Below are 136382 nucleotides of genomic sequence, written 5' to 3'. Positions count from 1 at the left end.
GGGGGACAAGTATGTTGTAGATGTTAACAGATATAACGATACATAGAAAGTTGGTGTAAACGTTTGTGGTTACAGTACCTGACTGCCCTTTCAGGCTCCCTGTTACTATCAGTGATGAGGATCAGGCCTGCAACAAACAAAGCAACATCACCTTGAAAGGTAAAAGACAAAGGATGTCAATCATAGGATTTCAATACAGATAAAGTAAGTAATCATTCTGAATTCAAAATCAAGGAATGTTGTATTTGTGAAAAATTGTGCAAAATGTCAATAATTGTGTATGGCTTAACTCACACTAAACTGATTAAAGCATAATCACCGGGAAAGCCAATTGTTCGTACTATATCTTCTTATAATGAAACAAAATCTGAAATCCTGTATGATCTGTTCAATGAATATGTCAGTGATATATGACCCAAGTACATAGGCTATAATATTCTTGCCAAATGCAGATATGTTGGACATGACAACTTTACAGCAATGGATGCTGACATAATTTTCTGTAGCACATATTTCTCTTAAACTGCTGATTTTTAGCTATATAGGTTGAAAGCACTTTTAGCCTGCTAACTTTTTAGAGTGCTAATAGACTAGTTAGCTATGACGTGCTTGCAAAAAAATTACCATTTTGTGCGTGTTTGTTTGTAATTCATTTACGTTTTTGGAGCTTGGCGACTTTTTGCAGTAGTGGTTATCAGCTCTTCGAGTTTCAAAAATCTTAAACTATGTTAGCCTTAACACATACGGACAGGTTGAAGCGCTGATACGTGAGATTAGCTGGCTAAAATAGGTGTACAAGTTGATTCTCCGCCCAGTGCTGCTGCTGCATACTGAGCTGCCACACAGGGAGACCTTAAAGCCCGCTTAAGACTCACACCATCTCCAGGCTGAAGTACTAGCCAAGGCAAAGGGGCTCGACTTTTGAGGAAGCTTGATCCAAACACATTGAGGCACCCGTGTGTACGGAGCCTGACGTGACGCGGCAGTGGGGCTGTCTTTCCTCCACTCAGCCTGCATTCATAAACGGATATGATCAACCAGCGCTGAGCGCACCGGAGCAGCGACGACAGTCAGCTTGGACCATGGCGGAAGAGGACGACGCGACGATTCGGATTTTACAGAGCCTGCGGGGGAAAATATGTAAGTTTGACTGGCGAACCGATGTCCTCAGTTTCTCACAGGAGGGGGGAGGTCGGGAGAAGAAGGCAAGTGGCGAGAGGGGAAGCCGGAGGGGCGCGGCGTGCTACCACCAGCCGACCGTGTGGAGGCATAGACAGCCAGTTCATCTGGTCGGGCTGCTGGTTAACGTCAGGTTAGCTTAGCCTGCTAGCAGCAGCTAGTAGCTGTGGATGATTTCATTCATGGGGCAGCGCGATGCGACCAACAATGAAGCTGTCCGAGTACACTAAGTGTTTATAATTGTGGATTCGAAATGTTAACGTTTTCAAAAAATGTGGGCGTTTTGTGTAGACTTAAGCTTTCCTTGTAAGCTAAGTTAACGCTGTCGGCTAGCAGTCCACCGTCACTAAACCATTCAGGCATCTGACAGTCAAGTAGTGAATTTCTGTGACAATTTAAAGTCATCACATAGGTTAAAGCGTATAAAAAACGTCTCAGGCAGCAAAACTCAAGTTAAGTCAGACGTAGCCAGCGTTAAATGTAGAGCAGTATCTATATCACTGCTGTCAATCATCGCACATATCACAATATCACACTGGTATGTTAGCTGATAGGAGAGGAAGTGATTAACCTGATGATCAGAGTTCAATATCATCACATAGCTGCACAGTTTCCCTTCAGCTTTCTGAATGATAGTCTCTGACCTACATGTGGACGCGTTATTCAAGACATTTTTAAATACAATTAGCAAGTCTCATCACTGATTAAACGTCACCATTGGAACATGGTTGTCTCATTGCATCTGATGGAAACACTGTCCTAAACTCATACTACACAAGCTGGTTTCCTCATCCTCATTCACAGGCTGGGCTGTGTGTCTGTGTTTTGAATGTGTAATTGTTATGTTTTTTTGTTGTTTTTTTGACGAATTAAGTTAGATTAACGCTGCCCTTCTTTTAAACATTTCATTCAAAATACTCCAGCACTTATGGTTCCTGTAATACACTTTTACTCCATATATAACTGGATGTCCTAAAAGTTGTATTTTTATGTATTCTCCTTGTTACATCGCACCACTGTGGCAGCACGCTCCCTATGATGGTGTCTGAGATAATTGGTTATGGTTATGAATACATTTGCCACAATGTCATTGCTTCATCTTAATTAAGATGAAAAAAATGGAAACATTTTGTGTGTCAGTCTTCTTCTGTATTTACTGTCAGGGCTAAATAGTGTGGAAGGCTTGTATGCATAGGCACACAATAGGAAGACAAATGTCAGTTTCACTACTATGAATTAATGAGAAAACGGTAAGCAGAACAAAATAGAGGAACTATAATGGCATGTAACTCACTTTGCAGTCTTGCGAAACTCCATTCTTCCTCGTTGACGCTTTGTCCTTTTTCCTTTAGTCTGCATCAATGGAGGTGGCATTCTGTAAAGATGTATTATTTTCTAATAAGCATGGAAAACATATACTTTTACAGATATTTTCCTTTATTTACTACATAAACTGATTGGAAATCTAGCTAAATATCGAAATAGTCCGCAGCTAAATTGGGTATTGTTTAAGTATACTCTCTGACCTTTAGGTCATGGTTTTCACAGGGTGATATGCTTCTGTTTTAGTGGAAATGTTATTGAGGAGAGGAGTTGGCTATAGGGTTGGTTCGCCATAGTGTACAGTTTGTGTTTGTGTCTGTGTGCATATGTGCTTATGTGCTCTACTCCCACTAGGTCATCCTGGTCTAAGCTTAGCGACAACTTGGCTGTTTTTACCGTCTACTCCTAAGATTAGCCACACACCATTATTAATAGCCTGTTAAATACTCAATCTCAGTGGTGGCTTTTCTTAATAAGGCCTTCACCTGAGCTTAGGCTACCTGTTTAATACTAAAGGACCAATTTAGACCACTGTGTGTCCCTCTAATTCAGTCTGAATATTACTCACTGTGAAGATATTGATATTGCAGTATTTTCAGTGACTTCTGTTCAGCTGTCTGACCTTTTTAATTGTTGAATCTCGCCTTTTATTTTGTGCATTATTCATGCATGTGTTGCTCAAAAACCCATAGCATGTAATCTGGGCCTGCCATCATGCGTTAATGTAAGTCAAGTGGTCTGTGTGTGTATGTGTGTGTGTGTGTGTGTGTGTGTGTGTGTGTGTTACAAAGGTGTTTGTCATTTGTGAATCAGCGCTGTATCGTCACACTGGTTATGCTGAGGAAGTCAATGTTTCGTGTTCTTTAACCACATATGTGTACTTCAGCTACATCCGCTCTGCAGCTTGCCCTGATAACTGACAACAGCCAGTGTCCCCATATGAATAGGAGGATGTTGAAATATAAAAACAAATTTTAAAATGTACCATGTTTGATTGCAATCGTAATAATATTACTTAAGACTAGCTTGGTTTGAGTCAGGCTCAGTGAATTCAACCTCAGTTTTGTTTAATACTAAGTTTGATTGTTTTTTTTCCTCCTCCTCTCCTGGAGATGAAGACTAGACACTTGTTAATCCAAACTCAGCTCAAGATGATTTTCAGAGTTGCCAGAGTCTACACCACCAGGTGTATTATAATGAATTAGCAGTGTGAAGATTTTTCAAACTATGAAACTCTTGAAGGTCTGTATCTTTGCTGAAATGTCGTCTATAGACCACTGTCACTTTGAGGCCAGTTGAGATGGTAACGATGCTCTTCTCTTGTTGTTGTAGGTGAAGCTAAAAACCTGGGTCCGGTCTCAGGTCCAAATCGACAAAGGGATCTCTGTACCTTTTCCACCATAAGTCTGGATCAGGAGGAGGTGTTCCGCACTAAGGTGTTTGACAAAAGTGTCAGGTAAGCAGATCACCCCTGAAACATTTCAATGTAGATTAGTTAAAGTTACAGTTTTAAAGTTCTTATTGTACAGTTTGGTGTTGGTAAGCCTAACATTTCAGTAAATGGTTTGCTCTAAAACTTTACATTTACATTTATTATTTGTTCTGCTGTTGAGTATGGACTAGTGTCTGCATGTTGACACATTGTAAATGAATAGTTAAGTTTTAATTGAGATTATTAGAGAGAAATCTCAAAGTTTTGGTGGGTTCATGACTAATAGCAGGAAGTATTAAAGGTTCTATATGTAGAATTGTGAAAGAATTTACACATATTAAACTTTTTTTATTGCCAATGAGTGAATGAGTACTGTTGAAACTTAAAAAAACGAGACCTTCACCGACTTTCTGGGTTGCCTGTAACAGTCAGTGGACTGATTTGTATTTGAATTACCCAAGTCGTTTATTTCACTTTTTACTGTGCTCCCGAGTTCCTTCCTCTCGCCCACTAATTTCAACAACACAAAACAACAAAAAAACAGTGTTGTCCAACCAGAAACACCCTGCAGTTATTAGCTCTCCAGCTAATTTTGCAACAACACTTAACAGCCACAGTTGTTGTTAATGAGAGGGAATTTGTGATTCCTACATACAGAACCTTTAAGTTAGCCATAGTAATAAAATATAAACTGTGGTAAGATTGGTAATCAATATTCAGGACAACTCCCTATCATCAGTTTGAAAGCCAAGTGTATATTCACTACACATATTCCTGGTCAGTACTTCAGTTGACCAAATATAAGTCAACAAATTTTCAGGGGAAAAGATTACAGTTGTGTGTGGGAGTTTTAGTGTCTAGGGTTTTATCATGTGAGGTCATTGCACACCTCATCTATGGCAAATGATGTTGGCTACACAAGAAATCCAAACATCCCTCTGAGTATATGCGGGCTGAAGTTCAGTGTCTTTTTTTTTCTTTCTTTTTTTCTGTTTTATTATTTCCTCTTTGGAGTAAATCTTTTAACCTTGCAGTGAACATTTTATATGGTTGCTTTAATTGTAATGCTAAAATGCTTTATTTGCTACTGTAGGAGTAAGCGGGGAATATTTTTGTGCTAAAACATTATTTTAAAAAAGTGTTTCAGTTTGTGCTGCATCTCTCTTTAAATACTGTATACATTTTTCACTCAAAGCCAAAATTGTCAAAAATCTGAACCCTACACATTCAAGGTAATGTGACAGTGTGTCCAAACCTTTGACTGCTACAGATTCAAGATTCAAGAACTTTATTTGCCATTTGTGCATGCACACATAGGAACTCTTGTGCGGTCGTTCTTTCAAAGAGTGAAGTTAAAAAGACACACAAGAAAGACTCATAAATCTAGAAATAAAAAGTGCATCAAAGGGAAAGAACAGTGTATATTGCACAGGCCCAGGACTGGTACTTTATTTGTTAATGTAACTGAGTGTGTCAGTGCAGTGGTTGTTGGACTGGCATGATTACTGAAATTAGTATGATGACAGTAAAGTATGAAATGCAACATCCCATTTCAGGAATGTTGATTTATAAACCAGGTATAATTTCTATAATGCACGTAGGTTAGCCATGTATGTACAGTTTATTTGTCTGTGTTTTGGCTGCATGCTTGATGAGTGCTTCTGAGATCTTTCCTCCGGATGGAAGACCTGGCTCACTCAAATGAAACCAAAATAACAGTACAGCGTGAAGCCTTTCGGAGCATTACTGTCGGCTGTTATAAGTTGTACAATTTTCAGTTTGTTTTCAGAGCTGATGTTAAAAAAAAAAAAAAAAATCTACCTGTTGAGGACTTGGGACTCTGGTTCGTTGTTGGCCTATCGTGGAAGAAATGTTCAGTTTTAAATGCAGTCACTTGATCATATCTTAGAAACTGTCCATACATGACTCAGAGCTGGACGTGTGTGTGTGTGTGGTACCAGTTTGAGCTAGAAAACACGTAATTCTGTCTGAAATGAGCTATTTTACCAATAGCTGCATGTTCACAGGCAGTTCACAGAAAGGTGTGGGAGATCAGGAAGCCTTTTAGGTTTCTATCTACATCATTGCACATCTTACTGTAAACATGGGCCAGCCTTCTTTAGGTGTTTCGCAACAGCTCTTTTTTTTTTTTTTCCTCGCTCTTGATTTCGGTGCCATTCAAAAGGATTTTACAGTCTCTGAGGAAGTGTGCCCTCCCACGCTCTTCCCTGTCTTTCTCTCTATGTCACTCCCAACTACCTTAGCCTCTGTTTAGCACATCTTAATAATCATTCAAATTTGGTGTTTTTTTTTATGCAATGGTGCTTGACTCATACCTATTGTATGGGCTCCTATTTCTAACGGTTTAAAGGCTGTATGGAAGCTCTAATTGCAGCTAATCCCCTGGATAAAGCAGGCGTGTTCAAACAGTCGTGGTCAAGTGGTTCTACCTAGCTGTTCTCACATAATTTCGAAGCTAGGACGATGACAGAAGGGAAGGTAGGGTAGCACAGTGGGTGTATGTTCAAGTGTGTGCAGAACGGGGAGGTTACAAGTGCATAATTCCATGTGATGTTGAGTGGGATGTGTGGGTGTACGCTGGATGTGTCGGCCAAACCGAGCGCGGTGTCAGGCAAGATATTTCACCATCCAGAGTGCAGAACTATATAGCATCGATGCAGGGTTTGAAGAGCGATATGACCAGGCTCTCTTTGGTACTAGTAAAGAGGTTTTTATACAGAATTACCTGAGACAGAGAAAGTGGAACCATGAAGTATAATTGATCGTGGCACATGACCTATAAACTGAAGTTCCTGATGCTGCTTTAGATTATCTCATGCAGGCATTTGATTATTTATTTTTTTTATCTCTTCTGCCCGCTTCAAAATCAAAAGACTTTCAAATTTTTATCAGCTGAACTGTTCTAAGATGACTCGTAAGAAAAACCTGAACACGGATTGCAGTTTTACTTGAACATATGAACAGTTAATCCAGCACAACTGTCTAAGCACCATCCAGTCTGTTGGGGACAGGTGGTCCATCTGCAGCCAGCACATAAATCGAGGTAGTGCTTAACCTACAATCAGCTATGTCACATCAAGCTGTCTAGCTCCCAGTCGTGGTCTCGAGGTAGTTACATTGGCAGGAGCGAGCGGCACAGATGCTCGGGCTCTCTGTGTGTTTCTGCCACAGCAGTCAGTCCTACACAGCAGTCAGTCCTACACAGCAGTCAGTCCTACACAGCAGTCAGTCCTACACAACAGTCAGTCCTACACAGCAGTCAGTCCTACTCAACACCAAGAGATCTAGACCGTTCTGCTGCAAAACCAGTAACACATTACGGTCAGGTCATCATGTCATCACAACATGATTCTACTGAAAGTCAAGATATGATAACAGCCCTGCCTCTCACCAGCATGTTGGGAAAGGCCACCCAGCTGAAGTGGGTAAAGAATGTGAATGGATGCATTTAATGATGATTATTATTATTATTGATTTTTTTTTTGTATTATTCATTCTATACAATCCAGCTATCAAAATAGTTGCTGATTAATTTTCTGTCGATTAACAAAATCAACTAATCATCATAGCTCTAAATGAATGTTTAATTCTTCAGACCCTCCATTCTGTAAATTCAGATGTAATTGAAGACCGCTAGCTTAACTGTAGAACTGTAACGATCACTTGATTAGTTGATAAGTTAATCAACAGACTGTTTTGATAATCGATTAATTCTTTCTGGAATTTTTCAAGCAAAATAGGCAAACATTGACTCGTTGCTGTCCGTCCATTGTTATGATTTGCTGCAGCTTTTATCAGTTTTACATCATTGTGAAGTAAATACTTTTTTGGGATTTGGTCGGTCAGATAAAACAAGCAATTAGAAGACGTCATCTTGGGCTTTGAGAAATTCTAATAGGCATTTTTTGGACGTTTAATTAAACAGTCATACCAGAATATTACTGGAAGATGATTCACAAATGAAAATACTTAATTGCACTTGAAAATGTCATCACAATTTTTCCTAGGTTATTTTTTACTGGGTGCCTTTTTAACCATATCATATTTGTTTTCTCCAAATGTTAATTCCCAGTACATCATAAAGTCTAAATCTTCCCTTTCCAGATATTTGTATTGATTCTAGCTCCCACTTAATAGATCATGTTAACAGCATTTGTTCACTCTACAGTTGCATATTGAATAAATGAAAAGAAATGTTCGGAGGACAATAAATGGCAACGGTGGCAGATTTTAAAGCTACAACATAACAAGAACATTCCCCAACACAGTGATGAGTCATGAGGGCTCCCTGTGTCGCTCGCCTTCTGCTCAGACAGTTCACGTCCCAGTAAACTCACACAGTCTTGTGTTTATCATACTAGGGCATGTATATGATGATATTGTTTGGTTTAGGCTGTAGCACAACACAACACATTATCCAAAATGTTTCTTTTTAATCTTTTCTTTTCAACCTAATCAGGGACCATAAATGTATCAAACTCATCACCTAACAAGAGTTTATTAATAAGGAATTAGAATTTGCAGTAATCATCATTTATTACATAGAGTTACATTAAGTCAAATGACAAGGATATAGTTGAGAAGACTGCAAAAAGAACATTTGGTACATGAAGTGATAGACAGCAGTTGTTTGCCACATGCACCATTGTATTACTCACATAACTTTATCATTTATTAACTGCAGCTGGTGTGAGTCACTGACTCGGCCTATCCCAGCTAACTATTGAGTGCAGATGCTCACCTGTTTGGTACAGAGATAAAATATTGTAGACCTGGAATAGCAACAGACGTAAATTTGATCCAAATCCCAGTATGTGCAAGTGGTACAGACAGTCTTTCCAGAAGTCAACTTGTGTGATGTTTTTGGAAGGAAAAGGAAATGCCTGTGTGCAGAGGATACAAGTTGCTTTTTTTTCCACATTAGCATAAAAACACTTGATCCTTCTTCTTAAAACATATTCGTTTGGATTGGTGGTAGTTGAAATAAAGTGCAGTGACTTTTTTTAGTTTTTTTCCCCCCAGACGATAAGATTTTAAGACTTAATGTGATCATTTTATTTTTAATTTGCAGTGTAGAGATTCTTAAAAAAGAAATGAACTCCACATAAATGAGTCTGTATAGTTTGATAACACTAAAGCAACCCATGTCAAGAATCAACAGTCAGGTTTTACTGATCATTGATTAATCCTATTAGTCATGGTTTGCGTAAGGTAACCCAGGTTATTGCTTCTAATCTGGTTGGTTTATCACACATCACACCACCTACAGTACCACACACATTCTCACACACTTCTGCCCAAAGCCACAGTCTTGTTTGAGTTTAAACCTCTGCCTTTTGTTTGCAGCCCTTTCTATGGAGAGGACTTCTACTTTGAGATCCCACGTCCATTTCAGTGTTTATCCTTCTATGTTTACGCCAAGAGCGTTTTCCAAAGGGACTTACCAGTTGGTAAGTCACAATAAGTACACTTTCACAAGTATATTTCCCTATCTCAATAGATGAGTTGTAATTGCATATGTGCATGTTTGGGTTTTTTTTTGTCTTTTTAGGCAAGGTATCGATCCGGAAGGATGACCTTTGTAAATACAGTGGGAAGGAGCACTGGTTTAGCCTTCATCCAGTGGATCCTAACTCTGAAGTCCAGGTAATCTCTAAGGAAGATGTTTTTGGTGATGGGTCACAAACATGTTTTACACTCAGGTGATAGCACATCCCATCCTGATTTTAATGTAAAAACTTTGTGTTTGTCTTCCACATGCTTTGAAGTTGACAATGAAGTTGTTGATAGTGACAACCGCTCACCTGTGGCTCGGCATGCATGCTTTGATAACGTGCAGCACCCCAACATAACAAGCAGGAAATTCACTCGCATGTAGTCTAAAATTTGCATGCAGATAAGATCATTTCCATGTCAAAGTAAGGTTTAATAGTCTCTGCGCAGGCTGTCATGTTTTTACAGTTTGAAATGCAGAGACAGGCTTGACTCTGTTCATCGATTGGTTGCTGCTGTTGCTGTCAGCTCTGACTAAAAAAAAATGCACCCAAGTATCTGAGCAGTCCGGCTGCAGGAAAGTGAGAGACAATATGCAAGAATCATGTCTGAGATATTTTTGCTGAGTCTTAATATCATGACATGAAGGAAGTAAAATAATTCTGTCTGACTTGTCTGACTTTTAAGCAAGAATCATATATCTACAGGATTACAGTTTGCACATTGTTAACTCTTGTAATGTAAAATTGGGAAAATCACAATCCATTGGAAAAACTAGATTTTTCCAGCAGGGAGCTTTGAAGCTTAGTACAGTGGAAACTGTTTATATTACAAATGATAAATTCATATTAGTTCAATGATGTTGTTATTATTATAGAAGTCACTATTCATACTTCTGGTTAAAAGATTTGTCAGCAGCTCACTCCTGCCTTTGTTGTGACTGCGTACAAGATGGTTACTTTAACTTTGCATACTACCTAAATCCAGGTAGTCATTCTGTTATGATACCAGCATGTTAACCTGCTCAAAGCCAAAGAGGAAATATTCTGCTGAAGTCTATACTCCGTGGGGTTTACAAAGTTGATAACTGATGCTGTTGAACCCTGAATTATTTGATAGGAAAGTTAATTGGTGAATTGTAAACTCAGGTTTTAATTTATGAATTAATTTCACTCTTAAACTAGAGCAGTTAAACTAGATCAGCTGGCTTCCTTTTTAGCCAGTTATGTGGCTACTGCAGCAGTGGCTGATGATCATGACAGTATACTATAGCTGTAGTACTGATGAGGTGTTTGTGGTCCAATGTGCGTCTTATGTGTTGAAACTGTATTGGTTTCTTTTTTTTCATTGCCTTTCAGCATTTTTATCATAATTCCTTTGAGGGGTAAGGGTCTAGTTTCTATCACATATAGGGAATGCATGTGGGTTGTTCCGTTTCAACTGTATTTTTCTTTGATCACATGTGTTTTGTGGTTTGCTTGTGTTTGGTGAAACTACAGCACACTACCACTTCTGTGCTCTAGCTAACGTATTGACTCTCACTGCCATTAGCCCACGCTAGGCTATTCTGGGTATGTGTTGCTACACTGATTCACTCACAAGTAGACACTTTCAACTGCAACGTTATATCAGTGAGTGATGGAGGTGTCATTGCAATGCTTACTGGTTTGTAGTTAAACAGCAACTGTGTGCATATCCATGCAATGTATTCTGTGGGCTGTGTTAGCCCATATCATAGTGAACCTGCTCTGTTAATGAAGATAATTACAGTAATAGGAATTGTATGAGTCAAACAACAAGTAACATTTTGACCACGTTCACTCCAAATGGGGAGGATAGGTAGTTGTAATATGAGTGTTAATTTTCTGATGATATTGGCTCATTTGGTTAGCATTATATAAGCTAAAAGGCCTATCTTGCATCAGAAAACTATTCGCCATCTCAACCAAATGTGCAGAGTGCAAGTGTGTGGGCGTTTTTTTTTTTTTTTTTTGTTTAGCTCTCTCACTCTGTCTTAGCTCTGACTTTGACACTTCCGAAGGCGAGACCTGCAGCCTTCACCGCACCTGACCCCATAAAGATCCTTTTGAATGATTTAAAAAAAAAAAAGTTCACAGCTGCTGCGGCTCCTGTCATACGTAGTAACTCCATTAACATAAAGCAGCACAAGTAGGACAGAGAATAACAAGATGTGGTTTGAAATGACAGTGAGAGAAACGGGTAACGTCTTTTTTTTTTTTTTTTTTTTTTTTTTTTTTTTTTTTTTTAAGTAAAGGCAAGTTATGAAAGTATTGTTGCATGTCTATAGTAAAATGGAGTAAGTGGTTAGACAGGCTGAATAATATAAATACATCCTACTTCTCTATCTTATTTGACCTCTTTAAGCTCATTACTGACTCTGTGAACTTGGAGTAAAGAAAGACAAACCTGTATTCATTCACTGACGTTCTCCTGAATGGAAACCCATATTCCTATAACCTGGGATTTTATGAGACACTTTTCACTCAAGACCACCAAGACACACATCATGACATGAGCCATTTGTAAGTTCTCACCTTTCGCTCTCCTCTCCTCATGTTTAACAGGGCAAGGTTCACCTGGAGATGAAACTGAATGAAGTGATCACAGAGAATGGCTCAGTAGGTCAACACTTACTAGTCCGGTGAGTACCTAGATTTCTCTCACGCCAGACAAGTGAGGTCATATCTAGTTGGTTATTGTATAATTTCTGACAAGTTTTGAAGTGAAATTGTAATCATGATAGAATTGAAAAGTTGAGAACAGCATGAGCCCCTCCTCTGGCCTATGATCACATCCTGCTTCCTCCTTTAATTCCTTCCTTCCGTTCTCATTTAATTGTGTTCCAGTTCTTTAAATTCAAGTTCTGGTTCATTTACAACATTTTTGAAAGCAAGCGAGTTTGTGTTGAAATGCTTTATCATATGCATCTTATATGGTCACAAAACAAACAGAGAATACAGGTGAAAACAACCTACAAAACTAGATATGGCCTGCAATAATACAATGAGAAGAGAAAAAGCAAAATGAAAGCGACAGAACAAGACAATGTGTAAACTGTTGTTTGACCTTAACTATAGTATCAAACATATGGATATGACAAGCAATTATGAATATGGAAATAAGTGGACAGTCCCTCTAAACCATGCAGGAAATGGACTATTAAACAGATGTGTGGTTTGAGACATGGGACTAGGACAGTGGGGCTGTTGTGCTACTGTCCTGGTCAGTTAAGCAAACTAAATCAGTGTTTTACCTTTTGTGTCAGCACAACAACAGCAACTTGAGCCTAATGACAGAGGAAACAAAAAAAACTTTCCTCTTGTCTTCTGAGCTACAGTGACTGCTGTCTAGTTGAAACACTTAATTAAAATTAGGCAAAAAAATAAACCATGTTAATAATCAATTAATCTTCAGTTCAAGCCTTCAAGCAAAGAATTGTCATAGTTGCAGCTTCTCTAATGTGAAGATTTACTCCTGTTTTTTATTTTAAATTGTAATAGACTAAATATTTCTTTTTTTGGTGTGACCAATGGCCCAAAACCCATTTTTTTAAAGTTATATATCACCTTGAACTTTGGAAATTGTGGCAGCCCCAGACTGCAGTAAATCAAATTATTTTCAGCTGTATACATTTTTTCAGTAACTATAGACATGATTTCAAAACCTCTGAAGTGAAAATATGGTGTATATGTAATGTCCCTTTTTTAAATAGATGTACAGAGGTAATCATTGATAAGATCATATCACTCACCAATCTTTGTACTGAGTGGGTTGTTTTAAGGTTTGCGATTTTCACAACATAAGTTTATCTGTTAGCTTTACCTCCTAAATGGACATCCGAGTTAGAAAAAACAAAAAATTGTTTGCAAATAATGACCGGAGACGATGGCCTGCACAAAAGAAAGCGCTCATTGTGGGTAAAGTCGAGCATATAAAGAGCACGTACAAGTGTGCATGTGTGCATGTCTTGCTGCTGCACCCCTCCCATTCATACTTGGAGAGCAGGGTAATGCAGAGGAAGTGATGGCATCTGAGCAGGAAGCCTGCGCTTCATACACTGCAAGCACTGTGGTTTTTGCTGCCGTCATTCACTATGTCACTCAGATTGTTTGCTTTAACTGTCACCTGCTCATGATCGGCCCTCCTCATGCTGTATGTGTATAGATGATGAACGTCAGCCAGGCCAGACAGGATCGCAAAGTTGGAATCACAGGTGCCAAGCTTATAATTTGCACACTTTCTATGTCTGCACGCCATCCTGTTGCAGTGCGATTACACAAGAGATTTAGGGAGCAGAGCAGAGCGAGGTGGGGCTAAGAAAGAAATAGATGCAAAGGAGACTATTGGGAATAATGTCATGACACCCATGAAGATTATACACAAACATCCTGACATCCTCCCTGCATGGCTTCTCCCTTTGGCCACACTTAGTGAAGAGCTCAATTCATTCTTATTCCCCGGTGGCTCCTGCTTAGCAGCCACATCCTGTTTAGGGTGCCGACAGTGTGTGTTTGTTGTCACCTGAAACACCAGTGAAAAAAGCAGTGGTCCCTGTGTGACATGAGCCAAACATGAGGGCAAAGCAGTACTTCTAAATGGCAGCTGTACCACCACCTTATCAATGCATAGTATTTTTTTGTTTTATTTTTTCATATTGTTTTTATATTGACAATCCAATGATGACTTTTCACTGTGTCATACTGTAGTATACAACATGAGACTGTTTTAGCTTTGGGTTAAAAGTAATTCATGGACTATAAAAGTAGTATTTCTTTTAAACATAACTTTGTGTGTTTTGTGTAAAAAATGATGCAATGGAAAGTGATTCTTATCTTTTAATCGGCTATTACTTGTCAGTTATGTAAGTTAATTCAGAAAAAAAATTCTGAGACATCAGAATGAGTGTGAAAGCTTTTATGACTTTTGATTGTTCTGTTGTGGCTCATGTGTGATACCTGGGGGGGGTAACAACGAAACGCAAAACTAAATGTCTGCTTTAAAAAAAAGTTTAAAAAGCCACAAATGTGTTTAACAATGCTGGTTGTTTCTGAACTAGTTTATCCCTATTACAGTGAATAGTAAACTCCAGAGTTTGATAAAAGTCTTTTTATTTTTTTACTCAGTGCAGTTATAATGTAGAACATATATGCTTTTGCACCAGTGCATCTGTTGAACCAACAAGAAATGATTTACCATTTATGTTCTGAAGGAAGCTGATCTCTCCCGAGGTTTAGATCACCTCATGCTTGAAATATTGAAAATAAAGCTCCAAGTTGACTAGCTGCACAGTGTCATGTAGTGGATGTTGCTCTCTAAGTGAAATATATTATAGACATGTAATACAACTGGTGTAAATTAACATAATAATAAGCATAATTAGTTCTAAAATCACAGTAATTGTTGTGTTAATTGATATATTTGCTTATTTCTTTGTGACACCTATAGGATAATAGAGTGCCAGGGACTGCCTTTGATCAGCGGGCAGAACTGTGACCCTTATGCCACCGTGTCACTCGTTGGACCTGCCAGGTAACTCTGAATTACACACACACTGCAGCAGTGTACTGTATATGGTTATTTTATTCTATGCATGTTAAAATGTGTTGTTTGATTTTTTGAGACAAAAATATGAAAACATTACTGAAATAAAAATAAAATATTTAGTTAATTCAGCATCACAAGATAGTGTTATTCTGTATGTCGTCTATGTGCCCTATGACAGAGTCCTGCTCTCTCAGAAAATGTCAGTCATTTAAGTCCAAAGTCAAGAGCCCAGTTGTTCATCAACTAGCTTTTTGTTTTGTTTTGTTTTCATTGTGATTTAAATGAATTTATACAGTAGGTCTGACTGTCCAAACCTCCTCAAGCAGGATATCTCAAAGCATCACAGCTCTGACTGTAAATTTCAACTCACCTGTTGCCACAAGCTTGGACTTTTGTGCAACTAGTAAGACGAGATCTGAAGATCTTCCATTACATCCTGGCATACATACTGCAGTGTCATGAGCTCAGCCATGTAACCTGGAACCAGACCGTGTGCAGTACATATTGCCAGATGTACTAGAGGACAGCTAAAACTACTGTAACATGTAGAGAACTTTGGTTAAGGCAGGAATATAATTAATTACATTTAATTGACTTCATTTTATATCAATCAAACTTTATTCATATAGCACGTTTTATAAAGGTTATTCACCCTAACCCCTAACCCTAACCCTAACCCTAACCCTAAAGGTTATCACAGTTAATTGACAAGCTGATAATAAGATAGAAGAAGGACAATTTATAAATGTTCTTCAGTCATATTTTTAAAAGTCACTGTAATCTTGGTGCAAAGATCCAAAACCGAAATTTCAAAAGCAATGGAAAGCATAATCTGTCATGTATACATGTATAGATGTTATATACATGTATAGATGTTTAAGGAACCTTTTGTCTTTCTGGACATTTTTCCTGAAGCTCATCATAAGAGTTTGTGTAACCTTTCTCCTCAGGTCTGACCAAAAGAAAACAAAAGTAAAGAAGAAAACCAGCAACCCTCATTTTGAAGAGACTTTCTTCTTTGAGGTAAATTGTGCTCCTACACACTTTGCTGTCTAACCACATGATAGGCTTGTTTGTGTAAGTAAGCCTAATTATAAACCAGAGAAGCTTTTAGGCAATTTTCTGGAAAGTGTTGGAGATGCCTGAACTGGTTGACTTGTCCATCCTCAGGTCACACGGTCCAGCAGCTACTCTAAAAAGTCTCATTTCCAAGTGGAGGAGGAGGACATTGAAAAACTAGAGATCAAGTAAGTTTTTTTCCCCTCTCTCATTTGTACTTTTGTGTGACTCCTTCTGTCTGTCTCTCTCTCTCCCTCTCTCTCGTTCCCCTTCTTATAGTCTTGACAGAAAGAAAAATTATTTCTTAACAACTTGAAGACAAAAAAAGTGAATTTGGATCTGGTGTGTTCTGACTACTGATATAGAGAGCCTTGGTTTCTGGTTAAGGATATGTGGGGCTTCCATCACAGCTCACTGGGTAAGACTAGACAGATTTAAAGGTAAATACTCATGCATGGCTTTGAGGTTTGGATTTGAGGTGATGTCATTGCACGGGTATTGTATTGGCTTTAATGCACCAAACAGGTAAGCACCACTGAGAGGTGAATATTTGAAAAAAAAAAAAATAAAAACTCTGTTTGCAGTTTATTGGAAGTGGTTGTGTTTGTGCTGAACACACAACAAAAAGGTTACCTGACGTGTGTATGTAGTTTGATTGTATTTTAACGTCACATGTTCATACATAAAATACATTGTCTCAGTTTGCATCCTCTACTTTTTGCAGAGTTGATTTGTGGAACAATGAGAATCTGGCTCAGGATGTGTTTCTGGGGGAGACGCGGGTGCCTGTCAAGATCCTGCGAAACGATCACATCCACAAGGCCTGGTGAGGACTAGACACAAGAAAATGACTTCACACTTTAAAGAATAATGAAGGCTTTATACTTTCCAGCGTTTCTACTGTGTCTGTGCCTCTCACTTCCAAGCCTGTTGGTTCATAATAAAGACGTGAGGTTTTAAAAACAGGCCACAAATATGTACCATCTTTTCCGTACAGCTCTTAATTCAGGCACTTTAGTCAAACTGCCTCGCTCCTTTCATGCAGCCACATGCAGTCAAAGCTTTTCACACACATAGACCTGTTGTTTTGCCTTAAAGGCTTTCATACACACTGCAAAGGTTGTCAATGAATAGGCCCATTTTAGATTTTCAGGAAAGATAATAGGAGCTCTTTTAGTTCAAATGGGGCTAGCCTGTCTCTTTGCTAGAAGTTATTGGACTGTGAAACATGAGGGACAATGAAAATAAGTCCAGGACTTCACTGTTCTCTCCCTGACCGGACTCTCTGATGCATTTCTTTTTCTTTATAAATGTGTTCGATTGTTGGTAATAAACAAAACTAAGCCAGAAACGTGTTACTGTGACGTCATGGCTTCGTCGCTTTCCTCTTAACTACAGCAGTTTTTTTACACTTAGGAGCTGCTTTGTCTCTCTGTCCAGGATCTCCTGTAAGAACTGTAACTGTACTCCTAAGTTTTGCCTTGTAGAAAGTGATTTGAAAATCTGTGTGTGTGTGTGTGTGTGTGTGTGTGTGCGTGTGTGTGTGTGTGTGTCCCAGCTTTGCGTCAGTGTAGGTGATATGGGATTATGCCAGATAGCAATCTGTTAGTACATGAGGGCTGCGAGTTGAGTGCGTGGGTGGCTTTTTGCATGGTGGCAGTACCTCATGTCCTATGTTTATGCTGGAAATAGTCCATGCGCACACATGAAAATTGAGCTTCATAAAATCAGAGCAGGTGATCTGTTGACTTCTTCAGAGAAGCAGCTCTGTGTGCCACGATTACAGATGAAGACAGCTTAAAGACAAACCTTCAGTGCGTAAAGGCAGCTTTTAGAAGCACTGCAGTTCAACTCTGTGCTTGATCACTTTGTTTTTTGCTCCACCTGTTGGCTTCCACGAAGATGTGCATGCAGCAGAAATATGAGCAATGTTCTCTTAACTATTCAACACATGCTTTAAACTAAAGTGGATGTTACTCATTCCACAGGAATTGTTAAACGACTGGAAAAATAAGGAGCAGATGGCAAAGACAGTTGTTTGATTTATATAGTATAGACAGGAAGAGTTCAGATTTATTTAGTGGCACTTAGAAACCCCCTTTACGAGACGTTTGAGCTGCTTTCAGAGCTACAGTAGCTACAGTTACAAATCCTCTTTTAAAATATGCTTTACTGTTTATATTGGGTTTTGGCTTTTTTTTCCAGCTACTTGTTAAAATGTTGATCTGTATGAGTCTCAAATGCAGTTTTTTTTTCCATAAGCACAATTGATCCAGTTAGAACACCATCATTCCAATGCAGTGTGTTTATATAAAGTCTGTTTCTTACATGTCGCTGTTTATACTGCTTGTGTCCATTGTTCACATACGCATGTTCAGCTGACTTCTTTTATTAAAGGTACCTGCTTGCGCTTCCTTTCCTGTTTTCACACCAGGTCCAGGATATGTGCTTCCGAAGGGCAATATTTATCTTGTTGAAGTTTCCTTTTTCAGTCCAATAAAGTTTAGGGAGCCATTTTCTTTCTTCAGTTGCCTTTTAGCTGATAATAATTAGTACAGTTGGTTTCTGTTGTGCTGAGCAGCTGGTTTCAGGTCAGGAGGAGCCACTTTCCAATCAGTCTATATTTCTTTAATGCAGTAGAATAATTTAAATGATTTAATTCATTATTTAATATGTGTGCAATTTATACAGTATGTTGTGTTGTGCAGACGGCAGTAGTCCAGAGTTACGACATACACTGTTGAGCCCTCTGAAGGTATATTTCAACACATCTGTGATTGAAAGTGCCAAGATATGACTGACATTCACACACATGTCACCTCAAACATTCAAGCTTTGTCTCCTAAAATCTCCATTTCTTAGTAGTTTGATTAATCATGGCACTGCATTGTTTTTTTTCTCTTCCAACACAGCACACTAACAAAACATCTGTCTGTCTTTCTGTGTCTTAAAGGTATCTCCTCCAACCTAAAGGCAATGGCAGCAAGTCCAAGTCTGATGATTTAGGATCGTTGCGTTTGAAGCTGACCTACATAGAAGACACAGTGCTGCCATCTGCCTGCTACACACCACTCTGCAACCTGCTGCTCAAATCCCCAGATGTGAAGGTTGGACAATTGTTAGAATTATAGTAAATCCTTAAATGGACAGAAATTGAAATAAATAAATAAATCACATACTTGTCACACACACTTTTCCAGAAAATGTTCAGATATTCTCATTGAATTTATTTGTTACTCGTTGTGTTATTTCTGTGTTACTTCATACTCTTCTCAGTACAGTCAGTCTGTGTTATTTCCATTTTTCACCCACTCACCTTCCGCACTTTCTCTTTTTGCCACCATCAGCCCATCTCAGCATCAGCAGCACACATCTTAGGGGACATCTGCAGAGAGAGATACGAGGCCGTTCTGCCAATGGTTCGACTGCTGCTCCACCACAATCGCTTTGTGCCTTTTGTCTCTGCTGTGGCAGTGTTAGAACTGGACAACACTCAGTGAGTAATCTCACATGCCTACACTACAGATACAGTGTGGTGTTTGGTCAAACTGTTACTTCTCATAGCCTTAAGTTCTGTTTTTGTTATTTTTGTAGTCCCTGCCATCATTCCCATTGGCGATAACATAATCAAAGTCAAATTTAAAACAGAAAGCAACTACAAGCATTTACAAGGGACATTTTTAATAATATATTTCAAAATTGGGCTGTTCTTTAAATGTTCTCATTAAATCCATATCAAAAATGTTCATTAATGTGTGGAAAATCAGATGAGTAAATTACCACTGTGTCCATACAGGGAGGCTAACACTATATTCCGTGGCAACTCACTGGCAACGCGCTGCATTGACGACATGATGAAGATTGTGGGAAAGAACTACCTGGCTGTTACCCTGAAGCCTGTAATAGATGAGGTACAAGCAACAAGGAAATACATCAACTCACATTTCCAGTATAAATGCCACAATTAACATGAATCACTGAGGTCAATATGGAAACTTCCACATGAATAATAGCTGTCTCTCTTTGAAAACAAGCAGATATATCTTCAGTTGCCTCCACACAGCTTGCATGAATACTAATTAGAATTGTAATGTTTAAAGAAATAGCCTCCTCTTTTATTATTGTATGTGTGACTTAATGTTATGACCATTTAAAAAAAACCTAATTTGAGTTTGTGACTTATCAAGAACCAAAAAAGCAGCAATAGCACTGTGATGTCTGCAGCATTAGCTCGCTTATGATCTCCTGTTGGTGTCCTTCAGAGAAATTTACAATACACAAAAACTTATAATCAGTTTTTGTTAATTTCACATTAACAGATTATGCCTGGCTCTGATTATTTGCTTTCTTGTGTTTTTAATTCTATTGTAGATTTGTGAATCCAACAAAACCTGTGAGATTGACCCCATTAAACTAAAGGAAGGGGACAACGTGGAGGTCAACAAGGTAAATGCTTACAGACCTTGATGGGTTTACCATTGCAAGATATTTGTTTTCCTCTGTATCATATGTGTATGTTTGTGTTCCCTATGTAGGAGAATCTTCAGGGTTATGTGCAGAAAGTCTTCTCCTCCATCACACAGTCCAGTGCCAGTTGTCCCCCACTGATGTGTGATGTCTTCAGGTCACTGAGACACTTGGCCTGCAAACGGTTCCCAGGTACATACTTGAGTCCCGTTAAGAGGCTATTGTGCTGTCTTTTGTAGCTATTTGTTCACAGGAAGTGCTTTTCAAACATCTAAAAGAAACCAGTGTGCATATTTTAACACAAGCTTATGTCACGTTACACTCTGATTCCATCACTGCCACTCATAACAACATGAAACAACTGTGTGATAAGTGTGAGGGGGGGGGGGGAAGAAAGCTTGTCTTTTATTAGAAAAATAATCCACACATTAATTGGCTATTTTGATATTAATATCATTTAGCATAGGGAGTTAAATGACATTGTGGTCAAAGGAAGTCATGCATGTCAGATGAGGACTTTACTGCAGCTTTCTCAGCAGTTTTGATTATTCACAGTGATAACAAGAGTGGATATGATTTGTGCAATGGGTTCAATTTTCAAGCTTTTACCACATGTGAAGATGTCCATCTGAATCTAGAGCCAAATCTCAAACTTTTACTTTTTTCAAATTTGATTCTAACAGGAGTGTTAGACACATTCATAATAAAAAGATGATAGTTTAAAAGTCATCCAGAGTTGCTTATTGATCCATATAGCTTCTTCTGGAAAGCCAGAATCCATTCTTACATGTTCTTTCTTTCCACAGCTGACCCTCATGTTCAGTACTCAGCTGTCAGCAGCTTCGTGTTCCTGCGGTTCTTTGCCGTCGCTGTTCTTTCTCCACACTCCTTCCAACTACGTTCACATCATCCTGTAAGTGGCCCTCGCGTCAGTGAGCAGACCGCTCAATAAATGCAGACTGATATCACCTGTGTCACACAGTATTATTATTTCATCCATTTTCTTTCTTTTCTAGGATCCTGAGATTTCCCGCACACTCACGCTCATCTCAAAAACCATCCAGACACTGGGCAGCTGGGGTAGTTTGTCAAAAAAACTGGTAAGATGAACAGTAGTTATGTAACAATGCAAAGAGGGGAAAGACGGGTGTATAACTGTTGTATTGTATCAGTTGATTCCTGATTCCTTACTGAAGACCTTACTCTGGCCTGACAACACTGAATCGTGTTAGATGTGCTGTTTATGTGCAATTATCACATTTATATCACATGTTGATCTTAATTCTTTATTTTCTCTCTTTTTAGTCTAGTTTCAAGGAAACCTACATGTATGACTTCTTCAAATCATTCCAAGAAGATAAGTGTATCGAAAAAGTTAAAAAGGTATTTTTTTTTTATTGTTCTCAAACATGTATAGAAAGTTAATGTTACTTTATTTATTAGTTCTCATTTCTAATTGTAAGCACTGGTATCATTGACTGTCTACTCTGTTTCCAGTTTCTTGATGAGATATCTTCTAACATCAGCAAAGGGTCCAGCGGGTTGGAGGACGCTGTGGTTCTCAAGGAGGGGTGAGTGTTAGTGATGAACAATGCCTGAGTCTGCAGGAAAGGTGATATAAGATTGAAGAGTAATGTTTTTCTGTAGCTGTGTTTCTATAAACTTATTTTTATGCACATTTTAAAGTATGACAAAAAATCAATGGAAAATTCAAAAAGGTTTTTACGCTCGCTGTAGGTGAATTTTGGAAATGTCGAAAAAGCGTTTAGTCACAGAATGGATAATAGAAACACGTGCTGAATACATAATGACATAGTGAACATTTAGCTCACATGACTGACCAGCTGTTTGATACATGCAGTATTGTTTGTGAATGTTTCCTCAGAAGAAGTCATTCATTGTTTGCTGTATAGTGTGGAGAAAACAACCTCTGCAGCCTTGACAGTTCCTTTTGAGTTTTATTATCCATTAGAGTAAACATAAAACATTAGTTTCTGCAGACATGCAGCGTTTCACTTTTTTTAAAACACTTCTGTCAACTTGAAAGACACACACACAAAATAACATGGCCAGAGATACTCAGACGCTGAGTCCTCATGTGAGTCGAGCAAAAAAATGTCAGATCTTAAAAAAATCCCATGGTACAACTTAGATTCAGACACAGATTGACAATAAAATAATCAAGTTAGATTTTGCAGCAGTTTTATTCCTGTTTAATAAATTAGAAATGTGTAATGGACATTTTCAGTGAAACAAAAAGAAAAACAAAATACTTATTAATGTTACTGAAACTGTTTATTTGCTCACCTCCAGTGAAACATGTTAGTTTTTAATCATCATGTTGGTGTGTCGCCCTCATAGGGAAGTACAGAAACGAGGCCAGGGGAAAAAACGCCTTGGCAAGAAAAACTTTAAGAAGAGATGGCTGCGAGTGACCAACAGAGAGCTCTCCTACCACAAACATAAAGGTGAGATCACAGTCTATACAGAACTAGTGGTATAATATAGTCTACTGCATGTATGTCTGTCTGTCACAGTATCATTCTTCATGTAACCATCAGATGGCACCAAAGAACGTTTTCTGCGTCTTCCAATCTCACTCATAGCAGGTTTAACTGAAACTGGGAGAAATTGATTTTATTGTACTTTTATTCTTTTTAGTCACTCATAGATGGAATTAATATGTATCTAATCATTACGTACATATGCATCTCTATGTGAATTAAATTATTTTTTAATTTAGTGGTCTTATCATACTTGTACATACTGTACATGCGTAACTTCAAACATAGATAATAGAATTCCTTCTCTGCCTGCACATGTAACTACATAGATTTATGGACCGTTAATGAGAAGAAATTGAAAAATTAGGGTCACAACACGGTTAAGTATGTGATGAATCTGCCAGAACTGATGGGTTGTTAACTATGTGATATGATATGGGTTGTTGTTTTTTAAAGCTTTTTAAAGGAGAGGGGAACAGAGTGAATCTTATTTAAACAAAGGGTTGAGGGTCAAGGCTGTTGGTTATATATATTATAATAATTTAGATTAATTGTCTTCATGGTGGCATCTAGAGAGAATTTTAGGCACCAGCAAGGTATTGGTATTTAAAGCAGCAATTTGTGATTAAACTTGAATGGAAACAATATCTTTAATATACATAAATCTACTAATCCTGAATTACAGGTTATGGATCCATAGTTTCTTTTTGTTTCTTTTAAATCCAGGTTAAACACATTTCTCTTCTCCTGTGCTTATGATTGAGCTCTTTTAAAGCACTTTACATTTTAATCTTTCATTTGCACTCTATGTCCTTTTAATGATTTTAAAGCAAATTTATTATTTTATGCTGCAATCATTCTATTTATGTCTTTCTATTTTTCTGTACTTTGTTTTTATTATGGGGGGGTGGGGTGGGGGTTAATTGTATGTTTTAAGTTTCTCAAATTACATGTTTTTCTGTTTTATGTAAAGCACATTGAGTTGCCATTGTGTATGAAATGCGCTATATAAATAAAACTGCCTTGCCTTGCCTTGTTGTCAGCCACCACTGATACTGTAAGAGAGGAGCTGGCATGTGCACATTATCTCATCTGTACAAATGTTTTTGTTTGTGTCAAACCTGATATTTTGGATGACATCAAATTTAACTTTGCACAAATGTCAAAATATACCCAAACTGCTGTGAGTGAAGCTAAATGCAGTGCTTCCTTTGTGTTGCTTAACATCCCTGGGATAACACAATACACAAAACACGACAATATGCAGTATGTTACCAGCCTTTGCATCTTTCACAGGAAGCAATTAGCAAGTATACATCATAGCAGAGAAAAGGAGCTTCTGTAGTGAAGACTTCTGTAAAAAAATATGACTAAGATATAGGTTGTAACGCTCCAGACTGTGACACAATTTTGACTGAATGACTTCTTCTTTTTAGGGAAAGAGGCCCTCTGCATCATCAATGTCAAAAATATCCAGGCAGTGGAGAAACTGGATGAAAGTGCCTTTAACCGCAAAAATGTAAGCTTCAGATATCTAGTCATCACACCTGAAAGTCCCCCCCCCCCCCCCCCCCCTGTAATGGAAACTTAAGTCCCAGCACCAGCTCTTCAAGTTAAAATAAACAAATGATGAAATATTGTATTTCTTGTCTCAGGAGGATTTGTTGACAGCGTGTTAAATGAATGTGAGTCTTAATTTTGACAGCAGCAGATGGTCAAGTACATTGTAATTCCTCCCTATACCTGGAAAACCTTGAGTTCTTGCATTTAGACCTTTTTATTTAAAGCATGAAGAAGGAAAATTACACAATTTGATCAAAATCTCCTGAAGATCATCTTGGAAAAAGTTTTTAAATGAAACAAAATTAAGCTCAGGTTGTTAAATGTAAACGTATATCTAAGAAGAGCTGTTTCTTTTGTGTCAGATGTTTCAGGTGTTCCACTCTGAGAAGCCGCTGTATGTTCAAGCAGGTAACTGCGTCGAGACCTGTGAGTGGTTGGAGGTCCTGGGTCAGGTCAGTCGCTGTAATGAGGGACGCCTTTCCACTTTCCACCCATCAAACTACACCAGTGGCGCCTGGCAGTGCTGTAAAAACACGAATAACTACGCACCAGGCTGTAAGCCCTGCACAACGTGAGTCTTTCCCATCATCATCATCTTCATCATCACCACCAGGACAAGAAACATACAATCTATTATTAAATATTCTAACCTCTGTTTGTGGGACGTTTACAATAAACACCTCATAAATTTCCTCACTGCTGATTTGAGACCGTGCCAGTGGTGGTAAATTCAGCTCTTGCTTGTCCAAAACTAGAACTGTTAGGACTGAAAAAAGTAATGCTGTGTGGAGAGAGCTGATCCAAGAACACGTAAGAGAACAGGCTGCGTGAAACGATAAATACAAAACAGTTTTATAACACAAAGCGGAGGTGGGCTGTTTTATGTCGGCAGCACAACGCTCTGTCTATCTGTTGCCATAAACTGATGTGTGGACGGACACACATGCAAACAGCAACCTGTCTATAATAGCATTAAAGAAGCTAATCTTTAAATTTGAATCATTTCAAATATGAAAACTTTCCGGGAAGCATTTTAAGCACTTGAGATATACAATATTGAGTGCATTTTTTTTTTGTTACCAATGTTTTGCACCACCTCATGTCATGGCACCACCTATAACGTCCTTGAGATAGCACCACTTTGCACCCCAATAATATGTGCTCCAGCATCCCTCTCTGTCTGCAAAGCATGCAGAGTGGATCCTCTCTCAGCCCCCAAACATGCAGGTGAGATGGAGAAGGAAGGGTGTCATAAACAGACTGCAAGAGGAAGGATATGCAATAAGGTGACCTGGGAACCTTGTTGCACTGCTTTTGCCATCTGCCTTTCTTGCTCTCGGGTCCGAACTTCCGCCGGGACCATGCCCCGCCTGGTTCTTGCATCCGCGTTTCCCCATCGCTGAAAATGTGTAGAGCCGAGGCCTTGCCACTGGGACGATGTCGCGCAGCTTTAGAGAGCTAATTGCTTGCTCTACAGCTGCTTTGGCTGTCCACTTGCGCCCAGACCTGGTTGTGACACCTGCTCGCTTCACCAGGTCGTCATTGGAATCAATGAGGCTTATTTGGACTCTACATTTGGCGACCTTGAACTCTTCCACAACCGATGATAGGGGGAATTGAATTTGGACAGGAACAGGACAGGAGAGATAGTACATCCTGTGGGGATTCCCTTCTGGAGGTCCAGCCAGTTGGTTGTAAAAGAGGTGGATGTGAATCTCAGTTTGAACCCCCCTAGATAGTTGGTGATCATGTCCTTGACGGCTTCAAGGATGTGGTAGTGGTCGAGCCCTTGTTGGTTTAGTTCGTGTCGGACTGACCTGTAAGCGTTCGCCAGATGTAGCCAGACTACTGTGAGGTCGCCTTTTCTAGGACTATTTGATCAAAATGGAAAATGTACTGTTTAGTTAAACGTAGCATTTATTGTTTTTGTAGCTGTGTATTGCCCATTTAGAACAAAAAAATGTGGGTTAGACACTGGCAGTCGCACCTGAATCACAAGTCATGATCTCCAAACTGCCATGTCTCTTTCATTAAGCTGTTCAGCTCTATTTTCCCTTTTTTCTGTTATTTTTTAATACACGGAGTTCACAGAAAAGCTTGGTTGGGTTTGTTTTCATTTTACAAATGGAAATATTATCCTCCTCTCTCTACTACTCACTCTTACTTGACATATTTTATTTGTTCTCTCTTGTTTCAGCACCATGCTGGCCAACCTGCAGCTGGACATAGACTGCGATCGGGAAGCAGAGAGAATATTCTCCCTCCTTTCTTCAAATGATACCAAGCTCCAGAATATGGAGGGTCAGTGTGAAATGTTGGATCTGTTAAGTAGAAGGAGAGAGCAGGATTTGATGAATATTCATGTTGTCCAATGTCACAAAAACTGCCCCAAACCACATTTTGGAGCATTACATCATTATTAGAGGCCATAACGTCTATAATGATTTAGAGATGTGTTCACATGTCTTGAGTCCAAGTTGTGAAATAGGCTTCAAAATTATGTTTTTCATTGTTTTGGCTTTCATTTTTGAGGGTGTTTTCCATATTTGATGTAGGTCTTGCAACCCTTTTCTTTTAATGTAGAGTTTTAGTCGGACAGTGCAGCAGGAAATGTATTGTTCTTGGCTGGCAAAGTCAGTCACATGACCTGAATCATAAAGACTCAAACTGTCTTGTGATGTGTGCCCTCTCCTCAGATGCATGTGCCAGTATGGCAGTGTATCAGGGCCCTCAGCGAGAGCAGGAGGAATACTCCAAGTTCACCATTCAGGAACCCAAAGAGACCTTTCAGACACTCAAACAGCTCCGAAACATCATGAAGGAGCTTCAGACGCAGCACAACATCAGGAGCGACACCACAGCGCAGTACGGCAGCCTGTAAGTGTGGACTGTTAGACTTCAATCACACACACACACAGACACACACACACACACACACAGAAAAAACACTCACTCATCTTTGTTATTGCTGCTGTTTCAGGGACAACCCGATTGTGGGGAAAACCTCCTAACCAGGGCTGGCAGATGGGGCCTGAGACAGCCGTGCCAGCAGGTGTCAGTCAATCACAAAGACCACCACAGTGACGCACTGGTGGGCATCTCGAAGGAGCCCTGGGAGTTGTTCCAGCAAGGATGACCACTGTGTGTCCAGGAAGAATACGAGCGATACACCCTGACCTCCAGACATCACGAGTCCACTACAGCAATGACAACCTAAGAACAGGAAGTCCAACAAACTCGAAATGAGCGACCCCTTAGGCATTGTCGCCACCTCCTCCTCTCCTCTGCCTTTAGGTACCTTCTTAAAGAGACTCCCTCCTTGTCTTAATTCGCGTCCTCTTTTACAGCTGTGTGAAAAAGGCATCATTAGATGGTGTGTGAATAGGCTGCTAATTTTTTTTATTCACCCAGTTTTATATCAACAGCTGTGATGATGCTCTTACAATCTTCTATTTTTTTTTTTTTTTTTTTTGAGGATTTGCTCTGACATCTGTCCTAAGAGTTGAATGATAATCATCATCTTTATGGAGGAATGTCCTCTATTTGTGCCCGTGTACACTATATACACTCTTTCTCTTCTCTTGTAGTGTCCTTCCTCTTCTGAACAAATGTATATATTTTCTGAGTTACATGAAAACCAACCTGCCTTACTTTGATGGATGTGTCTTTCACATAAAATGCTGAGGGAATAATGCAGAAGCACTTTAAATATTTGGAGCACTCCAAATGAAAGAAATGATTAGATACTTGGTATCAGCTTTCCCCTTTTTTGATCAGTTACATGATCTCCAGAACATTTGTGTCTCATTCCTGTACAATAACTTTTATATAACCTGTAGATTTTAAGATATTTTTCTTGACCAAAGACAATTTCATAGGTTTGACTTGAAAAAATAATTAATGTATTTTGAATACAAATCTTTTAAAAATGGAGACAAATTAAATATATATATATATACATATATATATGTGTGTGTGTGTGTGTGTATGTGTGTATATATGTGTGTGTATATATATGTGTGTGTGTGTGTGTGTGTGTGTATGTATGTGTGTATATATATATATATTAGTTTATGTGTACGTTTCGCTAACATATCCTTTACTTTTTAGTGACTTAAGGCAAGCAGACTGCATGCGTTTTAGTTTTGACTCCTGATAGCACATGATTGTGGTGTAGAGTTGTATTTCCCTGTGATTGTGAATCGTATCGGTACGGTGTACATCAGGTCTGTGCGGTCACATTGAAAGCAGAAGTGTCGCAACATATCTGTAGTCGTGCTCATGTTAGGCTAATGTTGGAAACAATTGGAGGAAATGCAGAGAGGAGTCAGTCAGAATAACAAATGAATCCTCATCACCTGGAAATGAGTCCCAACAATCACAGCAACCAACACATTATGTTATCGTTCTGTTTTTTTTATGATCAGCACTCGGCAGCTTCAGCTGTTGTTCTTGGCAGTTTTAGAGAATTAGTTTGAAATGTGGCGCTCTGTGAATAAGAGGTAAATATCTTTAGCTTTTCCCCAGCTGTTAGGTGAGGCACTCCCTGTTAACATGTTTTCTTTTAGTGACGTTATCAGTCTATTGATGAATCTGTTGGCATTTCACAAATTGTCAGAGCCCAAAGTGATGTCTTTTTTTGTTTAAGGGAAAAAAATGAAAAGTATTCAGTTTATAATGATATGAAACTTAAACAAGCAACCAAATCCTTAAAACATTTGCCTGATGACTTGTACTTGTATTTTTCTTTCATTCGACACATCAATTGATCAACAAAATCAATTTTGTGCTGAACAGAACTGATGAACAATCTTTTATTTAATCTTTTTTTTTTATTTTATTTTTTTAACTTTTCTCCCTTTTTTAATGAATTGCATTATCTGCCCATCTGAACAATGAAGTGTTGGAAAAATATTAAAGAAACTTGAATTTATATTCGCAACAAAAGTTGAACATTGAATGCTGATGATAAAACAGGGTTAACGGTGTTTTCCTAATACTTGTGTCTTTGGTCCGTCATATATTTCTAACATGCATGTCTTGTGTATTTAACGATATATTTTTCTAGGAAGATGTTTTTGTATCTTTTTTTGTTTTTAAACACTGATTACATGTGTTTGCTATACTGGTACAATTTCTCATTGTCTTCATTACTTTATCAAGCCTGGCCGCTTCTGTTAGTGCCGCCTGACCTATACCTTAACTGATTGTACGTGGTAGTAGTTGCTGCCAAACCTCTTGTTGCAGATAGCTAATGCAGTGTTACTGAAGTGAATGTTGTCTGTAAATTCCCACTGAGCTGCGTCTGGCACTGATTGTGTTCACATGCAGGCTGTAAGTGAATGAACGGCCTGATGGGAACCAAAATAAAACTGTAAACTGTTTTTTTGTTTTTTTGTTATTGATCATTGGTTGAACTTTATGTGAAAGTTTTCAGTTAAATTGGGCTCAACTAGATTACTCTACCAAATTTCAACTATAATACTTAGATATGAATCTAAGCTATTTATTAGTACTATAAAAAATAAGCTTGCAGGTCAATTTCTTTTCAACATCTTTTTCTTTTCTTTTTTTTCTTTTTTTTTTTAAAGGGGAGCGAGTACTCTCTCTGGTAGCGTTATTCATCTGCGTATGAAGACGTTTTGGGCTTTATTTTCACTCACTCAGTGGCTCCTGTATAATTATCTACTTTTTGATAAGGGAAATTCTTCATTTTTTTAGTTTTGTTTTTTTTATGTTGGTACATTTTCCTCCAATGAGATCAGTCCTTGTTAGGATGTTGATGAGCTGCATGAGGAAGCACTGGTAGTAGTTGAAGAGCATAAATACAGTTGTATTTTGGACTGTGGCTAAACTCGTTTATATGACCAAAATAAAGAAAAGAGTGCAAGAACAAAAGCTGATTTCAAAATCTGTAACCCTGGTTTCCTCAGATATGGGCATACTTTTTTTTTTTTTTTTTTAATTCTCACTGCCATTGTCATGTTTAACTTACACTTGCTCTGTAAGTCAGTTTAAAAACTTAACAGGATGTTGTTTTTTTTCTTCTCAAATCTAAAAAACAGAAAAGCATCTTCACTTCTCTATCTCCCTTCTTCTGAATGTCTCCATAAAGTCTGTTCTTTTTATATACAAACGTTATATTTTCCATACATGGTCTTTTTTTTGTGTCCATTTAAAACAATTTACAATAAACACTTGGCATTGCTTCTCCTATTTGTGTAATATTTTGATTGTCACTCAAACTTGAAAAAGTTACCTGAAGAACACGCCATGAGCCGACAGCAGCCGTTGGGACTGCGGGAGACTGCTGTGGTAGTTTGGTTTTAAGTGAGGAGAGGTTTTATGATGTGTGATGGATTCAGTGCTGCAGCATAAGGCTGTGAGATTATTGCAGTAGCAGGATGCTGAATTATCTGATTAACTGATGACTAAATTATTCCAGTTTGTTTGAATGAAAAGCTGCTGGACATATCTCAGAGAGCACTGCTTTTTCCCTTCAATAATCACACTTAAATAAAATGAATTGTGGTCAGTGTGTAGGCATTCATAAACAGCCCAACTCCTCTAACATGGTATAAACAGACTGAGTTGACCTGGTTTGAAGAATGTGAGTAAATGTTGTAGAAATGACCCACTGAGTCCTCTTCATCAGCCCAGCTGCTTTAAAATATGCCTGCTGCTCTTAAAGCAAACAGATGTGCGTACATGCACGTATTACATGATATGTAGGAATGTTAGTAATGTTATGGAGGTGTATTTGAAAGTCACTAAACGGCTGTAAAAATATTAGCTGTGATCTTGCAACTCCCGTCCCCCTCTAGTCAAAAAATGTTTTCTTCAGTCAGATTTTTGACCTTCACTGTGCAGAGTGATGAATGTGCAGACACCAAAGCCTGTTTTCACATTCATCAGCTGAGGACAGAAAGATTTTCTGTGCTCAATGAAAAGCTGTGCACCTATGAGCAGGATGTGTGATATCACAACTAGTTTGGAGCCAATTGTGGAGCAAAACTTTTACAAGTGTGATGTAGAAACTTGAAGCATCCAGTGCACTAACACTGACAAATGGACTTTACAGTGAAGAAGGAGACATCTTGTGTCCAACAGTTGAACTTCGCAAATGAACAATATTTCCATATTGTGGATTTTAAAATGAGGGAGAAAGAGCAGATGTCATTTTAAAGATTTCTAACAAACTACCTGAACATTTTCTGTCAAAAAACAAGCAGTCATTTTTCAAATTACTAAAATATGTCTGAAGGTTTTTTTACATGGAATAATTATATTTAATAGTTTTCTCATCACAGACTCTGAGGAGGAAACTACACGTTTGTGTAACAAACATCCACAGACCAGTAGGTATCATACTTTTCAGCTGCTGTGTGTGCCAGAGCAGGCATGTAAAACATCTCTCACATTGAAGCTGGTTTCTCAAATCCAGTTTTAAGTTAATTTCTCATCTTTTATCTCCAAATATTTACAGAACAAACCAGAAATACTTTGAACGGCACAATTATGAAAGTAAATTATTTGCTGAATCGGTGCTAAACACAACACTGAAAGACTGTGAAGCTAAGAAGGTACTGTATTGTTTTTATTGGGTTTATTCTGTAAACTGATAAGCTGAACTGTTTTTAATAAGCAGTGGCACTTGGAGGAAACTTTGAGTTTAGCTGCTTCCATCTTTTTTTTCCTGCTTTGGTTCACAATTGAGCCATTTCTTGATTCTAAGTCTATTGAACACAAAAGGCACAACCTTGTTGACATTTTGACCTACAGACATACTCGGCCATGTTTTAAGTGCAACCAAAGCTGTTTTTTTCTCTTTTTCAAAAATTTCTCAACTGCTGGCTGCAATCTCTCAACCACTGAATTATTTGCTGTTTGAAGCATCTAATGTCGTGGACACTTTCTGTTACAGATACCCTTCAGTGGACTCTGTATCTGAGGTTATATTATACAAAAATGACTGAGTTCTGATAAGTTAAGTTGAAAAGAAACACAAGCTGATACAATTTTCGTCAGTTTTGTGTTGCACAAACGCTTGCTGATAATCAGCCTTAGTTGTGCAAGTTGTGAAGAGCAATAACCTGTTAGCAAATCATATACTTCATTTTTGGTTTTCGGTTACTTAGCAGGAGGACTGTGGTAGTTTAACCCTCGTCAAATTAAAAGCACTCCAAACATCATTATTTTGGCCTAAAATTCAATGACTTTTTTGCTGACCTAGAATATACAAAAAATTAAATAATTTCATTTTTCCACACAATTATTTTGTGCTTTGGTCTTATTTTAGTTCACAGTAGTGTGATTATGAATGTTTTTCTTCATTAAGAACTCAAGAATTCATTCTCTCTGCTGAAAGCTTCATTAAAAGATAGATTCACAAATGTTCACGTCTATGTTAAAACAATAATCCATACGTACATTGAAAGAGGTTTTCCTCACTGTGATCATTCCTAAATGTGCTTATATGTGCTCATGTTGCTGGGGTTTTTTTTCCCGTTCCCACACTGTACTCACGAGAGCACAGTCTGGGTGCTGCTTTTTTTATCCCCCTCTCTCCTCGTTTTTCTTTCCCCTCTTTTCCCCTCCGTCCTTGCTCAGTCATCCGGTTCTGTCTTGTTATGTATTGTATGTTGTATATGTACGTACGGGTGATTGCTGTAATTTCGCTGTACTTGTACTTGTACTTGTTATAGTGACAAATAAAGCTATTCTATTCTATTCTATATTCTCTGGTTCATACTGGCTGTTAAAAGTTCACCTTCAAAAGTTCAAAAAACTTTTTTAACATAGTAGAGCTGATAAGTTTTTAGCTTTGCAGTGCTACACCCATTTTCTCCACCTTACACCTTACAGCGCCATTGCCATGACTTTTCTCTTCTTTCATCACAGCCCTCTAAAATAACCCTTGCTGTTGTGTAGGTCTCAGGCATATATACGTACATATGCATCTCAAGAATTAAACTTCTCATGCTAAGAGCTATTTATCATCCCATTTCAATAGTAAGATTAGTCAACAGAACAGCGGAAGAAAAAAAAGATGAGTGGCAACAGACAGTGTAGCTTCATGTTTTAAAAAGATGTAAAACAGGGTCCAGGTTGGAAAAATAAAAAACAAAAGTTACTCTTTACTTTATATGAACTTGTCCAGTTTATTTTGGTAAATGGAAATTAGGCGAGGGGAAGGATTACATTTCCCACACAGGTTATCGTATCCAGATGTTAACACTCAAATTAAATTGGGTCATTATTCCATTTCAAGACCAAAACATTAAAAGGAGTTTATAGCGGCAGTGTCATCGTTCTGTTTAGTGGACTAGCCATGCTCACTACTCACTGATCACATGGTTGATCCAGTGATGCATGATGACTGGGACATGTGCCTACTAGCATCAAGGTTGCTAAGATCTATGCAGGGTTGCCAGGTTTGTGTTTTTTGAGTTCTATGATAAAGATGTAAATAAAGATGGATATGGGGGATACTGACTTGATGATCTGACAACCCCCATCTTCCAGCTGTCCAGCGTTGTCTGTTAGCTGCCCTGCAGAAAAAGACTTCTCTACTGGGAAAAGCTAACATTAGTCATTTATTATATTTAAATTTCAGGTGATGTTTTTAAGATCTTTTAGCTAATTTGTGATCAATGCTCAAGCATGAGGTCATTTAATCAAACAACTTTATTACAGTTGATGAAAATGCCTCAGAAAAGATGTTTTTTGGGTTGTTTTCTTTAGTTTTGTATATATATATATATATGATATAAATGTTCTATAATGAATCCAAAATGTAATTGATGGAAAATTACAGCCAAAATCAACTACAGAAGAGCTACAGAATATTAGGTGAGGTTTAAATAGGTCTGACAGTAGATTACCTGCAGTAATGTGTCTTATAATAGTCTCCATTTTTTATTACAGCTGCTTAAAGTCAGAAAAAAATTATTATACGTGTTACATATATTACACATAAATACATTTTAGACAGGTTACATGAGTAAATACACAGTCAATTTACTTTTTGCAGAGTCAAGCTCTGTGTCTAAGAGAACGCAGAGATAGAGAGCAAGTGCACATATGTAACCGTTTATTTTGGCCGTCCGACAAAAAATGTCCGTGCCAAAGTTAAAACCAAAGCTACGCCCTTGCAGTGATAACTGTGTGTGGGAGTTTTGAATGGATAGATTTACATTTTTCATTTATTCTTCTTTTTCCTGGCAGTGCCACAAGGAACAAAAGCTGGGGCCATTTTTCTCAGCTGATAAGCTCACTGGCCTTGTTCCCACATTAGCTGGATTTCACCTGGTAGCTCATAAAATAAACAGGATTACACTGGTTATAAACCTGTTATCCATATAATGAACACATGGCAGAAATATGGTCTCAGAAATAAACTCTCTACAACTAATATAATTTTATCTTCTACATTCCTTGAAGTTTGAGCTACCTCTTAGAAAGGTGGCAGTGAAGGTGAGGCAGACATTAAATATGTCTTTTTATATTACCTACTCCATGAGAATATAAATCTTCTCCTGAGAGAGAAGCTGTGTGATCCTTGTGTTGCAATACTCATCATTTGTCCTTTCAGAGTTGTGTATTTGAATGTTGCTGTACGCTGCCATGGGATGCTTTGCAGTGAAAGACTCAACATCATATGTCAATGTTTAAAACTGCAAGTCTACAATTAATCTTATTTCCAGAATAAATAGTTTTGTTGGTTTAGTTTTGAATTCTGGTTTCAAATCTCCTCACTGAATTTCAGTAGCTTCTATTTTATGCAACTTCACATTTCCACTCCTAAAAATATATAATAATACACTGTACTGTGCAAACGTTGAAATTTGTACTTCACTGCATTTGTTTGACAGTTTGAGTTACTTTTCAGATGAAGATTTGACACAAATGATAATATAACATGTATTTAAAAGACATATTGTCAACCTTTTTGGCTTTTGACATCTTACAAAAAGCAGTGTGTAGTCAGGGTCATATTTCAGATGTCTATAAGTTGTTAACAGCTCCAACAAATAGTGTTTTCCCCCCTCTAAACTTCCCACATGGTTTCATTTTAATAAATGTTTAACTTATGTAACATTTCACCAAAAATGAAAGATTACACAAAAAGTCCTTCTCTCCTCTCTCATTAATCATGTCACCACTGCACTAAACTAGCTAGCTGTATATAAAGTAGTTGGAACTAACTCCACCTCCAGTAACAGTAACATGCTGCTCTAACACTGATGCTTCACTATTAATAATCTAATGACATTGTATATCATAATATATCAGTCTGAGAGGCACAACCACTACTTTTACTGCAATACTATAGGTACATGTTACTGCTAATACTTATGTACTTTCACCTAATAGGATTTTTCATGTGGGAGTATTTTTGCATTTCTGTGTTGCTGACTATCAGGGATGGGAATGTTGAATTGTAATAACTTTGGTGTTCCCTGTCCTCCGGTGTAAGATCTGGTCAAAATTAGTTTATGACCAAATGTAAAAAAATAAATAAAAAAACCCATTGGCATCAGTCTCGCCTGTACTTTGTTTTGAATGCATGTATGATTATCATGCTAAAATGCTATAGTAAAATGATGAGAATGATAAATACTATACTTTCTAAAAATCAGTGTGTTAGCAGGCCAGTGTTTGCATTTAACTAAGTACAGCCACACATGGCATTTGACTCTTAGTCTTGTTGAAGCAATTAGACAAACAGGAACATGATCAGACAAACATGACAGCTGTGCAGCTGTGCTCTCTGCAACACAAGAGAAATGTCAGAATTAGGATTAGAAATTTTTTTGTCCTTCCAAATGTTTTCTTCACAGTCCAAGCTCTTGATTTATTGGTTTTACATCGCCATTAAAACAAATCACGTACAGTATTTAAGTCCATCATTTATGTCTTAAATTGATTGGCAAGAGTTTTGTCCAGTAACACAGCAGGAAAGAGTGAGGGGTTTGTTGATGTTGGAGGTTGTCATGTACCGTCATGTTATCGAGTGTATGCCCAGTATGTTTGACATTGGAAATCAAAATGTTTATGAAGTGATTAAATGTCCAAAAAGAGAACATATGTCTGACATAGATGTCCGTTAACATGCAAAGGAAAGCCTTGACCTTATTAGATCAATTTGTATTTGATTTATACAATTTTATTCTGTTTTGATTTTGTTCTCCCTCTCCTGGTCTTTTAAATGCTTTAATGAATTTGTATACCTTTGTGTGGTATACACAGACATAAATTTGCCTCATCTTCAGGGACACTCCTGATTGAGGTCTCTACCAGCTGCAGGATGATGTCCTGCTGCTGACCCTGCACTCTGACGTTCTGGGAGAAGAGATACACTGAAGGAAAATATTCCAACAGGGATCAATGAGCAGTTACTGTGTTATTATTACAGGGAGCCCCTTCCTCATTGCACAGCAGTCCTGTATAACTTCTCTGCTGTGAGTTTACATTGTTTTTGACAAAAGCTGGAGGAAGAACAGTTGTAATGCACAATAAAAAACATAAATAAAAAAGATGAAAGAAGTGAAAGATGAGGTTAAATAATCATGAGAGCACATCTGGGCAGAATCAATCGAACAGCATGTGCTATAGTGTGTAAACTCATGCAACATGGTGTACTACACTCTAATGCACTCTAATGCACTATTATTCATGAGCTCAAGCCTTATTTAATCACAAACTCAACCTCTATTAGGAGGCCACGATGTTTCTTAGGGGAAATGCCGCTAATCAGAGAGGCTGTGCTTGAACTTTGTTCTCATCCATCACTGTCAGCATCGTTTTTTGTAGCAACATTTGGGCCCACAAGCTGTCTTCACTTCTATTAGGGGGGAGTATAGTTTTGAAAGTCTCTGTGACAGGAAAATATTTGCGTTTTAAAGGTCAAATTTATACCACAGCATGAGGCGACTTCACGTTACAGGAGTACAAAGCTGTATCTGTGAAGGTAAACATACACTTGAAAATGGTTATTAAAAGTTTAATACAGAATACACACATCACACTGAGGCATGCTGCTTTCTTATCCCTGAGGCCTACAGTCCTTCCTTACTGTGTACGGATGCATCTACTTGTGCATGAACTTCCAGTCCCCAGTCCCCAGTCCCCTGTCCCCTGTCCCCTGCAGCTACCTGACATGGCTTTAAGGGTCAGGCTGAAGCCTCTGGATGTTCTGCCACAAAAACCTCCTCAAAACACTAAAAATGTACTTTTAGAAAAATCAATAGCAACTGTTCTTACAGTATTAAAGTTATGGTTACTCTGGATAATCCTAAAATAACTATTTTCTCAGGTGATCCTTATAAAACATCACAGATTTGTGTTGAAGCTATATTATATGAACATGTAACTTATATACTTGTAGATGTATTATAGCTACCAGAATAGTATCTAACAACAGTGGTGGATGAAGTACCTGCATGTACATTTATCTTACCAGAAAATTACTTTTGTACTATTTCTTGAGTAAAAGTTTTAAAGTATCAAATATTTACTGCAGAATCAAAAGTAGTTTTCTGGTATTAACTATACTCAAGTATTGAGAGTAAAACCGAAGTAAATGCTGTAAATAAAAAAGCTGGTCAGAACTTTGAAAATGATGAAGTGTGCCCTTTTAAGAACGTACACCACCATAAAAATTAGGTCTTATCCTCCTTTAAAGAAAAAATATGTTTTTCTTCCTTCCCGTTTATTCTTGATTCCACCTCACCTGTTTTAGCTGGTGAAACATTTCCCCTCAACACACAATTATTCCCCTGCGGCCATTATTATGTCTCACTGACAAAGACAAACCCACACCACCAAGTAAAAAGTGCCATTTCACGTCACAGGGTCTGTTATTTTTCTCTTCTGTTTCTGGTTACTTGCAGTATATATGTGTGTAATAGATGTGTGTGTATATGTGCAATATATGTGTGTATATGTGTGATTTATATGTGTAATTGTGCAATTATTGGCAGAGACAGCATAACTTTGAGCCTCAGTGGTGCCCTGCTGTTGCAATGTCACTTAATCATGTTGGGGCATTCTCACAGTGGTCTGGGAACGTCACCCTCTTCTCATTCACAGCGAAACCACAAGCATGTTTTGACTTCCATTACTATACCCAACTGTGAGGCTGTCTGACCTTTTTTTATTTTATTTCACAGGACTGCTGCGTCAGTCCACAGAGTCTCAGCGGTGTCACACGACTCCCTCTGCGGAGGAATGCCTGGGGAGCGTATGAGTGACAGCCTGGCTGTTATTAATCTGAGGTCACTGGATTTCTCTCTTGAAATTTGATCTGTGTCTTACAAATTCCTCTTTTATGTTTTACTGATGACGTGAATATAGCCAATGGGTTTAACCATTATACTGAAAACTATGTAGCTCCATTTTTTGTGGTCATTTATCAACCCCAAACCAAATTTTACTGTCAGATGTCGAAGATTTGAATCTTGTGGCGTGGTTGTTGTTCCCTCTGTGTTTGGCTCTGTGCTCTGATCTTCTCAGCATCTTTCCACTGTGGGATCATCATGTTCTTGAGGTTTACACATGATAGATAATTACTGTGTGTATGTGACTAATATGACTTTATCAGTGACTTATCATATCCTCATGGTGCAGGTTTTCTAAACAGTGTGATGTTTAACTACTTTACTGAAATTTTGTTCATGTTTTAAAAGTTACAAGCATGTATGCAAAAGTTTTAACATAGTAGCACAACGTGTGTCTGGTTTAGACCACAACTGAGTGTTCATCAATGATGCTCAGTCATTTTCTTCTCAGTACGTCAATTTATTTTGATTTTAGCGCAGTTGCACTTGTTATTTGGAAATGTCTACTCTGTCGTTTGCAGGCACGCAATTAGGGTATTCCGCTACAGTTACAGAAAAAAAGACCTCCAGGTAGGCTACATTAGTAATAATTGTAATTATTTAGCATGATTACAATAAAGAACGATATACTACCATGCACTGTAAAAGTCCCAAACATGAGCAGAGCAGAAACGAAAGAGAAAATGAACTCGCTGATCCACGATGGTCTGAGGATACCACATGACATGACGTGTGCAAGTTGGCAGGGGCGTTTGTTACGCACTGTGGCAAAGACTCATTTAATATCAATTAAAAGAGAGTTTGAGTCGATGGCAGCTTGATGACAGCTTGTAGTGCACATTAATGCTCTCCACTGATATGACACGATATAACACGTTCAATACTGAATAAATCAGAGAAAACAAACTCAGGTGGCGTTTCATCAGAGGATTTCCCTGATGATGTTACAGCGCCATGGATTGCGCAGTTTTGCACCCGCTATCTGCTCCGTTTTATGTACCTACCTATACTCACAAAAGATTTTACGTTAATCTACCGCTGAGAGCAACACACAGATGACTGCATGTCACAACTGGCTGCAGCATCGTACAGCAGCTGGAACTATGAGTTGTCACTCCAAACTGAGAGAAGGGCTATGCGCATTTACGCACGGGTACAACAATGGTAACTTCAATGGCAATTAATGCTCTTCTGTTACACACAGACTCAGGTTTATATGGTGAAATTGTTTATAATAAAGAAGAACTTATACATGAACCCTTAGCTCCACCAGAGCTGTCAGGACATTTTTATTTTTAAGTAGTTGAAATTATTTTAAGTAGTCCAGTAGGCTATCACACCAATATATCCACCCTAACTGCTTGTGGCAATTTGTGCTGGTCTTTGTCAATTAGATGTTTTTTATTGGCATAGAAAGTGGTCAATTTTGCACTAAGTATGCCCTGTGTCTTTATTACTGCATATTTGGTAGTAATACTAAAGTAATGGAAAGTAATCAAGTTATCTTGTATTATGTCACTGACTACATTTTTAACAGGTTACTAGTAACTGTATTGGAATACGATTCTAAAATAACCCTTCCAACCCTGGTCATTTGTCATGTGTGACTGTGCTGCTGACTCTTTGTGGTGGGTGATTAGGAAGCCTGCCTGCACTGTATATCATTTACATTGTGTGGGTGTTTGCAAGTGTTCTCTTTTAACTTTTGACTGGAAGTCTTGAGAAGTGTTTAACAGAGGAAAAGTACCTTGTAATTCCCACAGAGCTGGCGTACTGACAGTCCTTCTTGTTTTTCCCCAACATCTTGTTGCCAGACCTACCTCACACTCCTCAGGCTTTGCCACGCACTCTGTTTTTTCACATATGCTTGCAAATAAATACAATTGTGTTGCAGAAAATGTGGATTCCTTTTCCATCTAATACTAAAAATATCTTGACACTTATCTAGCAGTGTAATGAAGCCATTGTTTTAGCTCAGAGTTGTAAAAAGAACTGGTGTATATTTTTTCTAGTTCTGTTTTAGTAAAGCACTGTATTGTAATGTAACAGAAAAGTCAAGTTGCTAACTGGCTCCTACAGTGCTTTAAAAATAGATTGATAGATTTTAAACCTGAAAAGTACACTTCAGTTTAATAAAACTAAATTCTCTCTGACTAAAGTCCAGCGAACATGCTTTCAGAAAAAGAAGTCAAGGGGCACATTTAAAGTGTGAATCTGACATCTGATGGTTTTTCATGTAAACAGTTTATTGATTTACAACATATATAATGGATAATAGAATCCAGACCAATCTTTCTTTATATATATTGAATTTATTTGATCGGTTTGTTCAGTGATTAATCTCTTATTGTATATAAAAATGTTTATGTATGTGACAAAAATCAGATTCAAGTTACACTGTCGTCATTTCAGTTGGGTGGCAGAACAGTCAGTTCATTGTCTGATGACAGAAACATCAGGTAAAAGACTAATACTTTTATCTATGACACTAAGGGTAAAAAACACTTAAGAAATGCAGTTTAACATTTTACGTAATGAACATTTTAACATGAAGTGATGCAAAATATCTCCTTTAGGACCATAGTTTGTAAAAGAAAACATTGCATGTACGTATGCAACATGTAAGAGTAGTCTCACAGGACAAACTAAATCAAACTTTAATAAACATGACAAACCATGAACTCAATTTAAATTTATTGCATGAAACAAGCAATTTTGTGCATTTATCAGATTTTATGCAAATGTTTGGCTTTTTAAAACTGTATCAGGACGAGGTTCAGATGTTTTGTGTTTGTGTGTTTATGGATTTACTGACGTTTGTGACAGTTTGACTGACAGCCTATACACCCTCTCATACACATGCAGTCATCTTATGTACCACATTTATATTACAAAAGATTTCATTTACAAACATTTTACAACTCCAGACCTCTATCTTTTAAACAAAATACAGTTAATTATAATATTTGCATACAAATGAAATTGGAAAAAGGAAAAACTTGGGAAACAAAATCATTATATTGCTCTATAATATTCAAACCAGCATATCTTTGCTTTTAATAATACCTTCATCCCTTCCTTTCCACTGAACTTTAATAATAAAGCATTTGTTGGTCCCTTTGTCTGTCCTCTTTGGTCAGTTTCTGGTGAAACGCTGCAAGTCGGGGGGGGTGCTGGTGGAGCTCAGGCAGAGATGCTGTGGATTTTGTAGGGCGGCATGCCGGACAGTGGGGCGAAGGGAGGAGGGTTGGACTCTGTACGAAGAGTTGACAGTGAGGGATAACTGTGTGAGGCGGCTGTCCCTTCTGCTGGGGGGAAATACATAGAAGATTCCTGGAGCAGGACAGGACAGGAAGAAATGGGAGAAGAAGAACAAGTTTAATGTGGGGGGAAATAAAGCTGACTTACAACAAATCTAAACAGGGATTGACCAATAATTTCAATCTTTATGTCCTTTGTACCTTTTTAAAAAGCAAAGTTAAAAATGAGTTTCTTCTGCCTTTCCAATGACGAAACTAAGGAGAAAAAAGGTGAATAGCCTTATCTATCTGGTATTATTGGTGAAATTGTCCATTGATTAGTTTGACAAAACAAAAAACAGCCACATGCAAGCTTTTTCCAAAGCTTTCAAAACATTTCAATGTTTTTGCTGGTCTCAAGTTCAAGACTGGACTTTAACAGTCTACCTTTGATTAAGTTCTGTTGATATGAATTCCAGTAAACAGCTTTGTTGAGGATTATTATAAAACTGGTTTACTGCTCTCATGGTAATACAGCATTCCTGATACTAAACATGTGGGTTTATTAAACAGTTTGAGACTGAATTACTACAACCAAATTAGTTGATCAAATGTGGGTGGTCAGGTTTGGAGACCACAGCAGTTGTTTTACATAACTTCTGTTTATGGGGAAATGCTGACTTCTTTCATAATTAAAGGTTTTGCACCAAAAAAGGACATTGCATGTGTCCTCATTTTAATGTTCTGAAACCTCCTTTGTTTCCTTGTCTCTCCATTTTTATTGGCTCACTGATTTCTGGCATATTACCACAGAATAATCTTTTGATATGTGTGAAAGCAAGTGAGGCACATCATACAGGAGTGTTTGTCATGTCATCCCATGTACTCATCAATCAGCTGGTAAACAAAACCAGAACCTGCTCGTCAAACATCATTATACAGCACCACGAGTGGGCAAAAAATCCAGAGTTCAAATTATCAATGTTGGCTTTTGTTTCTAGGTAAATTGTGGACAAACAGGATGTGGTTTGCATTGGAATTTGGATTAATTAGTTCCTGGAATGATACAAATCAGGCTCAAAGAGAAAAGGTCCCTCTTTAAAGCATGATAATGGGAAGAGTGATGAAAACAGTCATGTGATCTTCAATGAGAAGTGGTTAGTGGTTAACCATAGGTCATGTTCACATCACAACCAGCTGCCTGTGTTTAACCACGTCTTTCCTATTTTTTTAAATTCTCATCTGGAAATTACACTCTTTTTTGTTAGCAGATGCTGAGTTTTGTGAAATTATTTCCCAGTCGATAGACATTTTTTCTGGAGTCCAGAAAAAGTGAGGGACTTTCCCCTCCTTACTAAGGGGGAACAGAGTTAAACCTGTTAACCACTATGTTCATACATACACCTTTGTGCTTTGTATTGGGTATTTATTGTACCCTTAGGTAACCCAAATCTGAATCTGAATCTGAATCAGGAATGGGATACTGAGCATAAGGTTTTCCTCTATGCTGATGATCTGGTTCTATATATATTTGACCTGATACCTAGCATTCTGCATAAGGAAACTTTTCAGGTTATAAACAAAATAGACAGAAAAGTGAAATTCGCTCATAACATATGTCAGTCCCACATAGTGTTTCATCTATCACAGCTTTACAGGCCTAAGGGTTAATATCACTAGGTCTGTTTGTTCATTGCAGGAACATCATTTTACACTTCTAACTAAACTGAAGGGTGATTTGCAGAGATGGAGTGGCTTAACCTTTCTCTGGGAGGTGGAGTACAATCTATGAGACTTCATATATTTTTCTAGGCATCTAGGTTCAATGCCTTCCCATCATTTCCACACTGAAAATACAGGACCAAATTAGAAAAAAAAAAAAATGGACTTCACTCTCCATATCATCACCTATTTTTAACAACCATCATTTTTTGCCTACCAAACTTGACTCTGGCTCCTGAGCCTGGGCTTTAAATAAATGCATTATTATTATTATTATTATTATTATTATTATTATTGTTATTATTATCATTATTATTGTTATTATTATTAGAAAAAACAAGTTAAGAAACATTTCACATGACCATTGTTGTTTGTTTCTTCAATTAACACATGTCCCACGTAGTCTTGTTTTCCCTTTATTATGCATTTAACAAGACTTGCTTATTAATGCTGATTGTTGCAACTTGTTGCTTTTTGTGTTTTTACTCAAATAATCCCACTTTTGGAACTCTTTCAAACCCTGTTCTGAGTTACACTCTACCAAGAAACAGGGGGGTATTCCCTGGATATTAATAGTTTTCAATTGACTGAGATGTTATGATGTATGTTATGATGTGGGGTGGATGTAGGGTTGAAGTTTGTGTTGTTGTGCATGACTGAGTTAGTCCCACAAACACAGACGAAGATAGAAAGAGTGATCAGTAGAGACATAAAGAATACACTGTAACATAAATAATAATTTTGTTCAGTGTGTGTGTGTGTTGCAGTGCACACTGACTGTGTGGAGCTGGTGTGCTCTGTGTGTGTTGGCATCCATCAACAGAGGAGCTGTAGGGGAAGATGCATTCTCAGAGGTCTTGGTCACTTGGCTGCTACTCCTCTGAGATAAATAAAGAAAAACACACACACAAATATTATCATGTGTGCAGAGAAAGCGTAACCCACTGAGACACATAGTTTGATTTATAGCCCTTTATGAGCTATACGTTTATGTGAAAAACCATGTAACGACCTGTTAAGATTCTTACAAATACAGCTGAATGCACAAACATAAATAAAGCACAAGATTAAGATGATCTGCAAAATCAGTTCAGTCAGACACATTCCTAAAGGAACTGACAAATTACAGCAAATGATTTTACAGAGTTGGAGGAAAGGTCAGCAACAAGAGGAAATAGGAAAATCAAATCTTAAATCAGTCATACCAAAAAAAGAGCATAATGAAGGAAGTAGTGATACCAGCAGTGTAAAATGTGGGTAGTGTCTGGTTAAAAGTGTCAATCAACATCCCTCAACAGCCAGTTTATTAAAGAAAAATATCCCAAAGAAGCTTAGTGAAAGTTCAGTCAGGAAGACTCTTTTCATAACAGGCATAGTGGTGCTAACTCCTTCCAGTTTTTACTCTCTCTCACCCATGCTCACTTATTTCCTGGTTGTCAATGTTCAAGGGGCGTAATTTGAGTTTCATTTGTCATCTATCACTCAAATTACCCAATAGCACAATGCCATACTCATTGTTAGCGTATCATCTAGCTGCAGTCTTTTTAAATCTCTCTCTCTGCTCTAGTCTGACATTCAACTGTTATGTGCGCCCAACCACCTCCCCATCTCCGCCCAGTATCTGCAGGATCAACAGTCCCATCTTTTCATCTGCCATCATTCTCATCCCATTCATCAGCAATCACCACCACCAGTGTCTGGACTTCATGGATCTATCTTGTGGCTATTCTGGGATGATGTCCTCAAGGAGTTCAAGTGCCAAAGACTTTGTCTATTTCATTGTATTTATAATAAATGTCATTCTTTCTCATTCACTTGTCTCTCCTGATTGAGATATCCAAATATCTGGATTCTGTGATACTGTCTGTTTGGGTTGTGGACTGTTGGTTGGGACAAAACATACAGACACCTGACAACATTACATTTCTCGCCATCTTGACTACAAATTAGGTTGTGGTGCAAAAATGATTTTCAAGCTGCTGTGTGGTCACTCTGCACAAAGTTAGGGACTAGTAGTCTTTTCTGGTCATTTTGGTAATGCAACATGCAATTCTTCCCTGCAAAATAATCTTTGATGAGTTTGTGCATCAGTATTGTTTTGGTCTCCATTTGGGTGGTCTGTCTGCAGGACACGTGAGGTTAAACCCAAATCTAAAGATTTTTACAAACTGTTAGTTTCACTGCATTTATATGTAATCTGCTGCAGCCAAATAGAACAAAAACCTGTTAAACATCTGCAGAACAATACATGTAAATATCATAACATAATCAATCTTCTCAATGGTATGAAGCAAGTATGGGACCGACAATTCAAGACAATAAGTCACCACTTCAGAGACTCTGATAGCAGATTAATTTCACACTGAGGTGTGATAACATCTCCTCTCATACATTGAAGTTTATTTTATTTTTATTTGCACACCACACACACATGAGACAAGGCGTGGGATGTAGGAGTTGACTGATTAATGATTTACGTATTTAATCATAATAAATTCCTGAACATGAGGAGAAAAACCTGAATAGTTTCCAACTGCTGATGTAAAGAAAACTATGACAGTTCAGGAGATCTACTCCCTAAATTATTTACAGGAATACTTCTTGCATGGTATAATAGAGAGATAGTAGCTTCGGCAGCATTTGGTGAAGGACAACGACAGGACAGAGGCTGTGTGGTCTGTTTGCAGTGTTTGGGGTCACTCAGTGCAGATCAGCTCGATCTCTGGCAGCAGAGGACCCTCTGAGCTCTCAAAAGACCATAAACACACAGAATCTTTGTTGTTTTTAATGAGGCAGTTTCCAATGCAGATTTTATTGTGAAACTGCTTCTGACATACAACACCACTTAGATTTAGGTTTGTGTTTTGGTCCGGTGCCAGCCAGACAACTGCACTATGATAATTATGGTCAGGTTATACTGAGCTTAGTCAATTCAGATTGATATCAATTTGCTGTTGACGAAGCTGGAAAGACAAACCAAGCAGTTGACGACAGTTGGAACTAGTTTTTTTTTTTTTGTAAATCAATAAATCTTTTGGTCTACAAACATTTGAGCTGAAGTCTTCAAAATTCTTGTTTTCAGTCCAAAACACAAATATTTCTAATCTACCAATAAAGAATGCAGCAAATATTCACATTTAAGACATTTAGATGTCCAAACCACTTATAGATTTAAGTTGGAAGGAATAGCAACCAGAATCCTTATCTTGGTACACAGCCCAAGTATGTATATCTTAAATTTGGACACAGCTGGTATATATTACCACAAATCTTTCTGAGAGCAGTTTCCCCCCAAAACTGTTGTCTCTTGACATAAACACAGTACATGTTGACCAAAAAATGTATTGACACTAGTTTTTGTACCCATAATAACTGCTGTAATATGATGAACATGTAAAACATTTCAACAAGTTCACAAATGTAACTAATTATAGAAAATGTTTTTTCTCAGCTTCAGGGAAAGGCTGGTGGGAAAAGTGCCATCAACTCTATATCTCCTCCCTGATGAAGTGAGGTTCAGTATCTAGAGATGGTTCTGGACTTCTTGGACTAATACAATAAAACAACAGTTGTGTGTTAATTCATTTTGGACTTCTACTGCATTCTTACTGTTTTTGTTTGTCTTGCTGCACAAAGAATGTAGTTTTTATGAGTCGATTCTGATCTGAAGAGAAGTGAGACATAATTGTGGAAAAAGTGAGATTTAAAGCCAAACAGAGAGATAGGGAGAGATTGTGATGCAGGCAGAATGTTGTTGCAATGCAAGAGCATTTAGACAGATGTGGACTTGAATGATTATGTGTAATGTTTCTGATTTGGCAGTGACTGTCAACCATCCTACTAAATAAGGTAGACAAATTTTGTTCCCTCAAATGCATGATGTGATCCTGAGATCAACTGTTCAGATGTTTGTTTGTTGGTATGCTATTGAAGCAGCACCAGATTTACCAAGTCAGATGTAACTATAATGAAACATGCTTGTTATAGATTAGGAACAGACTGTGTTCCCACCAGGAGTTATTACACCAAACCTAAACACTCTGCAGGCAATTGTAGCCATTTTATACTCTTTACACCTGACAGTCCTGAGTATAAACTGTTCGGAGTATTTAGTAAAGTAGATAACATGCCAGCACACAACCAAAGAATGCTGAAACCACAGATTTGAAAAATACCTGCCATTTGGTGTTTTAAAATGCAACATTTCTGTGAAAGTGATTAAAGCTCTTACCTTACACTTGTTAAATACACAATGAAACAGCCTGGAACATTTTATAAGCCTACTTAATAGCTGACCATGCTAAGATATAAAGCCAGATTTGGGTTGATCTTACTTTTAGTAGATGAATAAAGTTAGATTTCTGTTAGTGGATATCCTATAAACTTTATTTTAAAAGTACTAACCCAGGTATCAAGTTACAACTTTAAAAGCTGCACATGATGAAGGTTGCTGTGTAATCATCTCTAAAATCTTCATAATAGACTCCAGGCCTCCTCGGAACCAACTTGTCTTCAGTGTAATTTTCATCAGCTGATCACTGTGGGAAGATTGTCACTGACTCTGGAGACTGGATTTACATCGTGCCGTGTGCCAGACAAAATCTCTACACAATGAGTCCCACATTGGGCTTGTGTTGTAGAACATTGTGAACGGCACATGGTCAAAGTTTCCTGTTCTCTGTAAGCCACAACCCCACACCTCTCCAACGTTTTCTTATTAATTTAGAAATGGACATCTTGTGCATGAAAAACAATGAGTGAGAATGACTTCATGTCAGGATGGATCATTTTGTTTACCTCCTGGGCAGGCGTTGTTTGGCTGTTGCCTGTGGTGCATCTGGCTGGATATGGCCTACCATAACGCTTTTGGTTAAATTTGATCCGTATGTAGTGATGGCAGTAAAAGTGATTTCCTTTAATAAAAACAGTTGCTTCACATTCATGATATGCTTCCTGCCTCCTTTGCATTGTTGTTGTTGAGAGCAACCAGCATCCATACTTTAGAGAGTGCATGGGGTGGATTTCTCATTCAGAAAGTATTGATTGTTGTCTTTTCTTCTTTGTAAAGCTGTAAACAGCAAGCACCAGAATATGAAGGCTGCTGTGTAGCAGGCAGTGAGTGAGGATAAATACTTGGATCAACTTCAACGTGCGGCATGAAAATGTTCCTGCTTCTGCCAAAATCCCTGCCCACATTATTTCAGGTTCATCCTGATTTTATGCCACAGTGTAAGAAACTATGGTGCTTGTGTATCAATGCAGTCAACTTAAAAAGTAAAACTAAAAAACAGTCAGTGTGTGAGCAGACTTCCATTCTTGATGGTCTTAATTAAGGAAAACACAGACTGCTTGTTTTGGAGTGATTCTGCTTCGTGGTAGCAAAAAAAGCTGCTTTAAAAGTGCCATCTAAAGTTGCATAATATCCAGATAAAATCCCCTTTAGCCTTTTGTGGTAGGTCTCTGTGGCAGGTTTATGTCTTTATGTATGGATACAATAATATACTTACTCGTTTTCAATTGTAATGTAAAATAAAATCCGGCAACCACGTCTACACACAAAACGTACTATAGAAATGCGTGTGTGTGTGTGTGTGTGTGTGTCTCACCAAGTCCTTGATGCTGCCCAGCACTGCTGTGGTCAGTATGCCTGTGAAAAAGGCCACGAGGTTCAGTCCAGTGAGGGTCCAGATCAAAATGTACAGAGTGAAAACTTCCTCACAGCTGCTCACTCCAACAAACTCGTAGTAGTTGCTGAGATAACCTCCACTGCAGAACAAAACAACAGCTTTGATTTACTGTACAAAAAATGACAGGCAGAAATAATAAAAGCCTGTGAACCTCTGAGATGGTGTGCTCAGCTGGTGTCATAATTTGTACTTATTCTTAAAAAAACAGTGATATGGCAGTGGTAATAATGTATATATGATGGTGTATGGTCTCACTTGGCGCAGTCATACAGGTCACAGCAGTAGCAGGTGCCACTTCGTACCGTCATGCTGCAAGACTCCTTTGGATTCCAACATGACACCTGCAAGAGGAGACGAGTTGAACTGCATTAGAATAAGTCTATGAGGAGAAATCAGTCTCAATTCAGATGACATATTGAGACTAACGCCTGTCCTCATAGTGTAATATAATAAACCTGAAGCTGAAGAGGAAATGTACATCCAAGAAAGATGTCACAGTTACTTTAGAGTGAAAATGATGTTGCATTTGATAAATTTCTACTCCCCCTGGACTGGACTTAGGTTGTGATCCTTTTTCAGCATTTGTGTCAAGATGATCTTCAGTTGTCTGTAGTAGTAAAGTATAAAACATCATTCACATATTAACACAGCGATACTCACAGAGGTGTAGAAATTTTCATAAATGTAACTGCTGCCACTGCTGTAATACTGGCATCTTCCTGCTTTCAGTGGACGCATGTCCTGGAAATGATATAAAGAAATGTCAGAAACAGACTCCATTTCAAAACAACACAGATGTAATTTCTGTGAGAAGAAAGTAAGGAAAAATAAACTGAACTGACATTTATTAAACAAGATAATCCAGATGGCCGTGTGTACAATCTGATTACAACACAAGCTTTTTCAAAACACCCTTTGATCGAATATTGTTTATGGCTCTTCTGAATTAAAACCACTTTCCTGGAAATGATTTCTCCTGTTTGGTTTTGATGTATATATGAAATACAACATGTCCCACTTTGTCAGGGATTAAATGATAAAGTTGTGGACTTTCTTCCATGGTGGACTCTAAGTGTGTGGTTTGACAACAGCAAATTCATTCTAAATTCTAAAATGTAACACGCTACATTAAAGGGGTCATTTTAATATTATACATTTCCGACAAATACCATGAATATAAACTTGCTGTTTGCTTGTTGTTTTCTCGTCATCTTGCAGACAGACCTCACAAGGGATGAACTGAGGCTTTTTACAAATTGACATAGTTAATTCAGTATGCTTTTGATGCCTTTATTGCCACCACATGCCACTTTATTGCAATTTAATCGCAGCAAAATCCAAATTTATTTACATTCAAACGGGCTGTTCAGGCTGCTTCATCCTGGTGATATTTTGACTAGAGTAATTTTATTAAGAACATAGAGAACTGTGTAATCTTGTCAAAAAGGGTATAATATGACCCCTTAAATTAAGAAATTAAATTATGTTTAAGACAGGACAATTGATGTACTTCTGAACATTATAATATATTACGCAGTAAATAGACTCAAGAAGCTATGTTCAACATACTGAAACACTTTGAAAAGGAAGTCTAATCTCGTAACTCTTCTGAAAGCACAGCAGTGCTGTAATAAAACATGACATCATCCAATTTTCAGAGGGAAAGCGCTGTTTATAGTTATAATCAATCAAAGCATTAAGTCCCTTTTGTCATTTTTCTAAGTTACACTGCGTGTAATGTAAACCTTTAAGAACATTATGGTGTCAAACAGTATCTAAAATCAGCAGCTATCACATCCTGGAATAATTTGAAAAAAGCCGGATTTGTAATTTATGCACTGTAAGATATTGGTTTTAAAAGTTTCAATAAATGTCTATGATTTCTTTGGTTTTTAAACCAGTTAAATGGTCTTTTATGGAGTCTGCCTGCTCTCTATTACTGTAACATTAATCACACTCAGTAACTGTCTCTGAAGATTCTCAGTCATCCAGGTTATCATATCTGTGTGTGTTAGGCCAAGAGCAACTCGACCTCCTTTAATACTTTTGCCCTTCCTGCTTTGCTTGAGTGCAGGCGCCTTGCTCTTTGCTCTCTGCTTTATTTTATTTTTTTCCATGGCCATCCTGTCCTTTTGATACAAAATTTATAGAAAGCAGGTCCTGGATACTTCTATATCACTGGGAGCTTAATTTATGAAAGTATCTGAAGGCTATCTATTATTTAAACTCTTCACGTCGTGAGTGTGGCCTATCAGCAGCACAAGCCTGCATTATAGTGACTGAGATTGAGGAACTCAGCTAAGCTAAGCTAATTAGCAGCACCTCCCTTTTCCACGGATGACTACCACAAACCTCTCCAGTTGATAGCAGTACTGGAGAAGAAAATTCAGCGACTCGAAGTCAAAAAAAGTAAATGGTCAATAAGGGACAGGAGCAGGCTAACCATACTGTACAGCTAATTAGCAAGAAGTGTAACAGTGTCTGCTGCTAACTTTTTTCTATCTATCTATCTATCTATCTCCACAAGGTTAGCTCTACTCAATATCAGATCACTAGCCAACAAATCACTGCTAGTTAATGACGTCATTATGACCTATGATCTAGATTTTTTACTTCTTAGTGAAACATGGCTGATTCAATGTAGCTGTGGTGCTATTCTCAATGAGACAGCATCAACAAATTTCAGTTTTATAAACAAGTGTCGAATGGGTAAGAAAGGCGGTGGAGTTGCTGCCATCTTTAAATCTGTATTTCAGTGCAAGGAAATTACCTATGATTTTAGCTCTTTTGAATATCTCTGTTTTTTATTAAAAGGTGGTCCAAAAGTTATTCTTTTAATCATTTATAGACCCCCAAAATACTCAGGAAAATTCATTGATGAGTTTTGCTTGAACTGCTATCAGTTATCTGCACTGACTTCAACTTTTTTATCATAACAGGGGATTTTAACATTCATGTAGACAATTACATGGACAGTAATGCCAAAGAACTCTCTGCTTTACTTGACGCTTTTGGCCTCTTGCAACATGTGAAAGGGCCCACACACACTTGAGGCCACACTCTGGATCTGGTTCTCTCTAAAGGTGTTGACATTTCTTCTGTTGATGTTAAGGACTTGGCTCTTTCTCATCATTTCTGTGTGAACTTTGACTTACAGATCATTCCAAATGTTCAGTTAACCTCTGTGTCTGTTAGGAAAGGTACAAAAAACCATAGAGGAAACAGTGCAGCATCTAAAACCATCAACATGCTGTCTTGACACAATGTCCAAACAGATTTGCGACAAGTAATAAATAGCTCGCTTCAATCAGGCACATTTCCTAAACCCCTAAAAGTAGCTGCCATTAAGCCACTCTTAAAAAAGAGAACGCTGGGTGCTTCCATGTTAACCAACTACAGACCTATCTCAAATCTTCCTTTTATAGCCAAGATCGTTGAGAAAGTGGTTTTTAATCAACTCAGCAATTTCTTGAACTCCGGTAGCCTTTTTGACAAATTTCAATCAGGCTTCCGACCTAACCACAGTACAGAAACAGCTCTTATTACAGTGTTAAATGACATAAGGTTGAACACTGACTCAGGCAAGGTGTCAGTGGCTATGACATGTGGAGTCAGTTCTTGGACCCCTTCTGTTCAGTCTATATATGCTGCCTTCGGGTCAAATTCAGCAGAACTCTAATGTAGGCTATCACAGTTATGCAGATGATACACAGATATACCTGGCACTGTCCCCAGATGACTACAGTCCAATGCAGTCATTGTGTCACTGTTTAGAGCAAGTAACAAATTGGATGAACCAAAATTTCCTTCAATTAAATCAGGACAAAACTGAGGTCATTGTTTTTGGCAATAAAGAGAAGAGGATTGCTGTCAGTAAACATCTCGAGTCACTCTCTCTAAAAACTAGGGACCAAGTACGAAACCTTGGTGTGCTGATAGACTCAGATCTGACCTTCAGCAGTCACATCAAATCAATCACCAAAACAGCCTTCTATCAGCTTAAGAACATATCCAGAGTGAAGGGTTTTATGTATCAAACAGACCAAGAGAAGTTGATTCATGCTTTCATCTCAAGTAGACTCGACAAATGTAACGGTCTTCTGACTGGACTCCCACAAAAAGGCATTAAACAGCTGCAGCTCATTCAGAACGCTGCAGCTCGAGTTTTAACCAGAACAAAGAGATCAGAGCACATTACTCCAGTTCTAAAGTCTTTACACTGGCTCCCAGTCAGCTATAGAATAGATTTTAAAGTTCTGCTACTGGTCTACAAATCACTGAATGGTTTAGGTCCAGAATACATAAATGACATGTTAGTAGAATATAAACCCAGTAGAGCTCTGAGATCTACTGACTCAGGTCAGATAGTTGAGCCCAGAGCTCTGAGATCTACTGACTCAGGTCAGATAGTTGAGCCCAGAGTTCAAACTAAACATGGTCAATCCAGGTTAAAAACACTTCTCTTCTCCTGTGCTTATGATTGAGCTTTTTTAAAGCACTTTATATTTTAATCTTTCATTTGCACTCTCTGTCCTTTTAATGATTTTAAAGCAAATCATTATTTTATGCTGCAACCTTATATTTAATGCTCTATTCTAGTATTTTATTTCTCTCTCTTTCTATTTTTATATAATTTGTTTTTATTTTATGTTTTTATTATTAGTGTGTGTGTGTGGGGGGGGGGGGGGGGGGGGGTGTTGATTGTGTGTTTTAATGTTTCCATGTTTTTACTATTATTGGGTTTTATTTTTATTTCTAAAATTGCATGTTTTTATGTTTTTTGTTTCCAATTCTTACTGTTAAATGTTGTTTTATGTAAAGCATATTGAGTTGCCATTGTGTATGAAATGCGCTATATAAATAAACTGCCTTGCCTTGCCTTGCCTCATCGAGCCTCGTGGACAAAACATCTTCAAAATCAAACTGCAAGTCAGTTTTTTCTCACTTGTGCTTTCACAAGTGGTAATTTATTGGTAAAAAAACCCCAAAACAAAACCCAAAAACAAACAAACAAACAACAAAGCTGATGAATGCTATAAAGCTGAGCTATAATTGGTGGGAAAAATTGAGTCAGGTGTCAATATTGCCAACAGAATAATATTGGCACACACTACGGGCCGAGACGCTGTCCAGGTGGATCCCATTTAGCCAGCGCAGTGGTTTATTATTGTTTCACAGTCTCTTATTACTGCTTTGTTTCATTATCTGATACAATCTATTGTTACAATACATGCGAGGGCAGGTAACTCACCAGGTTTAAGACAATACAGAAACCATCGATCACCAGGCACAAAAAAGAGGAGATGATCCCGAAGCTGAGAAAAACTATGGCAGCAGTCAGCTGGAGAGGGATAAAGCACAAATGATGGAATTTCCATATTAAATCTTAGAAATGGTTTTGATCACAAATCAAATGCAAGAACGCAGATTATGACACAGTGAAAATTTTACATTTGTATATCAGTAAGGGGAATTGCCTGATTTTTTTGTGCAAGTTTATTTAATTGTCATTCTAATGATATCCATAAGAATACACCAAGCACCAAGTAATAATAATAAAAATATAAAATTAAATATAACAACATAAAAACATTAACATCTCGCAGTGCTTAAATAAATGAAAAAGTGCAGTAAAATTGACCTGAGTTAGTTAAAAAGGTGTAAATAAGTAAATAACATATACACATAAAAATATACACAAAGATTTGTACCCCCCAAAACACACACAAAGGTATTCCATATCAATCCCTTATGTGAGCACAACAGAGACTGTTTTGAAACCATAATTTTACTTATTTTCTGATACATGTGAAGCTATTTGGTTTCTGCATGAGGTCATTTAAACTATGTCTGCTAAAAAAAGAAAGTTATTTGTAAGAAAACAAAGTTTTAAGTAGTTCATATCTGTGAATGCTGTCTTATTGCTCCCCTGTGAAAACTACAGGATGTGAACAAAGACTTTGTTTAAACAGTGGCCGACACTGTTTCCCATTAAACAGTCTCTTAGCATTTGTTACACATTGTGTGCTGACAGCGTATATAAATGTGTTTAATTTTTAATTGTTACAGCAGATTAACTGTATCCACTGCAGCAAACTGCAGGTCAACCAGGGCAGAAGGAAAAGTGAGACACGTGGCAGCTGTGGGTTAGATCTCCAAAGCATTTCTCTGAAGGTTTGATATAAGAAATGTGATAGTCCTCTTTGTTTGAACAGTGACTGTTCAAAATATTAATATTATTTCTGCCTACTTGACAGCGAACAAAGCAAGATAATTGTGTTAGCACAGTGTAAGCTGTATCCACTCACTGTGCAGCACTGAGAACAGACAGAGTATCTTTGCCCCATTCCTGCTCTTCACTAATCACAATCTCAGTTCACAACATCTTGAAAAATGGCACTGACTTGAAAGATTCTGCAGTGACTCTGTTTCATGTCTGTCAAGTTGTTATCAGGGAAACTTATCTGTCCAGTGAAATGGCCAAGCACGACCAGCTCTATCCAAAAACTCCACCGCAAATGCCCTCACATCCCTCGCGGATATAGTGATAGTTGTTTTTGACATTTTAGACATAAAATGGGATTGTTTTGACAGCATCTTTTGATATTGTGTCAGGTAAAGATGAAGTTATGAGCATGACTACTATGCTCAGATCAAGTCTGGTGCTTTGACTGTGCCTTCAGTTTGCACTAAAAAATCTACTGCTGTCTGTTTTAGATTTCTGTTTAGTTCATTCTGGCACATGGCTCCTTGACTGTTTTTTTATTTTTATTTATTTATTTTTTTTTGTTTGTCAAGTGCTTGAAGTATTCAAAGTACATAAAAGTGTTTTTGTATGTGTTAAATTATGAAATATTTCCCTGTGTCAATTTTTCTTCCATTGTATGCAGTGTGCGTATGATATACCCAAATGTGTCTCTGTTGGAAGCCGTGGATGTGGTGAGCAGCCAGGACAATTCCACTTAAGATAAAATAAACTCTCACAACTTGCCATGTTTGGACAGCAAATCTGGTTTCAATCATACCCCAGCTTTGACTAGCAGCCGGTTTGACCTGATATAAAGAAGACATATTACACTTACACCAATGCATTAACATGTTACATTTAAATTTCACATTGACACACTGGTCAGGCTACGACAAAAAAACTGGATATCGCCGTAGAAAAAGAGTTACATTTCCTCTACTCTTGATTGAAGTTGATTATTGAGGCTGTCTTCTTGTCTCTCTTGGATTATGGTGATGTTATCTATAGACTGTCTTCTGACAGTCTCTTAAACTATTATTCCGTTACTAACGCTGCACTAAGACTCATTACTGACAGTTATTCCAGTCATCATTGCATCTTGCACAAAAAGGTTGGACGGACATCTCTAACAATAACACGTGACAGGAATTGGTTGTTATTCATTTACAAAATCTTAATGGCAACATGCCACCACACATCACTTTTAGCTTTTGTGCTCCAAACACTGTACAGCACACATTCACACATTTGGACCTATAGGTTGTGACATCCCTCTCTCCCTTTTGCTTAAGCTTTTATGGCTCAGTAGCCAGTGGGCGAGACTAGAGAGGACATCAAGAAACTACCTGCACCTGGGTAGTTTAGGCATTAGCCTATTTAACTGGCTTATTTGCTATTCAAACTCTCTCTTCTCTTCCTTCCAGGCCTCCACAAGTCAGATGTGTTAGGGTTTATTTTGTTTGCACACATCACACATTTCACTCATCCACACGTTGCATTCATTACTGCCTTCAGTGACTAACATTATTATATTTTAAGATGATAATCAATGCTATTTTAGAAGCTTTATTCATGTGTGATTCCTGTTTTTGTTGCGGACTGTGAGCCAGTTTATAACAAGGTCAATTTAAAACTGATTACAAACTACTGTGCTCATGAATGTTTCAAGTGAATGTTGAACTTTTTTCAACCGTGTCCTTGTTTGTTTTCTTGTTCTATGTTATCCGTTTGTGTATTTATTCTGTTTTAAATGTGCATTTAGAACATTTAAATGTGCATTTGGTTTTATGGTGGCAGTGCCAAGCTCAGTAGGTGACTCAAATCATAAGGAATCAACCTCAAATAGCCAAACAAAATCTGTCAATCTGGGTAGTAGCTGTTCATAATTCATACCGTCAACAGAGCAAGAATGAGTGACTACACAGCTACACATGTGGACACATGAAAGGGTGAAACACATACCACAGATCATCACTATAAATAAATGGCTCAGACATGACGTGGATGAAGAGGTAATTCATTAATTTGGAACGTTTATTGAGACATTTTGGAATAACATGATTACAGCAGGTCAGTCCAACTACGTCAGCAATTACCCACATCTTTCTTTTCTTAGACAAATCAAATTATCTCATTTATACTTTTGTTACCTATCTAATGTACTTGTTTTTGCTCAGTAAAATGTCACCAGTGAGAAAAATAATATATTGAGTCAACACTGGGACTGGTTGCCTAATCTAGAGCTGTATTTTAGTGAATTGAAGGCCTGAAGTACAGATTAGCATCTAGGTCTGTCTTTCCCCTTATTTCAACTGTGATGATTTACGCTTCATGCACAGAACAGGATAGACATCTAATCAAGATTAAAAGTTTACAGCCATGTTTGGCTCTGTAAAGGTAAATGTTCACATCAACATGCAAACATTCTCAGAATAATAATGATAGCATGTGTGTGTAGCATGCTTAGAATAATGTTTACCACGTTCATCCTGTTGTTTTAGAATGAAAACATTTGGTCATTGGCACTGAACACAAAGTACAGCTGTGGCTAATGGGATTGTCATGTGTTTTGCAGGTATTTGGTCATAAACTTAAGTATTGGACAAAACCAGATGTTGCAAGATGGAAAATCAGGAGATCAAAGTTATTACAATTTAGTCTCTAGGGACCCTGAAATTGTGTACCAAATTTCACAGCAACCCATCCAATAGTTTTCAAGATATTTCAAGGTGCTGGAGAGTCACCAACGTTGTCAGAGGTATCCTCTAGGGACCTTGAATCATTTGTAAATTTAAAGGAAATTAATCTATTAGTTGTCAAGATATTTTTTTATCTGAAACACAAGTGTCGTCATTATGGTGTTGCAAAAGGAAAAGTGGGAGATTCAGATCAAAACATGTTTAAACTTGAAGAGTGTGTTTGCTCTGGTCCCAATCAGTGAATGAGTTGGTTTGGTTCCTTTTCATAAATTCAAGCCTTGAGGTGTAGGCTATCTGGAGCAGTAGCAAGGATAAAAGTCCAGAAGAAGGTCATATTTGCTCAAATATCAAGAAGGTAAAGTTCTTTGTTTGGCTGGTCCAGGCAACACCTCAATTCAACCTCCAGCAAGCTGCTAACAATTGATTTCACTCTTCTGCATGTCAGAATGCAGAGCATACTGTTGTCGGCTCAGATCTACAGTAGGTTAGATCACAGTGTCACCACAAATTGGGACTGGACAGAGACCACATCCTGAAATGATCTCTGACCTACTGTATGGTGGTCTGAGTGCAGATTGTGTGATTGCTGTGTTCAGTTTGTTGCCCAAATGAATCCTACCAAGGTGAAAACAAACTGGAGTCCAATACAACCAGGCAAAACAATGCAGGTTTGAAAATGCTCCATTCTCTGGAGATAATGAATATCTGTACACAATTCTATAGCAATCCATCTCATAGGTGTCACAATTAATGATGGACAACACTATAAACTGGCAGATCGATATTCATGTTTATCTAGCCCATATGCGACTAACATAGTTCAAAACACAGAACATGTAGTTAGGCTAGTTACATAAAATGATGATGAATATCAGACAGATTGTCATCAATTAGCTCATTTGTGTGATAGCTGCCAGTGTGTTGTATTTGAGAAACTGTACATTCATTAATCAAGAGCAGATCAAAAAAGGAGAGGTCTGTTTACAACAGGGCTCCAAAAGGGGTCGTACATACAAACAATAACTAAACATGTTATATCGTACTTAAGACTGAAGCTGAAGCTGGAAGGAAAAGTCTGTATAACAGGATGCAATGAGTGTTTTGGGTAAAGTGAGCGGCTGCCTCTTGCTCTTGGGAATTTTTGGGAATTTTTACACAGCAGCAAATGTGTTTTCTATTTTCAATCGCTATGTTTTCAGTTTTAATGCTACAGGAGAAAGTGACAAGCCAAAATGTTTGGCAAACATAACACCATCTCGGGTAACACTAGCTGTTTTATGGGGCCAGAACAGTGACATTGGCATCGAAAACACAATCCGAACATAAAAAGAAAACTTTGGCACTGAAACACTTCTATTGGAGAAAGTTGTATTGGCACAGTAGCAACTACTGGCACTGAAAAAAGTTCCACAGAAAAGTAAAACACAGACATTACAAGTACATTTAGCGGTAATTTAGCAAAATTGCAAGCTCTTGCAAATATTGAGGAGATTTCCTGAATTTGCATTAATTATTGCAAAAAAATCACAATTACCTGGAGGGACTGAGATATATAATAAAACAACTGAATGGCCTGAATCTCACCACAGTAACTGATTTTGGTCAGTACTGTTTAGGAGAAATTTGATATTTTGCTGGTATGGTTGGGGTCCACTTGTCCCCTTTGAGGGAAGGGTCACTGCAAATAAATACAAAATTGTTCTGAGTGATCACCTACACTATGATAGGAGAAGTCTTCTCCAGGATGACAATACACTCATATATAGGGCACAAGAGGTCACTGAATGGTTTGATGAGTATGAAAATGATGTGAATCATATGCTATGGCCTTAACTGTCATCAGATCGCAACCCAAATGAACACCTATTGGAGATTTTGGACCAACATGTTAGACAGCGCTCCACCACCATTATCAAAACACCAAATATCTTTTGGAAGAATGATGTTCATCCTTCCATCTTCAGAGACTGTAGAATCAACTCCAAGGAGCATTGAAGCTGTTCTGTTGACACTTTGTGGCCCAACACCTTACTAAGTCATTTTATGTAGGTTTTTCTTTTATTTGTCACTTGTTTGTAGGTAGCCAGTGAGCTACTCAGGTGGATATGCTAATGATTGCAGTTTATACAGTAGACAAACACGTAGTTTTATGCTTACACTTGAACTTTTATATCTTCGGTTTTGAAAAAGACCAGTTATCAGTATGCTTGATAGTCCTGCTATGCCTTTTGACATGTACTGATACAGTTGCTGTAACTAGACTAACCAACTAACCAGGATTAATAATGTGGTCTCCAAAACCAATACATACAATTTAGAAGTAACATGACAGCAGGGTCCTATAACAGCTGCACATGAGATTTGAGAGTTGAAAATGGATAGAAAGGGTAATAGTAGCCTCTTAATTGATACAAAAGATACAAAATACAAAAAATTCCAAATGTCAATGTGGGAGGGCCACAAAATATCTACTACTACTACTCTGTTGCACAGCAGCACTGCTAGATGCCACACTAACATCAAGTTTCCTTTTGGCAGGTTGGGGCTGGGTGTGCACACTGCACAGGGAAAAGTAAGTGTCAGATGAAGAGATACAAGTAAAGCAGAAGAATATACCAGCTGTTTGCGGTTTTCTTCCAGGCGGAGTCCCAGAAGACCCAGGAACGATCCAAGGGTCAGCTGCAGAGAACATGATATAATGAACACAGTAAGTGTTGTGCAAAATAAAGAAATGGCATATGATGAAACGTGACACTTTGTTATGATTTATTTTTCTTCCATTCTTTTTTGGTCCAATTTTGAGGACATACTGTTTCCAAAGGTATTTTAAGATATAAATAAATCATAATTCAGCAACTGCGTGGCCTGAATCTTGTCAGTGAAACTGATTATGGTGTATACAGTTGAGGAGAAATCTTAAGATCATATATTTTCAGAAAAAAACTGAAGACAATTTTAATGCCAGCCAAGCACCAATCACTGTTGGATGTGTTCACATTAGTATCTGACTGAAGCACATAGAACTGCCATTCATCAGTTTCTCAGACTATTTAAATCTGTGTCAGTTTGAAGTAAAAGCCTAATGCAAGACCACAATGAGTGAATCAAAACTGTTGGCTGCTGCTGCGAGACTAAAGGATTGCAGCCTTAACTTCTTAATGGCCATCACATGCAAGAGGATATTTTGATATGTTCCAGACGATTTCCTGGTAGTTACAAAAAAACCCAAATTTTCCTGTTTTTAAAAAAATATTGATATCAGTATGTCATCTAGCTGTATCTCACTGAATAAATCATGATTTATTAAAGGATCAATAAATATCAGCTTACAATGACTCCAGACATGTAGCCAGAGACAGTCAGGCTCTCTGTGCGGGTCGTTATGTAGACTCCCAGCACCACCAGTAGCAGGGACAGACTGAGCATGCCCAGTTCCAGCCACACAGCTCTCCTGACCTTCATCTCTGCCAAACACAGAGGAAGAAGAAAACCCAAAGTCATGTTACATGGCAAAGAGCATTCAGACGGAAACATATAAATGTATAAACAGCCTCATGGCAGTTTATCTGTATATTTTTTTTATCAAATTTCAAGGTCAACAAACTTAATTTGATTTATTTTAATTGGATTCAATTTAATTTTAAAACAAAGATTCAATCTCCATGTCTCCATTTTGTTTAGCTAAAATGCCATTAATGTTCATGATTCAGTATATTGAAACTAGAGCTAAGTTTGATTATACTTATTCTTCCCCAATAGAGCTTATTCCAGCTTCTCAAATACATATTTTCTGTTTTCTTTAGTCTTCTATGATAATAAACTATTATATGATAAATAAAAATAGTACTAAATGACATTTTTCACAATTATCTGACATTTTTTAAATCCTCCAGGTAAATTACCCTAACAAGCAGGTTTCCTATTAATAAGAAAAATAAAACATCAGGGATTATCCCACTGACAAATAAACAAACATACCACATTCATTATAGGCATATACCACAGCTGACACTACTTTGTCTGTAATTAGATACAACTTCTTGTATTCTTACATGCCATTCAGGGAGGCAACTGTTGGCACACATTAAAACATATTTATCTAATTTTAGACATATCTGAGCATGACCAAAACAATGTCTCCTAAAACTGCACTTTCTTTTTCTTCTCCTTCATTTTCTTGTATTTACTCAACTATGTCAGCAAATTACATGGTTATAAATCCAGCAGACATTAAAATCTTTGGACAGAAGAACTGAAGAAAAACCCAGGAATATAGTGAGCGTGCAAACTCAATTAATGTCACACTAAAGTCTGATGACCACTGAGTGCATTGTTTTGAATTTCTCTCCACTATGTTTAATTTTAGGAAGTAGACAACTCCCAACCTCAAATCAGTAAGTTATACAAGAACATAGATCACCTATCAACTCATTACTGAACATCACAGACTCTCTATATTGAAGGATAAACCCAAACCTGATTCCCCAACAAACAGTCCTCTGTTTATTGAGTTTTTATAATGGGGGAAAACCCCAAACAATTAGCTGAATTACATTACATCAGCATTTCCTCTTGGCCATAAGCTTCAGTCATGGCCATGATAATTAAGCTGTAAGACCACCCTGGCTAAATGTGTTTTTGTCAAATAAGTCATCACCCTGAGGCATTTACTAAAAAGCAGACACACAAAAATGCCAGCATTAGTGACAGAAAAACAGCATCACTGAACTTGCAACTGACTACAGTAAAAGTACAGACTCATATCATGAAGCACACCTGCTTGTATGTATTGCGCAATAAAATGCAATTCACCTGTCTCATTGATTGTTTGTTATTATAACTTTTAACATATTTAGGATGATAAACATGAAGCAAAAATTGTCTAAAACTGTACTATTAAAACTGTTTAACTATACAATCACTTTCAAAATAAAATGAATAAGAAATATATATGTAAATTACCTGTTGCAAGGCTCTTTGGCACTGGTTTGTCCCGGCCTGCCTTTGCCTGAATCCTCGCAGTCATGATATATCCTTTTATCTGAAATATACAAGTCCCTCTTCTCCTACCTGAAGGCTTGCTGAACTCTGAGCAGTTAGAGTCTGCTGCGTGTGTGTGTGTGTGTTTGTGTGTCTGTGTGTGTGTATGTGTGTGTGTGTGTGTGTGAGAGAGAGAGAGAGAGAGGAGAGCGAGCCTACTCCTGTCCAACTGTGTGTGCAGAATGCATCTGCTCTGGCCTTTGCTGCATTCAAAGGCAGTCGGAAATGTGCGTATGCAACTGCTGTCTCTACATAAGCTACTTCTGACAATCACTGGAAGCCAAACCAATAGCAAGAGCCAAATAATAAAAGAATGGGGCTTCAATAAATCAACCAACACCATATTACTTTATGTGCCTCTGTAGTAGAATGAGGAGGAGAACATGTGCATGCCATGAACATCTTCTCAAGCAGATCTTCATCAATGGGAGTTTATTTCAATGCATGGGCAGATTCAACTTCTCTAGGGAGACACAAAATGCTGATGGGCCTCTTTTGACCCCCATTCCTTCCACATTCTATGAAATGTTTACAGTTTTCTTTAGCTATCAATTTTAATGTCCTAAAACTAGATTTTCACGGATTTTCTTCAAGATACCTTCACATTTAGTAAGCAGGAGCAAAGTGTATTTGCTTTTTGGTACATATTCCCTATCAAATCAAAATTATATTGGCACATAGCACTGACATGCTTTGTCAAATGTCCACTTTAGCTGTTAATAATCATCATTTCTGTTATTTCTCCTCTTAGTTTTGTATGTCTCACTATGAGATGATTTTTATTTTTTTTATCTATTTTTAACATATAACTGTGTCTGTGTGATACACCATGTGGGTTGAGGCAAGAGTTTGGCATGATGGACTAAGTACTTACACAATGAAACAGAAACATTATGTGAAGCTATTCAACACTACAATCACCATGAAACCTATATGGTACTGTAAAGACTGCACATATGTTGACTACATTTATATTCATAGTAAATGGTGAAATTCTGTTGCAAGTTTTGGCATTCGTCTTTAGGCGTGTTACTTTTACCTCACTCAAATTATTTGAACTAAACCTGCAGTCATCATGTCTTGGACACTGCCTCCAGCAAACAGATGCAGAAACATACTGTGGATAATAAAGTTTTATGTAAAATGACATCTATATCCAGACCAATAGCAAGAGGAAATTCCAGTTTTTATGGGCTGTTTTAGTTATTTAAATGTTTCATAAAACATTCATGATTATTTTGCTTTTGGGAGAGCAATAACTCTAATTCATACATATTAGTAACAAGTTAGTCAAGAGTATATCCTTTCCTCTGTGACCACCCAGTCGTCCTAATAATCAATCAAATCCCAACAGCCAGCTGGACATAGTTAAGAAACTCTACATATTTGGAGCAAGGGAAATCTATTGTGTGATAAATCAGTTTTATGGAGCAGACAGACACATTAAGATAAGGGTGGTCAGCTCTACTTAGCCCAGTTCCAAACATCGAAACTGCTGCCCACACCTCACACTCTATCCAGGGATTTAACAGCCAGAATAAAATGTGAGTTACAGACACGGCCCTTTAGTTGGAGCAACAGGCCAAGACCAGATTCCCCTCTAAATTTAGGGATTTAAAATATTACTGGAGATGGTGAATTAATTATTTAAATTCAACACTTAATCTCATGTTCTGCAGTTTTCTGACTATTAAATGAAACTATTAAATATATATTTTTTAATTTGGTTTCTGTTGGTTTGCAAATGGTTCCCACAAAAAGCATCCTTGTTTAAATTGTCTGCAACTTTAAAACATGTCTTCCTTAAAAGAAAATTACCCTCAGAACCCTTCACCCTATTTTTCATCTCCCAGTGCACCCACGTGCATTTTTGAAAGCATCCTTGAAGTCATAGGTGGAGTAGGAAGTCGGCCTGCTGGGACACTATCTGTGCTGGCATATTGATTGATTGAAACAAATCTAGACCTTATGTTTGGAGATAAAGGTCAAATTTTAAACAACAGGTCACATCTGCCTTTTGCTATGTCGTATTGCATATCATAAAATGGTATGGATGACATAAGTCTAAGCTTCACGATACGCTCATGAGAAATGTTTTTTATGAAACAATTTTTTTATAAAACTGGTAAATCACACAATCATAAGAGGTCCTTGAGTGAACCGTCATAAATGTGCACAAAGAATATTGAGCTGATGGGTCCAGTAGTATGTGAGATCAGCTGTAGATCAATACACATATTAACAAATGAACATACACACACACACACACACGACCAAACGCGTGACCTCATTCAATGCTTACACCTGGTGGAGCATCCAAACACACTACATCAATGATGACTTGACAGCATACTCATATCTCAGTTGGCCCCTGCACTTTTTTCCAGCTATCAAGTTTTTTTAAAGGAATTCTCAAGAAAAACAGATGTTACTGAAAGAGTGTGAAAGACTGTATACTTCTGACTTAAATGTTAGAATAAGGCGGTACTACAAAGCATAATTGATTTACAGATTTACTTTTGTAAATCAATAATGCTGGATAAAATTACACTGTCAAACTAGGTTTTAGTAATTAATGAGCTGGCATTGAAACCCACAATTTATCCATAATATTTGTAGGTGTAAGATGGCATTACTGAACACCTGTGCCATTAAAAATCATTCCTAGTTAAATAAACAATTTGCTTTCATCAGAATTGTATACGAAGCAATTCCTTAACCTCCATATTATTTTGTTCTTAATTGTTTCCTTATCATAAGCAGGGCACTGATACTTTTCCACAAATGATCCCATTGACAGCACATTGTAAAATTTAATGTAGGAGCTCTCCTTCACATTTGAAATGGAGTACTTTATTATCACTTGCAGACAGACATGTTTGTTCTAATGGTATCTTTACACTGAAACTAAATTATTTAACATCCCAAAAAAGAAGTTGGCTTTATTCACTCCACTCTTGACTGAACCACTCCCCTCAATATGTAATCAGTTGGATATTAGGTTAGATTATTTTACAATATCATTAAAATGAACTAAAGCGACAATACTGAGAGTTTGGCTAAAAGATAAGTGTATAAATCAAGGTCAAGCACAGCAAATAAAAACTTGGGTAAAAGTGCAATACTTTAAAAGGACAAAACAAGAGAGAAGTCGAGACAAGAGAAACAAAAGCATATCTTTGAAACATTCAGAAGAAGGACCACAATGTTATTTATTAGGGCTTCATCAATGTGCATAAACTTTACAGCATGAGAGAAAAACTTGTTAAGCCTGATTGAAGACAGGAGTTACTTGATTACCACATAGCCTTGTGAGGAGACGTATTTAGTGACATGAGTCACTTTCGGGGACACAAGCCAAGCTTAAGACCAGTCTAATTGGGACAGCTTGTTCAACTGGGGCCTCAACTGATGTAACACTGGGCTCATTTTTGGCATTATCAACACAGGCCAGAATAGGCTATATTCACAAATGGGCAATGCAAAAATAAATGTTTCTGCACATTCGTGACAAAGACCACAACTCACATGCATCAATGTCTTTTTTAAATCTCTTTTAATTTTTAGCTGGATAGACTTGATGAATGAGTTTAAACAAATGTTCCTTAACTTTAGTGATAGGTCCTAAAAAGAGGTTCAGGGGCTTAAACTGTGTATACCCTAGAAAACAGCGCCCTCTCCTGTCGCTATGACAACAAGACGCTTGCCAAATAAGTTAGCATCGCGGCTAGCATCGCCTTTTCCGTCCATTTTGTTTAGCTAAGCTAGCTTTGCAGCAGAGATGGATGACGGTGACGAGCCTAGTATAGTCCTCTCTCACAACACCTCTTCAGGCTCTAAGTCGGGCGGGGACAAGATGTTTTCCTTAAAGAAGTGGAATGCCGTAGCCATGTGGAGCTGGGACGTTGAATGTGATACTTGTGCCATTTGCCGGGTGCAGGTGATGGGTGAGTCACGACAGCTGACACTGTTTAGTCGGCTATACTACGTTAGCTGAGCCAGTGAAGCTAACATGGCTAATCTTACCCGGCATTAACTAACAGACCTGCAGTCCCAGGCGTGGTGCAACTATAATATGTCTTTGTTTTATTTGCAGACGCTTGTCTCCGATGCCAGGCAGAAAACAAACAGGAGGACTGTGTTGGTAAGATAGTGTCAACATTGAAACGCTTGTTATTAGAGTTTAGTGTTTAGTCACTGTCAGCAGGTTAATCCAACCAGCTAACCTCACCTAGTTGTCACCGAAATCCACCAAGCCAGATAATCACAGAGGAAGCGACCTTAAATTCCTCTTTTTACTTATTTAATGTCAATCAAATGGACTAAGATCAGCCATTAGTTGCACAGAGAGACAGTTAAACATGTGATTTAGTTATATAACGTTTGCAAATGAGCGTGATAATGGCACAAGATAACATTGATAAGAGCTAAATGCAAGCTAATTGTAATACAACTAATCTCATAAGTAGTGTAGTGCTTAAAGACACATGTCATGAACTAGTCAACACGACAGTAAACCAGTGTGAGAGGTTTTGTGGTAAAGAGAGTTACTGGATACCTGCGCTGCAAACCACCGACATAATCTAAATTAATATAATTACCACTTACTGCTGGGATGATTCATTAATCATCAGAATATAACGGAGCAGTTTCGATTCTTGGTCAGCTGAACAAAAAAATATTTTCCAGTTTAAGGCTCTCAAGTGTGAGCAGGTGCTGCTTTTCTCTTATATCGTATAGGCTAAATATGCACATTTATCTTGATTTTGACGCATTGACTGGACAAAACAAGAAGATGATACAGATGATAGCTTCTGGGGAAATGTGCAAGGCCCTTTATCCTATTTTCTGATATTTCATAGACAGATATTTATGAAAAATCTTTTAAGGGTTAGGTTAAATGACATTGCAAGAAATGGTAAGGTGCAGCTTCACTGACAGTACTCAGTTCTGGTGCTATATTGTTGTCACTGAAAATTTAGGACTGTAATTAAAACATTCTCAAGGACAGATTTTCAATATAAAAAGCTTTAGACAGTGTGGAATACCCACTCATTTCTTCTGTATATAGCCATCTTAGAGTAATTGTGGTACGCATTATTTTTACAAAGTAAGATATAAGAAATACCAGATTTGTATGTTTCCTTTCTCTCTTTTACAAGTTTTTCTAATGTCAAAGCTTTTTAAGAATCACAGTGGAGTGTCCCCCCACCTTATTTGACTGCGCTGATGCACAACATAGAGATCAAGAGATGTGATTTTTGTAAAGGATGATACCGAACTAAAAAACATAGTGTACATACAATTAAGACCAACATGAATCAGTTTTGTTCCCTGTCAGTGCTTGTTTATTGTCTTTTTTACTATGTCACGCGCTTGATCTTTCATGGTTTGTCCGTCTCTGTCTTTCAGTTGTGTGGGGAGAGTGCAACCACTCCTTCCATAACTGCTGCATGTCTCTTTGGGTGAAGCAGAACAATCGCTGTCCCCTCTGCCAGCAGGACTGGGTGGTTCAGAGAATCGGCAAATGAGCTTCACCTCCAGGCAGTCTGATTCTCAGACCACACCTGTATGCACCTGAAAGTGGTGACAGACTTGACAATGATCGTTACAGAGCCACTGTCTACAACTCCTACTCCTCCTACATATGATTGCATGTTTCAGTACTCTGAGTGTCGAAGGAGGATGGTGGCTAAGATAAATCCCTGCAGAATCCTTGGTCACAGATTGGTTGATCTGACCTGGAAGGATGAAGAGTCATGAAGAGACAGAAGAAAGTTGATGCAGTGTTTGGTCATATGTGAGCTTTACATTATTATTTGTGGTGGTGTTTGGCACATCTTGAATATGTGACTCTCTTTTTAAAAATAATAAAAAAAAGTGTATAGCTGTTAATATTGTGGCCAGTGTTTTATGCATTATTTGTGTTTGAATAAGCTTTGTAAGTAATTCATATAAGCAAGTGGACTTCTGTGAATGAATTAATTAATTGATGAATGTATGTATTAATTAATACATTCAGCTCTACAACGTATATTTTAGCATCAATAGAAATGTGTCGGTTGCACCAAGAATTAAGTTTTTAAGTACTAAAATCTGAATCGGCTTTTTTTTCTTCTTTCATCAAACAGTTTTTGAAGAGCATCATTTTGCAAGTTTAAAAGTATTTATGTGTATATCTGCTTGTGTTCAGACATTCATGAAGTTTGGCTTCTATTCAATGAATAATTGGTTTTGTAGAATGCATAAATGTATAAGTTGATACATTTTTCATAAGAAATAGCATTTTGATGTCTGCACCAAAACACAGATATCATGTCTGGAGTGTAGAGCTTGAAGGTGAAGTTATCCAATCTGTTAAATTTATGTTTTTTCCCATTTGAAATAGTCATCAGGAATCATTACTGACTTTTAACCTTATAAGCAGCTCTTGACCTTAATATCAGCTATTTATCTCCATTGATGAACACACAAAATGGGCAACTTTCTCTGCACATTAACTTCAGTTTAGATGTCTGTACTGTCCATACGATCCTAATAGACTAGTATGTTACTAAACAACACCACTGGACAAAGATTTAGAGAACACAAAGCAGTTCCTAAAAGTGAAAATATCTAAAAACTTTACATGCCACCAGAAGTACTTTGGCAGTCGAAGAAAACTATGTGGAAGGCCTCCAGGCTAACCACAATACCACCACTATGTTTATGTTGTACATGTATGGTAAACTGGGCTCTTTCCAATTCCAAGCTTAACCTTCTCATTGCTTTCTAAGCAAACACTAAACTCAGCCAGGAGCAATCAAATTTACTGTGATAAATTTGCACAGTCTGGAATAATCACATGATTTGGTTTAATATTAGAATTTTTCTAGCATATGGAGTGCATCAACATTTTAGAAATGCTTTTGTGGATTTTTTAAAGCCTGTCATGTAGGACGGCTTGTGTTCCTTGTTGAGCATAGTTTCTTTGTTGGTGTGGTAATGTAAGAGGGGAGGACTGATTAGGATAAGGCACTTAGATCTGCAAATAATGATTGTAATATCGTAGCTTCAGACCTGTCTACCATTTGGGAGCACAGAAGTGAAGCAGGAGTTCCACACAAATAGGATGCTGATGTTTAATTGGTATTAGGGCTGCAGCTAACAATTATTTTCATTATCAGTTAATTCTGCCAACAACCTTAGGATCATTTGGTCTATGAAAATATATGAAAAAAATGAGCAAATGCACAACACAATTGCTAGAGCTCAAGGCGATGTCAGTGAATATCGTCTTTTGTCTTGAACACATCTAAACCCCAAAGATCTTCAATTTACTATAATGTAGGGCAGGGAAGAGTAGAACTCTAGAATATTTGAGAAATATTTGAGAAGCTAGACACTCATATTACCACCATTACCATGTGATACATGTTTGTACAGCAACGCTTCATACCAACTGTGGTCTCAAAAGACAAGCAAGCAATATTTCTGTGACACATTGAACCTTTTCAGTTTTGGAAGTGTAAAATTAGGTGTTCATGGTATATTGTCCACATAATATATACGTGGAAGTGTGGCAATAGTCCACTGTCTCCTGTAGTTATTGACATGGAGGAACACTGATGATCATTATGTGTTCCAGGGGCTTTTAATGTCAGCAGCAATGTTCAAGTGACTAAAGACACATTTTTCAAAATTGTTTAAACACTGATGAGTATTCATCAATGACTGCTTTGCTGATCTGTTGTGAACATTAATTTCCTAGGCTGCTTACTTAACCAATTAGTGCTAAATCAGTGATGTCCTCATTCTTTCCCCTCTAGAAGTATGAAGTGTGCTTACCTCATTGCCAACTGCACATATTATACACAAATTGCTCTCTCAGTGACTTCTTTATCCCAAAACAAGCTATAATCAACCATAACTTGTTTAGGTAAGAATCTGCCACCTCATCATGTCTTCTGGCAGCCCAATTAACGTGCACAGGCACTTTACATCTTCTAAAAATAGACTAGCATAAAGCCTCTTAAGTTCAGACCACGTTAAGTTACTTTCCCTGAGTGCCGTCTACAAATAAGCATGCCGAGACACTTAGCTACCAACAAATCCCTGAGAACAGTTGTACTTTTAATGCTCAAAGAGGCATGGCACAAAAGGTGGAGGATGTTCAGGACATAGGTGCTTGAGGTGCTCACTCTGTGCCTAGCCAGCAGATGAGTGAACTTGAGTGTTTTAGTTGATCTGGCCCAGCTGCCTACAGGTGTGCCACAGGATACATCCGATATGGCTGACCTGGTGGGACTAGACAACCTGGTGGCAAACACGGCCTACCTAAAGGCTCAGAAGATAGATTATAATGAGCTGAAAAAGAAGAGAGTCTCGCTGACGCTGCCCAAACCAAAGAAGTCGTACGCTCTCCAAGAAACAGCAGAGAAACAGTACGAGTCACTGTGTGAGCAGCAGCCTATTGGAAGGAAGTTGTTCCAGCAGTTTCTCCAAGCTTCTAATTCACAGTACATGGCCGCCTCAGAGTTCTTGGAGGAGCTGAGTGTCCTGACATTTGCTGAAGCTGAAACCAAAGAGATGTCTAAACAGAGAGTCCTCGCCAAATTCTGTCAGCCTGAATCCAGGAGTTTTTTTTCCTACCTTACAGGAGAGGCCGCTGAAAAATACAAGGAGTTATCAGACAAGAACTTTGATGAGTTGGTGATGAGCAAGATAAAAGAAGCCACACGGGACTTCTTGAAGGGTAAACCTTTCTCTGAGTACCTGAAAAGCAGCTACTTTTACAGGTTTCTGCAGTGGAAGGAGTATGAGAAACAGAACATCACTGACAAATACTTTTATGAGTTTCGGACGTTGGGAAAAGGTGGCTTTGGTGAGGTAGGTTTCCAGCATCTTGTGACAATATCAAATTGCTTTTCACGAAACACTTTGATGAACTTAAACCTGATATAAGAGTGCAGACACATATTTTATGATGGGATAAAATAAAAAAAAACAGCCTATGAATAAACCTGCCATAGAAGTCTTGTTGCTCTGTCTTGCAGGTGTGTGCGGTGCAGGTGAAACACACAGGCCAGATGTATGCCTGCAAGAAGCTAGATAAGAGGCAACTGAAGAAGAAAGGTGGTGAGAGGCTGGCCCTTCTGGAGAAGCAGATCCTGGAGAAAGTCAACAATCTTTTCATTGTAAACCTGGCTTATGCTTATGACAACAAGACCCACCTGTGCCTGGTCATGGACCTCATGAATGGAGGAGACCTCAGGTTCCATATCTATGATCTTGGGGAGCGGGGCATCAGTATGGAGCGTGTTGTTTACTACACAGCCCAGATAACCACTGGCATACTTCACCTGCACTCGATGGACATTGTGTATCGTGACATGAAACCTGAGAACGTACTGCTGGACAGTAAAGGCCAGTGTCGGTTGTCAGATCTCGGATTGGCTGTTGAGTTGCCAAAGGGAAAAATGCTCTGCCAGAAGGTTAGTGTGGTGAATCTTCCCCTAACTTAACCTACACTGTTAGCTTTAAATGCCACTATACAGTATATTTGTTCACTCACTACTACAAGTAGCTTACCAGGAGTAGATATGATGGGTGTTAATCCTGCTCTGACCGACAACATAGGAAAGCAAAACCGTAAATTACCCAAAATAATCTAATTAAAAGGTGCCTGGCCTCACCTGATCGTAGCCTGTTAGCATTATCTGGCTCATCTTTGCTTCACTAATACCAGTGATGGGTTCCACGTGTCTGTACAAGGAGATGAGTCAGGAGATTCATAACGATTGTACGTTCAGTAGAGATGGGATCTAAGCTGGACAACAAAGCCTAAGCCTGACCCTCAACTGTCAAACATTATCTGCTGTAACAATCTTTTATTGTCAGACCCTATTTAGAGTTATTTGTGTCTCCATGTTTCATTATTTAATTTAGTTTTCCATCATGTGGAGGCTGGTCAAGATGCTCTTTAACTGACTGAAATGAAATGAACTCTAAACTAGATTATTCTGTCTGGTCTTCCAAACTTTTCTCCAATGTTGAGAAAGTATATCATATTGACCTCACAGCAGAAAATCCTACTTTAATATCTTTTAAAATCTGTCTGTGGTTGAGTTGTGAGCATTTTAAACTAACTATAGCATACTTATTTGTTTTTTATGTTTATATTATTTATCTACACTGCTGTTTATAGCAGTGGTTCCCAACTTTTTTGTCTTTTGGCACCTCAAAATGAAGCAAAGTCCACTCACTCACGGTTTATCTTAAGTATCTTAAGGATGGTTAATATAAACAGAAGAAGTGCCATCACAGAAATACAATTGTCCCTGGCCACCAGAATTTAAACAGATTTAAAAAAACTCTTTACTTTAAGATTACACAACCTTTGTATAAGTTTTATGCCTGAGTTATGGAGGATTTGAATCCTCCCTTATTCTTCTTCTTCTTCTTCTTCTCTCTGTGTGCTGTCAGGCCGGTACGACAGGTTACATGGCTCCTGAGATTCTGAGGCAGGAGAACTACCGCATGTCTGTGGACTGGTGGTCTCTGGGCTGCAGCATCTATGAGATGGTGGCTGCCCGTTTGCCTTTTAAAGACTTCAGAGAAAAGGTGCAGAATGATGAGGTGACCCGCCGCACTCTGGAGGACGAGTGCAAGTTTGACCTCAAACGCTTTGATGCTCCCACCATAGATATCATCAACCGGCTCCTGAAGAAGAAAGTGCAGTACCGCCTTGGATGCTGGTAAGTTTTTCTCAAACTTAAGTTTGTCACACAAGGTTAGTTCCTTTAGGTGTAATGAGATAAGCAATTCATTACCTGGTCACACTTCTGATCCAATTAGACACAAACCCATGAAAACATGCTGTTATCCTGCTTTGTGCCATCCTATATTAAAAGGTCAGAAAAATATATTGCAGGAGCAACACATTCCTGCCAGCAGGAGGAGGTGCTGAATTTATAAAAACATTTAATAAACTGACATTTGTTGAAAACACAGCAGCCAAATCTTGCACTAAAACAAGGAAATATCAAATGCAATACTAAATCTCTTCTGAACTGCCCCTTTAGGTTATGTTATTTACTTTCATGTACTACATACTTCTTCCTCATATTGTAGCCACCTTATGGTTGACAGGACTTCTTTTTTTATTACATTTAATTTTTTATCACACAAAAAAAACATCTACAATCTCACACAAATGTATCACAGTAGGGACTTCCAATGTTAAGGTGTCTAATAACCCTAGCCCCAGGTATTTATCTTCTTTGCAACTAACATACCGAAACTAAGGGTCTGCTATACAGTATGTGGCAACGCAAGAGAAGCTTCAGAACAACAAAACAAGGAAATGCATCAGTTTCAATCTTTAAACCATACATTCTACAATGCCAAGATACAAAGATATCCTTTATATCATTATACCTTTTGAGGAGTTACATCTGTCACAATTATCAGATACATTAGGTTAGATTTTATTAATCTTTTCTCTAGAATAATGTAATGTATACATGACTTTGAATTGAGTCAACGTAAATGGAACCCGTCCATCCCCTCCCTCCAAGCCACATCAGTCAACTCTGCATTAAGATCTGCCTCCCAGACAGATTTGACATGGATTGATGTTTAGTTTAGTTTAGTTTATTTGCACAAAAAAGACAAGAAAATACATAACAAAAAAATAACAATACATGCAGATTTGTTGAGATTAGGAAAGTAGAACATTAACCAACAAAAAAGAAATGTGCAGGATGAGCCAATAAAACCCACCAGGGCTTGTCAGGTGGCCCTCCTATAGTGAAACATACAACCTAAAACTTAAGATTAAAGCAATACAGACAAATGCATACAAAGGCTGAACAAAAACATTAAAAAACAAACAATTAAAACTACAGTGTTACAAGTGTGTAAGAAAGGTGACAATTTACCAACACATAGAATATGATAATGAGAGTGATTATGATGTTGCATTACTTGATTGATCCAACAAGAAGAGTATGGTTAATTTTTTAAAATTATTTTAGACTGGTGCAATTTCTGATGTGATCTGACAAACGATTCCAACAGATAGATATAACCAACAATAACCTTATTGTTACAGAAAGGCTCAACCAACTCTAAAAAAACAGCCTCTGCTTCATCACCAATTAAAGCAGCAAGATCATTACAAGGGAAGTTAGAATACTGTCTTTAAGAAAGAGAGACACACCACCTCCGCTTCGATTTGACCTAAAACAGGGATAGTGACTATAAGCACTGATAGAAAACATCAATACTTTGTGACTGTTTAACCAGGTTTGCCTTAAACCAATCCAGTTACAGAAAAATGAATAGGGAGCATACCAAGATTATCAATAAAAGCAGGATCTGCTGTCCTGTTTAGAAACAATGACATTCATATAAGGGTCAGCATTAGAGAAAGGCAGAAAATATTTATCATCTTGGGTGGAGCTGGTACCTGTAGTCCAGAGTTGGCATAAAGAGTCCATGTCTATAAAAAGGGAAAAAAATAATTAGAAGTACAAAAGATACGAGAATATACACAGTGAATCCTGAGCGCAGCCCTAACCCTAACCCACTGAAACAGTCTGTGTGCATACTAACTTCCACACCAAGTGCTCAAGCTGTAAAGGCTGATAATTACACAATCAGATGTATTTTTCTTTTTTACATGTTACAAGTGTCATAATAGAAAACACAAACTTTGAGGCAAGATGTTTATAGTAAGGATGTTGGTTCATTCAAATATAAAAAGAGTGTTCCTTGGGTCGGTTTGCAAAATGTTTTAAATTATTTTTAACAAAATGTCTGACTTGTATATAATGAGAAAAGTGTGCTTTAGAAAAGGAGAAAGTTTGTCTCAGATCCATATAAGATGCAAAGTCATTATTTATGTATACATCTGTGATGGTTGTCAGACCTCCAATGAATAAAGGCCTGATCAGACTGGTATGGAATAAAATATGATTTAAACAAATAGGAGGTCGATGAACAAACTTTTAATGTGTTTTAAAATTTTAATTAAGTTTTCCAGGACAAAACTATTTTCCAACAAATGCAAGAAATAATCATTAGTGGAAAACACAAGAGCTGAAAGAGAACTGAAAGAGACTCCAGCTGCAGCCACTTGGGTGTATCAGAGAGCTCACTTTTATGAGGGAACTGATCTTGCCCATAAATTAAGGATGGGACCTCTTGTGGATGGATTTGGATGGGATTTAGAGGAAGTCGCCTTATTTTATACACTAATAAGAATAATAAAGCTATCCCACCCTAATGTGCAGAGGGTGAGAGAGATGTCAATAAAACTTTTTCACGTCACAATAGGAGAAGCACAGGTGTAAATGATCAAATTAACAATGTCTCCATTCTGTTTAGTTGCGTCACTTTCGGGATTGTATATAAAGCCACCATTAATGTCATTAGTAACAGCTGTGCTTTTACTAGATCTACGTTAAAAGATGTTTGCTGTGAAAAAGGCCAATCAAGCACAGTCTGCCCATGCTCACACACAGCTGTAAGAAAGAACTCTAATCAGCTAAATAATTGAGCAACTTGCGGGAAGTATTGTGTGTAGGGTACTTTCACTACTTTGACCTTTGACCTAGTGGATATCTTTTGGATGTGGATGGGTTTTTTTCATCTCACAACTGTGTTAAGAAAATTGCCTTATGCTGTAATGAATTATCATTACTCTGTTAAATGAATTAATAAAAAAGTAACCTTATGAGAATTTCATATATTACAGTATATCATCATGAAATTGATTTTTGATACTAATGAACAGTTACATCTGCCCCATGTCTAGTAAAACTCTCCAGTTTTCCAATAGAAAAAGCTTCATAAGTAACCTGTAATGTGTCTTTTTTTTCTTCCGTACTAGCGGTGGTGACCCCCGAAACCACACATTTTTCAACAGCATCAGTTTCCATTGTCTGGAGGCGGGGCTAGTGGAAGCCCCCTGGGTGCCAAAGTCCAACGTGGTCTATGCCAAGGACGCAGACGAGTTCAAAGTCACCTCTGAGATCAAGGACATTGAGTTTGACGCCAAGGATGAGAAATTCTTCAGGGAGTTCAGCACAGGTGCAGTGTCCATCCAGTGGCAGAAGGAGATGATCGACAGTGGGTTGTTTGATGAACTGAACGACCCCAAACTGTACAACAACGATTATGACTCTGTATGGAAATCCAAGACATGCATCATTTTGTAAGCAGCTCATCTACTCACTAAGTGCCTGGCATTACACTATACGTTAAGCACCATAAGTACCTTTAACAACAGCTTTTTGCCCTTTGCCTTAATCTAAATGAGTAGAATCATCCTGGAAGTTCGAGTCAAAAATGATGGCACATCTGTCCTGGTGGTAAATTAAAACCATAGCTCTTGTTTTAAGAATCATGCCCGGATGGAAACACATGCTGACATTGTGCCGCTGCTTTACACTTTGCCCCCTATTCCTGGTGAGACAGCATATCTCACTGCTTTCACAGTTTCCATTACATCACTCGGCCATTTTGGCAGGCTTAAGTGTTTACACGTGTTTGTAAACAAGCTGCATAGTGGCTGTGTGTCAATGAATGGCAGCAGAATCATGATCAGTATTTTCAATGATGTACCACATTGGTTTAAAAAGAGTGAAGTGTCACATAAGATGCCATGAAAGCCTTTCTCTCATGTAAGTGGGCCCACCGCCTGCGACCTCAGTGCCGCAGACTGATGTCTCTCAGTAGCAGACGTTCACCACTAAGTGCCGCTAGACGCCCATGAAGTGCATTCAACCTCCTGCCGCACTGTTCATCATCACCATCCCCCATTAGGCTGGCTGTGCTGCTCCGGTATTTACAAGCACTGGATGACTCGTTCAGCTTTACCAAGGGGATGCAGGGAGACAAATTGTCCTACTTTTCCACAAAAAAAAAAAGATATTAACAGCTTTAACAAGGCATTGCCAACCCTCTTTATTACCCCCCAAATCATCTTGTGTTTACAGGCTAAACATAACATAATAAAAACATGTGAACTACTCACAACATAGCAACAACAAACAGCGTAGCTTGTTTATGAAAATCTAATCTGTGTAGCCTTCACAGATGGTTACTTCTTGTATCCATATATGGAAACTGCTGCATGACAAAAGCTTCAAGTAGCAGAAAATCTACATCCAATTGGTGTTAATAAATATTGTAAGTATTGCATACTCTTGGATTTTTCAGCCCCTGATAGATGACAGTGATTACAGTCAAAACTTACTACAGCTTTTATCTGAGAACCCTCTGAATATTTCAGGTATTTTCTCAGACATTTTTGCTTGGATTTGACAGCGAGCAACAAAGATCCTTAACTGGACTGAACCCAGAGGCGTTGGTCAACATCTTAGACCTCTGAGATACTCGTGTGTCTGATTTTACCTGTGTCCAAAATACAATGTAGTCAAAGCATGTTTGTGCCAATCAAATGGAGTAGTTTTTGAATGTAATTTTGTAATCTAGTATTTATTTTTCAATGCTTTCTGTGACATATTTGGACTTGTAATGATTCAGATCATGCATTTTAAATGTGTCTTATCTTTTTTTAATAAATGTTTGGGCAATGTCATAAGGTGATGAGCAAATAAAACAGATTTTGGCTTGAGTGGGAAGAAAGCAACTCTCTACAACGTATCTGCACCACTTGTAAGGATTTTAGTTCTCAGTTTTTTTTTAACGTGATTCAAAGTTAGAGGATAACATTCATGCAGTTATTTTGATTATCCTCCTGTTGCTCAACTCATGTTTATCATCCATCATCATCTAAAAGCCAGCATCAGTTTGAAAAAAACAGGAAGGTGCTTGCGTCTTTAAAACAACTTCATGTCGCCTCAATGTTTGATTCTGAGTGCACCATCCATCACTCAGTGTATCACTCCAAAATCTGAGACGCATTTAGGTAATGAGGGACACATAAACATGTGTTGTGATAATTCCTGCGAGAGGGTGACCTTACAGGGTCGAGAAGTGGTTCCATTCACGCTCGACTGTCATGAGATTAGAGAGTGGTTCAGATGGAAATCCAAGACGCAACATGATCATCATCGGCTGAGAAGGCAGAGTGGGGAGTCCACCGTGGACGATGTGACGACAAGACAAACACGGCAGAAGGTCTCCACGAACATGTTTTTACCAGGCGCCTACAAGCCTCTGCCAGGGTTTAGTTCCCACCGGCCCGTCACAGTTACTGCTGCCCTCTAATACACAAACACACACACTGTGCACAGATCGTTGCACATTTGCACTCATGCATGCAGACGCACACACATACATACAAATCTATGCATCTTTACATGCTTGTGTTACAGCTGATTGTGCAGGAAACCCCAAACCTCGAAATAAACACATTTATACACACTCTTGTACACACCCACAATGTCTCTCTCTCTCTCATACACACACATATACACACACATACACATACACACACACACACACACTCAGCCGCACACAATCTTATTACCTCTGCAGAAGCAGGCATGGCGTTTTAGAGATCAAAGCAGGACAGGGTGTATTTGGTATCTGCGTTTGTTACATGCCCATGCTCTGGATTCACATCAAAGGCATGTGCCATACTTTAGCTCAGCCCTGGCATCCTCAGGATGGTATCACACCCGTGATATTGCTGCTGTTTCCCTTCTTTGGGTATGAGTATGTACCTGTTTTTGTGCATTCCCCGCAAATGTGTGCGTGCCTGCATTCACATTGATGTTAACATGAAAATTGCACAGATTGGTGTCTGTATGTGTGCTCTGGTGTGTGAGGGTGTGTCTGTGAGTATTTAGGATAGGTGTGAAACTGGTTAAACAGGGAGACAGAATGTCCATTGTCTATGAAAGGAAAGTGAGTGCCAACCATGTGGGAGAGAGACTGAACAGGAAGAAGAGGGAGGGCAGGTCGTTGCATGCTGTCTCACACCCATAGCCAGCATGTTAGTGGCGTCTTTATTATTTTGGTTTAAAATCAGCTTTTCATGGCATTTTATTTTACCACAGTGTAGAAAGCTCAGGACTTAGAAGCAAATAGTATAAGCCTCATTGTGCTGAGCCACCAGAATGACCCTGATACTGCTCAGGAAGTGTTTCGTTTTTGGTTAACGTTCAATTTTTCTAAGCTTCATTGCTTGAATTCTTAACATTTCCACAAATAAGTGAATTCCTGCATGGCGGTCCAACAGAAACAGAGCGTGTGTGTGTGTGTGTGTGTGTGTGTGTGTGTGTGTGTGTGTGTGTGTGTGCATGATATTCTTCCCCACTGAGGCCCAATGGGCAGTTTCCATGGCGGCCAGACCTCAGTCCCCTTCCACTGCCAGGGGCTGGACAACGTCACGGATAGAACTCAAACTCAATAACACGCACACACACACACACACACACTTGTAAACAGTCCCACACTGTTAAGCTCTCATCCTATCTCCACGCCATCTTTGGTCCCTTTACTGCAAAAATCATCTGTCTATGTCATTTAGTCTCATATTCAACCCTTCAAGAGTTATTTTTCTTTCAGCAAGAAAAGAATGCTGCCAGTGGGGCAAAATAATCCCTCTTCTTTCCCATCAAATCTCATGTTTGGGAACTTTCAGTAAATGGGTAACTGAACAGTATCAAGATCAAAAAAATGAAAAAACATATTGGCACAGAATTCCTGAAACAAGTTGAATTGAGTTGGAAGCAGCACAACTTATGTTACCACTTTAGCAGATTATTTTCACTTGATTAAAGAAAATACAATTTCAGGAGTCCGTAGATGGAAATGATAAAAGGGAATTTTTGTTGGTGATTTTGAATTTTGTGCTCAAAAATGATATTGTTGCTCAATAAATGTATAAATAAATGGTTCGCTCCCAAGGTTAGATTAGCAATCCAGCAAAGCAGGCAACGGGCCCAGACTCCCAGGTTTACCCAATATCAGATGGTTATAGCTTGATCAGTTATTTGTTGTTGCACCATTAAAGTACAATATCAACTTAACATCTAGACCTTTACACCTTAATCATTTTATTTTATGTTGGGCTCACATGGTGCATATTCCTGCGTTTGTCAAAATGCATCAAAGTCATTTAATTGACACACAGAAAACATAGGGCTGAATAATAATTTTGGGGTACTTGATTTCTGGCTGTCTGGGGTCTTTAGAGTCTGCCTTCCAGTCAAATTCACCCCACATTTTCAGTTTTCAGATTCAAACCAAATAGCCAGTACAGATGCACAGTGTTCCTACTGTATAATATACAGTATTTAGACCTAAATTCTTCATTGATTCAGTCTGAACTTCAGGTCTAAACCAAGGTCTTTATCCTACAGTACCTCTTAACTTTCCAGTTTATCCCTTCCATCACTCTGCTCTCTGGTCACCTGTCACAAGGAATAAAATTCTCTCCCACAAGTAGAAAATCCCAAGGAAACAGCTTAAAGTTCAAAAAGTTACAGCATCATGAAACCTGAGTTGGCCGCAGTATAAAGCTTTCTGATGTTTCTCACCCCTCCACTGCAGGCTGATTGAAGATCAGTACATCAAACGCAGGGAGGAGGGATTTAATGATACAGAATACTGTATCAGGGAAACAGTTTACAACCCTTCTTCCTGAACTGTGAAAGAAAAAAAAAAGTCATGGTGCATGTGTTAATGTACTTTAATTGCAGTACAACATGCTGCTTTGGAGATCATTGACTTGGCATCTGTGTTTGTGTGGACGTCTCAGGCTGCCTGTGTGTGTGTGTGTGTGTGTGTGTGTGTCTCAGAGGCAGGTATAAAAGCAATCGACTCACAGTGTTGGATGACAGTGACACAAAAACAGAAATATAAGCTCTGAGGTGGTATTGGTTTCTAAGACTGCATCCAGTTTGACTTAATTAGCTGGTACTTATTGCATTCTTTGTTAGCAGAGTAATACAACTGACAGTTGGCGCGGCAGGCAGTCTGGATTGAATCCAAGTACATCTCTACTTAAGTGTGTGCTCCCAGACTCCGTAAGCTGCCTCTCCCAGTCTGTCACTGTGGTTCAAACTCCCAGTAATCACCCTGCCTGTGTGTGTGTGTGTGTGTGTGTGTGTGTGTGTGTGTGTGTGTGTGTGTGTCACTAAATTCACTCCTATCATATCATCCTTGGACATCTGGGGTGTGCTGATACACAGCTGCTACAGGATCAAATCTTACAGACAAAGCTGTTTCTGTATTAAAGGAAGTGTTGGATGCACATATACGAGCAGGTCTGCTCAACACTCAAAACTCAAAACTCAAAATAGACAAACTAATCCTCGTACTATGACCAAATGATGTGGTATTTCCTCACAGGTACTCCTCATACCATGACTCATTTGGTCCCTGTATGCTAGCAGGAAGTGGAGGAAGACGTATATTCAGATTCTTGGCAATAAATTTAAACTCTTTAAAGGATGCACCTTGTCCCACTTTTCTCGTTCATTATGGACAGGATGTCAGTGTAGACCTGACCTCTGCACCCACACTGGTGACAGCAGGTTGGCATGTTTTCGGGTGACGTCACGTTTTGTGCCATACAAAATTCCCTAGATGCAGCTGGAAGAGTTTAGCTAGAGAATCTCAGGGGTAATTAAGGTTCGACATGGTGTGAGAATGACTATTTGTTAGGTGCCTCGGGTAAAAAAGGAGCCTTTAGAAAACGTTCAAGTTACAGTCTTCATCCAGTCCATCACATTGTGTTATCTCTGTACAGAAATAGTGCTGATGTCCACAGAAGAAATGAAGCAAGAGGCACATGAGAGGAAAGCCTCAAAATATGAACCTTAAGATCTGGATTGCAGAGACCACTGGTGGAAAATTTTGAGGTATTTGCAGTTTACTTGAGTATTTCCATTTTGTGCTACTTGATACTTCCACTTCACTACAATTCAGAGGTTTAAATCTTACTTTTCACTCCACTAGTCCATTAATTTGACAACTTTAGCTATTAGTTACTTTTCAGATCAACAGTTCACATAAAATAACGATATGATATATGATATAGTCATGAGTTACAATAAAACAGTGGTGACTTTTTCTAGTTACTTTTTTGGCTTGTGACTCCTTAAAAAAATCAGTGTGTAGTTGTGGCTCCTCATCATGTTTCAGACGTCTATGTGTTGTTGGCATTTCCAACAGAAAGACAATTCCCCTTTAAACTGTCAAATATATAATTGTTCAAGGCCCAAAGAAGTAAAGCTTTCCAATACTTAACAAAAAAGAAATTAAAGATTACAGAAAAATGTGAAAATGAATCATATCAAATTATTGTAGCAGAACTTGGAGGACTGCAGCCAACAACTATTTTCAAAAGTGGTGATCACTTTTTCCTACAACCCAAAGATATTCATATATATCATAGTGGACTTAAGAAACCAGAACATATTCACATGTGAGATGCTGTAACAAGATTGTCCATAATTGATTAACTAATCATTACAACTGTATTGGAAATCATTGGAACAAACTTGCTAACTGTATATAAAGTAGACCAGATACAAAAGTAATCAAAAGTAATCAATATTAATAATGTACATATATGTATATGTATGTATAATGTATATTAATAATGTATATAAGATATTTCATACATCAGTCACAGGGGCAGATTTTCTGTAAATTAAGATGACATCACTTCAGTTCTTCCACCTAAGTAAGATTTTAAATGCAGGACTTTTACTTTTACAGAGGGTTTTTTCGAATGAAGTTTTGCTTCTTTTAAAGGATCCAAATATTTCCTTCAACACAGGCAGAGACAAACATGGCCAGCTTGATCCTTCCCTGTTGAGGTCAGATACAACCTCTGTTCGGTGCTTCTTGGGCATCATTGCAAAGAGGAAGAGTGATGAACTGTATCTCTGCAAAAGCAAGGAGAGCATCTCAGCTGGGAGCCATCACAGTTCACATCCAATTAAAGTTGTGCATCATCTGATGACATCTGATCCTAAACAAAGGCTAGAGTTATCTCATCAACAGGTAACTGGAGAGAGCACTTATGCTACAATCAAATGAGACCTCGCATTGACCAAAACAACGAGATGAGGGTGATTCAGAGGATCTGATCACATAGAGCTGGTCAAAAGGTTGTTGCAAATATAGATTTATTCTGTGTTTCCAGGTTCATATAATGAGGGTCTGCTGCCTGAGCTTTGCTGTGTAGTATCAACATAAAATATTGTAGTCTAATTAAATACTAGTCAACACATTTTTTATCTTAATGAGGAGAAAAAATTATTAATAGTGTCAGCTCCCAGATGGAAGACACTGTCTCATACACTCTGGATGCTGTGTCCTCAGAGGCACTACATCTTATTTAGACAGACAGGCTAATTTAGGGAGTACTACTTTAAGCTTTTTCTTGTTGTAGGGTATCTCTTGGTATTTAAAATCCAACTCAGCTCAAGTTGCTGGTTCGGTAATGGTGGTCATAACGCTGAGAATGCTTTCAGTGGTAACATGCCTCATATCTAAAAACTCCACACTGTAACCTTATCGCTCTTATTTTTATCTTTGGTGAATGATGTTTTATAATTGAACATATGATGGATTAAAGGGTCGAGCCTCATCTTGTGATCATCAGGAGGATGTGGTCGGTCTATTGGCTCCTACACACAAATGAACACACACACATGCACACACACACACACACACACACACACACACACACACACACACACACACACACACACACACACGCACATACACACACTGCCCCCAGATGTTTCATGACATAGTCTGCTGTGACTCCGGTACCATTTGTTTATCACTGCATGCATAGTTAACTCTCCATGCCCTGCACAACAGAGCTCTGCACTTTTCCACTGGAACAGTTCAGACCCCCTACACCTTGTTTTTCATTTTGATTGTATTTTGATTTTTAAAAATATATTATTTTGGAAGTGGACGCAGCATGACACTGCAAGAACTGAGGAATGCTCATCCAAATACCACTGCTTTGCCAAAAGGTTGTACTGATGCTGGTAACGCATCTGCTGTCTGTCTTCAAACACCAGCAGCACATCAGCACATATTTCGCTGAGTACATATCAGTCATACCATGGCAGGGCTCCCAAAAGTGCCATGCAATTCACCAATCATCTATTATTATGCATTATGCACGTTTCCTGCATCATTGACTCATTGGTTTTTGCTACTTGCTTCAGCTGATCTGATTTTGCCACAACCTCGGTTATCATTGGTTTACCAGAAGAATTTAAAGGAAAATATTTATTACAACTTCAATTTAAGCTTTAAGTTTAGAAAAGAAATATCATGCACATATACAGATATATGTTTTTCATAAAACTCCTTATTTATCCCATACTGACCCTTAACACCAACCTCTTAGTTCAGCCTCTGTCTCTTTAAGGTCCGCCTCCCGAGGATCCCACTCTGTTCTGATAGGCCAGATTTTAACGAGAAGAACTTGTAACTTTGAAAAACTATTTAAATAAACCTTTACTTGCTTAATATTCTCCATCATTTCTGCTTTCCACACAATCACTATTCTGACATCACCATATCCAGTCAATGATCTGTCTGGCTGTGTTCAGCTCCTGCATGCTATTCTTTAAATATCACTGAGATTATGTTGTGTTTCACACCAGCTCCCCATCACCACCATGACCTCCAGGTTGTCCACCACTTAATAAATATGCTTCACATCCATGGCATGTAATCGCTGAAATCTCTGTTTCTAACCTCAGTAAATATTGTGATACACTTCAAATTGTTCCCTCCAATTTCTGTGAAGATTATCGTCCAGGTTATCCAAAGAGCATTTAATTGAGGGCAACTGAACTTGGTTGAAGATATTTGAAGGCATGTCCTCTCTCATCCAAGGGTCTTCTTCAGCTCTAACTGACTGGTATTTAACCTCTGTGGGGTCGTTATCAAGGACATTGATACAGCTTGGTATGTTAGTGCTTCTGGCTGTTGTAACTATAGTCATTAAGAGTCATTAGAGTCACCTGAGGCCAAGTGCAGATGACAGTCGATGGAGTTGTCACATGAGGCCAAATTGTTCTCTACTTAATGAACAATGTGTAGACCAATGGGACGGGTTCAACTTTGACCCACCACATTTGCTGTAGCTGTGCACACTCACAGTTTTTTTTGTGTAATGACAGGCTATTAACAGCATTAAGCGGTGTGCTCACTTTTGTTTTCCCTCCAGATAAAGTGGTAGCTAATCTGGATAAACTGTTGGCCCGTATGATCATCTGACTGATGATCATTTGTTGCTCCATTGGATCTATTTTTAGCAATGCCATCGTTCAGATATCTCAGCAGTTACTTTGGTGAGTACAATGTTATAACAGGAGGAGGTCCAATGCTTTTTAAATTAGTCTTAAAAGAGTCTTTTTCTGTGTATTCTTTGTTCATGTTCAGTTGACCAGATCCCTAAGGAGTCCTGCTGCAGGTGTCATCAATCTTGAGTTAAAGGATAGGGGCACAATTTTTCAAGTCATTCCTAAAACAACAGTCAGGAGCCCAAATGAACATTAATTATTCCTCCCGTTCATACTGACCATCAGAAGATCCCTTCATAATGCACTCGCAATGTAAGTGCTGAGGGACAAAATCTGCAGTCATCCTTCTGTGCAAAACAATATTTAGAAGTTCATCTGAAGCTAATATGAAGCTTCAGTTACCCAAATAAGTCATATCACATCAGTATCTCTTAAAGCTGTTGTCTTTTTAGAGCCAAATTCCCTCGTTTTGTTACAAACCTTCCATTGAAAAAATCACTCAAAATCACTGAAAACATCTTTCAGTGTTTGGACACCTGACTGTTGTTTTAAACCAGATTTGAAAAAAATGGGTACCTGTCCTTCGAAGATCAACTCCACTTCTCTTCACTCACTGTCTCGATTACTCTACTCTCTCATACTTTTTTAGTTTGTATGTGCATTCACAGCCATAAAGTCTCTCTCCTTTCCTCACTTTTCTACCTTAATCTCTCCTGCTAGAATCCTACAGTCACTTCCATGCTCCTATAGGTGAGAGTTCTCCTCACAGCTGCTCCAGGTCACATGCTTTGTCAGATTGTTAACACATAATAAGCCCACAAACCCTTGTAAACATCAAAGACAGCCTTTTTTCCCCCTCGGTGCAATGTCGCCTCTGTTGCTTTGAACACATACAGTATACCATTACTACTGCTGGTGTGAGACGATGGAGCATTTCTTGGAAGATCTGTAAATATTATCTCTGTCTCACACATACACACAATGCACACACACACACGCACACACATACACACACACACACACACACACACACACACACACACACACACACACACACACACATACAGCCAAGGCCTTGGCATGTATGAAAAGAACCCTTTGATGGTGCAGCCCTCACTCATTTGCCGTTTGAGTTGGCATTGGCAGAGTTCTCCCGTGGTCCCCTGGCCCCTGCACACGCGTGCACACACACACACACTCACTCACACACAGACACGCACATACACATACACATACACACATACACATACACACACACACACACACACACACAGCCCTGAAAGCTTCATGGAGCCTGCAGGGAGTCAAACTGCTCTCACCTGTTGTCTCTGGCAGCCTAAGAGGAGACGATTAGCGCCCAGCACTGACAATATGCTCTTTGTTCCCCTCTTTCTCTCACTCTCCCTCTCTGCCATCTCATACTTGCAGTCTGTCGCTTCTGCCACTGCTCATTTCTCCCTCTGCCTGGCCTTCTGTCTTCCTCTGTTTCCACCTCTCAATGTCTCTCTGTCAGTCTTTGTCTGTATGTCCATCTAGCTCGCTTACTATTTCTGTCTCCCTCCAGCTTTCCCTCTCACTGCCTCTATCCGTCTCTAATGCCCTTGTGGCCATGGGAGCATTGTGTGGAACAGTTGAGCACTTTATCAGAGATCATCAAGGTAATCCTTTGCAAATACGCTCCATGATGGCGCTGCGCACACTTGCTGCAAAGATTTCATCACTGGACCAATCATGATGGTCAGAGCCAGATTGAACTCATTTTGCCGTGCCTTGATATCAAGATTTGGAGGTCAAATATTTTAAACATTAGTATCAATGTACAGTGTGAATCCAGCTCCAGAGAAATGTGCAGTTCACAGCACATGTTCCACTCTGAATGTATTAGCATGTATTAGTGAGGCCCGGTCATCCTTGACTGGCATCTGTGAGTGAGAGGGCATAACAGAGCGGTGCATGTGTCCTTCTTGCCAGGAAGAGCACAGAGGCCGCAAACAGCCCGGGTGTGACATTTCCACCGGCTGGGTCACAGACGTACAGCTGTATAAAGTGGCCTTTATGACCGGAGGGGAAGACCTCTGTGAGATCTGGGTAAGTTGAGCTATAGCGTTCCTCCGTACATAGAAAACATAGTGGACAGCATTGAGGGGATGGGCGAGGTGCAGAGAGGAAAGGCGTGTCTGTCGGCTCAGTATCAGCTACACTTAAGAATGAAAATAGCATTCTTAAAGAGTCTCATTGGTTTCAGGCTTATTCAGTGCTGTTAAAGGACCCCACTTTGCTTAAGTCAAACTTATATTAATACATCTGATGAATGCAGAAGGGGGAAAAAAGACAATATAAAAGGTATTTTTTTGGACATTGTGTCTCTGCTAGTGATCTATGCAGCATGTTCAAACTATAACCACTGAAAAATAGAGTTTAAATATGGGTCTGCATGTACCTGCAGGCACTTCACATGAAACAAAAGCACAAATTTGGTGGTAGCAAACCCTAAAACCAATCCAAAGTTATTTGTTGGAAGGTTTTGCAGATACTCTAGACCAGTGATTCCCAACCTTTTCCCAACATCAGAAGTGTTTTTTTCTGTTGACTTATCTTATCCTATCACAGCCCCTTGGATTAATCCAGCGACCCCTTGTGGGGGGCCTGACCCCCAGGTTGGAAACCACTGTTCTAGACCAATAGTCAGATAAATATGTCAAGAAACAAGAAAAAAAAACAAAAAACACATTTCCTCTACACAAAATGTTAACTTTTCTGGTGTTTGTCAAAGCATTGCTTTGTTTCTCTTGTGAAATACTGGAGAGTTTTACTTCTTTACAACTCCATAAACAGTTTAAATAAAAAGAAATCTGAGAAGGCAAAATCTCAGATAGTGCTTACAGCTCGTAACCTGTGATGAGTAGGTTTTGTTTGACTATAAAGGGTCACTGACTACAAACACATGTAGCATGCATAAGCAGATCTAATCATGTATTAAATCAGGTCAAGTGAATTTATTTGTAGAAGAACCCATTTAAAAAATGACCAAACTACTCTACAGAGAAATAAAAAATACATTTAGACAATTAGAATTTTAAAAAAAAGATAAAGCTTGAGTCAAAAGAAACACTCAACTAACTGTGCTGCTGTTTCTTTTGGCGCCTCTGAAACAGCACCATAGTGACTTGGTTTAAATTGGCACCGGTGAGCTGCTGGAGCACAAACACTACCTGTCAGCTCCTGGAGACTCGTATCGTCCTGCTGTGGCAGCCTGAGACATGTACATATGCCCTGATCCTGACAGCATTTTATCAACTGTGAAGTAATCCATAATATCCTCTGCTGGGATGTCTTTCTAGCTGACAAAAATGCCCTTTTCAACTCCCCTAACAGAGTGTGAGCTGTAGTGATGACCCCAGAGCTGAGGCAGAGGAAAAAAAACGTATCCGAGCCCTCTCTCTGTAGTTCTTCCACCATCCATTGATGTCAGCATTAGGGGATGACAGAAGAAACTCAGCTGCTTCAGTTGGCTGCAGAGAGTATTGGCAAGTATTGTAGGAGATACAGACCTGCCACCACTATGACTAATACATGGAAATACGGTTCAAAATCAGTCAAGTGTTCCTTTAAATGGAGCATGTCTCAGGGCTTCAGGGTTCTGGGAACATCAAACTCCCAAAACTATTAAAAAGGTGCAGGAATAGCAGGGGTCCTGACTATTGAAACATCAACATGGTTCCTTGAAGGCGCTGTTCAAACCACCTGTAGAATTTGGTTTTCACAGTAAATGATCTGAAGGCAAGAGGAGGGCTGTCTCACCTCAAGATATTTTTAAAGCTACACAGGGTTTTATACCTGCTATATGCCATGAGTATAAAGACAGATTGTCCTGGATAATAACATGTGGGATTTCTAGTTTAAGTGTAAGTTCAGAGTTTTGTCAGTGTACATACAGCACTGTGAGATTAAAGCCACTGTATGTAGAATGTAAAATATATATTTTAAAAGACTTTTGAATAAACACATTTTTTTATATGTATGTTTGAATTTTTTTTACCTATTCCCTTATCCAATTTGTGTCTGCATTTGGTGGGTCCTTTTGAGTTTGTAAAGCACTTTGCAATTGCAATTAGTGCTATAACATTACTATTATTTAACATTATTATGGAATGAAAGATTGTAGTGTAGACATGTGACAGTGTACAATCTGACCAACATTGATGAAATATGAATCACAGTGACTGCTCCAATTTTTACTGAAGTTGTCTTATTCATCTGCAAAAGAAAAGAACAGAAAATCGATAAAATAATCGATTCTACTAAAAAGTATTGTTTGTGTTGCCAAAGTGACTGTGCCATAGGCCACTGTTGTCCAAAACTAAAAGTAACTGAAACAGACACACTGTTGCACTGGGAGACATGGTTATTCGTCATGATGAACTCACACTATGTCATTTACTCTGTATCACATGCATCGTATATAATCACAAGAGCACCAAATCACTACCCTAACAAATGTGCTATTTAGCCTTGTTTGAGTCACATTCTGCTAAAATTACGCTTAAGTTTGAGAAAAAAGAGAGTTGTTTAATTACATTATTGTGAGTGTTAAATTGACTATCAATTTAAAGATTTACATCTTCAGTAGGACCAAATGGGCATAGTACTGCTGGGCAAGTCATCAAGTATTGTGAACACAGTTCTTCGGTTTATGCATTTTAATGGGATTTGTTGACAATAGGAGAAATATTTAATGTAACCAGCCATATCGTTTAAATCATGATTTTTATTAGAATCCAAATAAAAGGATTCTCTGCACAAAATGTGGTCTTGTTTGTGTGAAGTGGAGCCTTGTTGAGTACCATTAAATGTTACTTTCTGTTGTCGCCTAAACAATGAAATGTATATTTGTCTGTCAGCATCAGTTGTCTCATACAGTGTAAGGCTAAGCCATTTCGGCCTTCATGAAACAGACATATTTGTCACTACTACATCTCTATATATTGTGTTTGTGGGGTGGGCTGTAGACGGGGGACACCAGGAGAGGCAGTAGCAGCTCAGACCTGCTCGGTAACAAGCGCTGCCCCTGTGAGCTGTTAGGAATACAGCCATCGCTGTGCTTTAGGGCTTCACTGATGGGACATGACAGATTGAGTCCCCCCCTATGGATTGGGGCCTCTCTGCTCTCAGACAGGCTGGAGCTTTATTGGACTTCACTATGCCTCCCTGTGGAACCATGTCGCCCAGCAAGACTTGGACGACTCCAGCACCTGATTGGCCAAGAGCCCCTAAGCCATGGTCCAGGGCTCTCTCAGGCCAGGGGAAACTGTTCAGACACGTGCTGTAAATCAACAGTCCAAACTTTTCAGACACGTGCTGTAAATCAACAAGCAAGAACAATGACACCCGGGGAAGCTGAAACTCTCCTGTCGGTGAACACGCATCATAACTCACGTCTGCTTAACCTGCATCTGAACACACACAGAAACAAGGCTTTGGTCTAAAAGGGAGTGAGTGCTCCACTCAGCTGAAAATCTTGAGCCAAACTGAAAAAGTTACATTACCTTATATGCACTAAGTCGGTCTTATGTGAACGCTGAATGCAATGTGAAGAATGCTGCTTTCGGAATACAAGGCTATCTATCAGAAACTCACATTCAATATTAATGTTTTTCTCTATCCTCGAGACACAACGATCTCCATCCAACAGCTGTGATAGATGAGGCATTCTTGTTAACAGGATTTATGCTGAGAAGCGAGAGCAATCAATATTTTAGAACTTCCTCCCATCCCACTGTTGAGACTGAGAGAGTTTGCTGTGCTGGCTGCAGCTTTATAGGATCAGGAACACAGTTAAGTACATTATTAAATGTTGACAGACTAAGCCTCGGCTGATTAATGCCCTACAGTGGCAGCTTTCCCAAAATCACATCACTACACTGACATGCTGAGACAATGTATGTACTGAGAGAGGTTGAATATATTCATCCATATGCTTAAGGGAGACGTCAGTGTTCATATTTATTGCTCAGTCCAGTGAGTATTAGTGATTATTAACAGGTTTATTCCACAGTCTAAAGGCGTAAAATAAGGAAACTACATTGTGAATTTAGTCTGAGCCTTTACCAAAGATAAGATAATAATTTCGTCCAGGAGGAAAAGCATGGTGGGAAGCCTCCTAGTAGGCACAGCAGCAACAGACGTGTGTAGATAAGTCTGATTTTATGCTTTATTAACACTCTTACTGTGCCCTGCAACTTTTGGATGTTGTCCCACACTGTTGTATAATCAGTTAGAAGATACAGTTTCACAAAGAGCACTATGACTAATGTGCAAGGTTCTCCCCAGTGGGATCATTTTGGAGGAATAAAGTATTGAAGATCAGCCTGATGTTACCAACAAACATACATGCAGACAAAAATGGCTACAATCCACACTCTACTCTTTCCGCCTGTAAACCCTACCTAAAGGATATGACTGGAAATTTGTTCAACATTGCACAGAATTCATTTCTCAAGAAGAGAAACAGGTTTTGCCCTGCACATGAGATTTGTTGACAATATGAAAAATACAGAAAATTGCCATGTGAGCTTTGGAGTGACACCATGACATCAGCAAAACGTGGACCATAAACCCAGAAAAGAGTCCTTGGATATCCTTTGTTGAGCTCATCATCAATATAAACCCTAAACTCACCATATCATGGTAAACTCTGAGTGTCATAAATGAGTTTATCTCCTTCCCTCCTAACAACAAGTAGACTGATCTGAATTATACCGTACTTTATGTGAGTATCTCCACCCACAGCAGTGGGTCTACCTTTCAAAGGTCTGCTGTGATTTATATCGCTCTTGTGTTCATATGAGTAATAATCTAAAACATTTTCAGGCTACAGAGATCCAATTGTTATTCTCGGAAATGAAAACAACAAAGCAATACAAGCCAAAAACCTGACCGGTAGTAAGCAATTTTTCTTCTCAATTTGACTTCCTCATTAAAATAATGAAACCTTTTGGAAGTACTTAAGGTCTTCAGTGATCTCTGTGGCACAACACTCAAAAATACAACTCAAAGCTTTTAAAAACCGGGTCAGAGATATTTGCAGACACAACCCTCCTCAGCAAACAGGCAACATAAAATTCCTGACGAGTCTCACTGGAAACACTAAAAGCCTTGTCTGTTGACCATATCTCTCACTCCTCCACACGTCAAATTCATTTAAGGTTTTTCTTTCATGCCCGCTGCACCGAGGAGGTTGTTATGAGTCAGAGTTACCGGGTGGAAACCTGAACATCAGAGTTTTAGATCTTTATTATCTCTGAGATCAGTTTTCTGGTGTACAGTTTGGCATAGGGGTGCTTTATCTCACATCATCCTCCCTACTGTGTGTCTCCTAATCTCCCCGCATGCCTCAGTGTTAGATGAGGGCATGGAGCACACAAAGACAGCAGTTAAAAGCCATAAAACTCATTTCTTTGCATTGCAATGATGTAATTACAACTAGATTGATTTTGACTGAATTCAAAACACTACAATGGGTCACTGCTCAGGCAAGCTAGTCCAGATAAAGACACCTCTGGTATTTTTATACTTGGGACATGTTTATAGAAAAAACTTGCTGTCTGTGTCAGTGCACTTCTTCATCTTTGACGCACATGGGAGGGTTTGGAGTCGAAGTGTTACTGTATTTGTTCCACAAGCAAGAAAGATTAATGAAGCAAGGTCACTGGCAGATAGTGAGTTTTTATACCCTTTGCAAAAATCAACAGTCCAGAGTCAGTAAATGCGTGGAAAGGCCTGCTCTTGGGCTGAATAAAGGTTTTCTGTAGTTTTATCTGGTTGGAAATCTGGTGCAGGGATCCAACTGTAGCTGAGATTGTCAATAGTTCCCTTTTGACTGTGCACGGGTAATTATACACCATTTGATGTGGACATTTTACTTATTCCACAAAAATACAAACACTCTCAGTGTAGTAAGTCAAAATAGGAAAGATTTAGCCAAATGTAAACTTAATTTGTTGTTTTTCCATCTCCTTGGAGCTTTCATTTTTGAGAAAAAGGGGGTAAGGTGAGATGGGATTAAAATATCAAATAAGCTTTTGGGACCATTACAAAAGAAACAGGATTTTTATATGTCCTTTTCAGCAAACCAAAGTAGGCTGTGTCTGTTGGCGGCTGGTGAATGTGTGCTCTATGTTCTGACAGACAGAAGAATGAACTGCTTTATTACCTCTGCTCTGGGCTGCCAATCAGTATAGGTGTCCCTCAACACTGCAAAAACAACCAGACTGTAACATATTAAGATATATAGTTCCACTTGCACAGATATTCATTGTCGTCTTAATATTATAACCTACTAACAAAGAAATTATTTTGTAATCTCCAGCTTCATACCATGCATGTCTGTCATGCAATATTTTCAGTTTATTTGCCATGGAAAATCCACATCCTCCCATCTTTTTAACCTCCTTAGTGGGAACTTCAACCGCCTCTTCTCTCCACCCACTCCCAGCGTCACACTCCCAATCTGACTCAAATCCCAGCTGATGTTTTATCACCAGACTCGCACCAGAAAGAATCCTGGAGCCAGCTGCTATCTGATGGTTTTGGTCTCTGCCTTTCTTCTAACTTTCATTTCGAGCGTTGATAAGCATCAAATACTATTCCAAACAAGTCCTCATATATAAAGGACAAAATAGGTCGTTTGTCAGCATAATCCACAATAACCCAACCATATCAAATGGTCTTCATCAGCTGATGGAGTTTGCGCAGTTGTCATAGAGATGAATCTGTTGATATATAAGCTCAATAGCCGTAAGGATTACATGATCCAAAGCACCTTTAGGACTTCTTGTCCATATTGGTTTAAAAATTAAGCATCAAAGTTCATTTTTGCCCTTTGATATTTCAGTTTGTCAATTTAAGGTCCATTTACTAGCTAATAACCTCCAGAAAAGGCTCATAAATGCAATCTGATTACATGAATGTTTTTCCCATCTATAATATTTTAACTATGAACAGCAACATCCCTGCTTCACTTCACAACTGTTATCTTATAAAAACATAAAATGGTCCCAAAATTTAAAAGAAATACACCAGACTTCATGTTTTACATTGGCTGTTAGTAGGACACAGGATGTGAACTGCAGCTCCTTGTCATCCACCACAGTCCTACTTTAAGGAGCAGATACCTGGATGAGAGGTAGTGAAGGAGCAATGTACTAAAGAGGAAAATGAGGATTTACTCATCAAATCACTAGTAAAACCATCTCCTGTGCTCAGCCCTTATCTCTTGGAGTATGTCCATATTGTGCAATTCTGCACCTTGCGATTTATGTCCAATGCCAATGTTCAGATGGTCTTAATTCAGTGAGGTGCAGTGTTTTTTTTCCCTGACTTGACTCCCTACCTTAACCATAGATTTATTTGCCATGTTTAGTCAACCTTAATCACACTGCTCTATCATTGCACTGATATTTTAGAAAGCAGGCACATTATTTTTGCATTGGACATTTTTACTTTCTTATAAATTATAATATATAATCAGCGCTCAGGCCCTAAAAATGTATGTATGTATGTATCATATCAAAGGATTATACAGTGTGGTGACCCTCAATTGTTGTATTTGTGCTTTATAGTTCATGATAAGAGCATTTGGGTTACAAGTTTTGTGTTATAACTGCAGGCCTCATAGCTTATTATAAAGTGTGGATTAGCCATTATAAATGACTTTTGATCTATAAGTCATTTATAAACCATTAATCAAGTAGTCATTACTTACACAGACTTTATAACCACACCTTAATAAAAGGTGACGCCAAATATACATACAAAAATAAGCAATCAACAGCTTGTGGGTATTTTTAAAGTGAGCAGCCACTTTGCTGTATTATGGGAGGCTGCTGTAGCCTCTGAAGCATCCATGGAGGGTAAGATCATTCTCCTCAGGGGCCTGTACTTGCCTCGCTGTAGCACTGCTGGCACAGGGGCAGTAAGGTGATCTACAGGCTATCAGCAGGCCATCAGTATCATCCGGAGTATCTGTGTCATCTCTGGCATGTTCCAACCCAGGAGCCAGATTCTGTCTCCATTTCCATTACTCCATCGCGAAATCAAAGATGAAAGATAGCGGCGTGCCCGGGAAAACAGACAGGCGGTCCACCATTGGAGAGACCTCCTTCATTTGAGTTTTGCAATTAAGTCTTTATTTAATCCCTTGCTGCTCAATGTGTTTGCATATGCCCCCCAAATTCCATAACAGCGCTGCTTTATTCTGTAGCATACCATGCCTACGCTTATCATATGAGCACACGACTCAAGGGAGCCAAGCGTTTGTTAAACCTCACATTTTCAGGCACGCTCAAACACAAACTTCTGCTCCATCAGTCAGTCAGATGGCATTGGCCTGGTCTTGCATAAAACAAAAACCTCGAAATCTTAGACAAGCATCAGAACAAGGCACAACTCTGTCTGGCCTGCCCCCCCATCCCCCGTCCCCCTCTTATACACACACACACCCCACCCGCTGACCCCCATCACCATATGCCAAAAATTATCATACAAGTTTCTCTTTGTATCCATATTTAAACATGATGGAGAAGAATTGAGCCTTTATATGAGGGGGAGGTTGTGTGTTTATCCAGCAGCGCCAGCACCAGGAAACAAGAGAAAGCCCCCATTGCTGCTAGTGGAAGCAGGAAAGGGTCGGAGACTGTAGGGCTGGCGGGAGGAGAGGTGAATGGAGACGGAGAGAGAGAGAGAAGGAGAAAGAAACTCTTTGAGTGACAGTAATTTAGGAACCTGGACTTTTTTATGATTTTCCTGCTTTTGGGAAAACATACAGACTTCTAGTATGACTTGGGACCAAATCAAAGACGTCTTTTGCCATCAAAATGTGTGTGTGTCTATGTTGGTTTGCACGTCTGTCTATTTGTGTATAACATGTACAGGCATGCATATAAAATATGTACATAAAGTCACAGCATCACCAGCCAATCACTAAACAAGTCGAAAAGAAACTTTGTTGTGTTGATAATGTATTTACATTCTTACTGGGAATAAGATGTGAACATTGAGACCACTTTCATATCTTTATTCTGGAGATGGGAAAATACAATCTGACAATTATATTTCAGTTGGTTAATCTGTGCACAAAATTATGCACTAGACTTTTTCTCGCTAGGCAACCAGAGGAGCCACTTCTGTTAAGCACAGCAAATATTACATGTTCATTAATGAAAATAATGAATGAATTAATGATCTCTAGATTTTGTGACTTTTGACAGAGCCAGGCTAGATCTTTCGTCTCCAGTCTTTGTGCTAAGCTAAGCTAACTGGCTACACGCTATTAGCGTCATATTTGGTGTACAACAATTACAATGGCACGGGCTGATTAATATCTTGAATTAATTCAATTCAAGCTTTGTTTTTGCATGATATCTTGTAAAGAAACACAAACAGCAGATCGATAAGAGAGCTCTCTGCTCCGTCTGTGCTGAAACTGATTATTTAATTGGAGTTACAGCCAATAACTGTATGGGATAACCTGTATTATATGTTTAATGTTTTTTTTCAAAATTAAATATCATATTTAAAGCATTTTGTAGACTTACATAAATCAATTGTTTGATTACTTTTTTTAACGTATCACCCAGTCCCAGTGATTTTCCCAAAACTATTCCTTTACAAAATGTGCCTTTCTGTCTGTTCAATCATGCTAGCACGATGATTATTTACATATTCAGTATCTTGTCATCCTACTGTACCTTTATTTTCTTATTTGGCTGAACAGCTCAAAGAGTTAATTTTTTATGTGTTGGCCTACCACATGATGCTCACACCATAGTAGTAAACATTTAGTTTTATTAGATTGTGCTTCCTATCCTGGGGCATCACATGTTCTGGACACCCTGTAAAACTTTTAGTATGATCAGCTGAAATGAAGAAGCTTTCTCCTTGAAAGATACTGTTATTTTCTGTCATTTCCTTTTAAACCCGAATTGAGAAAATTGAAAAAGATGTTTTTAGTGTCAAAGTCTGTTGAAGCCATGAAGATTGAATGATGAAGAAATACTCAGCCAGCACGTTACCGAGAAGTGAACATGAAAATGTAGGAATGTAGAGGTTTGTAAATGGTCCTACTGATGGATCGGTGTTTTCACTGTGTCAAAACAGACTGAATGGGCAGCCTCATGACCCTCTGGCCTTGGCTCCATGTTCAGGCTGCTCAGGAAGGCCTGAGGTTTGGAGGTTTCAAACCACAACGACCTTCTCGCTCCTTTCGCTTCATTTTTGGGCTTTTTTATTCCGAAATGAGACACTGGATAAATTACGTTGACTATGAAGGGCCCCCTTGTTCACTTACAATAATAAAGAAAGGATACCCCGGTGGAGTACCATGCAGTAATTTTGTGTGAGTGTGTCTGACCTCAAGAGTTGGCTGAACAAGCCAGCAAGCCAGAGTGGAGAGTGGAGAGAGGAGAGAGCGGGGGAGAGCCGGTCTCATTTCCTCTATGATGGATGAACCTATTAGCTGTCCAGTGTTAGCGCAGGCTTAGCCTTACACCTCAGCCGCCATTGCCTCGTGGCAGACACCATGGCTGATTATGGTAACCAACAGTAGCAGCGAAGAGGAATGGCTAGAGATGGCACAAGACAAGGAAATATTTCAAGGTATCTGGTATAGGCTACTAATATGTTTGTTGATGTGGCCGTTTATCACAGGCTTACCAGTTTATATTTGTAGTTAGGCTAATTTCAGTTGCTTTGATTGGTTTCCTGTCAAATATAAATTAACATTGACAAAACATTGCACAGTTTTCATCAGAAACATAAAAATAAACATCTACACTCAAAACAGGGAGTCAGAGAGTTGTCAGAAGAATAAAAGTAACAAAGTTATCAAAGAATAGGGCACCACATTTAACGTTAAAATGAAAATACATTTTTTATTTAATGCCAGCAGAGTGATTAATCCAGAGAAAGAAGGTGCATTATGAAAAGGCCTTGCCGCCTGGTGCCTTCTTTTTTTCTTTTTTCTGAGAGAGGTGATGAGTGAGAGAGAATGATTCCTCAATGTGTGCAGCATTAAGTCTGACATAGTCTGTGTGACTTAAAGCTTATTCAATAACCTGGATGATGCATCAAAGTTTATTATTGACCAAAACATTTACAATTCAGTGCCCACTTACTATCTTGTTACAGTGCTCTCAGCTGTATTACAGGTCAGGATTACATCCATAACAACCTCTAGGACTTTTTATCACGAAACCACAACAGCTGCCGAGTTTAAATGTCAAAAAAGTGTGTTTTGAAAGTGCAGATGCTTAATTTTTTTTTCATTAACTATGTTTTGTGTATTCAGCACTTTCTTTACTTGTTGGTAGTAGGAGGTAACTAACTATAATTACTCACGTAGAGGTACTTTCACAATGCCACCATGTTGATATATCATCACCTTTTAAGTAGACATGTTGCATTTGTCAGCAAACAGCAAACATCCTACAGTTACATTATTATCATAAATTTTGGGTTGACCACCTTTTGAGTGTAAGTCCAATATTCATTGTCTTTTAGCTCTGTTTTTTGTCTCCACCAGCTCCTGAGCAAAATATCTGGCTCTTTAACTGCTAAAAGCTCCACTATGTTCACCTACTAGTCACTAATTGTGTCACTTTGCCATTTGGTGCTGAGTAGTAGTCTACAGCAGGTTTTTAGAGTTTTTTCTCTGAAAACAGCTGCCTGCTACAGTCAAAAACTACACTATGAGAACCATGAGAGTGAACCAAAACAGTAAAGTTGTTGACCAGACAGTCAAACAATGAGCTGAAGCTTGTTATAAAGCTCCCTAAAGTCAAGAGAGCTCAGGTCAGGTGATAATTATTTGTAGATTAATCACTATGAGTATTATTAGTATAAAGAAATATTGAATAAAGCCACTTTAAGTAAAAAATCACAGTACTTCTCCCACCTCTTCTAGTGGGACTTTTGCTATCTCTGCTAAATGTTTTTCTCTCAGATTAGATCCTTGTACTTCCCATCACACAGCAATGTGTAACCCAAGTAATTAATACAAAATAAAGAAGTTAGAAGTCAAACTCAATTCTCACATTTAAGTTACAACTTGTAGACTTGGTCAGATATCACGTCTGGCAGCAGCAACACATTAGCACAGCGGATCAGTAAGTCTCGGGACACATTCTTATCCACATTCATAGGAGCAAATGTACATACGCCAACATCCCACCCCTCCACACACACACACACACACACACACACACACACACACACTCATCTCTACATTAACACATACACACACCCTTCAGATGTGGACGCTTTCCAGAGGAGAGTCCACCTGATTCCCTCATCCATCCACAGGTTATAAATAGGACTTGTTTGACGTACCAGCGCAGAGGCTTACAGGGTGGGCAGATGGGGGGAGGGAGGGTTTTTTAGAAGGCGATGGAGGGTCAAAGATAGTTGATATCCCTGTGCTTGTCCTCTAACCGCTCTCACTCTCTATATACCCCCCTCCCCCCTTCTCTCTGCTTCAACCCTGCCAGCTTTCTCTCACATGCAACTCTGCACTCACTTTCTTCCTTTTTCTTTCTTGCCTCTCTCTCTCGGCCCAGCATGTGTTCTCCCTCACTCACTCTGTGTAACATGTGTCACTCGCACTCTCTCTGGCATGCACTCTATCTTTCATACACACACTCCCTCTCCCTCTCTCTCTCTCTCTCCCCCCCACCCTCTCTCTTTCTCTCCAGCTGACAGCATGTAATTGAAATGGTCAAACACATGAAAACATGACAAATGGCAAGAGGTATTTGTGCTTCATCATCATCATTGCAGAGTCTCTCTCTCGCTCCATTCAGCTGGAGCTCGGTTGACAGCTTGTAATCGAACTGCTCAGACATATGGCAAATGGTAGGAGATATTTGTGCTTCATCATCATAATTAGAAAGGACCCCTCCCCCTCTGCATATCTGCACACTTGGCCGCAGCACAGAATGAGTCAACATGTGTTAAAATATGAATTATGGCTCTTTGGCCTGTACATATAACATTTCCCAACAGAGAGTTCCAGACAAATGGGATATGCAGATTAGCAAGATTAGAGAATATCAATTAGATTAAGTCTAAATGAGTGAAGAACAACAAATTGATGTTAAACTTGTCTTATGTGTGAGTGTATCATTTATGGCTTGCATTGTGTGATCACTGCTGATCCAAGTCTGAAGTGAAACAAGCCTGGAGGATCTAACTTCCTGGTGCCGTGATGGAGGCTTGTGCTGGTAAGAAAACAAGAGATAACACAGGAATCAAGATAAACTGGGAAGGTGACATACTGGGCCGCTGACCTGGGTTTTATCAACCATAGTCAGTCCTGACAGTTAAGTGTTACCCAAATCCACCACAACTCATACACTTACATATAATGTAGCTTTATAAACAAGTTACAGACTGGAGAATAAAATCAAGACCAAACAAAATAGCAATGACCTGAACTCAAGGTCCACTTACTAGCTTTTCCTAGTGTTTTCAACCACATATAATGGTGGAGCACTTGACAACTGAAAGTGAAGGGGGAAAAAAGTTGGTAGGAGGACTTTGTTTTTGGCAAACTGAAGAAATCTTAATGCTCAAGTTATATTTTTTGTTTCTGGGTGTTTATATCTTACTGTTATAGCCATCTACTTTAGTTGTCTCTGCACTGTTTGCACAGGATGGTTCTTAAAACATATTTTAGTTGGACAATTGAATTTGCTGCTCACGGATTAATCTAAATATTATTTACAACAAACATTTGATCACATGGATTCAGAAGCTAATACAAAATGGAAAAAGTTCTTACATCTACTAAACAGTACTACCATTTATAGTTCAAAAGAAATCAAACTGATGACTAGAATATATACAAGAGGTAAAAGACACAAGTTTTATTCAAGTTCGTAAAATGTATGTGTGAAGTGTGGCGTTCATGATTCGCTTACACGCGATTGAAAAGCAATTGAATGGAAAACCGAGAATGGATTTTGATTTTTAAAATAACACCTAAGCTTTTTATCTTCCAAAGAGCTGAAACAAAAGATATTGTGTGGGATGGCATTATTTTTTTCCCTCTCTTGTTTATGAGAAATTCATTTTAATCCACTGGTGGGAAAAAAAGTAGAAGCTCTTATTTTCAGATGTTCAGTGAAATATTAGACATGAAAAAAATATTTATGAAGCCCTTAAAGATGCTGTGGCAGAGCTGAGGAGTGTTGAAACCAGTGAGGAACACAAGACAGAGAAGTAACCTATGATGTACATATTATCTTATACGATCTGAAAGGATATCATGAGATCGCTTCTTCCAACTTCTTGTATGCAAAACCCTGTGATCAGTAAAAACAATTATACAAAAAAAGAATAATAGTTTTGCGATAATGAGAAAATGAAACCTGAGAAAGACATTCACAGATGTCCCTCTGTAACACGAAACCATGTTGGTGGGGGATCCCTCCCCTCACTGAGAGTCTAAAGTTGGTGGTGTTAGGTAGTTGAGGAAAGACTTTATCTCAGGGCTCGGTGGTGTTTTGAACAGGAGTGTTGTGCTTTGATTTGTTTCCTTGTTTGTTATCCATTCAGAGTTGCATCCATTTGCCTTTGATAAGTCACATGAAGCTATTCTGGTCTTCAGTTAAGATTTTTATGCATGATTGTGATGACATTTGATGAAAGTTGTTTGTATTGCAGGTATTCAGTTCAGTATTACAGTAAAGGATTGCAAAGATGTTCCTGATATTTTGCTGACCACATGTTTATCACGTTGCACTGTCTATTTGTGTTGTGAACTTTTTTTAAATTGAGAGATCAGTTGAATTACCATCCAAATAAAGAGCCATGGTTTGGATCTTTTTATTTCACAGCACAGCACAAAGTATTGCTGGCAGAGAGAAATCATGCCGTGCTGCTACTTTATTGTCACTAACTTATGTTGATAATGATTTGATAATGCGACACTACAGACAATTATGCGCACAGGAATGTCAGCAGGGAATGCGACGTCTGGAATATCAACAACTGCTTCCTGCTGCCAAATGCATAATCAAGTTGTTTTGGTATCTACCAGCTATCTAAAGCAGCCATCTTTCAACTATCCTAAGCAGCTATCTTATGTCTCCGTCCCCTCCGACATCAGACAGGGACAGGACAGTGAGAGGCAGACAACACTGGATACACTGATAGTGTAGGAGTCTTGTTTTCCCATGTGCGTTGCCAGGATGTAATGTATAAATAGGCACCAGGCTGCTTGTGTGTGAGTACTGGCTCGAGTTATGTGACTATAGCTTGATAGGGGCTGTACTGTATGTGGCTGCGAGCGGACAACCATGGTAGGACGGGGCTGTCGGTGTCTTCTCATGTCCCCGAGATCTGAGATGCCTCTCCCAGGAGGTGGTGACGGGCGGCAGAAGGGCACGGATTCAGAGTATTTTGGTGTTAATTGAGCTTATTGGCCTGCTATTCACAGCCTTGACATGTGATTGATTTAAAGGCCGGCGTGAGACTGTGACAGAGCTGACCTCTCTGGTGGCGGCTCCTTAGATATGGCCTCAGCACCCCACAGCTGTGAGGAAATAATCCTCTCCCTTCATTTATTTTTTTTTTCAAAGAATAGTGAGCAATCCGCTCTCCCTCTGTATTTTATTAGTTTTTCCGACAGTGCAGAGAGAAGGAGAGGAGAAGGGAAGGAGAGGAGAGGAGAGGAAGGAGAAATGAGAGAAATGAGAGGGCCTGGCAGGCTAGGAGTTGAACCTGTTCACCATGGATGGTTTTCAGACTGGTGCACTGGTTAGACCAGCAGCTATTAAACATGAACCAGGACATGTGTACTCTGTTCATCATAAGAAAAAGACTCTATTGCCTAAAACTACTACATTTCAGAGGGTTGTTCTATTACTTTTAAAATGCTTGCTTTGATTTGGTGTAATAAAAATACAAAACAATTTTCATGCTATTCGGGTATGAGGTTTTCAAAAATGAAATGAAAAAAACTTCTCAGTCATGTCTATACAGTTAATATGAAGCTACCTCCAGCAGTCAGGTAGTTTAGCTTAGCATGAAGACTGGAAAACAGCTGACTTGGCTCTGTCCAAAGATAGTAAAATACACCTATTAGCACCTTTATAAGAAAATTAACACATTATCATGTTTGTTTAATCTGTTGCTATTTCATGAGCATGTATGTGCCAGACTATGCTGTACACAGCTTGATGCTGAAGCCAATTTAAGAGCTCCAACCAAGCATTCAAGAAGCATCAACTTCTCTCTAGAAACAATAAGGGCACTTTCTCATTATACAGTTTCAGCACTACTCGGCTCAACTCAGCTTGACTCGACTCGGTTTGGTACCAGGAATTACCTTTTCCATTACTTCATGGGCGGGGTGGGTGGGTTGTCATAGCACTGCTGCATGAAACTGCCGTGACTTTGTTTTATACGTGACACAAACATTAACAATGGAGGCGATGGTGTACTTGCTGCTCTGCCTGTGGCTTTTTGTCACACACAAAGCAAGAGAAGAGACCCAAATCACTTTAATGCTGTTGCCGGTATTTAAAAATGCTGGGTTTGATTCTTGTGTCGGACGGCTCATGACTCCTTCAGTGACAACTCTCTGACCAATCAGTGGCCGGCAGTCTGTTGACGTCACATTTAGTATCGGCTCGACTCGCTTGGAACCTCGGCAGAGCAGGTACTAAAAAAGTATCAGGTATCAGGCACTATCCCTAATGGAAAAGCAAAAAAGAGTAGAGTTGAGTCGAGTTGAGTAGTGCTAGAACTGTATAGTGGAAAAGCGCCACAAGTTAATGATTTGTTATGGTCTCAAACGTTTAATTCAGACCATTGAGTAAGTGTGCAGGTGATTGTTTTGGAAATGATTGCTCCTTTAATAAGATGTGAAGACTTACAGTTTTAATGTCTGCACTATGGGTGTTGATTGACAGCTTTGATTGACAGCTGGCTCACCTGCTGCTCCGGGACTCACAGTCTACACTCTATGGTTTCCAGCCTTTATGCTAAGCTAACTTTGCTGGCTCCAACTACATATTTACCGCACTGGTACCAATCTTCTCATCTAACTTTCAGCAGAAAGGCCAATAATCATATTTCCCAGGATGTTGAACTATTTGTTTAAACTGCATGTAAAAACTCTAGATATTGAAACTATTTACCCTGTTTTCTCTGTATGATCTCAAGTGCATAGAGAGCAGGAAGTTTAGTGAGCATATTTGAAATCCAAGTAAATCTTTTCATATTTTTTCATTCTATACGTGCAGTCTCTAAAGTTGATTGACAGGCCTTGACAAAATAAATAACAACTGCACGTGTTATTTCAAGTCAGATATGGTACTTGTTCCTTTAACCTTGTTCACTTCACCCCCCCCCCCCCCCCACCCCCCCACACAGTCCAATTTTAGTCCTTCCAGCCTGGCTGACAGTCTAAAGTCGTTCGCTAGCTGCTCTCAGATCCATAGTGAAATACAATCAATCCCAGCACTTACCAGTGCAGGACGCCTGCATGCGGAGAATTCATATTCTGGGAAAGTAGAATATAACATCTTCTCCAGTTATACAACCTTGGCAAACAGACATTGTTTCTTCCACTATCCACCCACAAATATTTGAACAATTCAAACAACAAAATGTCATTGTTTAGGCTCTCCTCCCCTAAAAACTTTATCTTTAAATACCTCTAAATCATCTGACCCCACTTTCCCTCTGCACAAATCCTCAGCCATTCAAAACACCCCCACCCACGACCCTCTCCCTCTCCACTACGGCTGTATGACCATGCAGTAGTATTGCTTTCAACTGCATTGCTCCCCAAGGACATCTGAGAGTGGACGTGAGTGTGCCCAGAAACTTCAGCCTTTAAAAACAAAGCAAAGACTTTTAACGGTTGCAAATTCAACTATTCAGTTTTAGACTTCCAGTGCAAACACACACATCCCCACATACTGCATATGCACCCATATACATGAAAAACACAATCACATCATTATATTATTTCACTTTGGATATGGCTAAGCAAGGGTTGTAAAGTATAATCCACATTTCCTGAGGACATACTTTGTTTTGGGTCTGCATTCTCTGCTAATACATGCTGTATATAAACGTTCAGGACACTGTTGATACTTTCACAAATCCCTCTGACAGGAACTGCAATACCCCATTTATTTTTGAAAATCTCTCAAAAATGTTTTGCTCTCTTTGGCACCTCATGCTCAGTACACATTTACTGTGTGGACACTGAGTCGAGTTGAACCGGTGAAAGTGTTGACATTCAGACTTCACGGATCCTCAAAAGTATGGATAAACATCCTGCAGTTGAAACGCAGGGATACGCTGAACGAATTTAATATACCTAAGTTTGAGGTACTGTAAGAAAAAAGAAAATGACTACAAATACAAATATACACCAATCTTAAAGTTTTTTTTTTTTCCCTTTGAGAACACTTGGTGGTTATTTGCTCTTCGATACCGTTGTAAACATCTGTAACTCTATTTTTGTATTTCTTTGTTTTGTTTGGTTGATGCTTCAGCTGCAGGACTGAAACCCTATAGCCCTCATTCCCACAGGGGCCATTTTGAACTTATGTCACAGTCAGGGTGGATAGTTCAGAGTAAGTAGAGGCCAGCTGTTGTGTACCAACTGTTTAACTATTATGTCTAGACAAACTGTTATTCTCTAAGTCTTATTTCACTGATTTTTAGTGAGTTAGCGTGGATGAATAATGAATGTGCAAAATATTAAGGATGTTCTGGCTTTCTATGTTACTTACAAATAAGGCCAGTCAGATGTAATACAAGACCTCCAACACCCGCATTTGACTTCTTGTAGGTCTCTTGTTTTACAGATGAGGTGAATGAATGTTTCTATATGTTCTATAAATATATGTAACTATGGCGGCCTTGTGACAACTTCAAATCAAAGTAGCTTAATCTAAGTGAAAGAAAATTATGAATATGAATTGAAAGTATCAAAACAATAAAAGATCATCAATAAACTTATAAGTGTACAGTTGTTCTCTGTGGTGTCTCCTTTGTTGCACCTGGCTCAATTAACCTTTTGCTGCACCTCACAGACGTTATGTCGTTGGTTGGTATCTGTCTCAGCCAATCAACTATGGCCAAAATATGCTCAAAAACAGCTCTAACAATACTTTAGTACACTGATGTAAATATCATGTAACAGCTATTATATATAACTTTCCCTTTGTACATCTGATCATTAATTGAAAGGATTGCAGTTACAGGGGATTTTTTTTAGTTGCACCTGTAAATAGTCTTTTTAATGTAACACTTGTGGTTAATTATAACCAGAATCCAACATTTGTAGCTTAGTAAGGTCATTAGAGAGAGTGACATTATTTTAGACTGGTGACTTTATTTCTTAAAGAGTAACTATAGTGACAAATCTGGCAACTTGTTCCACATATGTTCCGACTTTCCGAGTTTAAGTGACGTTAATCTGTGTGTTTTTATGGATTTTACAGATTGTAGTGAGAGCAGAAAACTCCTACTAGAATCCCATCCATCTCTTTCTTTACCCATAACTACTTTCAACTTTATGCCAAAACTTAACCATCCAAAGGCCTACACCTAATTTTACCTAAACTTTTCAGTTTGGAAGACTCATCACATACTGCTACCACCCTATCACCCTTAATAACCCCAGTGGGATCACAGTGAGTTGCACTGCTTCTGGTGTGTGCTTCAGGTGCCCCCTCTCACTCTGAACAGGAGACTGTAGGAACTATATCCTATTTATATGGGGCATCATCTGGCAACTTGTAGAAACCTTTTTAGCAACAAACCGCCACTGTCCTTGGAAAAGAATTGGCAACATGTCGCCTGTAGCCAGCTGGTAGCTGAGACAGACAACTTCTACATTCAACCAGCTGTTGTGGTCGTGTTTCCACAATTGTTGTTTGATTTATATGATTTCCACACTCAGTTCTGAAGTGACACTAGTTTTATAAATAGGTCAGTGTAGATTGAATGTTTAGCTGCATGATATATTCTAGTACATTAAAGCATACACCATGTACTGGCTATAGGCTGACACAGTGGTATGTTGGTAGTACAAGAACAAGGAATTACTATTAAACTGATTGTTTACTGTCAAGAAAAAATCTGCACCAGCTCATGTGCATCTGTGAGGCTTTGGAACAGCGCTACCAATTTAAAATCTGAAAACTTCCCAAATAGCTGCGAAATTGTTTTCCAAGGATCTATTACTTTTATTTCTGTGTTTCAAGCTGCTATTTCACTTTTTTTCCAGCTGTGAGTAGCTCCGTAACTCCTCCATTGCTGTGCATTGCACTGTGGGACCATCAACAACACACTCATAAATCAAGTGGCTCTAGTATCCATGCTGGCATTATTAAGTACACTTTGTAATGTTTCAAATGTGAATACACTACCAATGAAGATAGCAGCTCTAATAGCTGGATTATCTTGGATACATTCTTATTCAAAACAATATAAATATTTGTATGCAAATGCCTTTCAACAGGACTTTATCAACTTTGTGATGACACAGCACCATCATATGCTCATTTAATTTCAGTTGCGCTGACATTTTGAGGGTATGACAGCGGTGTCCTTCTTGCTACCTGCCACAGGCTGTGAAGGACATTATCTCATTTCAAAACACTGGAGGATGAGGAACACAGATGGACTGAGGTGATGAATCAGTCCCATTCACTCAGTCACCTAATAGCGCTACATAAAATTACATAACAGTAAAACTGAGACATGTGTGCACCCTGTTCTTTCATTACAACAAATAACAATTTCAAATAGTGGATTTGGAAAGAAGCAAACGATGTCACTTAAAACAGACATCGTAACTCTGCAGCCGTGATTAGAAAACAAGAAAACTGAAAGTCCAACGGCTGCTAACTTTCACTCGTCTCCTGTGTCTGCTCATTCTTGTAGCACGGCATAAATTACAGATTATTACTACACAACATGAACAAAGACATAATTACATGATCCAAGGCTCAACAATTCACCATTATACTCGCTGTCAAAGGCAGTACACTGGGCCAGATATATTGCTTTAAGTGTGAGGTGTCTCTTATTACATCCATAACAATCTCAGACAGCCCGTGTCTCTGGGATAGTAATGTCATGCCGGGCTGTGGCAAGGCTCTCCCATTGTTCTCCATGGGATGTTTATAGCTTTGTGCCTGATATATGATAACCAATAAGTAAGAGGTAGTAATTACAAGGCCCACACTCCAGCGGATCGCCTGATGAATGCGTGAAATAAAAGATGGGGGTTCTTTGTGAAGGCTGGTTATTACAAAGACATACAGAGGCTTGAGGTGCAGCAGTATTATGTGCGAGAAAGAGTGAGTCAAGGGTAGAAATAAATAGCATATATCCATTTCTTCCACCAAATGGCAAAGTAAATAGCACTGACCTTCTTAAAACAAATCAGCTGCAAGCCAAAAAAGTCAAAATATTCAGTTGCACATATTCCTACTCTTTCACCATCCTCTGTTCAGGTCAGGAAGAAATAACATAATTAGGTGAAAAAAACACACACACAAAAAAGCACAATAGACTTCTAGAGCCCCGGACACACAGCAGCGGTGCGGTCAGACCTCATGTCTCCTAAGATAATCAGCAGCACTATGCCATTGATTCTTTATGGATGTCACCCCCAGGAAGACAAGCCACCTAAACTCAATGTACTCACTCATTTAGAAATAAACCCAGTAAATGGAATCACAATGGATCAAAGGACTACTTTGACAGTTTGGGGAAAATGCTTACTGCATACTCTACCTTGTTTGAGAGTTACAGCAGACTAGAGGATTGATGCTGCTCACATAGTAAAAGTTAACCTATACATCCAGAAGCTGGTTAGCATAGCTTAGCAAAAAGACTGAAAACAAAGGAGGAAAGCTAGCCTGGCTCTGTCTAACAGTAGCAAAATTCGCAACATTTATAGGAGGTTATGTGTTGGACTATTTCTTGGCTGGGCTCGGTCACTCCCTGGAGTGTTGCTTGGCAGCCTCATGGTGACGACAATTTACCAAGAAATGCTCTGGCACATAAATCATAAAACCACAATGTATCATTATTAAACTTTTTTTTCTATAGAGGAGCTGGTAGATGGATTTTATTACATTCGGACAGAGCGAAGCTAGCAGCTTTCTTCTACTTTCAGTATCTGTGCTAAGCTAAGCTAATCACCTGCTGACTATAGTTTCATGAGAATGGTATCAATCTTCTCATTGAACTCTTGGAAGTCCTTTAAGTGATAAATTATACAAAAATATTTTTTGAGGAGTTCAAACATTTCCTAAAGGTTTGTATTATGAGGATCACTGAGCTCTTCGTTCAGTTTAGTGCAGACTGAAGGCCGATTAACTATAATAGAGACTGCTTCAAGAGTCAGACCATGATCCGCAAGTGCTCCCACCTTAAGAGGCATTGTGACTTGGATACTAATGTGCTCTGATATGTGTTTCTTACCTTGGAGAGAGATATCGCTCAGATAATAATCTTAGGCCTTCTAAGGGCACTCTCAGGCTTCTCCAGCCCTCTCCAATGACCCCATGTCTTTGAAGTGTGAACTTGAAAAAGTTCAAGTGGCGAGCCTGCAAAGTAGTTATGGAACTTCAGTCAAAGCATTTCTACTTGATTCACCAAAAGCCTTCGCGCTGACGTACAATGAGATATCATCTCAGAGTCTGGAATGTATTTCCTACCCCGCTCGATCAGGCTTAATTTGAACTTGGAGGCTTTTTTTTCCTACCTGACGCCAGATCTGATAAAGCAACACACAGCCTTCATCTACCTCAATTTGTCTTCTAGAATGCATAAGAAGAAGAGATTTCCTTTCATAAGGCAGAAGTATATCCACAGTCTGATAACATTAAGTAGAGTTTTAAGTGGCAGTATTTTCACACCTCATTGTACAAGTAAGATCAAATATTGTGGGAAGAATACTGTTGTTTTAAAGGAATAGTTTCACATTTTGGGAAACACTCTTGTTTGTTTTCTTGCAGAGTTAGATGAGAAGATCAATACCACTCTCATTTCTGTACTGTAAATATAAAGCTACAGCCAGTAGATACTATCTTAGCTTAGCTTAGCATAAAGACTGCACATTTTAAGCTTACAAAGTGACACTTCAGATCTTGTTTTTTTATTAATGGTTTTACAGTCAAGAATTAGTCCATCTTTAAGATTTTTAGATAGTTCTGTACAGATTAAACTAACAAGACATAATGTGTTAGTTTTGGTCTTAAGGACAGGTTTGCTGATTTTGTTACCTTTGGACAGGGGCATTCCCATTCTTTATGCTAAGCTAAGCTCGCTGTTGGTTGTAGGCTAATACTTAAAGGAAAAACATGATAGTGGTATCAATTTTTCTCATCTAACTTGCAGCAAGAAAAATGATAATTGTATTTCACAAAATCTCAAAATTTCATCAAGAAATTTGAATTTTCTGTGTCACAGTTCATGTGCAATGGGCAAGAACATTGTGTTAATTTCACACGTTCAACATGTCAGCATTGATGTAAATTTTATAGACATGTCGTTGTCAGACCAGACTGGAGCAAAACTGTCTTCTGCAGACAGTTTTAACACTGGAGCTAATATAGACAGTATGCAGTTGACAGCCAATTCAGTCCTGCAGGGCCAGAGGCCAAAATCCTTGAGTTCCACCCCTGTTTGAGAAAAGATCAAATACTCAGTGCAACAGCTGTGGAGCTGCAGGCTCTCCCCATTCAACCACTAGATGGAAACAATAGTCCTCCACTGAGTACAATCACTGCTGAATTCACTTGTTGCATATTATGCCTGATTCTGTGCACTGTTTTGTCTCTTTTTTCATCATGCCAATTCAAATCATCCTATTTATGGATTCGCTGTGTATGTGTCTTTGTGTTTTTTGGAGAGACCATCATCAACCGGTTCACCTTCAAACCCTTATCCAGGCTGAAGTGCCCCTTAGCAAGGCAGTAAAAGCAGGAGTGCTTTTCTTTAGAGAAGAGAGCTGTCCTGCAGGGCTTAATAAAGTTTCACATTATATTGCATGAAATGTTAGCAGGAATGGTGACAGAGTTATTGTGAGTCAGCAACTGTAAAAACGCCACTGGGAGTATCATTTTACCAAAGGAGCGCATTATTTTCTGCAACCTGGAAGAAAATAAACTACTCAGCGCTTGACTCAGAGCAACAGAAGCAGAAGCTTTTTCTTCCATAGTGCCAATAATTAATTAGTAAAGGATAAAAATCATTTCAGCTCCATTTAGTCACAGTAAGAACTGTATTCAGGTCCAACTCAGAAGTACGTGTACTAGGCATCTACATTTTGTGGTACTTTATACTTCTACTCCACTAGATTTCAGAAGGAAATGATACTACTTACCCCTCTATATTATACATTTCTAACAGTCATTTTGCAGCTCAAGGTCATAAAAACCTTCAATAAGCATATACTAAAATATTTAAATGCTGGTTTTATGTTAATGCATCAAGCAGTGGTGGAAAGTAACACAGTATGATACAACTGTACTTGAATTGTAAATGTTTTTACTTTACTTTAGTATTTCCATTTTTACTATAACATACTTTTTACAGCACATTATCCAACAGCTATAATTACTCATTAATTCAGAGATTTTAAAAAGAAATAATAAGATGTTGAAATAATGTATTGCTTCCCCTGAAACTACCAGCTAATGAAATGTAAATGTAAATGTAAATGTAAATGTAAAGAAACATGAAAGAGTCACAGGCCATTGCACTGCTACGTATACAACATGCTTTTACTATTAATATTTGATTACTTACTTTCATAATTTTACTCGAGGATGGATGGGTAAAACGGGCAACTGCCCCAGGAGCCTACAGCTCTTTTTGAACCTGGGACCCCCTTGGAATCCTGCCCTGCTTTTATCCAAGTACACATTTAAGTGAAAGACTTAATACAATACCTGTAATACTGTGGGCTATTTTATACTCATGCAAAATATGTGAATGAATGAGTGATAATAATTCAACAAACCCAGGGGTCCTTCTGCAAAAAGAATAGTTGTTGGAGAAAAGATTCAGATCCTTTCCTTGAGTAAAATCAGCGACACCACACTGTAAAAATGCTCTCAATCACAAATACAAGTCCTACATTCAAAATAAGTAAAAGTATGCAATATTAGATAAATGTAGTGACAAAAGAAAAAGTACTCTGCAGAAAAATGGCTCTTGCCACTGTTACACTACTGAATTATTATGACTGATGTATTCATATGTAAGTAACATTTTGGCCAGTTGCAGCAGAGCCTATAGGACCTATATAGGCTAAAGGTAACCTATAGTATAGGTTACCTTTGTTTAGTTAAATCTATAATTGTGATTCATATTTTATTCACTCATCAATGTTTTGTATCTTGAGACTTGATCTATTACAAACTAGTCACTATACCTGTCCACTAAATGTAATGGATGGTTACAAATGACTTTAGTTTGTAGTGCACTAAGAAACCTGAAATGGGCATAACTTACAGGCTTTAAAAAAGAGAGTGGGGTACTTTCTGTTTCTGTTTTAATGAATGCAGGATTTTTCCCTTTAATGGGGTTAAGTAAAGGCTCTTGTGCTGTCTAAAAACTCACAGCAGAAATAGAGGTATTTGACCATCCTCCAGCATCTGTCTGATAATTTTCCTTGTGTGGTGCGCCGGGTGAAATGTGGGCGTCACGGAGCGCCCACCCCCCACCCCCTCCTCTCCTCTGCGTCTCCCTGACTCAAGTCCCGCTGAGCGGCTCTCAAACTTCAGTGTCGAGCCTGAAAGCGGAGGACGAGGAGCAGGAGCCGACAGACAGACAGACCCGCAACAAACAGCAGCATAAGCCGCTTTCATATCTGCGTCCCCCCTGCTTCAAAACGGTCACCAAGCTTTAAGGATTTACGCGCAGCTCTCGGAGTTTGATTTTGATGATTTTTCCTCCATTGTTTGTCGAAGTTTCCGACTGTCACGTTTTAGTTACGGACCTTTATCTCGACTATCGGTGGGATTAATCGTTTTTAATTCAGGACTGACAGATAAAAACACTCAGCTGTTACGTATGTGCAGCTGTTTTTCGGGGTGTTTTTTCTAAAGGATCGGTATTTGGACAACCATGGGGAAATAGCGGGGATCTCTCTGCAACCGACCCCGTGCTTTTTGACTGCTTCATGCTCGTTTTTTAAAGACAGAGCTCACTTTTTTTGACTAGAATAATGAGCATGGATGGTTGTCCGTTGAAGGTGGTGATTTTTCTGTGGTGTCTGCTGGTGATTTCTGGCTCCAGCTTTGAGATCGGCTCCTACGACCTGGAGCGAGGCAGACCAGCCAAGTGCGAGCCCATCGTGATCCCCATGTGCGAGGGGATTGGCTACAACCTGACCCGCATGCCCAACTTCATGGACCACGACGACCAGAAGGAGGCTGCCATCAAGCTGAACGAGTTTGCCCCACTGGTGGCTTATGGCTGTGATGTGCACCTCCGCTTCTTCCTCTGCTCCCTCTACGCCCCCATGTGCACAGACAAAGTGTCGACCTCCATCCCCGCCTGCAGACCCATGTGTGAGCAGGCCAGGGAGAGGTGTGCGCCCATCATGAAGAAGTTCAGCTATACCTGGCCGGACTCACTTGACTGCTCCAAGCTGCCCACGAGAAATGACCCCAATGCTTTGTGCATGGAGGCCCCTGAGAATGAAACCAGGACGGAGGGCAAGAAAGGTGAAGGCATGCTCCCCGTGGCCCCTCGCCCCAGGCAGCCGGGCACCAGCAGTGGCCGATCACCAGGCAGTATAGGCTCATGTGAGAACCCCGACAAGTTTCAGTTTGTGGACAAGAGCCAGTCTTGTGCGCCACGCTGCTCTCCTGCGGTGGATGTCTTCTGGTCCAGGCAGGACAAGGACTTTGCCTTCATTTGGATGACAGTATGGTCCATCCTGTGCTTCGTCTCCACCGCCTTCACCGTCCTGACCTTCCTCTTGGAGCCACACCGCTTCCAGTACCCTGAACGGCCCATCATCTTCCTCTCCATGTGTTATAATGTCTACTCTGTGGCCTTCATCATCCGCTCAGTGGCCGGGGCTGAGAACATCGCCTGTGACCGGGAGCACGGTGAGCTGTACATCATCCAGGAAGGGCTGGAGTCTACAGGCTGCACCATCGTCTTCCTCATCCTCTACTACTTTGGAATGGCCTCCTCCATTTGGTGGGTCATCCTCACCCTCACCTGGTTCCTGGCAGCAGGGAAGAAGTGGGGCCACGAGGCCATCGAAGCCCACAGTAACTACTTCCATATGGCTGCTTGGGGCATCCCAGCTCTGAAGACCATCATCATCCTCACAATGAGGAAAGTGGCGGGAGACGAGCTGACGGGGCTTTGCTACGTAGGGAGCATGGACTCAGGGGCGCTCACCGGGTTCGTCCTCATCCCTCTCTCCTGCTACCTGGTTATTGGCACCTCCTTCATCCTCACCGGCTTTGTGGCTCTCTTCCACATCAGGAAAGTGATGAAGACCGAGGGCACCAACACTGAGAAGCTGGAGAAGCTCATGGTGAAAATTGGCATCTACTCCATCCTCTACACTGTGCCGGCCACCTGCGTCATCGTCTGCTACTTCTACGAGAGGCTCAATATGGACTACTGGAAGCTGAGGGGGCTGCAGATGAAATGCGGCTCTTTCAACGGTCACAGCAGCGACTGCTCGCTGCAGACGTCCGTGCCCACCGTCGCCGTCTTCATGCTGAAGATCTTCATGTCGCTGGTGGTGGGCATCACCAGCGGCGTGTGGGTGTGGAGCTCTAAGACCCTGCAGACCTGGCAGGGCCTGTGTAGCAGGAAGCTGACGGACAGGACTAGTAGCAGGAAACCCTGCAGCGGCGTGAGCTGCGGCAGCACGCACTGCCACTACAAATCTCCTGCTGTGGTCCTGCACATGGCCAAGACTGACTTGCACTCAGATAATCCTACACACGTCTGAGATGGGAGTGCACTGACAAACAAAAACACACACACACGGACACTGCCAAATGCAGACACATTCACTGACACTTTCACACAAACACACACACACACACACACACACACACCTCTGCCCTGTGTAAGGAGCTGCTAAAAAAACACTTTATATGAGGAAGAGTGGTTGAATTGAACTGTCAGTTACTCCTCTGCTGCTGCCAAGGGACACGCAGGTACAGGATGAGAAACTATCCATTAAACAGTATTCAGTGCATAAAGGGAAATGTTCAGTATTGTTACCCACATGTTTCTGTTCTTTAGTGTTCTGTGCAGTAGACATGCCCGGTGTTGCAAAGCAAAACAAAAAAACAAAAAATGGGAGGCATCTTGGGAAATATTCTCCTCCGTGAAAGTGGCATGATTAGTTGTATAAATCTGTATAAATGTTTTATTTATTGTAAATATATTTAATTTAAGTTCACCTTGGCTCTTATCAGATTATTGTTGTTTAGATGCATTTATTAAAGGTCAAGGGAAATATGGTGCCTTTTATGAAGAACTGTTCTGGTTCTGGCCTTTTGGAGGATAATAAATTTGTCGAATTGATGTTGAAGTCTCTCGCTGCCTGGTGTTATTGTCATTTTGGTTACCAACTCATAATGTCTCATAATGAATATTTAACTGTTTAAAGTGTTTAAGTAGTCACAAATGATTGTTAGTTTCAGTCTTGCTCTGATTTCCCTGCTACACCCCACCACCACCCTCTTCACTCCTCCCTGCCACCATGTGTGTTGTCTTCTAAGTGCATGCTGCATCCCAGAGGCATCCCCAATAATAATCCTCAAAGAGAATCACTGATGAATAGAGTGACAAACCGTTGCAAGAATTAATGTTTGCATCACCGCCTTTAAAATGCAGGAGCAGCTTGCGGAAGAAGATATTTCATTAATGGCTGTTTTAATCCTTCCCCAGAATCGCTGTTGTTGCCCTTGCTCTGCTTTATTTGATCCCTGTGAAAACACTCAACACTTTGATCTGAGAGGACAAATCTGCATTGGATTTCAACCTTATTGCATGGTTTCACTGACGGATTTAAGTTTATCACAGGCACTCAAAATTGTTGTAGATAGATTATTAACTTAATATAGCCTACAAGTTTTCATGTGTTTTTTAGTTGTTAAAGGTTAAATTTGCTTATGCTACAAGCGAGTGAAGCCAAATTCCATTACACAAAAGATCCAAATTTCCACATTAAAATATCTGAATTTCATAAACTAAGGCTGTAAGATTTGGCTAAAAAACAAAAAAAACAATGTACCTTTAATTCTTCAAGTCACTGAATCACTGACTGATTCAGAGAAAAACTATGCATAACATTATTTTCATTAAATAAATACCCCAAGTTGGGTCTTGCAACTAACTTTTCAGTAATAAAGTCCATTTTATTATGCACAAGAGCCACCATGTTCTCACATGGTCCATAAAAAAGTGAAAATAAATAGCTTTTACATTACGGGACTTTAACAATTTAAGTGCCAGTGTAAAATGCAGCCACACAGAACAAGTCGCTTCACGGGTAAAACACAGTGGAAATTACAGTGTTTGACAGCAGTGGAATTGACTGTTTATTATGTCTGTGTGTAATTGTGTGCTGTGTCACAGGCAGCAGCAGCAGCACATGGGAGTGATAGCATGGAAAAATGTGATGACCAGGAGCTTGTTTTCATACGCGGCGTCATCACATTACTGGAACCTCCAAGTGTGAAGCAGCAGGCGTGTGCTCGCTGACATCTCCAGAGGTTAAAAGTTGTTTTGTTGTCATTTTTCCACCGTTTACATTCCAGCAAATAAGATTCATGTTTTACAGCTTGTGCAGTGAACATGTTAGCATTCATTTACTAAAGACACACACAAGGCCAGATCAAAGTTGCATTATGTCCTCTGTAGTAAATTAACCACATTTCCACTTGTGTGGATCTGTGCAACGCCTGAGTTAATTTAAATTACTTATTCCTTCCTCCTCCAGAACAAGATGTGGGTTAACTACCAACATCCTCTCCTTTTTGTTTTCATTACTCAGCCATTGTAGACGTTGTCCATGGCTTGGCAGGCAAGCGCTGCGAGTCCTGGACTCTGACACTTTGTGGATCACATTTAACTATTAAAAAGGGCTGTTTTGCTTGGAGAGCGCTCACGGCCAGAGTCTCAGCTGGTGGTGTTTCAGCCACATGTTCCAGTTCATGGGCGCCTGAACGGGGGCGCGTGCTTCCTCCCCAGTTTACACTCCAGTGACATGACCCAGAGAGGCCAAACACTTGCTGTGTGAGACACAAACCAGCTTGTCCCACCTGCGCTGAGCTGCGCTGATTAGATAGGAAGGAGGAAGCTGCAGAGGGTTAAGGACATGGGGGTAGTGCAGAGGGCAAGTTTGTCTTCAGTCCTCTGCTGTAATGTTTTATTTCAACTTTTTTTTCTCCATTCTCAGCATTTATTTTTTTCAATTTCCTGCCCCTTATGAATTTTTTTCCTATTTATTGCTGAATATGACTAAGACAGGTTTTAAAATTTACAGATCAACAGAAAAAGACTTGTTATAGCAGTAACAGGATGTCTTTGCTGTTTCTTTTTCCACAAATATGAATTCTATCACTACATTTCCAGGTCATTGGCCGCTATTTTTAGCTTCTCTCTTTAGCAGAGGAAAGGAATCACACAGCACTCAGATAGAGGCAAGAAAGGAGGTTCATTCCAAAAACAGAGTTTGTTTGAGCTGTGGTTCCTGTGGCGCCAGAGATGTGGCTGCCGGGAACACCTTCCCTTCTCACACACACACACACACACATACACATACACACACACACACACACACACACACACACACACACACACACACACACACACACACACACACATACACACACCTGAGGTCTGCAGCACTGGAGCAGTGCCAGCCAATCAGTACCAGGCTAGTTCTGAACAAGAAGACCCCACCCCATCTTCCAGTAATGTCCAATTTCAGGAGTAAGTAAGCTTGGTCTCGCTCGAAAGATTTAGTTTGGCTGAGTCTCCACACTGTTTTTCTTCTCTTCTGGCTCAGGAGGTTAAATAGTGTCAGAGTCAGTCGCACTGAGCAGTTAGTTTGTCTGGGCCAAAAGTGAGACTACTCCCAGAAAAGGCAACACTTTTCCTTATAGCTTTCTCAGGAATATTTCATTGTGTTGACTGTGAGACGAACAGCGTATTTATTGATTCTGAAGCCACACAGAACAGGAATATTTACACAGGATTTGTACAATTTGTTTTTCATAAAAAGGCGTAAAAGCACCTCAGCAGTTATCCCGCTTTAGCTGCTGACACCATGTTTTTGTCTCCTGAGGAGAAATCCGTCCATCTGGTCATGGGTCTGATTAAAGGCGATCATTATGGCATCAATGTGCCTCCCTCATAGACTTAAACCCCTGCCCACCCCTGAGGGGAAAAAAAGAGAAAATAAAGCATCCTTCATTACCCTGCCCTCCCTCCTTTTGCAGTCCCCCACCCCCCTTGAGCACTATCCCTTTCCTGTGCTGTTTTGATGTGTAAATGAGCGCATTGAAAACCTGCAGGCCCCCAAAGAGATGCTTTCCATGAAAATACGGCAGTCAGAGAGCACCAGAGTTCACACAGCTCACCACTCCTCGCAACCGGACTCCAATCAGGCTCCCAGTTCTCGGTCGCTGCTGTCTCGCCTGTTTGAACAAGACACAAACACACACAAAATCACACACACAATAGTACAGATGCACAATGACTCATATCATTATGCAGACATAAACGTTCACATGGTGACCTCTGAGATGAATCCAGAGGTAAAAACACATGGGTGAGTGTGAGAATTGGGCTTTACAGTTACTTTTTTTTGTTGAAATGAGGATACAGTGTCAAGTGTCTGAAGTGGCTGAAGAGATACAGCAGCTGAAATCTGTCCTACAGCATTTATCACTTCAATGAAATGAAAGCACAAGACAGACATTAAAGGTCTGTCATTGTTTCAGAGTACACTGGATTGTTCAGTGCTTTGGTATTTCAGAAGCACAACAGGGGAAATACTTGAAGGTTTTTTTTTATATTATTAAAAATGACATGTTCTTATTAATAGCAACACTTCTATCAGGAGTTGATGTACAATTATATAATCAAAACCTTTCTTTGTTTTCCCTCTTTATTTTGTCTGTGAGCCGTCTTTCAGGATTCATTTTTCCTTCTCGGGTGGAAGTTTTTCTATAAAATTCCTTCTAAAATGATTTCAAAAAACATCTAAAAGTGTCACTACTTCAACACAGGACTTTTTAAGCTGAACCGGAATAAAAAATGACACTTGACTCAAAAAAAAAAAAAAATCTTTGTATTAGAAAGACAAGAAGTAATTTCACCTCCACTTGCAGATTTTGTTCACATACTTTTTTTCTGCAGTGGGGATATTCTAACTGCACTTGATCTGAGCTGAAGGACGTAACTTTTCAGTCTCCATCTCCAGATATCATCCTTTCATCTTGATCTGAAGAGGTTAGAGACACGACTGGAAGGAATATGTGCCTCAGTCTAAATCAGAATTAACTTGGTGCTGAATGTTCAACAAAAAAAACCCCCAAAAACACAAATTAATGCAAATGTACCCTCAAATTAAAATGTGTTAGAAGGAGCAATGTTGCTAATAGAGTAGGCACTCAAATCATCACATATATATTTCAGAAATGAAGCTGGTGATCCTGTGGGTTGTTTCCAAACGCAAATGATCAAAAATAAGAAAGAGAGAGATCCATTGTAAGGTTGAGATGTTTTTTGACATATCATGCCAGCACTTCCTCACATCTGTGTTGTTTGTTTGGGAGGGCAGCACTTGCAGTCTTTGATGACATCTTGCACTGCATCATTTATGATAAGTCACTTTGGAGAAAAGCTTCTGCCAAGTTAACGTCCAAGATGTCAAAGATCCAGACCAGTCAAAATGGATGCAAATGTGTCACAGCTGCTAACAGGGAAGAGTAAAGGTCAGGCAGATTATATTACGAACACAGTTCAGGAGGAGAAAGTTTCAAGAGTGAAGTTTCCAGCTTTTCGCTGTATCTTTTTTTTGTGTGTGTGTTTTTTCATGTCCTTTGATCAATAAGCAGAAGACAGAGAAGTAAAGCTTTCTCATCCCTCTGTACTCATTCCTGTGCTCTGTCTGCCTGTGGCTGAAGGAGAGATGAATCAGTGAACAGAGGGAGGTTCCACTGCTCGCTCTCGCTCTCTGAAGCCAACAGCATTGCTGTGATCACTGTTAATCTCCTTTGCCACTCTGTTGCCATCTCCTCAAATACATTCATCTCATTTCCAATAGTGTTCACGGCCTCTTCTTCCTTTCTAATTAGGCACCGTCAAGATTTCAGAAGTCACCCTTTGGTGTTCTGCAGCAGGCGAGATCGCTCTTTGAGCTAAGAGGTCAGTGATGGCAAGTATTTGTTTGAGGGTTAAATCACAGCAGGCCTTTCATCATTTTGTTATGTTGCACGATCAGAGGCTTGGGATTATGTAGGTCAGACGTTGGAGAGTGAGAGCGCCCCTTTTGTAGCTGCCATTTTTATTCAGTTGCTAGGCAGCACCCGCTCTAATCTCTTGTACCAAAGAGTGTCTCCCCGGAGAAAAAGAGAGGGAGCAGGAGTTACAAAGGACGAAAAAAAATGTGAAAACAGCATCAACAAAGAACACAAACCCGTGCAAAGACTGCTTTTAGAAACACTCTAAAGGGAGGGAGTGTAAAGGGAAAGGATGTAGGAGTCTGAGCTCGGCCCTGAAACCTGCTCTGGCCCTCCTGAACATCTTTAAACCCCCGTGGTTTTGTTTGAGCCATTGACTGGATAACCAAAGGAAAATCAACCAGTCACATAAATGCAGTGCATCACAATGTTCAACATCAAAATCTGCATTGCCTTGTATATGCAGGAAAACAACATTTTTAACTTTAAGATACACAAACTTAACTCCATAGTTTAGCTTTTAAAAACACTTGACCTCAAATCAAAAATTGTTCCAGTGGATCTGTGACAGCAGGACGGTCGGTGTGAGTCACAGTTAGATTTAGGTTTGTCAACAGGTACTGAAATGAAACAGAACCACCCGGATCCACGGATGGGTCGTCTGGCAAGTGTGTCTGCTGTCACACCGCCACTGCACCCCCATCCTAAATGTGCTCATGTCACGCTCCGCCATCAAAGGCTCACCCCTCGGCTCTGTGTTCTGAGAGAGGAGGCACAGCCCCCCCTCACGTACTGATCCCCCCACCCCTCCACCAAGCCCCGGGCTCGGTAAGGATCTGCTATTCTCCCTTGCATTTCACACTCTTTGATTTGGAGTTTTGAAGTTTGTTCTTGTCTGCCATTTTTTCTCCTTTTTTCGACTTGTTTCATATTGACTGTTTTGATTCATGAAGTTTCCAGATGATATGCTTCAAACTCTTCACTGCTGATACTGATGTTGCCTTTAATCACATGTAATATGCATTTAACTTAATAAATCAGTAAGATTTAGAGGTGCTGGTACTGTAGGCGGATTGCCTGTGCCCAGCATCTCTACGCTCAGTCGAGCTAGTTAAAAAGTTTAAACTAAGCTGACCAGCTACTGGCTGTAGCTCCATATTTCCTACACGGAAATGACAGCAGTATTAATCTTCTCAACTAACTCTTATCATGTTGGTGCTAGATTGGATCACCCAGAGGCACGATTTGCAAAGCTCTCAAGAGATTTGTACACTTGAGGTTTCTTCATTGTGTGCATAACCCCAACCTTAACCCCAGCTCAACAGCTGAAATACACCAGGCATAGATGTAGATGAGGCAGAGAAAGGTTTTCCTGATTTGATTTATATAATTATAATTATAATAATAATGTGCAATGTAATAAAAACAAACACACAAGGTTGCACTGCTGCGTCACATTGCCTCTGGTACAATGAGGTATTTATTTTACAAATTTTTAAACATTTTATACAATTTGTTTTATTCAATGCTATGTAGTTTTCACCTTAGAAGCCCACATAGCTGAACATAGTAAAAATAGAATGAAATAAACTAGCTGCACAAAAATTAAGAGGAGCTGTGTGATGCGTGTGTCTGTGCTGGTGTATTTAATCCTAACCCTAAACGCATCTGCAAGAGTTTGTCCCTCTGACTGATCCAACCTAGCATTTATTTTCTCAACACGGAAGCAAAAACATTTTCCCCAAAATGTTAAACAATGTCCTTTGAATGTTACATTTACACTCATGTACATGCATGACATTTGACTGAGTGAGTGGGACATATTTAGCAGTCTCAAACAGAGGAGTGATTTTACTCCACCAGACCATCTAAAGGTATAAAAGTCCTTTGTGTAGTAGCCCAGTGTTTGTATGGAGGGGTGTAATGGGCTAATTAAGGAGACGCTGTGTGTGTGTGTGTGTGTGTGTGTGTGTGTGTGTGTGTGTGTGTGTGTGTGTGTGTGTGTGACTATGCACTATTTCTGCTCTTAGTTTCTTCAAATGAACATGTTAATTAACTCACGTTTGTAGTTTTTGCACAGTGCAAGTAACTGGTGAGGTTGTCCAGGGTTGTTTGTACTTTGTGGACAAAATGAGACAGAAAATTCAACGGGACAGTTCGGGGCAGTTCAAACACATTTGGCCCAAGAATTTCCTATCATCAATTAAGCTCTTTTTCCGGCCAGGGCTGTTGACTCAGGCTGATCACTGTACATTAGCCAGTCCGTGTAGTAAAAGGAACCAGCTGGGGCCACACTCACTCTAACACTGGACCTTTTGTCAAGGACTCAGCCCCCCTACAAGTAAAATAAAAACCTTGTTGCATGAGAGATACTCTTTGTGTGGAACCAGACATTGTTCCTATTGTGGCATGTCAAAGCTGACATGCCAGGTCCAACACGGTGCTGAATAAACTGTGGTTTGTGTATATACTGTAACTGTAGGCTGTGGAAAAGGAGCAAGGCAGCGGTCTGTGATGATCTTGGCAGCCGGTGAGGATTTGGCATGCAGAGCAAGAGCTAGAGCAGCAGCACCACATGCAGGCCTTTCCCTCAGGATAATAACTGCTTGTGGAGAAGAGAGGGAGAAAACCTGCAAGGATCAGCCTTCCTGTTCACACCCCATCATGCATGAGCTGGCAGGATCTTTGTGTTGTTATGGTCATGAGACATTTCCTGTGTGTGTTTTGGGGTTGCATCTGGGCTTGTTTACAGCCCAGGGTTGAGCCTCATTAAGTGGAACATGGTACAAGCCGGATGTGGGGGGGCTCAAGTGCCTATTAGTGGGGCCGGCCTGTAGCCCCAAACCAGAACCCAACTGGGCCAGGTGCTCCACGCTACAGGCTGGTTTCCACAACACAGCCAAACAGGACTAAACAGGGCTTACTCATTAGAAAAGTGTGCATCATTAACTTCTACCAAAAATCCCCCCTCAACAACTCTGCATGTTTTATTGTCAATGCTAATTTGTCAGATTGGACATCAGATATAAAGGATAATGCTCATGATATTTGATAATTTTGTTTTTGTCAACAAATTCCTTCAAAAGTCCAAAACGAGCAATGTGTTAGTCTGTTTCTCTGTATTTTATGACTCCATACGATTTTATGACTACCTTGTCTGTGGCTCTGTTCCCCAAACACACTGGTTCCTGCCGAAGACATGCATCTTTAATTTTCTAAAACAGCTGGGCACTCTAACTTTTACTAAATGTTACTAAAACAGCAGTGAACTTTGCATTTGTTGAGGACTATTTTAAGCTGTGGATTAATACACATTTGGTGCTCTCATGAGGATTTGAGACAGCCTGTGTGTGTGTGTGTGTCTGTGTGTGTGTGTGTGTGTGTGTGTGTGCGTGTGTGTGTGTGTGTGTGTGTGCGTGTGCGTGTGCGTGTGTGTGCGTGTGCGTGTGCGTGTGTGTGTGTGTGTGAAGGAAAACATTGCCCAGTGCAACAGTGTGGCTCACTGATGACTTTTTAATTATTTTTAGATAACAATAGAGCTATATGGCACAGAGGAATGTGCTATTTCAGGCATTGCATGCACAGATGACACTTGTTAGAAGGATCATTTAATTGTTTTTGGTCTTTTAATAGGTTTATCAGACAATATGAACAATATTGAATCACCAAACATACTTTAGTGGGGAGTTCATTGCATGGTGTGAGCAGGTAAAGTTTGAGCACAGTGTGCTGAGGTGTCCTCAATTCAACCTTTCTTTCTGGTTGTGCATGTGCAAGTAACCATTCCTCATTCATTTTTGCGTGCATAACTATGAGACCCTCTGAGTCCACAGGCCCCTCTTGGGAGTAGCGGCTAGATGAATTCTTCCACAGCTCCAGCGTGAAGTGTCCTGCAAAGACCAAAGCTTGGCAGCAGAGGACAAAGCAGAGAGGGATTAGCGTCCCCCGCCTTTCTGCTCATGCACACCCACACTGTGTAACACTCAACATAATCAAACACTCACCCAGTGTGACACACAACACAACCAAACACTCTTCTGGGGCTGCGCTACTAAAACAAACCCTGCGCTGGAACCCCAGGGGCCGAGGAGAGCAGCGGAGGAGCTAAGGAGGCGGATGTGAGGGGAGGCCAAGAACTCTGGGTGTTTATGCTGAACAGCCATAGAGTGGGAAACGCACAGAACACGATCCCCATGTTTTCCTTACCCCAGCTAATCCGACAAAACGACAGAGGGAGCAGATTCCCTTACAGAGAAAGCTGCCACTTAGATATTTATCCTTGCTAAGGCAAACATCTGGCCCCGGCGGGCTCTTTTCATAGGGCGATATGAGTGGGTGTGATACTCTGCTACATTTATTTGGGTGTGAAGTTTTAATTAAAAGGGAAAGCGATGCCAGCCAGCCGACCTCCCCAGTTTTGTCTATTCTCCGAGCATCATCTGAGCGTGGAATGAAGAGAGGGAGACATAACTAGAGGAGAAGAGACAAACAGATGGCAGGAAAAGAAGAAAATAGACAAGCAAATGCAGCGACTTCTAGAAGAAGAGATGCAGACAGTAGATATAGAGTAATTTATCTGTTCAAGAGGTGCTCACGGTGTGAATTTCCCTTCTTACTGTTTGTTTTCAGTAGCAGTCAGATGGAACAGACTGAGTTACAGACAAAGTGCCCGTTGCCCCCACACACAGAGAGGAGGGCGTATTGCTTACAGAAAAAAAAATCTGCTTACTCTCCAGAGTCTGGTTTTCCAGAAGCAACCTTGCATGCAAGATCACCTCCATCAACAGGCTTAGAGCGCATTAGGGATCTTTCCAACACAGAACCAGGTATCAGGGAAACTAGGGGAAAACTCCACATTTCATAGTTATATTTTCTTGATCTTTAGAAATATTTTGAGAGATATTTTTGTTAAACCTGACAATGCTGCAGTTTTTACATTGTGGTCACAGTCAGAGCAGCATTTTACAAGTGAGACTGAGCTCATGTTGTGTTTACCAATCGCCTCCGGATACAACCGTTAGGGCCTCATTTATGAGCTGGCATTTAGATTCCCTCATCACTTTACACACAAAAAGAAAAAAAAACTCATTGTACATACACCTTGTTTATAGCAACACAGGTAATAAAGCTAAACCTTCCATCTATCAGTTGTAATTGCCTCAGGAGACAGAGAGTGTGTGAATGAGCCTCGGTGCCCCCACGTGATAAATGTTCCAGACTACTTTTAATTGAGGCCGGGGCTGTTTTGCTGATGCAGAGCAGAGAACATTTTTACATGTGTCAAGTTAAAGTTTACAAAAATACAAATTTCAGATTTCTGTATTAGTGCAGATTTTGTTTACATTGTTTAGACATCAGACCTACTGTGAACACGTGGAGCCGAGGTTACAGTGCTTAAAGTTCGACATCTTGGGAACTATGCTTATTTTTCTTTGCTGCAAGTAAGAATATTGATACTGCATTTTGTGTCTGTGCAGTACAAACTACATAAAGCATTAGGTTAGCTTAGCTTAGCATAAAGCCTAGAAACAGCTTGGCTCTCTCCAAAGCCTAAAAATACACCTACCAACACCTTTAACGTTCACTTGATTATACATTTACTTGGTTTGTTTAAGCCATACAAAGTTTAAACAGATTAAAAACAACAAGTTGTGGTTTTACTGGGAGCGTATTGATGCCCTTGGTTTTGTTGTTACCGTCACTTTTTGTACAGATAAAACAGACTTTTAGTTTTATTATGTTAAATTAAGCTTTAGAGAGGAGAGGAGTAGCATTGATCATCTCATCTTACTTTCAGCAAGAAAGCTAATTAGCTTATTATGCCAAAATGTTGATACCATTGATTATGATATTAGATTATGCTTACATGCATATATGATCAGATTCAATTGTGAGATGGAGCATTATTTCACTCAGAACAGCAAGGGCGTAGGTTTGGTTTTAACTTTGACAGGGATACTTTTTGTCATGCGGCCAAAATAAGCTGTCATGTATGGGCACTTGCTCTTTATCTCCTTTTTTCTCTTTCATATGCACACGTAAAGAGCTTGACTCTGCAAAAAGTAAATATATTGGCTGTGTATTTGCTCATATAGCCTATAGTCTAAAACAGGTTTTGTATCACCATTTTTCTCTAATTTTTACAATAAACATTATAAGACACATAACCTATGTTACTGTAGGTAATGTGCTGTAAGACATCTTTTAACCTCACCTGAGGTTCTGCAGGTCTGTTCTTACATTTTTCTGGCAACAAGTTTATATCAACTAAATTTTGGGTTCATTTCATAACATTTATATTATGTCACTGTACACTGATCACAGATCTTCTGTAAAAAGGACCAAGATGATATCCCCAGTATCCATTTTTCACTATTTAGCATAACACAAAATTACAAGCCTGGCAATTCTGAATAGATCTTACCAGCAATGTAATGTGGAACTGATTTGAATGACAATATGGCTTGAGACCGGTACACAAATTGGTAAGTTGGACCATTCAGCAACACCTTGGCATTGAAAGGGACACATCCCTGCCATCCAAACTCAAATCCAGCCCATCCTTACAAGAAAAACTACAGTGGTCCAAAATTCACCTGTCAAAAGGAACTACAGTTACCTTTATGCCATAGTAATTTTGACCCAGCTATCTGTAGCTAGTTATATTAGGAGCAGTTTGGTTGGTTGGGTGGATGGCTGGATAGATGGATGGCAACCACTGTTCGTTTCGCATTTCCAACTGAAAGTGTTACGTTTCCAACTGCAAGTTGGGACAGTTTTTTAAAAACCATAACTTTGATTGTAGTGTTTACTGTTGCCATGACGAAGAAGGTTGTGTAACTTTAGGGAAGCAACTTTAACCAACACCACGTTTCAAGTGACTGTTTTGACCCAAACCATGATCTTTTCCTAACCCTAACCAAGTTCAAGACACTGTTGCAAATCCAGCTGCCTCACAAGGTAAGATAGTGATAGACAGATGGTTAATCCAATCACCTGCCTAGTTCTTTTAAGAAAGTGCTCTTTTCCCAACAGCTTGCACAAATGATTTCTCAGATGGTTCTGTGTAACAAAGCATCTGGTGTGTCAGGTTATAACCAAAGTGTTTTTTGTGCCTAAACCTAACCAGACCTTAACCACAGCATTTTCACACCATAAAACATCATTATTTTTTACGATTAGGCCTACTACCAATAGAGGCAGCATGTTAAACACTCCTATGAGTCGTTCTGGAGTGCAGGTACAATTGACCTATGTGGTTGTTTCATTATGAGGATGTGTTGCCCAAATCTAACCCCATGCATTTTATTTGCATTGCACTTTTAGGTCTCAACTATCTATACCGCATGCCATATGTTATTCATTACCTTATTCTTGTAAAAGCTAAAACTAAAAAACTAGTATCCTCTCACACATTGTCCTCTGCCTCATTTTCTCGAGCCTCTGAAAAAAACATTGTCTCTGGGTTGTATCCCTGACAGATGTCCAGCGTATGGATACATTAATGAGTCTCACCCCACCTGACTGTCTGCTGAGCTCTTTGCTAGGAAGAGTCTGGACTATCATGTGTTACCTGGCCATGCTCTCAGTGCGAGGGGATGTTAATTGGTGGTGAGGCGCCAGTCTCTCCCCACTCCTCCTCTGGCGTCAGTCAGCGCCAGGAAAGGTGGCATAAAGCCTGGCCTCGGAGCACTCCAGACTCTGTGGGTCCAGAGGGAACCAGAAGGCACGATCCAATGTGTGAAGGTCATCCTTGAAGTGTACACCTGGCTTGAACTTGTATACTTGAATGGAAAACCTGCCCAGAGCGCAACACAGGGAACTTTTTCTTTCGGGAAAACTTTGAATAAAAGGGTGAATTACTTTCAATTTAAAAGCCAGAGTGCCTCAAAGAAAAACTCCTGTCTCCTGCTTAGAGCCACGCAGAGTTCCCTCCTGGCTGATTGGAGTTCACCCAATATGCATGTGTATGTGTGTGTGTGTGTGTGTGTGTGTGTGTTTGTGTGTGTGTGTGTCTCTCCTGGCTCCTGTCTGCCGTCCGTCTGCCTCCCCTGGATTGGACTCCTGTCGCCTTCGCAGTGAAGGGCCACTCAACCTGGGTGGATATTCTTTCCCTCACATCTGCTATGAATTTACCAGAGCCAAGCCATTCAAAGGCTCCTTTATGGAGCCGTCAGCAGCCCTGTGACTGCTTCCTATTAAGACACATGCACACTTAGTACACATGTACACCTTCACACACATATATACAGCGCACATAGGTTGGTACTCACGCACACATTTACGCTCATGCTTACATTTAATTAAGCACTATTATGTGGGGTAATTCATGTTTTTTTAGTCCCTCTTTTTCTGCCTTATTGTCACACAGATACAAAAAACACACACACACACCTCCACTTTCTTACTAAAACCAAAAAATCTGAACTTAAGTCAGCCCCAACAGCTGCAGCCTTATTTCTTTTTTTTCCTTTTTCTTTTTTTAAGTGAATAAACCGTGCATGGTAGAGCAGTGCAGGGGTGGTTATTGGGCCATTACACACTTTAATCTATTTATTGCTGTCACCCCCCCTCACTAGGCATATGCACACTCCAGAGAAACATGAGCTGTGACAGCAGCAAGGCCATCGTGTAACTTTAGATAGATCTGATCTGGAGAGAAAGGAGAGAAAATTTGAATGTGCGTAAACTGTGCATGCCATGATGAGAGTTCAGATCTACAAAAAAGGTGCTTTTAGGGGAATAGGATGTGGTCTGGTGTGACAGAATATGTTCTTCATTTGTTAACTTCAGCTAATAAAGCAAGATTAAAAAAATAAAATTAGGTAATGTTTTAGATTACTACATGCACAGCTTAAAAAATCCCACAGTGTAACCAGTACAGTGGTTACCCATACATGCAGGCCACAAGGGAAGAAAATATTAAATTGGAGAATAAGGGGATAACAATCTGCATAGGAAATTAAAAATAATTTACACCACATGTACTTTTTAACTAACTTGTACTTATTCTAACATTATGCGGGACAGTATGACCTACTGAGCAACAATTCAGCATTTGGGAGGAATTTAAATAGAACTACTTACCGTATAAATGAGTTTTAAGTTCCTATATTGTTACCTTCTTATTCCCTAACTTCACAGCTTGTTCACATGTTCTTACCAACATGTATGAAAAAAATTTACATATCAAAAGCGTGCATACTGTGCTGGTACAATGTCATATTGTCAGTTAAGATTAATAAAAACTTAAAGGGCTGTAATCAGGGCCTATATGATTATATCAGGGCTTATATTCATATCATATTTATTTAATTTATTTTCAAATATTTTGTAACAAGACACATTTTCTAAGTGTAAATAAGACTCACAGAGAGAGGGTAAGACTGGATTCAGAGTACATCTGCATCAGGTGCATGTGTTGTTAGAGAGCTCATAATTTTGCATATTTTTTTTAAATGTGCCCACTCAAAACAGTAGGAGGAAGTTAATTGGCTTTCTATCATCCACTGCTAAGCTTTAGAAAGAATTCAGAGATATATATAAGCCTATTCAACATTTTGGATCAGTGGCTTGACTGAACGGTGAGATGAAGCCTCAGTATGAATCATGAAAGGCTCCAGCCCACTTATTACGTCTACAAGTTTGACTGCCTTTCATCTTCCCCGTAGCGCGCTCATCCAATTGTTGTTGCTGCCATATCTGGATCCCCGAGTTCAAAGAAATCCCTGGCTGATTCTGAGATTATTCTCTCTGGTAGTTTCTCAGATTGCCTTTAACATTTATATTCAGATTTGTGAATTCATGTTAATCTTGAATTAAAATATTATTGATAAAGAAGGGAAGCTGCACGTGCCGGGATACCCGACATTTACCTGTTTGATGAAAAGCCAGATGGAGCCTATAAGCACTGTAAGCAGGCAAAGTGTGCATCTTGGCACTGATGTGTGTGTGTGTGGTTGCAGTCGTAGCAGGAGAGGATGTATGACTGATATGTAAATGCTGCTGTTTGGAGTCTGGTCTACAGGAAGACTCGGAGTGTTTCAGAAGAGTGCAGGATCCCCTTTGGGATGAGAGCTCTGTGTTCCCAGGAGAAAAGCCATCCTCTGAACTCCTTCGTTTCTGCACTCACTCGCTTTTCCTCCCCTCTTACTTTGGTTATATCATCAAAGGGAGAGGCACATCAGTGGAGAAAATTGGGGGAGAAGGCTCTGTTTTGTGTATAATGCATTAATAATCATTTGTACTTGTATTTAAAGCAGAAGGGAGAGAAAAATGTAGGGCATGTCGCCTCTCCGGTCATATAAGTTGATTTTGCCAATGAGTTTTCAGGTCACCTTTATGCTCTCTGAATGATTATGTTACTTCTCTTCCCCTCTGTTCTGGCAGACTGTCAGGATTTTTCTGTCTCTTTCCCCCTTGTCCTCGATTTCCCGGTGCGCGTTCCTGCAGCTGATAGACTTGACTGAGCTCATTCTGAAGTGTGCCATGATATGACACAAATCGAGTTCACGCTCACAGCTCAAAATTCCCTTCATGCAACACAACACCGACTCCGGCAGGAGAACCTGACTCACTGTGTCATGTTGTGTGACGGCACCAGTGGGACAGGTGTCAAAAATGCAGCAAGTAGGCCTTCGTATAACCTCATCTCAGGCTGAAGACCCATTCAAAATGTAATAATAATATTTATACAGATTTGTTCTCTGGAGTCATCCAGGATGAAAGGTAAAGATAGGTGACAAACTGATGGAAAGAGCAACTGAAAGTGTTGCAGTCAAGTATCTGCAACTTTGCTGGAGTGATGAACACCATTCTTCCAAATATATTCCATCACATGTTGTTTTCATGCCGGTGATGGAGAGGGCTGTCCAACATGTCGCTCCAGAATCTCTTGTGACAAAGACAGCAGCAGGCAAACAGCAACCTTTCAGCAAGAATATTCCAGCAAGACGAATTGTTTACAGTTATTTGTTTGCATCAAACTTTGCTTTTTTTCACAAATCTGCTACAGACAAGACTAGACAAGAGAGTGGCACACAAACTGAGGATGCTGTCTAATAATAGATGAATAACATAAATACTATGATCCACCTAATGTAAAGCAAACAAGTTTCTGACCTATTTTACCACATCACGTTTGTTTGGTGTCTCCTGAAAAAGCAGTAACCCCCCCCCAATAGTAGGGACCCCACATGCTCTGTAAGGAAGCATCTGCATTTGTTAGGTTTCTCCACTATTTTTTTGGTTTCTTTTTTCCCCCTAAAGGTATTCAGAGGTTAAAAACACTGAAAGTCAACAAACTGTGTTTCAGCTAAGATAACAACTAGGAAAAAAAACACTAAACACAAGAAACAGTTCATTCTCTGAGGGGAATTATCTTGGATGTGAACATTTGAACATTTTCGACCAGTCAGTTCTAAAACTTGGGACATCTTGGTTCACTGATCAAATCAGTTCATGTTCAAGAAGTTACTCAAAACTCAGCTATTTATAACTGCTTTTAATGTTTCCTGCACTACCTTATGCCTTCAGTGTGTTTTCAGTTATCTAGGATCTTTTTTTTTTAACTCGCTGTGTAAAGTGTTTTTGAGTGTCTTCAAAGTCGCTCTCTTAATAGAATGTATTGTTATTATCATTATTATTAGTAGTAGTAGTCGTAGTAGTAGTAGTCGTAATATCATTTTAAAAAGGACAAAGGAAATCTAAAACATGAAAAGAATAATAGAAAATGTTAAATGTTTGAAACACTAAAGAGTATGCCATTAGATTTGATTATAGATTTGTTTCATTGTATTTGAGGATTTAACATCTTTATCGCCACTCTATGAGTACTACTAAATGATTTACCTCTCCTGTAATGTGGTCACAGTAATGTCAGATTGTACTGGCAGCACATCATGTCTGGTGGCATGAGAGTGAGAAACACACTTGCTCCCTTCTTGCCAGATGCCCTCTGCACTTACTTGGACCTGAGGTAAATATTTGCTGGGTGGGTTGCTCCGCTCTACTCCCGTGCACACACACAGCGTGTGGATGGCTCGGTCATCCACTCACTGCTGTCAGTTTGCACAGGGTTCAAAGATTAGTCTGAACATGGCCAGTGTTTGCTTGTTAGAGAACGGAGAGAGCACCTGCTGCTGCTCCCGCTATGACCCGTCAACTGTCAGACTTTGTGATATAAGAGCGGAGACCACTGAAAAAAACTCAAAACTAAATCCCTATTATTTGTGTTAATGCATCCAGACAATTCAAATCAATGACACATGTCCTGAATTGACCTTATGTTGCTCGGCAGTTTGTTCTGTCAAACCACGCCGACCTGCTACTGCAACCAGTTAAACACACACACACACACACACACACACACACACACACACACACACACACACACACACACACACACACACACACACACAAAGTAGATCATTTATTAGAATTACTTAAACCATGAGTGATTTACGGGAATATGCTGCGAGACAGATTTGGTCATCATCATCTTGACATTATGGTTCTTTCAGGTACAAAACAGATCATGTGGACTGAGCCACCACGTGATGTCTAATATCAATTAGCTTATAATGTCTCCTCTTTTGAGACTCTCCAACATGGTGAAAACTTGGGGGGAGGACCTCCACAGCAAGTTCTTCCTTAAAGAGATTGAATGTCGCACAGGAATTATATTGTGCATATCATGAGAATGATCAGGCAAAAAGTTAATGTATGATTTTATAAGTTTAAAGGGGACATATTATACAAATTAACAGTTCTATGTTTTTATTCTGGGGTTCAGCCTCTGTCTTACCATGTTTAACAAAAATATCTGACATCATAACAGTATTTAGTTTTGCATTTACCATTTTTCATCATCGTGAATAACTGCTGTGTTTGAGCATCAGTTTGGTATGCATGCCATCAGTTCATGAACTTGCACCTGGTCCAACTGATGGAAGTAACAGATTATATCACTCCTGCCCAATAAGAGATGATAAAAAGATTACAAGCAAGTAAAGGTGGAAAGCAAATTATGAGACATGTTGTGAGCTAAACCCAGAATTACCATTCGCTGTATACAGTCAACACTATACTGATGATGGTTTGAGAATTGTATTTACAGGTTTCACAGGTTGTATTTTAAACTGGGAAGATGCAAAGAGGAGTAACATGTAGTTTATGTCTTCAGAAAAAAACTGCAGCATTATTCAAATCTTAGTCTTAGTTAACTCATTTTAGTCACAGTTGTGTTACATGCATGCATGGAAATGTAAAGTGACTATGTTGTTTAGTAATGTTACTGATGTATTGACAGAAATGTATTATATATGGAGTTTTATATTATATTATTTGATCATGTGAAGTAATTGATGGTTTAGATTTTGATGTTTTTAAAAAGAGGAGAGCAGGATTATCAGAGTAGGTCAGTGTCTTTCTTTGACAGAAAACAACAAACTGGCTGCTGCTGGAGTCCAGACCTGTGAGCTGACATTAACATGAATACAGCAGACCTGTGACCTGACATTAACATGAATACAGCAGACCAGACCAACATGTGACAAATAAATGTGAGAACAGTGCTGTTGTTCTCTTTCTTCAGTCATTTCAGGTCAAAAGTCTATCTGACCTTATGCAATAACACACAACCTTTATGCTGTAAAAAAGAAAATCAACACAAATTTTTGCATGAAGCAAGGCCATAAATAAGAAACATACAAGAGACCGCCTTTCATCACATATTATGTTTCAGTCTTATGCTAAAATGTTTAAATTCATTTTACACTTACCAATCTACTCTCAGTACCCCATATTAACAAAGTGAAAACAGGATTTTAGATTTTTTTTTTTTTGCAAATGTATTAAAAAAGGAAAAACTGAAATATGATATTGACATAAGTATTCAGACCCTTTACTCTGTATTTATAGTTGAAGCATCTTTGGCAGCGATTACAGCTTCAAGTCTTTTTGGGTATGACGCAACAAGCTTTGCACACCTGGATTTGGGGATTTTCAGCAGTTCTTTTCTGTCGATCTTTTCAGGCTC

General features: G+C 39.1%; 5 protein-coding genes across 5 annotated transcripts; 4 read left to right on the top strand and 1 right to left on the bottom strand.

Moving 5' to 3' along the window:
* Positions 1-769: 769 nt before the first annotated feature.
* Positions 770-29573, top strand: rasa2 (RAS p21 protein activator 2). The gene is made up of 24 exons (XM_053321396.1): positions 770-1140; positions 3835-3958; positions 9302-9405; positions 9507-9601; positions 12034-12110; positions 14915-14998; positions 15964-16036; positions 16184-16260; positions 16797-16898; positions 19026-19179; positions 19420-19568; positions 19869-19983; positions 20444-20518; positions 20608-20731; positions 21346-21452; positions 21556-21639; positions 21845-21922; positions 22037-22110; positions 22901-23007; positions 24480-24562; positions 24969-25177; positions 26804-26907; positions 27303-27483; positions 27587-29573. The coding sequence occupies exons 1-24, from the start codon at positions 1083-1085 to the stop codon at positions 27615-27617; spliced, it is 2469 nt and encodes an 822-aa protein (XP_053177371.1). The 5' UTR covers positions 770-1082; the 3' UTR covers positions 27618-29573.
* A 12558-nt stretch (positions 29574-42131) lies between these two features.
* Positions 42132-63568, bottom strand: LOC128360691 (transmembrane protein 255B). Its single transcript, XM_053321180.1, has 9 exons — positions 63505-63568; positions 61873-62006; positions 61159-61221; positions 54848-54937; positions 50257-50337; positions 49852-49937; positions 49516-49675; positions 44688-44789; positions 42132-42281 (listed from the first exon to the last, which is right to left on the bottom strand). The coding sequence occupies exons 1-9, from the start codon at positions 63566-63568 to the stop codon at positions 42132-42134; spliced, it is 930 nt and encodes a 309-aa protein (XP_053177155.1).
* Positions 63569-67352: 3784 nt separating this feature from the next.
* rnf7 (ring finger protein 7) lies at positions 67353-69467 on the top strand. Its single transcript, XM_053320103.1, has 3 exons — positions 67353-67529; positions 67679-67726; positions 68995-69467. Exons 1-3 carry the CDS (start codon positions 67364-67366, stop codon positions 69111-69113), a joined length of 333 nt encoding a protein of 110 aa, XP_053176078.1. The 5' UTR covers positions 67353-67363; the 3' UTR covers positions 69114-69467.
* A 2383-nt stretch (positions 69468-71850) lies between these two features.
* On the top strand, positions 71851-79803 carry grk7b (G protein-coupled receptor kinase 7b). Its single transcript, XM_053320145.1, has 5 exons — positions 71851-72450; positions 72618-73055; positions 74047-74318; positions 77459-77753; positions 79561-79803. The coding sequence occupies exons 1-5, from the start codon at positions 71851-71853 to the stop codon at positions 79801-79803; spliced, it is 1848 nt and encodes a 615-aa protein (XP_053176120.1).
* Positions 79804-114688: 34885 nt separating this feature from the next.
* Positions 114689-117450, top strand: fzd9b (frizzled class receptor 9b). Its single transcript, XM_053320102.1, has one exon. It carries the CDS (start codon positions 115111-115113, stop codon positions 116866-116868), a length of 1758 nt encoding a protein of 585 aa, XP_053176077.1. The 5' UTR covers positions 114689-115110; the 3' UTR covers positions 116869-117450.
* The last annotated feature ends 18932 nt before the right edge of the window (positions 117451-136382 follow it).

Source organism: Scomber japonicus, chromosome 6 (assembly GCF_027409825.1).
Source record: "Scomber japonicus isolate fScoJap1 chromosome 6, fScoJap1.pri, whole genome shotgun sequence".
NCBI classification, from domain to species: domain Eukaryota; kingdom Metazoa; phylum Chordata; class Actinopteri; order Scombriformes; family Scombridae; genus Scomber; species Scomber japonicus.
Note: the sequence above shows the minus strand (reverse complement) of the source record. Positions and strands in the feature narration are given on the sequence as shown.

Coding starts and splice junctions, on each gene's coding strand:
- LOC128360691 (XM_053321180.1), bottom strand. CDS start 63,568: ATGACTGCGAGGATTCAGGCAAAGGCAGGCCGGGACAAACCAGTGCCA. Junction 49,938..50,256: donor ATGAAAATTTCTACACCTCT/GTGAGTATCGCT, acceptor CTCCTCTTGCAG/GTGTCATGTTGGAATCCAAA. Junction 49,676..49,851: donor GACCTGTATGACTGCGCCAA/GTGAGACCATAC, acceptor TTTGTTCTGCAG/TGGAGGTTATCTCAGCAACT.
- rasa2 (XM_053321396.1), top strand. CDS start 1,083: ATGGCGGAAGAGGACGACGCGACGATTCGGATTTTACAGAGCCTGCGG. Junction 14,999..15,963: donor TCACTCGTTGGACCTGCCAG/GTAACTCTGAAT, acceptor CTTTCTCCTCAG/GTCTGACCAAAAGAAAACAA. Junction 21,640..21,844: donor GTAGTTTGTCAAAAAAACTG/GTAAGATGAACA, acceptor CTCTCTTTTTAG/TCTAGTTTCAAGGAAACCTA.
- fzd9b (XM_053320102.1), top strand. CDS start 115,111: ATGAGCATGGATGGTTGTCCGTTGAAGGTGGTGATTTTTCTGTGGTGT.
- grk7b (XM_053320145.1), top strand. CDS start 71,851: ATGGCTGACCTGGTGGGACTAGACAACCTGGTGGCAAACACGGCCTAC. Junction 72,451..72,617: donor GAAAAGGTGGCTTTGGTGAG/GTAGGTTTCCAG, acceptor TCTGTCTTGCAG/GTGTGTGCGGTGCAGGTGAA. Junction 73,056..74,046: donor GAAAAATGCTCTGCCAGAAG/GTTAGTGTGGTG, acceptor GTGTGCTGTCAG/GCCGGTACGACAGGTTACAT.
- rnf7 (XM_053320103.1), top strand. CDS start 67,364: ATGGATGACGGTGACGAGCCTAGTATAGTCCTCTCTCACAACACCTCT. Junction 67,530..67,678: donor TTGCCGGGTGCAGGTGATGG/GTGAGTCACGAC, acceptor TTTTATTTGCAG/ACGCTTGTCTCCGATGCCAG. Junction 67,727..68,994: donor CAAACAGGAGGACTGTGTTG/GTAAGATAGTGT, acceptor TCTGTCTTTCAG/TTGTGTGGGGAGAGTGCAAC.